Source organism: Bufo gargarizans, chromosome 1 (genome assembly GCF_014858855.1).
Source record: "Bufo gargarizans isolate SCDJY-AF-19 chromosome 1, ASM1485885v1, whole genome shotgun sequence".
NCBI classification, from domain to species: Eukaryota; Metazoa; Chordata; class Amphibia; order Anura; family Bufonidae; genus Bufo; species Bufo gargarizans.
In genome coordinates, this window is record NC_058080.1 from 380233166 (window position 1) to 380355061 (window position 121896).

Consider the following 121896-nt stretch of genomic DNA (forward strand, 5'->3'; position numbering starts at 1 on the left):
CACCAACATGTCCTTGGGGGACACCTGGGCCATCATAAAACGCAGGGCCGGATTCTACACTGGTTTTACTGGCCCAGTGTGTTCAGAGAGGTCGAAGAGTATTGCAAGTCTCGCATAACCAGCCAGCCCCCAGTCACATTTCCATGGTCCCCTGGTCCCTCTCCCGATTATTGAGGTTCCATTCCAGCAGATCACTATGGATCTCATAGGCCCAGTATCGAAGTCTGCTAGAGGGCACCAACACATCTTGGTCATCCTCGACTACGCCACTCGGTACCTGGAGGTGGTGCCACTGCATCATACATCCGCTAAGGAGCTAATGGAGATGTTTTCTCGAGTGGGTCTGCCTAAGGAGGTTCTGACTGACCAAGGGACCCTGTTTATGTCCAAGGTCATGGGGGAACTCTGTAAGTTGCTCCACATAAAACAGCTACGGACGTCCATGTATCATCCGCATACGGATGGCCTGGTAGAGAGGTTTAATCAAACATGAAAAAATATGTTAAAAAGAGTGGTGTCTAAGGATGGGAGGGACTGGGACCTTCTTCTGCCCTATCTCATGTTCGCAGTGCGAGAGGTGCCCCAGGCCTCAACTAGGTTCTCTCCCTTCGAACTGCTATACGGCAAACACCCTTGCGGTCTGTTGGACGTGGCCAAAGAGGAGTGGGAACAACAACCCACACCGTACAAAAGTTTTGTTGAGTATGTCACCCAGATGCAAGAATGGATGGAAACAGTGTAACCTCTGGTTAGGGAGCATATAGAAGCAGCGCAGCGAGCCCAGAGTAGGGTCTATAACTGGCAGGCTCGGGTCCGGACCTTTAACCCGGGTGATCAGGTATTGGTTTTGGTACCAACCGTAGACAGTAAGTTCCTAGCTAGGTGGCAGGGGCCTTATGAGGTAAAATTGGTAAATTACAAGGTACACCAGCCAGGGAGGCGAAAGCCAGAGCAGGTGTACCATGTAAATCTGCTCAAACCATAAAAGGATAGGAAAACCTGTACTGAAGACAGCCTGCAACCAGGGTTTCTAGGGAAAGCGGTTTCGGCCACTCTGTCTGAAGCAAGAGAAGATGTTGCCACAGTGAAAATTGCTGACAGCCTCTCCTCTAAACAGACTCAGGAAGCCAGGGAGTTCATTAATCGGAACACGGATGTGTTCTCGGACCTCCCTGGATGCACCTCTATAATCGGGAATGACATTATCACTGAGCCTCAGGCAAAAGTCCAGTTAAAACCATACCGGGTACCCGAAGCTCAGCGACAAGCCATCGCAGAGGAAGTACAGCTAGTGCTGCAGCTAGACATCATTGAGGATTAAAAAAGTGAATGCACCAGTCCGATAGTCCTAATACCCAAGACGGACGGGACATTATGGTTCTGTACCGATTTTTGCAAACTATACAAAATCTCTAAGTTTGATGCATATCCCATGCCTCGGGTGGATGAGCTTATTGAGAGGTTAGGCGATACTCTGCATTTTTCTGCTTTGGACCTCACCAAAGGGTACTAGCAGGTACCCTTGACGGAGCCTGCCAAAGAGAAAACTGCCTTCATCACACCAGAAGGGCTATACCAATGTAAGGTGTTACCCTTAGGTCTGTATGGCGCCCCTGCCACTTTTCAACGGCTTATGGATGTTGTACTTCGTCCACATCGTTGGTACGCTTTGGCTTACCTGGACGATATTGTCATTCATAGTACCGACTGGTAAAATCATCTACCGAAAGTGCAGGCTGTAGTGGACTCGCTTAGGAAGGCTGGACTGACCGTTAACCCAAAAAAGTGCGCAATAGGGTTAGAAGAGACCAAGTACCTGGGGTATGTAATTGGGCGCGGAATTATTAAACCTCAAGTGAACAAAATTGAGGCAATTCGGAATTGGCCCCGACTTGTCACCACCAGGCAAATAAAGTTGTTCCTGGGAATGATGGTCTATTATATGAGGATCGTTCCCCATTTTGTCACTTTAGTGGCTCCATTGACAGAGCTTCTGAAGGGACGTAAGTCCGTGACGGTCCACTGGAATGAGCAGGCGGAAAAGGTTTTCTCCGCTTTGAAGTCGGCCCTGTGTGAGTCCCCGGTTTTGGTGACGCCCGACTTCAAAAGTGTGTTTGTGGTACAGACTGATGCCTCTGAAGTAGGGGTCGGAGCTGTACTCTCTCAGGAAATCAATGGGGAGGAACATCCCGTTGTTTTCCTGAGACGCAAACTTACCCCAGCCGAGACTAGGTACAGTATAGTGGAGAGAGAGTGCCTGACCATTAAGTGGGCACTCGAGTCTCTCTGCTATTATCTGTTGGGGAGAAAGTGCCATCTGGTGACCGACCACTCCCCTCTCAAGTAGATGAGCCAAGCCAAAGAGAGGAATGCTCGGGTCACCAGATGGTTCTTATCTTCACAAAACTTTAAGTTTTCTGTGGAACATAGGGCAGGCAGGTTACAGGGAAACGCAGATGCCATGTCCTGGGTATACTGTCTGGTGGGTGTTCACCCCCTCAGGGTTGAACAAAGGGGGGAGGTATGTAGGAAGGCGCAAGGGTCCGTCATTGACGGAAGGTATGTGTCACCTAGGTTCCTTGCCTTGGTGAGGTAAGAGCCGGTAGTTTTAAGTGTCAGCGGCAGCTACTGCTGATTGACACTGTTTGCTGTTTAGTATGGCTGCAAAGCCGATCCGGGATGGCTCTTACTGGGAGTAGCCAAAGTGCATGAGGCCAAAAAGTGAGAAATTTCGAGAGAGCTCAACAAAGAGAGCTGCTTTTATATGCAAAGAGACTTTCTGTTATCTGATGTTTTTCTTGCTAAAAATCTCCTTTAGGCCTCATGTACACGACCGTTTTTTGGGTCCGCATCCGAGCAGCAGTTTTTGCTGCTCGGGTGCGGACCCATTCACTTCAATGGGGCCGCAAAAAATGCGGTCAGCAATCAGTGTGCTTCCCGCATCCGGGCCCATTGTAGACAAGAATAGGCATGTCTACAATGGGCCCGTTCCGTTCTGCAAATTACAGAAGGCATACGGGCGTGTGCATGTAACCTTAAGGTAAGGAATATTAAGGGAGCATCTAAGAGAGCTGCTCTTTTGGCTTATCTGTGGATACATCATCTTTTTACAAGAATGTGGAATAGAATACTCCCCAAACTACACAGACCTAAGGGAAAGTTGGACACAGGGCCCTTCATTGTGGTCTGGAGACAACAATAACAAAGGAATACTATTCAAAGGAAACAGTTGCCAAATTATTTCTTACATGCAATTGATTCCAGGGAGAGCTTTATTAGTAAATATCCACTTTAATGGCAGAGCAATCAAATTACTAAATGTATATGCTTTACCTGAACTTCATGAAAGAGCTGAGACGCTAGAGGACATACAACCTTTCTTAGCTGGTGAGTCATGAGTGATTATGGCTGGAGACTTTAATTGTGCCCTAAAAGAGGAAGACAGAACTAGTGAGCAAGTAAGAAGAAGGGACAAATAAGTGCAGCAACTTAAAAATATGATTTTGGACTTTAATTTAATTGACATTTAAAGGAGTCATGTAAAGGACAATGACTCAGGATACACATGGAGTAACTCTTTAGTTCAATCAAGAATGGATTATTTATTTCAAAAGTCCTGAAGCCTGTGACGATATCCTTGGAGGATAATATCTTCTCTGATCATAGGTTGCTTTTATCGCAAATTCAAGTAACTGTAGGTGGAAAAGGCAAAGGCGTATGGAGGCTAAATGAAGGTGTAAAGAAGGTATTCGTCCAAAACTACAAGAAATTTACTCGTAAAGAAAATTTTCACGTCAATATTGTTATGGTGGGAATATGTAAAAACCTAAACTAAAGAATTTTTCCTCAAAATTGGAATTAAAAAAGCAAAAGAGAAAAAACTGTGGTTCAAAAATCTTAATACCAAACTACAGACTTATCTGAAGATGAGAAATGGAGGCATTGGATGTCTCAGACCTGATAGAGAAAACAAAAGGAGAAATTAAAAAGGCAATTTACCAGAAAGGCAAAGAAATAATATTTAATACTAAAGTAAAGCAGCTTGAAGCTGATGAATAATCTACAAGATTCTTCTTCAAAAAAACAAAAAAAATAATAATATCAAATATCGGTGATGAAACTAAGAAAGAAGAAATGCTTAAAAAAGTCAAACAATTCTATCAAGAGCAGTTTAATAAAAAACAAATAGATAAAGCATTGGTTGAAGATGCCTTAAACTCTTTAGAAAACAAGCTGGAGAAAGAGGAGCAAGAAATGCTCTGCAAGGACATCTCGCTGGAATTGCATGCTGTCTTTAAAGGTTTAGAAAAAAAATAAAAATAAACGCCAGTGTCTGATGGACTTACAGTAGAATTTAACTTAACTTTCTGGAATGTATTGAAAGGAGACCTGGAGGCTATCTTCAAGGAAGCTTTAAATACAGAAGTGTTGCCAGAATCTTGGAGGAAAGGTATCGTGACATTACTATACAAAAAAGGCGACAAATCGCAATTAGAAAATTGGAGACCAATCACACTCCTAAATACGGATTACAAAAGTAATTGGCAAAGTAATACATAAAGACCATGTGCAGGTCCAGGTAGAGGAGTATGGGAAAATCTCAACATAATAAGAGACTGTATCTGGTATCAGAATGAGAGAAAACAAGATCTAGCCATACTATCCTTGGACTTTCTCAAAGCATATGAGTGTCACATGAGTTTCTGTGGTTGGTGCTGAAGCAAATGAACTTTCCAGATGTTGTAATAAATCATATATCATTGCTCTACAAAGAATCCTTCAGCCAAATTCTTATTAATGGTTTTCTGTTTGGAAAAGTCACTTTGTTTTCCAGAATCAAGCAAGGTTGCCGCTTGTCACCCATTCTGTTTATTTGTGTTTTGGAGCCACTACTCTCCCTACTATGAAAATAAAAGGTAATCAAGGGTGTGTTTATACCTGGTGGTAATGGACTTACTGTTAAAACAGGGCCTACATGGATGATGTCACAATCTTGTGTACAACAATACCTGCATTAAGAAGAGCCGTACAAATTATGGAATTCTTTTGCCAAGCTTCTGCCTTTTGTCTTAATAGAACGAAGTGTGATTGCTTTGCCATAGAAGACTGGAGAGAAGCAAATATCCTGGATCTAAAAATACAAAAAGAGCAGATAAAAATACTTGGAGCAATTTTTGATGACAATAACAACGGTCAAAAGAGTTGGGAGGAAGTCAAAGCCAAAGTCCAAAAGGAAGTGGAGTTTTGGAGGGGAAAATAGAACAATAGAAGGGAAAATTTTGATTATTAAAGCCCTAATAATACCCATTCTACTGTACTTGAATGTAGTCTTCCCTCCAAGTGATCAGTGTCTGAAATATATTCAGAGAGTAATCTTTCAGTTTATTTGGAGCTCGAAAATGGAGAAAGTCAACAGGGAGACAATGTATAAAACAAAAAAAGTTCAGAGGCAAAGGGATACCTAATATTGAGAAAATTCTGTACCTGCAGTTTTTCCCTGTGCTCCAGGATGATTAAACAACTGAGAATACCTGGTCTTTTTTCCTAAAGTATGCACCAGGGCATTTGTTCTGGAAACGCCAATGGATGTAAATTCCTTTAACAGTACCAGTGTTGCTTGTCCCACCAAGGCAATATGTATTAATTGAGAAGATCATTCAACAGTACTCCATAGAGAATTGTGAAAGAGACTGTTTGGATAATGCTAAAAAAATAATATAACATCTAAATAATAAGGAACAAGTGTGTCCAGTCTCAAATTATACAGAAGCCAAGTCTTTGGAATGTTGGAAGCTGTTTAATTGCGCTTACCTCTCGAACTGTTTAAAATACTGAGCCTAGATGGCAATGCTGGATTGTCTACCGATGAGAGCCTTTCAGCACAGGAGAGGACTGGTGTTAATGGAAAAGTGTCCAAGAAGTGACTGTGTTATGGATGAAACCTCTCTCCACGTAATGTGGAATTGTAAGTATGCACAGAACTTATGGAGGAGGGTGGGTGTGTTTCTGAAGCATACTTATGATCTCGGCTTCTTGAATCACAAACTAGTAATGTATGGACTTTGTACTGTGCCGCAGACAGGTAAGAAGCAGGTATTATGGACTATGGTGAACTAACTGAAAAATGCATTATGGAAAGTTAGTAATATTTTATTGTTCAGGAGAGACTTGATTGATGAAAAAGAATGCATCAAAATTGCTTTAAGTGAGATTTATGTTTTCTGTTTACGTGACAGAAAACGTTTAGGTGTTAGAGCTGCTACATTGTGAAATATTAACATTTTAACAACTCATGGATAGGTTGTTTGCTTACACATACCCGGCTTTTGGCATACAGCCTTTGTGTGATTGTCTGTTATATGTTGTTTGATGTGAGTTATAGGTAATTATTTATTTTAAAAATAAAATAATATAGCATCTATAAAAATTAATAATTAATGATAGGTAGAAAAATACTTATAATAAAAGTTAAATAATGATAGGTAACATAATAACTCTAAAAAAAAAATGGGTATGGATGATAGATAGCATAATAAGGATTAAGAGTAACTATATATAATAAGTGAGAAAAGATTATAGGTTTACAGTATCTAGTGATTAAAAAAAATCTAGAATGATCGCTATTACAAAAATATATTCTAGATCTTCACAAATTCTCGAAGTGCCGATATTCGCAATAAAAATTTGTGATTAGAATATTCGTGCTCAACACTACTTGGGAGTACGCACGCGTTGCCGTACCAGACGCCAAACATTGCTGACAGGTGTTTGCAAGCCCATACCCACTGGCGGGTGTGCATTGGATGCGGGGCGCACTTTCTTCTTTGACTTTAGGTCCACCGACCCCAGGGGAGGCCCCTCTACTTACCTATATATATATATACTTTTTGTATTTTTCACTGGGACATTGCCTGACAGGCCTGACTAAGGATTATATACTCTATATACCCTGCATTGAATTTTAAAGGACACCCTATTTTTTATGTTTCCCCTGACTAGTTATCAGAAGAAATGTGGCACGTCGGGATATGTTTATAGGGTTTGTTAGGGATACCACCCAGGTTTAGGGTCAGGTATACGGATGGGGTCGCCCCTTTTGTGCTCTGTATATATAGGCAGGGTATTCCTAGCCCCTTTGCCTCATTTAGGGTTTATTATGGTCAGTGGTTCCCGTTGCCTATCTCATAGAGGAGTTCACTAGCCACCTGAATATGCAGTGGAACCGCATTTTTCCCTGCTGAGGCACTTTAAGATTAGTAAGAACTCTCCAATTTTTACATTTCAACGTGATTTGCGCCCTAATATTGATCATCCACTGGTTCACTGGGCTTATTACATCATATTCCAGAGGCTTGTATGGTATTGCATCCTGGTCTTGTTTGCATTTATTCATTATCTGGTGCAGTGCAACAATTTTATTAATAATATCCCTCTTATTCCCTTCGGGGGGTATATGCGGTGCAAGATACAGACATCTTTATGTTTTGTTACAGTGACTATTTAAAAAAATATATTTATAGAGACAGCATCACAAACAGGGAGCAAGTCCCCTGCACTGCACAGTCAGTGGTATAAAAATGCTACAGAACAAAGTATGAAGCAGGATATATCAAGAAGAGCATACAAACAGAATACCATTGAGAAACCAGCAATACAGGGTCTGAAAACTCAGTCTTTGGATCTGTTCCTTGGTTTGCAATACTTTGAAAAGCTTGAAAATAAAGGGGCACAAAATGGAGTAACAAGGAAGGGAAAAATGTCAAAAACAGAAATAGAGAACAGTAGCAGCGAGGGAGTGAAGGAGGGAAAAAGTAGGAGAACTACAAAGAGAGAGAGAATTTGGAGCATAATAAGGAAGAGGAAGAAGAGAGATTACAGGCAGAGAGCAGCAGCAGAAAGGACACACCCTGAGCTGTGACAGGGGTGAGAGGTAATTGCAGGAAAGGACATGCCCCCTCAGCTATGATAGTGAGAGAGTTGCTGCAAAAAGCACCTGCCCGTTGAGAAAGAACACATTCCCTGACAAAGGAAACATCTCAAAACAGAGCAATTGGAGCAATGAATGGGGAGATCTCTAAATCTATGTGCGGCACAGGCCTGCTTCCTACTTTGTTAGATAACCTTTTATTTTCCACCACTTCTAAGTAGAAGTCCCACCCACTTTTTCCAACTCATTCAAAAAGCTTCAACTACATTTTACATGTGAAATGGCTTTTTAATGGCAATGACCCTTTAAAAGCATAATAATTTATGCAGTTTTCTACTTTTCCCATATTTATGGGGTATCCTCAGGATAGCTCAATAGCAGATTGGCGGGGGTGCAGGGACCAGCTGTTTAAAGAGAACTCAGCACTTCTGCGAGTGCTGCGTTTTCTACAATGTTTACCTGCTTACCGTCGACTTTGCAGCAGCGAGCAGTGGAATTACAGAGTACAGGCAACTACAACTGCTCCTTCTCATTCACGTGACGGAGGAGCTGTAATTCCATAGCTCGCCGCTGCAAATTTGGCGGCGAGCAGGTAAACAGTGTAGAAAACGCAGTGCTTGCAGCAGAGAATGCATCTTAGTTTTCTTGAAATAACTGATCAGCAGGGGTACTGAGCATGCTCGGACTGGCGACTGGCCACCAGGGGTACAGGTGAATCCCACGGTGGGATCCAAGCAAGATGGGCCCCTAGTCTCCCACCCCCTGCACACCTGGCAGGTGGCACAGTGGAGTGACTGCGGTACATATAGATAGGCAGCCAACAGTCTCTCAACCAGCCTAAACATCCATATAAAAAAACTGGGTAGATTATTTAACGGTTTATTATTATAGATACATCTGGTGGCTGAGATGACTTGTAGACACAGCGGCAGGACAGCCAGTATCCTCGTTTTCTAGGCACCCAGCTTCTTGAGTTTGCTGCAGGGTCCCCTATAATCAATCACCTCGTAGTGTCCTGCAGCGGTCTGCTGCTGTGTGAATGGGTAATATTTGCAGGTATCTGTGTAGTGAACCCCCAGAATGAATGTTACTGGTGGGCCCTAGGCACCCCAGTCCGACACTGATCGTAGTACTGTCATACCCCCTCCCTGAAATATCCTCTGATATCCCATAATACCTGCCTGGACATGCTGGGAGTTGTAATTCTCTCCTCTTATACCGCTCGCTGAAATGCCCTTTGATATCCTATAATAAAGACCTGTACATGATGGGATTTGTAGTTCTCTTCTCCTCAACCTCCTGTAATATCCTCTCATATAACAGCCTGGGCATGCTGGGTGTTGTAGTCCTCTCATAATAGACCTCCTCCATGAAACGTCCTCTGATATCCCATAATAATGACCTGGGCATGCTTAGAGTTGTAGTGCTCTCCTTTTATACCTCCCTGTAATCTCTCTTGACTGGTATATAGATTATGCTTTCCATTCTGTGTGTTATATCATCACCCACTGTCTCGGGTATGATGTCCTCCTTTTGGGGGTATGAAAGCGGTAACCCAAACCTATTATATAATGTACACACTACATGTAGGGTTTCTACTTTTCCCAGCAGATTACCAGTAATACCAGTGGTTTACCAAGCAGGTAGCAAACCTAGTGGGGACCCATCACCCCGTCGATTAGCTCTTTTTGGCAGCCTGTAATCAAAACAGTGGATTAAGCCAAAAGCAAAAGGCTCCATCCACTGTGCAGTGGCCTTGAAGTTACCATCATACTGTAGCTTATATAGGGGTGATGCTGCTCCTTTAAATTATTTTATCCATGTTTTCAGTGTAAGAGCCGGTGTCCCTGAGTGCGCAGAAGGAGCCCAGCAGTCATGTATGATGTATGTCCTCTTTACCTGTCTTCTTGTGCCTGATATGTAAAGAAGCCCAGCACCAATCAGGGATGTGGCTGACGATCATTCGCATGTCTAGGCTCAGTCAAGGAGAGAAAACAGCAAGAGGCAGTTGAGGGGAAGATGACAGTTGGGAGGAGAAAAGAGAGTGTCTAATGGCCTCCATAGTGCAGCCCTGACAAGACAACTCAGCCCAATGGTGACTGTAACCGCTAAGCACTGCGCCTCCTGCTTGGGTAAACTCAAGATGCAAGTGTCTGTTTCATGGCTGCGCTGTCCCTAAGTGGGGTCCCAGGATAGGGTCACATATAAAACTGAATGGACCCTGCTGTTAGTCTGTTCATTTACATGGTGCGGTCTGGAAGGGGTTAAGTAAGAGCCAATAGTCCGAGTACTCGGTGTTTGCACCTGGACCAGTGGCTGTCAGTAACAGAACAAACCTGCTCCCCCAAAGGAGGAAACCCTGCGATCGTTGGGGGACCATAGATATATGGTGGTTATCTAAACTGAAGTATATTGACAAAGTGCAGTCAGGAAGGGGTTAATTGCCTCTACTGTGAGGCACATTGACAGACACTAAATGGTTAACTCTTCAGAACACTGCCACCAACATTAGTCATAGACACCTGTGACATCACAAGCACGTGTATCATAAGGGAAAAACCCTTGTAAAAAGATAACGAGCGGCCATATTTGGTGCCGTACTTGATGGCCTGAGGACCTTGAGCTTGACTACCCCACCCACCGCACCTTGACGAAATTTGGAGGTTCTAGCAGGAAGCCCATCGCCCAATGGGAGGAAAGGGACATCCACCAACCAGATCAGCCCGGCTGCTGCACACCCTTACTATTTATGTGGCAGCCACATAGTAGCATTACCCTCTAAGCCCAAGGGAAGGGCAGCCCTTCAGCCATGGTTCCTTAGAGGTTTCCTCCACAGGGGGTTTTCCTTTCCTGAGTGCTGGAGGGTGGCTCTCTGTGAGTCGGGGGTTTGCCTTTTTTAATATTTTGAATAAACAATTTGGCCATTTATTCCCCAATTAACGTGTTCTGTGTCTTTATTCTGTGTATTTATTTTGCCTTCTTTGGTTTCAGGGTTATATGCATGATTTTCTAAGAGAGGAGGTTAAAGGGGTGTTCCCATCTGGGACCTATATGGTATATATTAATAGGATGTGCCATATATGTCCAATAGGTGCAAGTCCCACCTTTAGGGACCTACTCATATATCCAGAACAATGATCTTAAGTAAAAGGAAAGCACATTGCGCATGCGTGGCATCCTCTCTTTCATTGCTATGGGAGTTCCAAAAATAAAGAGCGCACTTGCCTCTTTTCAGACGTCCTATAGCGGTGAATAGAGAACAAGCGCACAAGCGGGCCACCTCTCCATTCACCACTATAGGACTCCTGAAAATAGCCAAACTAGAGCTGAGCTATTTTCTGAAATTCCATAGCAGTGAATGAAGGGTGGCCGCACCTGCGTGACCTGCTATCTGTACACTTCGCGGGCATCATCCTATTGATATGTCATAAATCTCCCAACTGGAAATACCTCTTAAAATGACATTTATTATGAAATAACCAAGTTAGCAGAGCATTGCTAGTAGTGGTAAATGTGGTGCAGTTCTGTGCCGTCACCAAAATGTAATTATCCGGTAAAATTGAAAATTTTGCCAAAGTTTATGCCATATTCCATCACTGAGACTTCTGGCTAGGCCTCCGTAGTGGCGCAGTTCCATGCCTTCCCCCAAATTTAGTTAGTCGTCTGTAAAATTTTCTGGTCGCTATATTCCTCTACCGAACTAATAAAACATAACATGGCGTATAATACTCCACACATAAATCAGGGTTAATAGTTCCTTGTAACCCCAAGAGACTGAGGGGGATCTCCATAGTTCTGGGTCCATAGTCCGTAGGAAGGAGGCTAGCCCTCAGGCCTTTCCAGCAGCCCCAGTGACGGTTCAGTCCATCACATTTCTCCCCTCCCAACAGTAAACTAACCAGGTACCAGATCCCCAACTGGTCTGGACCTGTATTAGTCGACAAGATAAATCCAGTACCTCTTCCAACTGGTCCGCTTGACTCTGCTGCAGAAGAGTAATGCCACCCATATCATCTACTGGGTAACCACACTGCCGCTGGAGAGAGAGGTCGGCTACCTCTCCTCCCTGGAACACCCTCTGCCGCTGAGGATATCGACTGATTGTCTCCTCTCCCTGGAACGCTGCTGGGTGCTGGATAGGGGTAGCGACCATCTGCTTGCTGCTGAGATGAGGGACCGACAGTCTCCTCTCTCTGTGACACGGTCTGCCGCTGGGGAGAGAGACCGGTTGTCTCTTCTTCCTTTATAATACACTGCCATCGGGGATCTGGGACGGCTGCCCAGCAACCCTGCAGGGCTGGTAGAGAGACCTCGGTCCCATCTGAACCTGCCGAATGTAGGTCCTCCCATAGTGCCTGGTATGCATCATCCAGCCAGGTCTCCTGCCATACCAGGGTCTCGCGCTCCGATACCCACCCCTTCAGGGGCTGCTTTCCCAGTAGAGGCATTCGCAGCTCCCATTGCATCTGCAATCTTTGCTCCTCACTAGGGAGACTCTCGCCCCCGCTTGGTGATTTGCTTCCAAACTTCTAAGCCTTGTAACATCCCCAAAATATAAAATATAATTCCCAAAATGATGCAAACATGAAGTAGACATATGGGGAATGTAAAGTAATAACTATGTTTGGAGGTATTACTATGTATTATAGAAGTAGAGAAATTGAAACCTGGAAATGTGCAATTTTTTTAAAATGTTTGGTAAATTTGGTTTTTTTTTAATAAAAATTTTTTATTTTTTTACTTCATTTTACCAGTGTCATAAAGTACAATATGTGCCGAAAAAACAATCTCAGAATGGCCTGGATAAGTCAAAGCATTTTAAAGTTATCACCACATAAAGTGACACTAGTCAGATTTGCAAAAAATGGCCTGGACCTTAAGGTGAAAATGAGCTCGGTCCTTAAGGTGTTAAATGGGACATGGTGTCAAAAAACCAGTCCAGCAAAATCTGCCTTCCAAAAACCATATGGCATTCCTTTCCTTCTGCACCCTGCCGTGTGCCTGTACAGCGGTTTACGACCACATGTGGGGTGTTTCTGTAAACTACAGAATCAGAGCCATAAATATTGAGTTTTGTTTGGCTGTTAACCCTTGCTTTGTAATTGGAAAAAAAATATTAAAATGGAAAATCTGCTGTTAAAAAGTGAAATTTTGAAATTGTATCTCTATTTTCCATTAATTCTTGTGGAACACCTAAAGGGTTAACAATACCTTGAGGGGTGTAGTCTCTAGAATGGGGTCATTTTTGGGTGGTTTCTATTATGTAAGCCTCACAAAGTGACTTCAGACCTGAACTGGTCCTTGAAAAGTGGGTTTTTGAAAATTTCCGAAAAATTTTAAGATTTGCTTCTAAACTTCTAAGCCTTGTAACATACCCAAAAAAGAAAATGTCATTCCCAAAATGATCCAAGCATGAAGTAGACATATGGGAAATGCAAATTAATAACTATTTTTGTAGGTATTACTATGTATTATAGAAGTAGAGAAATTGAAACTTGGAAATTTTCTAATTTCAATTTTAATTTTTTTTTAGTCCATTTTACCAGTGTCATGAAGTACAATATGTGACGAAAAAACATTCTCAGAATGGCCTGGATAAGTCAATGCATTTTAAAGTTATTGCCACATAAAGTGACAAATGTCAGATTTGCAAAAAAATGGCCTGGGCAGGAAGGTGAAAACAGGCCCGGGGTTGAAGGGGTTTTGTGCGACAAATTGTAGTGTTCATTGGTGCCCTTGTGGGTACATACAACTTTCTGATCACTTTCTATCACATTTTTAGGGTGGTGGAATGAACAAAAAAACTGTGGCTTTAAAAAGAAAAATATTTACGATGTTCACTGCACTTGATTGATTATTACAACTCTATTGGGTCTTTTTGGATACAGCGATACCAATTATTTAGTTTTAGTTCAAATTTTTATGTAAATCAAGGCGTTTGTATGTAAAAAAGGCAGATTGGGGGTACTTATTTAACTTTTTTTCATAATTTAGCAAATGTGACATGTGTGATTTTATGCGGTAATAACTTTGGAATGCTTTTACTTATCCAAGCAGTTCTGAGATTGTTTCTTCATAACACATCATACTTTATGGTAGTAGTAAATTTCAGTCAATATGTTTTACCTTTATTTCGAAAAAAGAATTCCAAATTTATATAAAAATGTTGACAAATTTGCTAAAAACCGGATTCCAAAAAAGTTTGGACACTATACAAATCGTGAATAAAAACGTAATGCAATGATGTGGAGGTGCCAACTTCTAATATTTTATTCAGAATAGAACATAAATCACGGAACAAAAGTTTAAACTGAGAAAATGTACCATTTTAAGGGAAAAATATGTTGAATCAGAATTTCATGGTGTCAACAAATCCCCAAAAAGTTGGGACAAGGCCATTTTCACCACTGTGCGGCATCTCCCCTTCTTCTTACAACACTCAACAGACGTCTGGGGACCGAGGAGACCAGTTTCTCAAGTTTAGAAATAGGAATGCTCTCCCGTTCTTGTCTAATACAGGCCTCTAATTGTTAAATCGTCTTGGGCCTTCTTTGTTGCACCTTCCACTTTATGATGCGCCAAATGTTCTCTATAGTGAAAGATCTGGACTGCAGACTGGCCATTTCAGTACCCGGATCCTTCTCCTACGCAGCCATGATGTTGTGATTGATGCAAAATGTGGTCTGGCATTATCTTGTTGAAAAATGCAGGGTGTTCCCTGAAAGAGATGACGACTGGATACGTCTGGATGGGAGCATATGTTGTTCTAGAACCTGAATATATTTTTCTGCATTGATGGTGCCTTTCCAGACATGCAAGCTGCCCATGCCACACACACTCATGAAACCCCATACCATCAGAGATGCAGGTTTCTAAACTTAGCGTTGATAACAACTTGGGTTGTCCTTGTCCTCTTTGGTCCGGATGACATGGCGTCCCAGATTTCCAAAAAGAACTTTGAATCGTGACTCGTCTGACCACAGAACAGAATTTCATGGTGTCAACAAATCCCAAAAAAGTTGGGACAAGGCCATTTTCACCACTGTGTGGCATCTCCCCTTCTTCTTACAACACTCAACAGATGTCTGGGGACGAGGAGACCAATTTCTCAAGTTTAGAAATAGGAATGCTCTCCCATTCTTGTCTAATACAGGCCTCTAACTGTTCAATCGTCTTGGGCCTTCTTTGTTGCACCTTCCTCTTTATGATGCGCCAAATGTTCTCTATAGGAGAAAGATCTGGACTGCAGACTGGCCATTTCAGTACCCGGATCCTTCTCCTACGCAGCCATGATGTTGTGATTGATGCAGAATGTGGTCTGGCATTATCTTGTTGAAAAATGCAGGGTCTTCCCTGAAAGAGATGACGTCTGGATGGGAGCATATGTTGTTCTGGAACCTGAATATATTTTTCTGCATTGATGGTGCCTTTCCAGACATGCAAGCTGCCCATGCCACACGCACTCATGCAACCCCATACCATCAGAGATGCAGGCTTCTGAACTGAGCGTTGATAACAACTTGGGTTGTCCTTGTCCTCTTTGGTCCGGATGACATGGCGTCCCAGATTTCCCAAAAGAACTTTGAATCATGACTCGTCTGACCAGAGAACAGTCTTCTATTTTGCCACACTCCATTTTAAATTATCCCAGGCCCAGTGAAAACGCCTGAGCTTGTGGATCTTGCTTAGAAATGGCTTCTTCTTTGCACTGTAGCGTTTCAGCTGGCAACGGCGGATGGCGCGGTGGATTGTGTTCACTGACAATGGTTTCTGGAAGTATTCCTGAGCCCATTCTGTGATTTCCTTTACAGTAGCATTCCTGTTTGTGGTGCAGTGTCGTTTAAGGGCCCGGAGATCACGGGCATGCAGTATGGTTTTGCGGCCTTGACCCTTACGCACAGAGATTGTTCCAGATTCTCTGAATCTTCGGATGATGTTATGCACAGTTGATGATGATAGATGCAAAGTCTTTGCAATTTTTCGCTGGGTAACACCTTTCTGATATTACTCCACTATCTTTCTGTGCAACATTGTGGGAATTGGTGATCCTCTACCCATCTTGGCTTCTGAGAGACACTGCCACTCTGAGAAGCTCTTTTTATACCCAATCATTTTGCCAATTGACCTAATTAGTGTTAACTGGTCTTCCAGCTCTTCGTTATGCTCAAATTTACTTTTTCCAGCCTCTTATTGCTACTTGTCCCAACTTTTTGGGGATTTGTTGACACCGTGAAAATTTGAATCTACGTATTTTTCCTTTAAAATGATACATTTACTCGGATTAAACGTTTGATCATCTACGTTCTATTACAAATAAAATATTGACATTTGCCATCTCCATATCATTGCATTCAGTTTTTATTCACAATTTGTTTAGTGTCCCAACTTTTTTGGAATCCGGTTTGTATTTTCTAAATTTGAATTTAGACAGTGATACCTCATAAAATAGCTATTAATTAACATTCACCATATGTCTACTTTATGTAATTTTATTTTTTAACCAGCTCAGGACCGCCGAACGCAGGATTGTGTCCTGGCGGCGACCCTGTCATATACCTGCTACCTGGTCCTCTGGTGGTCCCTTTTGCTTGGATCGACCACCAGAGGACACAGGCAGCTCTGTAAAGTAGCACCAAACACCACTACACTACACCCCCCGTCACTTATTAACCCCTTATTAACCCCTGATCACCCCATATAGACTCCCAGATCACCCCCCTATCATTGATCACCCCCCTGTAAGGGTCCATTCAGACGTCCGTATGTGTTTTTCAAATCCGCAGATCTGCAAAACACATACAGACGTCTGAATGGAGCCTTACAGGGGGGTGATCAATGACGGGGGGGTGATCAATGACAGGGGGTGATCAGGGAGTTTATATGGGGTGATCACCCCCCTGTCATTGATCATTGACCCCCCCTGTAAGGCTCCATTCAGACGTCCGTATGTGTTTTACGGATCAGCGGATCCACGGATTCTGCATATCCGCAAAACACATACGGACGTCTGAATGGAGCCTTACAGGGGGGTGATCACCCCATATAGACTCCCTGATCACCCCCCTGTCATTGATCACCCCCCTGTAAGGCTCCATTCAGACGTCCGTATGTGTTTTGCGGATACGCAGAATCCGTGGATCCGCTGATCCGTAAAACACATACGGACGTCTGAATGGAGCCTTACAGGGGGGGTCAATGATCAACGTATGTGTTTTGCGGATCCGCGGATCCACGAATCCGCAAAACACGGACACCGCGGATCTGCAAAACACGGACACCGGCAATGTGCTTTCCACATTTTGCGGATCCGCACATTGCCAGAACTATATAGAAAATGCTTTTTCTTGTCTGCAATTGCGGACAAGAATTGGACATGTTCTATAGGCTCTACAAAAAACGCAGTGTTTGTCCGATCAGGCCTGATCTTGTGCGGACACTTGCGTTCAGTCCGCCCCACTGCAGTGACAGAATTTTTTTTCCTGATCACTGCAAAAACACCGTCAAATCGCTGCGGTGCTATAAAAAGATCACTTTTGAGGGGCATGGCGAATTCATAGAAGATTTTTTTTTGGCACTAGTTAGCGGAAATTGATTTTTTTGTTTTTTCTTACAAAGTCTCATATTCCACTAACTTGTGACAAAAAATAAAATCTTACTTAACATGGCGTAAAATCTTACTTCTTCTCACGCTTTAGGGCCCCTAAAATGCCAGGGCAGTATAAATACCCCACATGTGACCCCATTTCGGAAAGTAGACCCCCCAAGGTATTCGCTGAGGGGCATAGTGAGTCCATGAAAGATTGAACTTTTATTCACAAGTTAGCGGAAAGGGAGACTTTGTGAGAAAAAAATAAAAATAAAATTTCCGCTAACTTGTGCCAAAAATAAAACTTCTATGAACTCGCCATGCCCCTCACGGAATACCTTGGGGTGTTTTCTTTCCAAAATGGGGTCACATGTGGGGTAGTTATACTGCCCTGGCATTTTAGGGGCCCTAAAGCGTGAGAAGAAGTCTGGAATTCAAATGTTTAAAAATGCCCTCCTAAAAGGAATTTTGGCCACTTTGCGCACCTAGGCTGCAAAAAAGTGTCACACATGTGGTATCGCCGTACTCAGAAGACATAGGGTAATGTGTTTTGGGGTATCTTTTTACATATAACCATGCTGGGTGAGAGAAATATCTCTCTATAATGACAACTTTGTATAAAAAAATTGGAAAAGTTGACTTTTACAGAGATATTTCTCTCACCCAGCATGGGTATATGTAAAAATACACCCCAAAAAACATTGCCCTACTTCTTCTGAGTACGGCGATACCACATGTGTGACCCTTTTTTGAAGCCTAGGTGCCCAAAGGGGCCCAAATTCTAAAGAGCACCTTTAGGATTTCACCGGGCATTTTTACGCATTTGGATTCCAAACTACTTCTCACGCTTTAGGTCCCCTAAAATGCCTGGGCAGTATAAATGCTCAGAAAGTCAGAGCTGCTTCAAAATGCGGAAATTCACATTTTTGTACCATAGTTTGTAAACGCTATAACTTTTACACAAACCAATAAATATACACTTATTGCATTTCTTTTTTTATCAAAGACATATAGAACAATACATTTAGAGAAAAGGTTATATAGAAATGTAGTTTAAAAAAAAAATTACAACTGAAAGTGAAAAATGTCATTTTTTTTGCAAAAATTTGGGTCAATTTCGATTAATAACAAAAAAAGTAAAAATGTCAGCAGCAATTAAATACCACCAAATGAAAGCTCTATTAGTGAGAAGAAAAGGAGGTAAAATTCATTTGGGTGGTAAGTTGTATGACCGAGCAATAAACCGCGAAAGTAGTGTGGTGCAGAATTGTAAAAAGTGGTCTGGTCATTAAGGGGGTTTAAGCTAGGGGAGCTGAGCTGGTTAAGGATGTTGGAAGGAATTTTAGAAGCAATTTTTTTTATTTTCAAGAGCATTTGCAAAACTGACTTTTTTAAGGAACAATTCATTCATGTCACTTTCAGATGCTTAAATAATAGAAATAACCAATAAGTGAAAACAACACCCCTCAATGAATTTAATGAGTGGTATAATGAGTGTGTTGAACCTAAAGGCGTTTTATAGAATTTTGAAACATTTTAGTTTTGAAAATGAAAAATTACATTTCTTCCAATAAAATTTTGCATTAGCCCCAGATTTTACATTTTGATAGGGTATATCATTTTGTTTGCATTTTCTCCTGAATACAGCATCACTGCATATTTGGTTGTAAACTGCTGTACAGACACACAGCAGGGTTCAGAAAGGAAGGAGCACCATATGGCTTTTGGAGGTCAGATTTTTTGTTTTATGAATTTCAGGCACCATGTCACATTTGAAGAGACCCTGAGGTACCTATGTAGTAAAAACTCCCAAAAAGAGACTGCATTTTGGAAACTACGCCTCTCGAGAAACATGTTGTGCTTATATAAAATGTTGCTTTTAGCCCCAGATTTTTCATATTGTGCTTATGTAAAATGTGGCTTTTAGCCCCAGGTTATTAATTTTCACAAGAGGTAAGAGCAGAATAAAGGACACCACATATTGTTAACCGATTTCTCCTGAATACGGTAATGCCTCATATGTGGTTGTAAACTGCTGTTTGGGCACACTGCAGGGCTTAGAAGAGAATGTGCATTTCAGGCCTAGTTTGGTGATCTATACAGCACCTGACTATAACTGCAGGGTCTGAGGTTAAATTAAAAAAAGAAACCCCCCAAGAAGTGACCACATTTTGGAAACCTCACCCCTCACTGAATTTACCAAGGGTTATAGTGAGCATTCTGACCTCACAGGTGTTTGCAAAAATTAATGAGCAGCAGATTGACGAATTAGGTTATGCTTTAAAACGGTCTCTTAGGTACCAGTGCAGCCATTTTCTGAGAACCATAGGTTTTTTATTTTTCTTGATGGAGCTCTGTGAAGGCTTATTTTTATTCATTATTTTTTTTGCACAATGAGTTGCCATTATCATTGGTTCTATATTGGGGTACTTTTTTATTTTTATTTAGTTTTTTTTGGGAAGCAGGATAAAGAAAAGGCTGTAATTCTGCCATTATTTTTTGCGTTTTATTGTGGCGTACACTGGAAAAATGACAGGTTATTTTTATTTTATAGGTCACTACAAGATGCCAATTTTACATAATTTTCCTTCTACATTTTACCACTTTTACACAAAGTATTTTTTAATAAAAAAAACTAGTTTTTGCATTGACATTTTCTAAGAGCCATATTTTTTTAAATTTTTCTGGTGATGATGTTGTGTAAGGGCTCATTTTTTGCAGGATGAGGTGACGTTTTCCTTGGTACCATTTTGGGGTTGGAACAACTTTTTGATTGCTTGGCTGACCAAAAGAAAGGTATAGCTTTTTTTTTTTTAAAGCATTCACCTGACAGGGTAGATCACGTGACAATGTTAAAAAAGCAGGTTATGTGGCTATGCCAAATATGTCTATTTTTATTTATGTTCAGTTTTACACAATAAAAAATATTTTTTTAAAATCATGTGTTTGTGTCGTCATTATCTAGAGAGGCATATTTTTTATTATTTTTCTGGTGATGGTCTTATGTAAGGGCTCCATTTTTATGAGATAAGGTGGTGTTTTCATTGGTACCATTCTGTGGTACATGCAATTTTTTTGATTGTTCAATATTACGTTTTTTTGTGAGGTTAGGTGACCAAAATATGTCTGTTCTTTTTTTATTTTGTTTACAGCCTTCCCCTGATTATATAGATCATGTGATATTTTTATACAGCAGGACATCATTGAGAGAGCGATATCTAACCTATTTTTTTTTTTTCAGTTTTACACAATAAATGCAATAAAAAAAAAAAAAATCTAAAAGCCATATTTTTGTTTGGCTTTACATAATAAAGATTTTTTTTTTTTAATCATGTTTTTGTATCACCATTATCTGAGAGCCATTTATTTATTTTTCTGGTGATGGTCTTGTGTGGGGGCTTGTTTTTTTGTGGAATGAATTGACATTTTGATTGGTACCATTTTGGTGTACATTCGATATTACGCTTTTTGGGAGCCGAGGTGACCCAAAAATGGCTGTTCTGGCAATGATTTTATTTTTTGGGCTTTCATCTGATGAGGCATATCATGTTTATCGATCATTTCTATAGAGTCGGTCATTATGGATGCAGAGATCCCTAATGTGTTTGTTTTTTATATTTTTTACTTTTGTCCCACTAGGGGACTTCAACTTTTAGGGGTCCGATTCCTTCTACAATGCATTACAATATGGTATAGTAGTATAATATTACACTAATAGTTACCTATGAGAACCAGCCATAGCAGCCATTGGCACCCTGTAATCGATGATGGGTTGAGAGATGGAATCCCCCTCCCTCTGAAAACCCCTTAGATGCTGCGGTAAGCATTGACAGTGGCATCTAACGGGTGTATTCGCCAGCATCTCTGAAAACTGGTAGTAAAAACCAGGCCTCTGCCGTTGATTTGGCAAGCACAGCTCCTGTGCCTGATCGATGGCCATGCTGTACATTTAAAGTGCTGGTCAGGAAGTCATTAGGGAACTTGAAACTGTGACCCTCTCTGATCACCCATATAATACACTGTAGTACCGTATTTTTTCACCCCATAAGACACCCCCCCCCCCCCAAAAGTGGGGGGAAAATGGCAGTGCATCTTATGGGGCGAATGCTGCCATTTTTACTCTGCTAACACTGACACATCGCGGCCTGCAATACATTAGCAGGGAAGGAGGAGGGGCTGGAGGCCAGCAACTGCTGGAATAGCGGCGGGCCCTATTACAGCAGCCGCACACAGCAGTATTCATATGTAAAGTGTAGAAATCCTCTGCCGTAGGGCAATCCACCTAGTACTCACTATGAAACTCCCGTACTAGCAGGCAGGCTGGCCGGCCACTCACTCCATCAGGCGCATGCTCCGCCTGCTTCATTAATAAATGGGAGGAGCATGTGCGTGACGAAGTGAGTGACTGGCCAGTCTGCCTGCTAGTACCGGAGTTTCATAGTGAGTAGTAGTTGGATTGCCCTACCGCAGAGGATTTCTACACTTTACATATGGATTGCCTATACTTTACATATAAATACTGCTGTGTGCGGGGCCTGGTGTAATAGAGTACATTGACTGCACCGGGCCCACCACAATTTCAACACCAGTTGCCGGCCTCCACTGCCTGTATTGAAGGTCACTACACAGGGACACTATTATGGAAGGGGGATCTGTGGATGACACATATATAACATAGGATGCTATATATGTGTCATCCACAGATCCCCCCCATAGCAGTGTCAGCCACAGATCCCCCATAACAGTGTCAACCACAGATTTCCCCCATAACAGTGTCATCCACAGATGCCCCCATAACCGTGCCATCCACAGATCCCCCCATAACAGTGTCATCCACAGATGCCCCCATAACAGTGCCATCCACAGATCCCCCCCATAACAGTGCCATCCACAGATCCCCCATAACAGTGCCATCCACAAATCCCCCATAACAGTGTGTCATCCACAGATCCCCCATAATAGTGTCATTCACAGACCACCATTAGTTCAAAACTCACCAAAAGCACACCTTTTGGTTCAATTTTTTTTTTTCTTAATGGCAGTGCGTCTTATGGGCAGGTGCATCTTATAGGGCGAAAAATATGGTACTTTGGCAATGCAATGTATAATATCAAATGTCCATGGCAGACCTGGGGGCTATTGCAAGGCCACTGGCTTCTTTGGCAATCCCTCGGCACCCCACAATTACTTCGCGGGGGGACTCTTGCAGTCAAAGAGGGAGCCCCCTACTTCTCTCTAACCACTTAGATGCTGCAGTCAGACCAGTGAGAGCAGGGTACCAGCTGTCTAATACAGCTGGCATCCACAAGTGATCCACAAGCAGAATCTTCCTTCCTGCCGTGATATCATATGTACATTACAATGGTGAGAAGGGTAGGACTTAATGTAGCACACGTGAACTTAACCAGCATTCATCTCTAATAAACTAAATTCTGAATCAAATTTAGCATGTTAGAAATCTGAATATAGCACAGTATAACAAATTTTTCACCTCCTTATTGTCCTAAAAGGGCTAATAATGTTATTCAGGACAAACATCTTCCAGTGGTGGTACCTCAAACCCTCACCAGAAACCAGCTTCTGCTGCTATCTCAGTTGCTAGGAAGCACACTTTCCTTGCTCCTTTTTTTCTGCAGAATTGGACTAAATGGAGCACCCATATTTTTTTAGACCATTCTTTTTAATTCCACATTCTGCAAAATTTTCTACTGCTGCAATTCTTATACTCTGCACCCACTTGTACAAATAGTGATGGCAGACCAATTCATAAACTACTTTCCTTTTAAAGTCAGTCCTGGAAAGTATAGCTTTAATAATTGAGATGACAGACTCAAGTGTCTTGCCTCGCTTGTGTTGAGTAACCTACAGACACCAAACTGCCCCAGCTGTACAAACAATTGTTATGTAAGCCCCCCGATTAACAACTTTGACACCAAACTACTACATGACATTTTACACTGTTAGGCTACTTTTACACTCGCGTTTCACGGATCCGTTTAAAACTGATCCATCTCAGAAATGGCAAAACTGATTCAAACGGACCACTTTTTGACGGATCCGTCCTAACGGATTCGTCTGTATAGTGGATCCGTTCGTTCCATTTGCTTCCCATTTTAAGGAGGATGTGTGTCTCAAAGTGTCCACCCATTTTTACAGTGTATTTATGCTAGGAAACTTCCATTCAGGCTCATTGTGCTTTGGAACCATGTTGCCTGCACACTTACGTCTGCGATTGAGGTTTCTAATCCTGAAAGCGAGAAGGAGAAGACGTGACCAGGAAAGAAGAAGACGCTGGTATTGGATCCACCAGATAACTTCCAAACGGATGACCAGAGACGTTTATTCTGTCCTGTATTTGGAGCTTCATGCGAATCCTGGATTTTTTTTCAATTATATGCGCATGACTGTTGACAGTTATGACCAGCTGCTGCAGCGCATTTCATCACGCATTGAAAGACTGGATACCCAGTACAGAAGAGCAATTTCTCCTGCAGAGCGGCTAATGGTGACAATAAGGTAAGCATTGTCTTTTTTGTGTAGCTGTATATATATTATTTATGTTTTTTTAATTATATTTTTATTCTTTTTTTCTTAGGTTTCTTGCTATGGGAGAAAGTCTGACATCGCTGCATTACCAATATCGCATGGGAATTTCGAAGATCTCTGGTATAGTCCTCGATACTTGTCGTGTCTTGTGGGAGGTATTGCAAGAGGATTACATCTCACATCCAACTACAGAACGGTGGCTTCAAATAGCAGACAAGTTCCTGGCAACCTGCCAATTCCCTAATTGTGTCAGAGCTGTGGATTGCAATTATATACGGATTGTTTGAATTGTAGGACCGCGCTGCTGTAAAACCTCCAGATGTATTACCTTTCAAGTTGAGCCGAAAGCACTTTTAGGCATAGGAGAACATTGATACCACCACGCCAATCACCTTCGCTCTTACTGAGCCCCTCTGCAATTTAAGGGTCGCACAGATAGTGAAGCACCACAAACACCGATCAACTGCAAAGGGTTTAATATACTCACAAACAACATCCAATAAAAGCTTTTCAAAAAAAGGTTGAAGAGTTCAAATGTTCCCGCCCATATACGGATTGTTAAACCTTCCGGAAGTGGATCTGAATTTTTTAACAACAAAAAATATTTCTCAATTATCTTGATGGCCATTGCGGATGCTGATTATTGGTTTGTCGCTGTTGACATTAAAGTAAAGCTTTTGGGCGGACAAATGACTCGATGGCTTTCAGAAACTAAAATATGGGACGCCTCCTGTATTCAAAGGAATTTGGATTACCACCTCGAAGACCTTTGCCAGGTACTGATGGACCTCCAATACCATCTCTGGTAGTAGGGGACGAGGCGTTTCAAATGAGCGAGAACCTAATCAAGCCGTACTCTAGCCGTGACTTGAACACAACAAAGCGCCTGTTTAACTACAGACTGACACGAGCTAGACGACTGGTGGAGTGCGCCTTTGGCATTTAAGTTGCCAAATGGCTTATTCTCACCAAAGCCATTAATCTCAAAGTGGAAACCATAGACGATATAGTCAAGGCTTGTGTCATTCTACATAACTTTTATCAGAGGAACCACTATGCCTGGACCCGCAATAGGTTGATTGCACCCTCACAAGGCTGCAAAAGTTATCATATCGGTCAACCGTTGCCGTTGCCAGAATGAGGGACAGTTTTGCAGATTACTTTGTTTCAGAAGTGGGCAGAGTGAGTTGGCAGGATAATGTTGTTTAATTTCTTTAACTGTTTTCTCTTCTATTAAAAAAATGTTTTTTTTTCTTTAAACACCTTATGTCTTCTTTTTTTTAATCAGCCTCAATAATGGTTCTCCTACCCTAGTGATATATTTGATTTTACTACATCTAGGGGCATCACCAGCACTATTGGGCCGGCTGTAGCCCTGCCATAGCCTGTAAAACTGCTAGGACATCGCTAAAGCCTGCCCATTAGAGACTGTGATGTAAACAAACACACTGTTTGGCAGAATCCTCTGCTTAGCAGTGTGGTATTGTCAGCCCTTTTTCTGCCCGATCCTGCGCAGGACAAGGGAAAGGATTGGAGTTTGAATTGCTAAGTTCTGTACATCCGTGTTGTTGGCTAGGTGCAGGTCCGGCTTCAGCTCTGAACCCAGACAACACCTTTAAAAGAATCATGTGCCCTTCCTGTCCCCTGTGGTAATGACCCTAGTTTATGTGACAGCTTCATCTGTACTAAAGAGCGAAAATTTAAATTTGGCGCTCTCTAGAAAAAGAACTGTTGATGAGGCTGGGTCACATGTACAGTGACTCCCACAAGGGTTCATGTGAATTTGCATAAGATTGACTGACGAACAAGCATTTGCTTGTTCATGTGCCAATCAGCCAGAATCTGATCAATAAGGAGCTATAATAAAGCACATTATTGATCGTGCAACATCAAAGATTCTGCCACCTTTGGCACTACAGCCATTGGGAAAATAAAACTCCTAGAAACCAATTTTTTTCTACAAGCGTTATAAAAAACACAACGTTTTGTGTTGCTGGAAATTCTAGTTTCCCAACAGCTGGAGTGGCCAAAGCTAAGTATAGCCTGTACCAGGAAGTAAAAAACACACACACACACACTTAAGTAAATTAAAGGTATTTATTAAATAAAAATTATTTTTTTTTTTTATGAAAAATAAATATTAACTAAATAAAGCAATAAATTATAAATTTGCAAAACATTTTGGGGAGATGGACCGTTGCGGGGTGGACACTCTGGTCCGGCAGCGCTAGCCCCCCTCTCTTTGGTAGCGGGATAAAAATGACGGGCCGCAGGAAAAGATGCAGGTGGGATTTGAGGGGTGTGGAGAGAGGAGGGGTCAGAACTGGAATGTTCCCGAGCATATGTAGAAGAAGGAGTTTGAAAAGAAGTGGGAGCGGTATAGTGAGGAGGAGAAGGCATAGAAGAAAAAGAAAGAAGATTGAACACATGCTTGGGGGTGGAAAAGGGACGGATGGCGGGAATGGGATGGTTTTCACAAAGGGGATGGGTGAAAAGAGTAGGTGTGGGAGGGTGGGCGATGCAAAATTTCCCACGACCTGTTCTCCACCAAATTTTTCAAATCATGCACCTGCTTGGGCGTCATTTGGTCCATCATGGGGATTAAGGTTTGCGCGTAATGTTGGTGAGGGCTGAGTTGATGCACCACCTCCACCCCCTCCAGGCAACGTGCCAAGTCATCTAACCTTTACCTGCTTTCATTGGTAAAACCTAGAACATCAGAAACGATCTCTACAAGGTTCCCATAATCCTCCTGACACCTCCGACCGGATCTCCTACTATTCAACATAGCTCTCACATTTTCACTCCAATTTGAGAGCATATGTTGAAAAGAGGGACCCGGCAGGGGACCAGGATTATCCTGAACAGGAGCATGATGGACAGGAGGGCTGTGGGTGGCGGCCCGTTCCGGGTCTGCTTCAAGAGCCGGGGCAGGCGCCCAAGTACTGCTGGCAGTTCTATAGAGAAAAGAAAAAAAAAAACGTTAATTAATGCATCCGGGTTCTATGCTATGCCTACCTCTTACTGTTGGAGGCTGCCAAAATCAGAGGGGCAAAATACTCCTCTGTCTCAGACAGCCCCTTGCAGTCAGAGGGAGAAAACAGTTGTCCCTCCGACCATAGGTGGCTGCCAGAAACAGAGGGGCAAAATGCTCCTCTGTATCAGACAGCCCCTTGCAGTCAGAGGGAGACAACAGTTGTCCCTCCAATCGTAGGAGGCTGCCAGAAACAGAGGGGCCAAACGCTCCTCTGTCTCAGGCAGCCCCTTGGAGTCAGAGGGAGACAACAGTTGTCCCTCCGATGGTAGGGGGCTGCCAGAAACAGAGAGGCCAAACACTCCTCTGTCTGTCTCAGACAGCCGCTTGCAGTTAGAGGGAGACAACAGTTGTCCCTCCGATCGTAGGGGGCTGCCAGAAGCAGAGGGGCCAAACGCTCCTCTGTCTCAGGCAGCCCTTTACAGTCAGAGGGAGACAACAGTTGGCTGCCAGAAACAGAGGGGCCAAACGCTCCTCTGTCTCAAACAGCCCCTTGCAGTCAGAGGGAGACAACAGTTGTCCCTCTGATCGTAGGGGGCTGCCAGAAACAGAGGGGCCAAACGCTCCTCTGTCTCAGACAGCCCCTTGCAGTCAGAGGTAGAGAACAGTTTTCCCTCCGACCGTGGGGGTTGCCAGAAACAGAGGGGCCAAACACTCCTCTGTCTTAGACAGCCCCTTGAAGTCAGATGGAGAGTAAAGTAAGAGCATTTATTATTTATTTTCTGAAAAAATAAGAAAACTAAAAATACCTTCTAAGCGCCAGCGTCCATCGTAGGAACCCTAAGGCCGCACTATACTTATATGGTAGCCTTGAGGTTGCTCTAGATCCACTCGGGGCCTAAACCTCCTTGTTGTAATCTCTCTTGAAGCAGTCCTGGATTGACCGCCACCAAGTGATAACCTTGTCAACTGTGATAAAAAATAAAAAAAAGTATATTAAAATATTAGCATGGTGTTAGGTGTGGTAAGAATACATATTGCTGTACTTACCCACATTCTTTCTGAGCCTCCGCAGTGAGATTACCCCATCCAGTGAACAAGGACTCACTGATCTCCCTCCAGAGCCGCCGGGTGCGATGATGGTCGGCATGGTGGCGGTCAGTGTGGTTCCATAAATCGAGACATGCCTGCAAAAGTTGGATAAGGAGTTCATGTCTATGTGAGGGACAACCAACTCCATATCTTCCCCGGTGGAGACTCTGTAACCCTGGAAAAAAAAGGAAAAGAAAAATTAGATAAAGTACAAAAAACAAATGCAAATTAAAACTATGAAATCAATACTTACACGTCCCCAACCACCACGGGATCTCCCATGGACGCTGAAGGACACTGGGGGATCCTGCCTGGCGGCTAAAGTTGAAGGTTCCTAAAACCATTTAAAAATAATGTTAAAACATAATAATATTTTTTTTAAACAGAATATATAGAAATATACTTACTTGCTGCCGGTCCGTGCTTTGTCCACCTCCCTTAGTGACGCCGAGGTCTGTGGTGAGCCGTCCACAGGTGAGGAGGCTGCAGCGAGTGAGCTGGTTGATGATGAAGACTAGAACAAAGACAAATACTGATTAATGCAATAAATCTAAGGCCCCTTTCACACGGGCGAGTTTTCCGTGCGGGTGCGATGCGTGCGGTGAACGCATTGCACCCGCACTGAATCCTGACCCATTCATTTCTATGGGGCTGTGCACACGAGCGGTGATTTTCACGCATCACTTATGCGTTGCGTGAAAATCGCAGCATGCTCCTCTTTGTGCGTTTTTCACGTAATGCAGGCCCTATAGAAATGAATGGGGTTGCGTGAAAATCGCATGCATCCGCAAGCAAGTGCGGATGCGGTGCGATTTTCACGCATGGGTTCTAGGTGACAGTCTATTCACTGTATTATTTTCCCTTATAACATGGTTATAAGGGAAAATAATAGCATTCTGAATACAGAATGCTTAGTATAATAGTGCTGGAAGGGTTAAAAATAATAAAAAAGTTAACTCACCTTCTCCTCCTGTTCGCGTAGAGGCCGGTCTGTTCTTTAGCTGTGGCTGAAGGACCTTTGATGACGTCAGATCACATGCTCCATCACCATGGTGATGGACCATGTGATTGGAGCATGTGATCTGACGTCACCTCAGGTCATTCAGTCCACAGCTAAAGAACAGACCGGGATCTACACGATCATGGGGATAAGGTGAGTTAACTTTTTCTATTATTTTTAACCCTTCCAGCACTATTATACTAAGCATTCTGTATTCAGAATGCTATTATTTTCCCTTATAACCATGTTATAAGGGAAAATAATACAATCTTCAGAACATCAATCCCAAGCCCGAACTTCTGTGAAGAAGTTCGGGTCTGGGTACCAAACATGCGTGATTTTTCTCACGCGAGTGCAAAACGCATGACAATGTTTTGCACTCGCGCGGAAAAATCGCGCATTTTCCCGCAACGCACCCGCCTCTTATCCGGGCAAAAAACATGACGCCCGTGTGAAAGAGGCCTAATTGTATTAGAAAATGTAATTGTTGCTTGCACTTACCGCTTGTTGTATTCAACAGCCTTCTTGGATTGCATTCTGAGGCTCCAGACATCTGTAAAAGACATAATCCAAAAGAAAATATTGATTAAACACGCTATATGACCATGTTTACACCAACATCGAAAGAGATATCACATTTAGAAAATATTTATTTCAAGAACTTACTTTTAATTAGAATTTTTGGGGCTTCAACACCACTATCTTGTTTTTGGTTCCCTCAGTGCAATCTGTCCTTCCTCCAGTACCATCAACTCAACCCCCATGCCATAATCTGCCCACATGACTTGAGCCCCCAACAGTGCCTCTTCTACTCCCCTGCCATCAGCCACACCTCTCTTTAATCTGCCCCCATTCAGTGCTCTTTGCTCCCCCAGTGCAATAATCTGCCTCCTATTCCATGACCCACCAACAGTGCCTCTGTCCCCCCCACCTTGCCATCAACCCGCCAAGCCCACCCACGTGCAATAATCTGCCATCTATTACATGACTCCTCAAAAGTGCTTCTTTCCCCGCCTGCCATCAGCCACACCTATCAGTGCCATCTTTCCCCCCACCGTGCAATAATCTGCCCCCATGCCAGCCAATAAAGATAGATAGATGTCACGAGGGTGTCAAGAGCCACGCCTGACTCCGTTGTACCCGGGGTCAGGAGGTCGCAGCGGTTGGCTGCACGCTCTATGTCAGATAGGGAAGTTTCCTTATTGTAGCTTTCTGGGTTTGCTTTACAAACCCTTTTGGCTCACTCAGGGATCCGTAGCTCCTTCTCTCAGCTGTTCCTTGTCCAGCACTCCCAATCCTCCTTATATTCCCCTCTCACACTTCTCTGGTTGCCAGATATAGAGCTTCCTGCCTGGACATCTATTCTGACCCACTGGAGCTGTGTTGCTGCGTTCTCTGAGTGTTGCCTTAGAACGCTACCCTCCGGATCCCTGTTGGACCTTTGTGGACAATTGTTGCCGTCCACCTGGGTGTTTGTGTTTGTCTGTGTTTGTCTGTCCTCTCCCTGGTGTTTCCCTCTTAGTGCAGTGGTGAGGACTAGCGATCCCACCGGCCCGTTCATTATCTAGGGCTCATTTCAGGGAAAGCCAGGGTTTAGGCACGTGATCGCCGCACGGGTGAGGAACCCGTCTACGGGACGTCAGGGCAGGCAGGTGCCAGCTGCAAGGTGAGTTAGGGGTCACCACCTTTCCCTCTCCCTTGGGCAGGGCTTTCCCTGTTTTCCTCCCTGTGCGTGTTGCCGTTCATTACAATAGATAGATAGATAGAACTTTCTATAAATACCTTTTCTCTACATATAAAGGTTGGTCTCCTGGTCCTTTGTAAAGTCCTTGGAATGAATACATCATGTGCCAGTTCTTTGTATTGACCACATGTGTAATTATACATGTAAATTAGATAATCTCTAAGAAGTCTTCTTTTCCAATCTGAACAAGCCTAATTTTTAAGGCTCTCATTATGAGACCTTTTATCTCATTTAATAATCTGGTCTCTGAACCCTTTTTAGCTCTTTTATATCCTTTATAGCAAGGTTTCTCACCTCCCATCCTCAGGATCCACCTGCTGGTCATGTTTTCAGTATTTCCCTAGTATTGAGAAGGTGATATAATTAGTGTCTATGTATCAGGACTTACCACAGGTCTTCATTGTGTGGGATACTCCCAAATCATGACCGGCAGGTGGGCCCTGAGAACTAGGGTTGAGGAACACAGCGTTATAGTATATTGTGCCTAAAACTGAATCCCATATTCAAGATGTGGCCTTACAAGGGATACATAAAATGATTAATAGAGAACTGGACCTAATACAGATCCTTGTGGTTCCTCACTGCTGACTTTAGCCCATTTTGAGAACATACCATTTAGAACTCTGCTTTCTGTTCTGTACCCAATTCTTTACCCATGTGCATACATTGTCCCCTAGTCCCTGCACTTGTAGCTTATGTGGTACAGTATTAAAAGCTTTGTGCAAAATCCAGATATATCACCTCTGCCCCATGGCCCACATCCAGATTTGCACTACTCACAGAAAGCATATTGGTTAGGCTCCACCTGTTTCTCAGTTATTCATTATTCAACGCTAAATACTTTTGCAGCTCATCACTTAGATTACATTCAAATATTTTACATATCACAGATGGTGGTAACATGGTTTTACTTTTTTAAACATTTGCACATCTGTTGTCGTCTAGTTCTGTGGCACTCACCCTGTTACAAGAGAGCTTAAAGGGGACCTGTCACCGGGATTTTGTGTATAGAGCTGAGGACATGGGTTGCTAGATGGCCGCTAGCACATCCGCAATACCCAGTCCCCATAGCTCTGTGTGCTTTTATTGTTTATAAAAGCCGATTTGATACATATGCAAATTAACCTGAGATGAGTCACAGCTTAAAAATGTGACTGTTCTCTGGTCACACAAGTAAGATATGACTCTTTTATGTTAATTTGCATATGTATCAAATCTTTTTTTTTTTTTACAATAAAAGCACACAGAGCTATGGGGACTGGATATTGCGGATGTTCTAGCGGCTATCTAGCAACCCATGCTCTCAGCTCTATACCCAAAATCCTGGTGACAGGTTCCCTTTAAGAAAATGAAGTACAATGATCTATCAATTACTGAGCTCAATTCTGTCAGTACCCATGGATAATTGTCATCTGGGCCAAGGGATTTATCAATATTTAAATTGCTCAGATGAAGTTGTACTTCTTCTTGTGTTAAGATTTGACAGAGAACCTTAATTACTATCCCCTGAAAGATATCTGATACTGACAGCTGAGTTTAATATCTCTGCCTTCCCTTTATCCTCTACAGTTATATTGGAAGCTCCTGAATTCTATGGCCTTGATTATCATGCCTTCACTCCGAAATACTGGCTTCAAAAAGTTGCAAAGTAGGGCTTTTGCGAGTCTTTGCACTCATTTGCAAAAAAAATTTGCAACTTTTTGCATTCTTTCATCATTCACTCCAGTTTTGAAATGTGGGTAGAAAGCGGGCGTGGTTAGCTTTGCTAATTAGTTTTTCTTCAGATATATCTTTGAGAAAAGTCGCAAAATAAGTCATAATCTCACTTCAGTAAGAGAGTGGAGTAGGAAAACTGGGGTAGCTTTTCTAGACAAACAGGGGAATTTATCATGAGGGGAGTATTTGAAGTTAGTATTGCTTGAGTCTGTGTTGGAATACTTTATGCCTCATTCCTCAAATGTTGCACGTTGTTTGATAAATTTTTCTTATCATTAAACCTAACACTTTTGTCTCCAATGTTCCTCCTCCACCCTCCTTGACTGAGACTGCAACTTTTTAAAAAGGTCTCAATGATAAATCTGAAGTGAAACTCATTAACATAACTAACCACACCCACTTTTCCACCCTCAAACTGGAGCGAATGGTGTAAAAATGCAAAAAGTTTTAAAATGTTTGCATACATGAAGCCAGAATTCTCGAATTAAGGCATTACAAATTAGGGCCACAGAATTAGGTTTAAAGATAAGATAAATTTATCAAACAGGTGAGATTTGAAAAATGTGGCATAAAGCATGCCAATACAGACTCAGGCAAAACTGACTTGAAATATTCCCCTCATAAAAATTCCCTCTATGTTCCCACGCTACCTGCCTTGTTTTTTTGCACATTGAGCCTTTCTAACACAAAACCATGTATTCCAAACATGCTGGTCTGATCTGAGGTCTGAATGGGGGTCTTAACATTAGGGGTCTGATTGGGGCTTTGAGCTGAGGTCTGATGAAAAATATAGTTTTCTTCCTCCTCTAAAACCTAGGTGCGTCTTATTGGCAGATGTGTCTTATAGTGTGACAAATATGGTACATTCATACCTTAAAAGGGTTGTTCCCTTTTTTAATATTGATGACCTACCCTCAGGATAGACATTCAAATTGGAGTTGACGGCAGCATATTCATCCATAGATTCTTTATTGATAGTTAGTCCATGAAAATATGTACAAAAAGGCTCATAAAAAGGAGCAACGTTTTGACTACTATGTAGTCTTTGTCAAGCACAATATGAAGTGCTCACCCCAAGATATTTATAAGGTATCCAGTGCCACCCACAATATAGCTGAACCAATCAACCCAAGTGATTGTCAATCATCCCTCCCGCACCTGAGGGATTAACTGCCGCTGATCGCAGCGCCCTGTCAGAGGCAGGGTGCCAGCAATGTTTTTCTGCCGCCGGCTGTATTTGTATATTAAACATTAATTATCATTGGTGGCACAATGCGCCCTGCCCCCCCAGTCCCCAGTATTAAAAACATTGGTGGCGCAGTGCGCCCTCCCCCCTCCACAGAATTAAAAACATTGGTGGCGCAGTGTGCTCTCCCCCCCTCCACAGTATTAAAATCATTGGTGGCAGCGGCCACAGAATTCCCTCACGTCCTCTCATTGGTGGAGCAGTGGCAGCTTCTAATTGTAGCCCTAACAGTGTAATCCTGGGGCTCTGATGAGTTACCATGGCAGCCAGGACGCTACTGAAGCCCTGGCTGCCATGGTAATCTCCCTGCTGCCAAGAGCACAAAGCCCAGGGCAGCAGGAACAGTGTGAGATCCTATTCACCCTAATAGAGCTCTATCAGGGTGAATAGACAAGGGATTAAAAGATCCCAGGTTCTAGCCCCTAAGAGGGGAAAAAGTTATTAAATAAACAGTGAAAAAAAAGGAAAAAAACACACTAAAATATTAAGTATAAATCACCCCTTTCACAATTTTACATATAAAATATATAAACAATAAATAAATAAAATATTACATATCGCCAAGTCTGAAAAGTCTAAACTATTAAAATATTAAAAAATATCTCTTATGCGGGGAACGCTGTAAAAGAAAATAAAAATACAAGAAAAACGGCGTGATTTGCCATTTTCTTTAGTCACCTTGTCCCCCCCAAAAATAGGATAGGACTGTTCGATTATGGGCCGGACATTCCCTAAAATGCAGAAAGCATGCATTTTTTTTTGGCGTTTAATTTTTTTTGCGTGGTATTGAATGGTAGTGATGGATAAATATCTGTCAGGACGGTTTGCAAACGCAATCGCGCGAACGCGATCAAATATTCGTGAACCACAAGTTCGCGGCGGGTCCCATTTTATTTTAATGGCAGGCGAACCTGAAAAACCTTCAGTTCATATTTGCAGCCAAGAAATAATTACTAGAAGTGCACAAAAAGTCCCACAACATGGACAGTGACATACCAGATGTATTATTCGAATTTGCGATCTCCATTTATTATTTTTTTCAATGTGAAATATCGGCAATATAATTTTCACGTACGCGCAAGCGCAAATGCACTATACAGTCCCCAAATGAACTATAAAGAAAGTATATTGGTATATAACACCCCGCTTCAATCAGTTTTTTTTAGGGGCGACTGGTATATCACACCAGTAGAAATTATTTGTTCCAATAACACTTGTCCCTTTATATACCTGCAGTATTGCAGCAGAACCGCACACAACTGCCGCACAATACAAATGCACTATAATATACTTTCTAACATAGAAAGTATATTATAACATTGTACAAGGAAGGAAATCCATTAGAATATACAAAAAAATAATACGTAACCTTTAATAATTTTACTATGAGGGTCCATTCACGCGTCCGTAAGTGTTTTGCGGATCCACAAAACACGGACACCGACAATGTGCATTCCGCAATTTGTGGACCGCACATCGCTGGCTCTATAATAGAAAATGCCTACTCTTGTCTGCAATTGCGGACAAGAATAGGACATGTTCTATTTTTTTGCAGAAACGGAAGCAGAGATAAGGAAGTGCGGATCCGCAAATGCGGATGGGGACAGCACATTCTGGTCCCATTGAACATGAATGGGTCTGCACCCGTTCCGCAAAATTGCGGAACGGATGCGGACCCATTTTGCGGACGTGTGAATGGAAAAGATATCCCTCAAAATGAAAATTAATTAAATTATTAAAGTTAAAGGGGTTCTGCACTTTGTTTTAACTGGTGATCTATACTCTGGATAGATCATCAGTAGGGATGAGCGAACTCGAACTGTATAGTTCGGGTTTGTACCGAATTTTGGGGTGTCCGTGACACGGACCCGAACCCGGACATTTTCGTAAAAGTCCGGGTTCGGGTTCGGTGTTCGTCGCTTTCTTCGCGCTTTTGTGACGCTTTCTTGGCGCTTTTTGAAAGGCTGCAAAGCAGCCAATCAACAAGCGTCATACTACTTGCCCCAAGAGGCCATCACAGCCATGCCTACTATTGGCATGGCTGTGATTGGCCAGAGCACCATGTGACCCAGCCTCTATTTAAGCTGGAGTCACATAGCGCCGCCCGTCACTCTGCTCTGATTAGCGTAGGGAGAGGTTGCGGCTGCGACAGTAGGGCGAGATTAGGCAGATTAACTCCTCCAAAGGACTTGATTAACTGATCGATCTGCAGCTGTGGATCATTGAGCTGCTGATCCTCAATTGCTCACTGTTTTTAGGCTGCCCAGACCGTTTGTCAGTCACATTTTTCTGGGGTGATCGGCGGCCATTTTGTGTCTTGTGGTGCGCCAGCACAAGCTGCGACCAAGTGCATTTAACCCTCAATGGTGTGGTTGTTTTTTGGCTAAAGCCTACATCAGGGTGAAGCTGTCACACCAAGTGCATTTAACCAGCAATAGTCTGTTCATTTTTTGGCCATATACAAAATCAGGGGCAAGCTGCGCCTGTCACCAAGTGCATTTAACCCTCAATGGTGTGGTTGTTTTTTGGCTAAAGCCTACATCAGGGTGAAGCTGTCACACCAAGTGCATTTAACCAGCAATAGTCTGTTCATTTTTTGGCCATATACTAAATCAGGGGCAAGCTGCGCCTGTCACCAAGTGCATTTAACCCTCAATGGTGTGGTTGTTTTTTGGCTAAAGCCTACATCAGGGTGAAGCTGTCACACCAAGTGCATTTAACCAGCAATAGTCTGTTTATTTTTTGGCCATATCCCAGTCTAATTCTGTCACTAAATCCATACCGGTCACCCAGCGCCTAAATACTAGGCCTCAAATTTATATCCCGCTAAATCTGTCCTTAGTGCTGTAGCTGGGCGAGTTATTTAGTGTCCGTTCAAGCACATTTCTTGTTCTGGGTTGAAATACAATTCCCAATTTAGCAATTTCATAATTTAGTGGTTTCTGCTATATCAGAGCTATTTGAAATCTATCCCTAAAAGGGTATATAATATTCAAGGTGCACATTGGGTCATTCAGAATAACTTCACACACACCCGCTACTGTGTATTTCCAAGTCTAATTCTGGCACTAAACCCATACCTGTCACCCAGCGCCTAAATACTAGGCCTCAAATTTATATCCAGCTAAATCTGTCCCTAGTGCTGTAGCTGGGCGAGTTATTTAGTGTCCGTTCAAGCACATTTCTTGTTCTGGGTTGAAATACAATTCCCAATTTAGCAATTTCATAATTTAGTGGTTTCTGCTATATCAGAGCTATTTGAAATCTATCCCTAAAAGGGTATATAATATTCAAGGTGCACATTGGGTCATTCAGAATAACTTCACACACACCCGCTACTGTGTATTTCCAAGTCTAATTCTGGCACTAAACCCATACCTGTCACCCAGCGCCTAAATACTAGGCCTCAAATTTATATCCCGCTAAATCTGTCCTTAGTGCTGTAGCTGGGCGAGTTATTTAGTGTCCGTTCAAGCACATTTCTTGTTCTGGGTTGAAATACAATTCCCAATTTAGCAATTTCATAATTTAGTGGTTTCTGCTATATCAGAGCTATTTGAAATCTATCCCTAAAAGGGTATATAATATTCAAGGTGCACATTGGGTCATTCAGAATAACTTCACACACACCCGCTACTGTGTATTTCCAAGTCTAATTCTGGCACTAAACCCATACCTGTCACCCAGCGCCTAAATACTAGGCCTCAAATTTATATCCCGCTAAATCTGTCCTTAGTGCTGTAGCTGGGCGAGTTATTTAGTGTCCGTTCAAGCACATTTCTTGTTCTGGGTTGAAATACAATTCCCAATTTAGCAATTTCATAATTTAGTGGTTTCTGCTATATCAGAGCTATTTGAAATCTATCCCTAAAAGGGTATATAATATTCAAGGTGCACATTGGGTCATTCAGAATAACTTCACACACACCCGCTACTGTGTATTTCCAAGTCTAATTCTGGCACTAAACCCATACCTGTCACCCAGCGCCTAAATACTAGGCCTCAAATTTATATCCCGCTAAATCTGTCCTTAGTGCTGTAGCTGGGCGAGTTATTTAGTGTCCGTTCAAGCACATTTCTTGTTCTGGGTTGAAATACAATTCCCAATTTAGCAATTTCATAATTTAGTGGTTTCTGCTATATCAGAGCTATTTGAAATCTATCCCTAAAAGGGTATATAATATTCAAGGTGCACATTGGGTCATTCAGAATAACTTCACACACACCCGCTACTGTGTATTTCCAAGTCTAATTCTGGCACTAAACCCATACCTGTCACCCAGCGCCTAAATACTAGGCCTCAAATTTATATCCCGCTAAATCTGTCCTTAGTGCTGTAGCTGGGCGAGTTATTTAGTGTCCGTTCAAGCACATTTCTTGTTCTGGGTTGAAATACAATTCCCAATTTAGCAATTTCATAATTTAGTGGTTTCTGCTATATCAGAGCTATTTGAAATCTATCCCTAAAAGGGTATATAATATTCAAGGTGCACATTGGGTCATTCAGAATAACTTCACACACACCCGCTACTGTGTATTTCCAAGTCTAATTCTGGCACTAAACCCATACCTGTCACCCAGCGCCTAAATACTAGGCCTCAAATTTATATCCCGCTAAATCTGTCCTTAGTGCTGTAGCTGGGCGAGTTATTTAGTGTCCGTTCAAGCACATTTCTTGTTCTGGGTTGAAATACAATTCCCAATTTAGCAATTTCATAATTTAGTGGTTTCTGCTATATCAGAGCTATTTGAAATCTATCCCTAAAAGGGTATATAATATTCAAGGTGCACATTGGGTCATTCAGAATAACTTCACACACACCCGCTACTGTGTATTTCCAAGTCTAATTCTGGCACTAAACCCATACCTGTCACCCAGCGCCTAAATACTAGGCCTCAAATTTATATCCCGCTAAATCTGTCCTTAGTGCTGTAGCTGGGCGAGTTATTTAGTGTCCGTTCAAGCACATTTCTTGTTCTGGGTTGAAATACAATTCCCAATTTAGCAATTTCATAATTTAGTGGTTTCTGCTATATCAGAGCTATTTGAAATCTATCCCTAAAAGGGTATATAATATTCAAGGTGCACATTGGGTCATTCAGAATAACTTCACACACACCCGCTACTGTGTATTTCCAAGTCTAATTCTGGCACTAAACCCATACCTGTCACCCAGCGCCTAAATACTAGGCCTCAAATTTATATCCCGCTAAATCTGTCCTTAGTGCTGTAGCTGGGCGAGTTATTTAGTGTCCGTTCAAGCACATTTCTTGTTCTGGGTTGAAATACAATTCCCAATTTAGCAATTTCATAATTTAGTGGTTTCTGCTATATCAGAGCTATTTGAAATCTATCCCTAAAAGGGTATATAATATTCAAGGTGCACATTGGGTCATTCAGAATAACTTCACACACACCCGCTACTGTGTATTTCCAAGTCTAATTCTGGCACTAAACCCATACCTGTCACCCAGCGCCTAAATACTAGGCCTCAAATTTATATCCCGCTAAATCTGTCCCTAGTGCTGTAGCTGGGCGAGTTATTTAGTGTCCGTTCAAGCACATTTCTTGTTCTGGGTTGAAATACAATTCCCAATTTAGCAATTTCATAATTTAGTGGTTTCTGCTATATCAGAGCTATTTGAAATCTATCCCTAAAAGGGTATATAATATTCAAGGTGCACATAGGGTCATTCAGAATAACTTCACACACCCGCTACTGTGCATTTCCAAATCTAATTCTGTCACTAAACCCATACCTGTCACCCAGCGCCTAAATACTAGGCCTCAAATTTATATCCCGCTAAATCTCTCGTTACCGCTGTCCTGTTGTGGCTGGGAAAGTTATTTAGTGTCCGTCAAAGCACATTTTTTGTTCTGGGTTGAAATACAATTCCCAATTTAGCAATTTCATAATTTAGTCGTTTCTGCTATATCAGAGCTATTTGAAATCTATCCCTAAAAGGGTAGATCATATTGAAGGTGCACATAGGGTCATTCAGAATAACTTCACACACACGCTTCTGTGCATTTCCAAGTCTAATTCTGTCACTAAATCCATACCGGTCACCCAGCGCCTAAATACTAGGCCTCAAATTTATATCCCGCTGAATTTGAATACAATACATTGGGCCAAATAATATATTTGTTGTTGTGGTGAACCATAACAATGAGAAAAACATCTAGTAAGGGACGCGGACGTGGACATGGTCGTGGTGGTGTTAGTGGACCCTCTGGTGCTGGGAGAGGACGTGGCCGTTCTGCCACATCCACACGTCCTAGTGTACCAACTACCTCAGGTCCCAGTAGCCGCCAGAATTTACAGCGATATATGGTGGGGCCCAATGCCGTTCTAAGGATGGTAAGGCCTGAGCAGGTACAGGCATTAGTCAATTGGGTGGCCGACAGTGGATCCAGCACGTTCACATTATCTCCCACCCAGTCTTCTGCAGAAAGCGCACAGATGGCGCCTGAAAACCAACCCCATCAGTCTGTCACATCACCCCCATGCATACCAGGGAAACTGTCTCAGCCTCAAGTTATGCAGCAGTCTCTTATGCTGTTTGAAGACTCCGCTGGCAGGGTTTCCCAAGGGCATCCACCTAGCCCTTCCCCAGCGGTGAAAGACATAGAATGCACTGACGCACAACCACTTATGTTTCCTGATGATGAGGACATGGGAATACCACCTCAGCATGTCTCTGATGATGACGAAACACAGGTGCCAACTGCTGCGTCTTTCTGCAGTGTGCAGACTGAACAGGAGGTCAGGGATCAAGACTGGGTGGAAGACGATGCAGGGGACGATGAGGTCCTAGACCCCACATGGAATGAAGGTCGTGCCACTGACTTTCACAGTTCGGAGGAAGAGGCAGTGGTGAGACCGAGCCAACAGCGTAGCAAAAGAGGGAGCAGTGGGCAAAAGCAGAACACCCGCCGCCAAGAGACTCCGCCTGCTACTGACCGCCGCCATCTGGGACCGAGCACCCCAAAGGCAGCTTCAAGGAGTTCCCTGGCATGGCACTTCTTCAAACAATGTGCTGACGACAAGACCCGAGTGGTTTGCACGCTGTGCCATCAGAGCCTGAAGCGAGGCATTAACGTTCTGAACCTGAGCACAACCTGCATGACCAGGCACCTGCATGCAAAGCATGAACTGCAGTGGAGTAAACACCTTAAAACCAAGGAAGTCACTCAGGCTCCCCCTGCTACCTCTTCTGCTGCTGCCGCCTCGGCCTATTCTGCTGCTGCCGCCTCGGCCTCTTCCTCCGCCTCTGGAGGAACGTTGGCACCTGCCGCCCAGCAAACAGGGGATGTACCACCAACACCACCACCACCACCTCCGTCACCAAGCGTCTCAACCATGTCACACGCCAGCGTTCAGCTCTCCATCTCACAAACATTTGATAGAAAGCGTAAATTCCCACCTAGCCACCCTCGATCCCTGGCCCTGAATGCCAGCATTTCTAAACTACTGGCCTATGAAATGCTGTCATTTAGGCTGGTGGACACAGACAGCTTCAAACAGCTCATGTCGCTTGCTGTCCCACAGTATGTTGTTCCCAGCCGGCACTACTTCTCCAAGAGAGCCGTGCCTTCCCTGCACAACCAAGTATCCGATAAAATCAAGTGTGCACTGCGCAACGCCATCTGTGGCAAGGTCCACCTAACCACAGATACGTGGACCAGTAAGCACGGCCAGGGACGCTATATCTCCCTAACTGCACACTGGGTAAATGTAGTGGCAGCTGGGCCCCAGGCGGAGAGCTGTTTGGCGCACGTCCTTCCGCCGCCAAGGATCGCAGGGCAACATTCTTTGCCTCCTGTTGCCACCTCCTCCTTCTCGGCTTCCTCCTCCTCTTCTTCCACCTGCTCATCCAGTCAGCCACACACCTTCACCACCAACTTCAGCACAGCCCGGGGTAAACGTCAGCAGGCCATTCTGAAACTCATATGTTTGGGGGACAGGCCCCACACCGCACAGGAGTTGTGGCGGGGTATAGAACAACAGACCGACGAGTGGTTGCTGCCGGTGAGCCTCAAGCCCGGCCTGGTGGTGTGTGATAATGGGCGAAATCTCGTTGCAGCTCTGGGACTAGCCAATTTGACGCACATCCCTTGCTTGGCGCATGTGCTGAATTTGGTGGTGCAGAAGTTCATTCACAACTACCCCGACATGTCAGAGCTGCTGCATAAAGTGCGGGCCGTCTGTTCGCGCTTCCGGCGTTCACATCCTGCTGCTGCTCGCCTGTCTGCGCTACAGCGTAACTTCGGCCTTCCCGCTCACCGCCTCATATGCGACGTGCCCACCAGGTGGAACTCCACCTTGCACATGCTGGACAGACTGTGCGAGCAGCAGCAGGCCATAGTGGAGTTTCAGCTGCAGCACGCACGGGTCAGTCGCACTACAGAACAGCACCACTTCACCACCAATGACTGGGCCTCCATGCGAGACCTGTGTGCCCTGTTGCGCTGTTTCGAGTACTCCACCAACATGGCCAGTGGCGATGACACCGTTATCAGCGTTACAATACCACTTCTATGTCTCCTTGAGAAAACACTTAGGGCGATGATGGAAGAGGAGGTGGCCCAGGAGGAGGAGGAGGAGGAGGAAGAGGGGTCATTTTTAGCACTTTCAGGCCAGTCTCTTCGAAGTGACTCAGAGGGAGGTTTTTGGCAACAGCAGAGGCCAGGTACAAATGTGGCCAGCCAGGGCCCACTACTGGAGGACGAGGAGGACGAGGATGAGGAGGAGGTGGAGGAGGATGAGGATGAAGCATGGTCACAGCGGGGTGGCACCCAACGCAGCTCGGGTCCATCACTGGTGCGTGGCTGGGGGGAAAGGCAGGACGATGACGATACGCCTCCCACAGAGGACAGCTTGTCCTTACCCCTGGGCAGCCTGGCACACATGAGCGACTACATGCTGCAGTGCCTGCGCAACGACAGCAGAGTTGCCCACATTTTAACCTGTGCGGACTACTGGGTTGCCACCCTGCTGGATCCACGCTACAAAGACAATGTGCCCACCTTACTTCCTGCACTGGAGCGTGATAGGAAGATGCGCGAGTACAAGCGCACGTTGGTAGACGCGCTACTGAGAGCATTCCCAAATGTCACAGGGGAACAAGTGGAAGCCCAAGGCCAAGGCAGAGGAGGAGCAAGAGGTCGCCAAGGCAGCTGTGTCACGGCCAGCTCCTCTGAGGGCAGGGTTAGCATGGCAGAGATGTGGAAAACTTTTGTCAACACGCCACAGCTAACTGCACCACCACCTGATACGCAACGTGTTAGCAGGAGGCAACATTTCACTAACATGGTGGAACAGTACGTGTGCACACCCCTCCACGTACTGACTGATGGTTCGGCCCCATTCAACTTCTGGGTCTCTAAATTGTCCACGTGGCCAGAGCTAGCCTTTTATGCCTTGGAGGTGCTGGCCTGCCCGGCAGCCAGCGTTTTGTCTGAACGTGTATTCAGCACGGCAGGGGGCGTCATTACAGACAAACGCAGCCGCCTGTCTACAGCCAATGTGGACAAGCTGACGTTCATAAAAATGAACCAGGCATGGATCCCACAGGACCTGTCCGTCCCTTGTCCAGATTAGACATTAACTACCTCCCCATAACCATATATTATTGGACTCCAGGGCACTTCCTCATTCAATCCTATTTTTATTTTCATTTTACCATTATATTGCGAGGCTACCCAAAGTTGAATGAACCTCTCCTCTGCCTGTGTGCTAGGCCTAAATATATGCCAATGGACTGTTGCAGTGGTGGGTGACGTGAAGCCTCATTCTCTGCTATGACATGCAGACTAATTCTCTGCTGACATGAAGACAGATTCTCTGTTACGGGACCTCCCTCCTCTGCCTGGGTGCTGGGCCTAAATATATGCCAATGGACTGTTGCAGTGGTGGGTGACGTGAAGCCTGATTCTCTGCTATGACATGCAGACTAATTCTCTGCTGACATGAAGACAGATTCTCTGTTACGGGACCTCTCTCCTCTGCCTGTGTGTGTGCTGGGCCTAAATATATGCCAATGGACTGTTGCAGTGGTGGCTGACGTGAAGTCTCATTCTCTGCTATGACATGCAGACTAATTCTCTGCTGACATGAAGCCAGATTGTCTGTTACGGGACCTCTCTCCTCTGCCTGTGTGTGTGCTGGGCCTAAATATATGCCAATGGACTGTTGCACTGGTGGCTGACGTGAAGCCTCATTCTCTGCTATGACATGCAGACTAATTCTCTGCTGACATGAAGACAGATTCTCTGTTACGGGACCTCTCTCCTCTGCCTGTGTGTGTGCTGGGCCTAAATATATGCCAATGGACTGTTGCAGTGGTGGCTGACGTGAAGCCTCATTCTCTGCTATGACATGCAGACTAATTCTCTGCTGACATGAAGCCAGATTGTCTGTTACGGGACCTCTCTCCTCTGCCTGTGTGTGTGCTGGGCCTAAATATATGCCAATGGACTGTTGCAGTGGTGGCTGACGTGAAGCCTCATTCTCTGCTATGACATGCAGACTAATTCTCTGCTGACATGAAGACAGATTCTCTGTTACGGGACCTCCCTCCTCTGCCTGGGTGCTGGGCCTAAATATATGCCAATGGACTGTTGCAGTGGTGGCTGACGTGAAGCCTCATTCTCTGCTATGACATGCAGACTAATTCTCTGCTGACATGAAGACAGATTCTCTGTTACGGGACCTCCCTCCTCTGCCTGGGTGCTGGGCCTAAATATATGCCAATGGACTGTTGCAGTGGTGGGTGACGTGAAGCCTCATTCTCTGCTATGACATGCAGACTGATTCTCTGCTGACATGAAGCCAGATTGTCTGTTACGGGACCTCCCTCCTCTGCCTGGGTGCTGGGCCTAAATATATGCCAATGGACTGTTGCAGTGGTGGCTGACGTGAAGCCTCATTCTCTGCTATGACATGCAGACTGATTCTCTGCTGACATGAAGCCAGATTGTCTGTTACGGGACCTCTCTCCTCTGCCTGTGTGCTAGGCCTAAATATATGCCAATGGACTGTTGCAGTGGTGGCTGACGTGAAGCCTCATTCTCTGCTATGACATGCAGACTGATTCTCTGCTGACATGAAGCCAGATCGTCTGTTACGGGACCTCTCTGCTCTGCCTGTGTGCTAGGCCTAAATATATGAAAATGGACTGTTGCAGTGGTGGGTGACGTGAAGCCTGATTCTCTGCTATGACATGCAGACTGATTCTCTGCTGACATGAAGCCAGATTGTCTGTTACGGGACCTCTCTGCTCTGCCTGTGTGCTAGGCCTAAATATATGCCAATGGACTGTTGCAGTGGTGGGTGACGTGAAGCCTCATTCTCTGCTATGACATGCAGACTGATTCTCTGCTGACATGAAGCCAGATTGTCTGTTACGGGACCTCTCTCCTCTGCCTGTGTGCTAGGCCTAAATATATGCCAATGGACTGTTGCAGTGGTGGCTGACGTGAAGCCTCATTCTCTGCTATGACATGCAGACTAATTCTCTGCTGACATGAAGACAGATTCTCTGTTACGGGACCTCCCTCCTCTGCCTGGGTGCTGGGCCTAAATATATGCCAATGGACTGTTGCAGTGGTGGGTGACGTGAAGCCTCATTCTCTGCTATGACATGCAGACTGATTCTCTGCTGACATGAAGCCAGATTGTCTGTTACGGGACCTCTCTCCTCTGCCTGTGTGCTAGGCCTAAATATATGCCAATGGACTGTTGCAGTGGTGGCTGACGTGAAGCCTCATTCTCTGCTATGACATGCAGACTAATTCTCTGCTGACATGAAGACAGATTCTCTGTTACGGGACCTCCCTCCTCTGCCTGGGTGCTGGGCCTAAATATATGCCAATGGACTGTTGCAGTGGTGGGTGACGTGAAGCCTCATTCTCTGCTACGACATGCAGACTGATTCTCTGCTGACATGAAGCCAGATCCTCTGTTACGGGACCTCTCTCCTCTGCCTGTGTGTGTGCTGGGCCTAAATATATGCCAATGGACTGTTGCAGTGGTGGCTGACGTGAAGCCTCATTCTCTGCTATGACATGCAGACTGATTCTCTGCTGACATGAAGCCAGATTCTCTGTTACGGGACCTCTCTCCTCTGCCTGTGTGTGTGCTGGGCCTAAATATATGCCAATGGACTGTTGCAGTGGTGGCTGACGTGAAGCCTCATTCTCTGCTATGACATGCAGACTAATTCTCTGCTGACATGAAGACAGATTCTCTGTTACGGGACCTCCCTCCTCTGCCTGGGTGCTGGGCCTAAATATATGCCAATGGACTGTTGCAGTGGTGGCTGACGTGAAGCCTCATTCTCTGCTATGACATGCAGACTAATTCTCTGCTGACATGAAGACAGATTCTCTGTTACGGGACCTCTCTCCTCTGCCTGGGTGCCGGGGCCTAAATATCTGAGAATGGACTGTTCCAGTGGTGGGTGACGGGAAGCCAGATTCTCTGCTATGGAACCTCTCTCCAATTGATTTTGGTTAATTTTTATTTATTTAATTTTTATTTTAATTCATTTCCCTATCCACATTTGTTTGCAGGGGATTTACCTACATGTTGCTGCCTTTTGCAGCCCTCTAGCTCTTTCCTGGGCTGTTTTACAGCCTTTTTAGTGCCGAAAAGTTCGGGTCCCCATTGACTTCAATGGGGTTCGGGTTCGGGACGAAGTTCGGATCGGGTTCGGATCCCGAACCCGAACATTTCCGGGATGTTCGGCCGAACTTCTCGAACCCGAACATCCAGGTGTTCGCTCAACTCTAATCATCAGCATCTGATCGGCGGGGGTCCGACACCCAGGACCCCCGCCGATCAGCTGTTTGAGAAGGCAGCGGCGCTCCAGCAGCGGCACGGCCTTCTCACTGTTTACCGCTGGCCCAGTGACATCACGAATAGTATCAACTTGGGCGCGGCTAAGCTCCATTCAAGTGAACAGAGATTAGCCCGACACCCCGGACCCCCGCCGATCAGCTGTTTGAGAAGGCAGCGGTGCTCCAGCAGCGGCACGGCCTTCTCACTGTTTACCGCTGGCCCAGTGACGTCACGAATAGTATCAACTTGGGCGCGGCTAAGCTCCATTCAAGTGAACAGAGATTAGCCCCACCCACGCTAGTTGATACTAGTCGTGACGTCACTGGGCCAGCGGTAAACAGCGAGAAGGCACTAAATCAGATGCTCAGCAGCACCAAATCAGAAACCATATGTCCTACCACAATCCGGGGGGTTCCAGTGCACATGCTTGAATCCTGGAGGGAAAGCAAAAACCATCTATCCCTGGGCTAGATGATGATGTGGTATTAAAGGACAGGTTGGGCAAAGAACTGTCCCTGATATTGCCCTACAGGGGGGTGCTATTCTGGCCCTGATAGCCTAACCACAGACCACCCGCCCTGATAAGAGTGACCCCATCCAGAACCTTACCCTATATAAAAATGGCCTAGCAAGCCCCTAACTCCCTGACTTCCCTTACTTCCAGGTGATCACTATATAGATCTATGTGTTTTTTTACTCATTATAAAAGTATAAGTATATTGCACCCCTCTGTGTATCACACATATAGATAGCACACCTATACTAGTCCTTAAAATGACTTTTGTGGCCCTATTAGCTAGCGTTTGGTGTCCCTAACAGCCTGTCCCTGCTCCACACAGCATCCCTCCCTACACTGGCAAAACACTGAATGTAAAATGGCGGCCAGATCAGGTTTATTTATAAGGTAGGGGGTATGTCCATGTGCTGAAATGTCTCAATTGGCTCACCTGTACCACCTGATGGATGTGTCATGGGTCAAAGTTCTTCATAATGTAAAAGAATATGGCGGGCGCAAATTTCTCCATATGTTCGCATGTTCGTCGAATTGCGAACACGCAAAGTTCGCCGCCAAACGACCGTCGGATGAACCCCAAGGCCATCTCTTTTGAATGGCATCGATTATCGCAATACTTTTTTATGGTATAAAAATGTTGGTATCGAAACAACCCTAGTAGTAACCATTCACCTTATATCTACAGTTGCAAGAAAAAGTATGTGAACCCTTTGGAATTTTATGGATTTCTGCACAAATTGGTCATAAAATGTGATCTGATCTTCATCTAAGTCACAACATTAGACAATTACAGTCTGCTTAAACTAATAACACACAAATAATTAAATGTTACCATGTTTTTATTGAACACACCATGTAAATATTCACAGTGCAGGTGGAAAAAGTATGTGAACCCTTGGATTTAATAACTGTTTAAACCTCATTTGGCAGCAATAACTTCAACCAAACATTTCCTGTAGTTGCAGATCAGACGTGCACATCGGTCAGGAGTAATTCTTGACCATTCCTCTTTACAGAACTGTTTCAGTTCAGCAATATTCTTGGAATGTCTGGTGTGAATCGCTTTCTTGAGGTCATGCCACAGCATCTCAATCAGGTTGAGGTCAGGACTCTGACTGGACCACTCCAGAAGGCGTATTTTCTTCTGTTTAAACCATTTTGTTGTTGATTTACTTCTATGCTTTGGGTCGTTGTCCTGTTGCATCACCCATCTTCTGTTGAGCTTCAGCTGGTGGACAGATGGCCTTAAGTTCTCCTGCAAAATGTCTTGATAAACTTGGGAATTTATTTTTCCTTTGATGATAGCAATCCGTCCAGGCCCTGACGCAGCAAAGCAGCCCCAAACCATGATGCCCCCACCACCATACTTCACAGTTGGGATGAGGTTTTGATGTTGGTGTGCTGTGCCTCTTTTTCTCCACACATAGTGTTGCATGTTTCTTCCAAACAACTCAACTTTGGTTTCATCTGTCTACAGAATATTTTGCCAGTACTGCTGTGGAACATCCAGGTGCTCTTGTGCAAATTGTAAACATGCAGCAATGTTTTTTTTGGACAGCAGTAGCTTCCTCTGTGGTATCCTCCCATGAAATCCATTCTTGTTTACTGTTTTACATATCGTAGATTCGCTAACAAGGATGTTAGCATATGCCAGAGACTTTTGTAAGTCTTTATCTGACACTCTTCTTTACCTCATTGAGCAGTCTGTGCTGTGCTCTTGCAGTCATCTTTACAGGGCGGCCACTCCTAGGGAGAGTAGCAGCAGTGCTGAACTTTCTCCATTTATAGACAGTTTGTCTTACCGTGGACTGATGAACAGGAAGGCTTTTGGAGATACTTTTATAACCCTTTCCAGCTTTATGCAAGTCAACAGTTCTTAATCGTAGGTCTTCCAAGAGCTCTTTTGTGTGAGGCATCATTCACATCAGGCAATGCTTCTTGTGAAAAGCAAACCCAGAACTGGTCTGTGTTTTTTTATAAGGCAGGGCAGCTGTAACCAACACCTCCAATCTCATCTCATTGATTGGACTCCAGTTGGCTGACACCTCACTCCAATTAGCTCTTGGAGATGTCATTAGTCTAGGGGTTCACATACTTTTTCCACCTGCACTGTGAATGTTTACACGGTGTGTTCAATAAAAACATGGTAACATTTAATTATTTGTGTGTTATTAGTTTAAGCAGACTGTGATTGTCTAATGTTGTGACTTAGATGAAGATCAGATCACATTTTATGACCAATTTGTGCAGAAATCCATAAAATTCCAAAGGGTTCACATACTTTTTCTTGCAACTGTATATCCCGTATAGGGATGTACAAAAGTATTCCCTTTAACCATATTGCCACAATTGCAGCAACCTAAACACGGTAAATTGCCTTTCTTACGCAGAGCAAGGTATCTTTGTCTATCCACTTGCAGTACGCCTATATCTGTTTTAACTAAACGATCTCTCAAAGTGGCATTCCTCTTATAGGCCATAAGTGGGGGTACTTCAAATTCTTTAATTCTGAGCAATCCTCTGTGTAAAATATGCCACTCCTTCCTCAATATATTTGCAATCCTACCACTATGGCTGCCAAATGTGGAAACAAATGGGATCCTCTGTATCCCATTGGTTTTAGATGTGAAATGTAATGTGGATTCTCTATCTGACCTCAGGTTCCTATTATGTGTTCTCTGCAGTAATCTGCGTGGATAACCTCTATTGACAAATTTCTGACACATCACATCAATTCTTTTGCAAAACTTCTGTTCATCGGATACCATTCGTCTAACCCTGAGTAGTTTAATAGACCCCCTAGGTAGACCTTCAGTCTTGGGTAGGGGATCCATCTTTAGTAGCCATCTTCCTGGATAAGGTACTCCGAGTCTATGCTTTGAATGCCCCCTCATACATCAGGGACCCTAGTCATTTTCTTTTGAAGTTATGGGACATTATAATACCAAAAATTTTCTTTTGGTTTCTTTTGATGTGGTCTCATTATATACGTCAATTGAACATGATGATGGTTTGAGGTCGATCGGTGGGGCGCTTGCCAGCACAGGTTTCTCTCCATTGGGTGCAAAGTTTGTCCTCCAACTTTTGGAGGTCGTCCTGAAGAGGAATTATTTCCTCTTTGGGGACACCTTTTACCAACAGAAGCGGGGTACGGCAATGGGGTCGAATGTGGCCCCGACTTATGCGAACATCTATATGGCCGAAGTGGAGGACAGGCTAGTGTACTGATCTACATTCACGGAGAGGATCCTGTGCTGGTGGCGCAATTTTTTTTTTATTTTGACAGGCACAAGGGAAGAATCTGATTGTTTTCATTTACACCTGAACAGTGGTATGCCTGGACTACAGTTTGCTAAAACGATGTCAGAAAATGAATTACAGTTTTTGGATGTTAAGGTATATGTAGAGGATGGTAAGATCCAAACGGATCTATATAAAAAACCCACAGATAAGAACAACCTGTTGATGTTTGATAGCAATCACCCTCACAGGATGGTTGAATCGCTCCCATGGAGTCAACTACTCAAGGTTAGAAGAGTGGCATCCAATGAACAGAAGTTTTGCAAAAGAATTGATGAGATGTGTCAGAAATTTGTCAATAGAGGTTATCCACGCAGATTACTGCAGAGAACACATAATAGCAACCTGAGGTCAGATAGAGAATCCACATTACATTTCACATCTAAAACCAATGGGATACAGAGGATCCCATTTGTTTCCACATTTGGCAGCCATAGTGGTAGGATTGCAAATATAAGGTGGAAGGAGTGGCATATTTTACACAGAGGATTGGCCACAATTAAAGAATTTGAAGTACCCCTATTTATGGATTATAAGAGCAACGCCAATTTGAGAGATCGTTTGGTTAAAACAGATATAGGTGGTACACAAGTGGATAGATAAAGATACCTTGCTATGAGCTGGTCTCCTCCAGCCTGACTGCATACAGCGCGCACTATGACCTGACGCTGTACGCAGTCAGGTCATGTGACTGTGCAGCGCGGGCTGTTGGAGACCAGCAGGGCAGGCACTCACATCAGGACACGGAGAGCAGCGGAGAAGGAGAGGTAAGTTTTAATTATTTATTTTTAGTCTGATCTGAGGTCTGGGGGTTTGTCACATCGATATGGGGGGCCTGAATGAGCATATGGGGGGTGTGAGCAACTGACATATGGGGGGGGGGACTGAATAAATAAACAACTGATATTGGGTGGGTACTCCTGAGCAACTGATATGGGGGGAGCACTTTGAGGGCCCTATCTTATATACTAGCACACAGGGGGGCACTATAGAGAAGGAGGGAGCACTATGGGGGCATCTACTGGGGACCCTATCTTATATACTGGCACACATGGGGGGCACTTTGGAGAAAGGGGGAGAAGAGCACTATTGGGGTCATTATATAGGGGAATTATACTGGCACACATTATGGGGGAATTTTATACTGGCACATTATCAGGCACCATGGGGATAAGGGGGGGGGCACAATATAGTAGTATTTTATACTGGCGCAAATTTTAGGGCACTATGGGGACCTTGTCTCAACTGGGGGCACTAAGAGGGTTTTTTGGGCACACAGTAGGGGGCATTGGCACACATTGTGAGGGTACTATGGGGACATTGGCTCTACAGGGGGCACTAAGAGGAGGTATTTTTTATACTGCCACACAACAGGGCATTTTTATTTTTACTGTAACACATTATAAAGATAATTATTACTACCGGGGGCATTATGGTGGGCTTTATTACAGTTGAGAGACTATGAGGAACATGAATACTAGTATGAGCACTATGGGAGCATTATTACTTCTGGGACACAGTGGGAAATTATTACTGTAGGGGCACTATTACGTGTTGTCTGGTAGATAATTATTTCTATTGGTGGGGAGCAGTATTACTGTGGGGGGCACAGTATCAGCTTAGCACAATTATTTTGGGGGAACATTATGTTTACACTATTAGTGTCAGGGACACTGTTTCCTGGGCACAGTTATTTTTTAGGACACTGTGTGCCAATATTGAAGGGGAACTATCTGTGTGTAACTTGTATAGGGAGCACAGCGGGCATAGTATTGGGGGGGCAGGATGGGGTGTTCAGAAGGTGGGAGGATGATGGAAAAGTAGGAAACTAAGATGCCTGTCAAACTCTGCAGAAAGAAGAGATGGCTGAAAGAAATCATCATGGCTGTCTGGTCTGAAAGGAGAAGATGAGGACAGAGAACATCTACATCAAAGGAGACGTCACTGGATGGAAAAGGTATGTGGACCTGTATTAGGCTACTTTCACATCTGTGTTAGTGATTTTGGCAGGCTGAGAACAGCCTGCTGGAATAAACTGGATCCGGCACTGATGGATACAGACAGAATGGCCGCCAGCTCCATTGACTAAAATGGGGTTTGGCAGAGATCTGGCCACAATCTGGCAAAAATGCAGAGAATTAGCAGGACACAAACCGCTGCATGCTGAGGTAGTGCCGCAGGTGTGAAAGTAGCCTTACCCTGTATGTTTTGTATTGCTATAAGTAATGTTAGGACGGAATAGGTTAGGTAGCAAATTTGGCTTGGGAGGGGGCCAGGCACATTCTTTGCACAGCAGCCCTCTGCTGTCTGTGTCCGCCCCTGGCCCCCAATGCACGGAACGACCGGCCAACGGCCATGTGCAAGAGGCCTCACTGTTGTTATAGAGCTCAATGTTAAACTTCAGCAGATATATTATGGATAAAAACCTCAGTAGTAGTTTCCCATGTATCATGTATTCATATATAGCAGAAGTATCATTTAGTATTTTTTTTATTGCAAATCTTTTTTTAAGGCACAAAATAAATTTGGAATTGCTACATAAATTATGCAATTACTAGAAAAAATAGAGCAGGGACTCCTCACCAGCTGAGCTCTGTTCCTTCCACTTCCTCAGTCAGCCTAGCAGCTGAACGAGGAACCATTGAAGCTGACGAAATTACCAGCAATAACCAGCAATCTTAGCAAAATACCGGCCTGGCTGGTGGAATACCGGCCTGGTGGCAACCCTAAAAGGGTACGACATGCTGAGAACAGTCACTAACTAATTATTGGATTTAGCTCCACTACAATAAACCTTGATAACAGATCGATACTAATTTACCTGGTATAGTTAATCATTTGTTGTTTTGTCGAGTCTTTTACAAGACTGGATCTCAATATACTTTTTAAGTTGGTATGGACACATAGGGGGAGATTCATCAAAATTGGTGTAAAGGAGAAATTCACCTTTCATTTTTTTTTTAGAGCTCCTTTAGAAAATAAAAGGTGGAATCTGATTGGTTGATATGGGCAACTAAGACAGTTTTCCTTTACACCTGTTTTAATAAATCTCCCCCACTCCAGTTTTCTGTCGTTAAAAAGGCTACTTTTTAAATGCCATAGCGACTTTGTGGCATTTTTACTTGCCATTTTCAAAAGAGGCATGGCGAGGATGGGGTCAGGTGTCACACTGGCATCATCCGCAGCACATTTATCATTATTTAGGCTAGAAATAGGCGTAAATAACGACTCAAATCTACAACAGCGCCTCATCATAAATGAAACACCTTCTCTAACAGTGCAGTCCTCATCAAAACCGGCATAGCACACACCGAACTTGATTAATCAGGGCCATAGTGGAGTAACAGCATATGCACACAAATATTGGATAAATTGCAATCTATATGGCGCCAGCATAAATATTTAGTGAAATTAGTACTCGTCACGTGTGAATATTCAAGTCTGCATTTACAGATTTAATTAAACAGATATCTTTTGGTGATTTTATACCTTATACTTGTTTTAGATATATCTAATATTTTTTTGATATTTTTTCTGTTCACTTAATTCTATTTACAAGTAATGAAAACAATCATATATACAAATAAACAATAACTTCATTTTACCTGGTGAACAACAAATATTAACTTGAATCCACAGATACAGTGTTCATTTTAGGACATAGTCAGGTATCATAGTCAAGTATCAGAATGATGCTAGTGTGACACCTGACCCTGACTTTGATATTCTGACTAGTCAGCGTCACAATGACCTTTAGGTTCCTTGTACTTTTAATATGCTCAATCACATAGATGAAGAAAATCCTTAAGTTTCCTGTCTGAAGCTATAGCTTAGTGGTTTAGACACTTGCCCCACATGCAGTGTTCTTGGGTTCAAAACCCCTAACAGTCTTGAAAAATGTTTTACATTTTATTGAGCCCTAGAAAAGAGATAAATTCAAGTGATGTGTGACCCTGATGTCTGACTCTTCTCACTAGTCAGCATCCCAATGACTTTTAGGTTCATTGTACTTTTAATATGCTCAATCACATAGATGAAAGTCATTGAGACGCTGACTAGTGAGAAGAGAAGAGTCAGACATCAGTGTCACACATCACTTGAATTTCTCTCTTTTCTAGGGCTCAATAAAATGTTTTTTTTTTTTTTTTTTTTTTATATGATAGGGTTTTGAACCCAAGAACACTGCATGTGAGGCAAGCATCTAAACCACTGAGCTACAGCTTCAGACAGCAACGTGAAGGATTTTCTACATTTATGTGATTGAGCATATTAAAAGTACAACGAACCTAAAAGTCATTGCGACGCTGACTAGTGAGAAAAGAAGAGTCAGACATCAGGGTCACACATAACTTGAATTTGTCTCTTTTCTAGGGCTCAATAGGTGTCACACTGGCATTATTCTGATACTTGACTGATATCTGACCATGTCATACAATGAACACTGCACACAGATGCCTGGAGAGCCTAGGCCTCATGTACAAGTCAGTGTCCATATTTTGTTCTCCCACTAATGAATCCGCGAACTTTCCGTGTGCGTTCGGTTTTTACTCATTCGATTCATCATAGAAAGAGCTATTTTTTTGGTCCGCAAAACGGATCAGAAAAAGACATTCTATAATGTGTGGATTGGAAAAGTGGATCAGTAAAAACACACTAACGTGTGCATGGCCCCATGGAAATGAATGGGTCAGTGTGCTGTTCACAAAAATTGTGGATAGCACATGGATAAACTATGGTCGTGTGCATGAGGCCATAATATATTTGTTCCCTAGGGTCACTGAACAAATCAGTGCACTCAACATTAATCATTGCGGTGTGCTTAAAGGGGTTCTCTGGTTTCATAATACATTTTTTTAATCTACCCAGTTTACACCCAAACACTGCATATTTTGCCCCATGTTCCTGTTTTCATGTTGGCAGTATCCTACCGTTTTTTCTGTATCATTTCATCTGGGCAGGATGTCCCCATGCAGAATTTCCTGTTTTAATCTGCTTCCTGCAGGGTTTTCTAAACAAGCATGCTTCGCTCTTTACAGGGGTTGTGTAAGAATAGAAGGGGTTCTGGCAAACCCCTCTACTTGGCCAGACCTGTAAAGGGAAGCATACTTGCCTTCTTCTCCTTCTGGCCACAATTGTTTAAAACATCCGGTTTGACACCACCTGCCACCAATCATTGGCTGCGGTGGTGACTGGCTCCCCTTACATCATGACGTCACAGGATGCAAGGAGATCCGGTCACCGCCGCAGCCAGTGGTTTACTGGTGGCATTAAAGCAGATGTTTTCAGGGAGGGAGCCCAGTGGAGCATTGCAGTCTGGGAGAAGAAGGATCGGGGAGAGCCTTTCATGTTTCACAGGGTTTGATCCAACTAACTAACATGGTGGAGAGGTGTTGGCATGTGGAACAAGCCCTAAGAAACATTACAGAGCAAAGCATGCTGGAATTGGCTAAAAAAAAAACTAGCAGGAAGCTGATGAAAACAGTCATTTCTGCTTGTAAACCTCCTTCCCTAAAGAACCGATGCAGTAAAAAGAGGAAGGAAAGTGCTGATGTGAAAAACAGGTATATGGGGCACTCTGAGATAAAAATTAATTTCATTATGAAACTGGAGAACTCCTTAATGTTTCATTCACACGTCAGTGTTCCACGGATGTGTGCTGTACATGTACTCCATGGACAGCACACGTCCCCATTAATTTTAATGTGTGTATTCAGACATCAGTGTTTTAGCACGGTCCGTGTTTTTAGCAAGGATGCATGTACTATGTCCATGTTCACGGATCAATCATGCCGTATGAGTCCGTGAAAACCACAGATGCCGATGTATTTCACGGATCATGAGGAAGAGATGCTTTAAAAATTATTTTTCAGATGTGCACGGTCAGTGAAACATGGATGGCACACAGACAGCCAAAAAAAAAACGGGCACACGGACGCATCACTGACCACCTTCTCATGGATTCCAGCACAGACATGTACGTGTGAATAAAGGTTTTAAGGAGAGCCCTTCAGTTATTTAAAAAGGTATTCCACCTTTGTCTAATAGATGAAGCTCCAAACTTTGTATAATAAGATGAAATAAAGGTTTCCACCGGAACTAAACAAGCAATAGGGTAAGGGTGCTGCCACATGTTGCGGCTGTGCTGCATTTTTGGTGTGGCAAAAAAAAATTATAACACATGCGTTTTTTTGCAACAACATACCTGCATCTAAGGTGCATTTTCTTCCAGCAAAGAGAAAACATAGCATGCATTTTACGCTTTATAAGATGCACTCCCCCCCAGTCATCAGTATGCAGTAAACACGTGGAGCAGTGAGTGAAGCACTATGCTGGCTGTACAATGTCAAGTCACAGTGCAGCCCGGGCCCAGAGAAGATCAGGGAGGATCACGCGGTTGGGAGAGTTGTCTATTTAAAGTAGTTATTTTTGGACTGATATTGGGGTTTGATATGGAAGTGTGATCTGAGGTCTCATTGAAAAAAAAAATAATAATTAAAGAAAAAGAAAAAAAAAAAAAAAAAAAAGATTTTCCTCCTCTAAAACCTGTGTGTGTGTCTTTATAATCAAAAAAAATACAGTAAATTACCTTAATGTAATTATTTTGAAATTAATGTAATTCAATTTTGCTGTGTTATCCCTTTGCTGGGAAAAAAATGCAGCTTGCATAAAACTATACGTCTATTTATTTTTTTATTGCATCAAAAACAGCACAGGCGCGAAGTTTGGCAGCACTCTCACAAATCAAACACATTTATTTGACATTACTGGTGTTTATTTTAACTGCTTACTAACTTTGTTTTTCCCTTTAGTTTAGTATGGACATGACCAGTCTATGTTACAAGTTAAACCTGGCTATCAGTCAGGGAAAAACTGCGTTGGATGCAAGGCTATACTCAGAATTCAAGGTGTACACGATGCTGTAAGTAAATACTTCATACATTATTAATGATACATCGCACATGGTCATGCCACCCTGACCAACACCTGCTCCTTCATTACTTTTAATGAGAAACATTGGTGTTTGGTGAAGTCCAAGAACCTATCAAATCAATCAATTTACGCTAAACTGATCAGTAAATGAAAGATATCTATGATGCACCAAGACAAAAGACACATGGTTTTCTGTAGTATATTTAACTATTTACGTAAAAGTGGTCTGTTTATGTAGGATCCCCACTCATTTCTAGAAGGGTCTCCCTGCCTGTGAGGGGACTCCGTGGGCTTTGACCTGGAAATAAAAAAATGCTGATGGTGCCGTGACATAGAAATACATGGGAGAGTATGTTCATAAGGCCATTCTAAGGAATTTATTGCTAGGTTTATGCTGCACTGAGGCAGCATAAAGTAGTAGCAGACACTGCGATTTCAATGGTCAGCCACCAAGTTGTCATAATGGTGTAGTCTTCAAAAAGTTTATCAGGTGCAGCACGAGTGGAGTTGTGTGTGAGCCAGAAGTCCTCTTAATGACATGCATGAGTCCTCTGTATTCTTCAGCTGCTGGATCCCCCTATCACTGACAGCCTTTTCCTATTACTGTGCATACTGAGAAAGCCATCAATCAGCGTAGGTGGGTGAGGGGACCAGCTCATAAATACAGAGGACTACTGAACTTGTGCTCATCATTGAGAGGACTCCTGGCTCACATAGTGGTCAGCTTGCAGCTGATAAACTGATTTTCTAGCAATAACCCACACCCCTTTGAAATCATGGTGCCTTTCACTTTACGATGCCCTCGGATAGGTCAGCATAAACCTAGTGACGGATTCCCTTTAACATTAGCTTTGATGTTTCTGACCCAGGCTCCTAAGCGGCAGAGCACTCAAAACGGCACCAGGCCCCTTTATTCTAGAGACTGGTGTAGTTCCCAGCCTGAAGACTGTCTTTTGATGTAGATGTATGTATAATATGTGCAAATTTTTCTAAAACCTTTAACTGCAGTCACACCTTCATTTTAACCTTTTCATTAAAGGAGTACAATTTTTGGTTAGCTGCGTAAAGAAAATAAGACACTACCAGGCACCCATTTTAACGGTGACTTTTCATGCCTGACTTTCCAGATTTTTGCGTTGAGCTTTAAAAAAATGGAATAAATGCACTGTAATAATTGGGGATAGTACTCTACGGCAAGGTATCACCAATAATTAAAGGGGTTCAACTCTGAACCCAGACATATCCACATCTTCACCCCTCTGGCCCCCCTAATATGAGTATTGGAGCATTTCTTTTTTCATTTACAATGGCACACTGCTAGACAGAGGCAAGGGCAGTGCTAAAGGCCACCCATTAGTGCCGGTGACATCTCCAGGCTCACTGCTGGGCAGAAGCCTCTGCCTAGCAGTCACTGGATCTCACCGGATCTCTAAAAAAAATGACTTTGTCCTGCGAGATTCAGCACAGGGCAAAGGAGAGCATCGGAGCATGAAATGCTCCGATGCTCATATCAGGGGGGCTGGAGAGGTGAAGATGAGGATATGTCAGAGTCCAGCACTGAACCCAGACATATCCCTTTAATAAAGATTTGCCTGTTTGAAACATTTTCCAATTTAGAGCTCCAGCTGCAGTTCTCAGCTCGTGGATGGGTCAGCTTGCTTGCCTACCTGTTTCTTAGATACCCTTATGCAAGCTGTAAATATAATTAATGATTTACACAGTGGTCTTACATTTAGCTTAAAGTCCACCTGTCAGCACATTTGTACCTGAAAAAATAAAAATTAAGTTTTAATATATGCAAATGAGCCTCTAGGAGCAATGGAGGCATTGCCATTACACCTACAGTCTCCCCTCTCTGCAACTGCTGCGCCCTCTGCACTTTGATTGACAGGGCCAGACAGTGAAAACATCATAAGTCAGTTTTATGGGTACCAATTTGCTGACAGATGGCCTTTAATGCCACATGAGTGGCAAAGGTAGCAAGATGACTGGAGAGGTGGGTAATGAAAAGTAAAACCAATGATACCAGGAGAAGACCTGTTAGAATAATCTAGTCATGGACGCGACACAGAGATGTCTAGTTCACTATTCATAATGTGGCCTACCAATGTAAAACTAAAATAGTAGGACCGAAAGACATAAGGAAACAAGGTTAGGCAGGTTTTGTGGGCACTGTTTAATTCAGCTTTTCTTATCTTTGCCTGAAAAAATCTTTAAGTTCACTTGCTGGGAAAAGAACAAACAGTTCCAAACTTGGAATCCTAAAACAGGAGAGTCAGGCGAGTGCGGCTACTATTGTATTCCTTATTTTGAATTCATAAAGTTAAAGGAATATTGTTAGATTATTATTCTGACCATCATAGTTATTGAAAAACAACACATACCATATGGCAGTTAAATAATGCAAGTCACCACACATTTATTTTTCATGGAGAATCTCTAATTGAGTTTTTAACTTATACAAATGCCACATCACAAAATAAAAAAATGTTATTCCAAAGTTCTTCGTTTTTAGCCATCAGCCAGGCTTTGGCACATGCAGTGTTTTGGACTGTTAAATCCTTACCCTCAGATGGTATGGATAAAACAAATAACTGCCGCTTTTCAGTACCCCCTCCCTCCCCCGCAAGGTCAGACAACCAATATACATTCTAGATGTCCTACACGTACTCTTGGCTTTCTGTAAAGTATGCCCTGCTACTGTCTCATCTCCGAGATATAAATCTGTATTACAATTGGTTAGTTAGCATTGTAGACAGCATGCCTCTGGTTCATGGGATTTTCAGGAGATTTCATCCATTCCTTTTTCAATAGTTGCTTTAATTGGGAAAGCCTCATGTTTGGATTCTCCTGTTTTAGGCGTGGAAGATTTAGTTCTTCATATGCTGTGAAGGCAGCTTTCATTCGTCTTTCAGGATGACGGTCAAGTTCCTTGCTGACACTGAAGAAAGAGAAAAATTCATTGAATATATAAGGAGGTTTTCTGTGGAAAATAAAAAATAAAAATAAATAAAAACTCCAATACAGATTTAATGAGCCTATTGCACCACATTTCCTACAGTGGCTCAGGCTGGATGATAAATCTGGTGCAGGGTTAGACATTTATGTCTAACTCTCTACCACCTATTGGTTGGCTTAGTTTAAGAGAGAATTTAATATGTCAGAATTGAGGTGCAAAGGTGGCATCTTAAGCCACCTCCCTTTTTGGCTCAGCACAGAAACTCTCAACCTATATGCGCAAAATTGTACCACTTCTTGGTGCAATTTAAACCAAAATCTAGGTACAGTCACAGTTTTAATGCAACTAAATGCAGTTGCTACTGAACAGTCTCAAAACAGAATAAAACACACATATACAATATATAGTTATTACAAAATATGTTTTTTTGTTTTTTTTTTAAAGGAGTTGTTCCCATCAGTGCAAGGCCTGTTTATGGATGACGAAACTGTCCTGTATTTGAAGATTTTAACCGCATGAATAAAGTTTTCCTGCTATGACGTGGAGCTGGAAGTAGCCCTTAGAATCTTTAGCCAAGTGGCAATCAAGAGTACCGATCCACAGACAGCATACACCTAAAGGAGGACTGGAATACCTGAAAAATTGCAATATTAATATGGACACCGAAGCATCTACTAGACCATTACAATTTACAAATCCGCATTGGAATTTATCTGGGTCCATGACAATGGATTCCATCTGAATGTGCATGACACTATAATATACGACCTCTAATGAAAAATATAGAATCGCCACACTTTCAGGCAAGTATATATATTTTTCTTAGGCTGAGTTCGCAGCCACATTATTTTTCCATTATTTTTAGCCCTATGATTGGACACTGAGCCGGAGTCCTGATTGGTTCAGCATTCTGTCTCTGATAGATCATCCAGCAAGGGCTTGTGACTGGTGCATGCACTGCTCCTGGTCCCCCCCCCCATCACCGTTACATGGAAGAGAGCAGCAGCGGCTGGGCAGAGAAACTGACACTGCCAGATTGTGGTTAGGCAAGTTAATGACAGTACCCTGTCCTTCTATGAGCTGTCACCCTTCCATCCTGGAAGGTCCACCCTTCCCTTCCTGGACCAGGTTCCCCCACGGAAAAAACAAGCTCCATGTAGACGGAAATATGAAAAAGTTATGGCAGTCAGAAATGGCGAAGCAAAGAAAATTTTTATATGTTTTAAAAGATTTTAATTTTAGAAAAACAAAATAAGGAAAAAGACCCAAAGTGAGGATGACACATAATTACAAAAAAGTACTATATCTAGAGACACATGATGATGGCAGTTGGCGAATTTAGATAGAGGAAGATAAGCTACCCATTCTAAATGATGATCAGCAATGTAAAAACGAAGGCACTGCTCAAGTATTAGATTTAACCGCTCTGCCCGTTAGGCTCACGATGAAATGCTGAAGAAAATGACAACTGAACCTTAAAGATTGGAAACAAACTGCACACCTGTCAAACAATATTTACAGGGTACTATGCAAATGGACAATGTGCTCAATGAACAATCTGGATAAGGTTTTGGATTAAGGCTACTTTCACACTAGCGGCAGCCTTCTCCGGCAGGCTGTTCCAGCGGGTGAACAGCCTGGCGGATCCGTGCCGTCGCTAGTGCACGCGTGCCACCGGAGGTCCGGCAGCACGGAAAACATGCAGAGAGGCGGCCGGAGTAAAACTATGACATGTAGTCGTAGCACGACAGGCTGTTCTCCGGCCGGCTGTTCCGGCGGGTGAAGGCTGCCGCTAGTGTGAAAGTAGCCTTAGAACTTTTTACTACTTTTGCACAATGATAACATGTCAAGCATAAAAAAAAAAAAAAAGATATCCTTTTTTATATTGCTGCATTCCAAGAGCCACTTACTTTTTCCATCATAGCCATATTAGAGCTTGCTTTTAAGGGACAAGATGTCGTTTTAATTGGTATCATTTGTGGTATATGAAGCTTACCAATTAATGCTTTTTTTGTGAAGTGAATGGGGGGAAAAAGTAATTGTCATTGTTTTATTGTTGACCACATATTTTAAATGACGTTGTGCTGATTGCCACAATGTCATATACAGGATGTGTGTTTTATTTATACTTTTACAAAATAAAACTTTTCATAAAAATTCTAAATATTATTTATTTCATTTATTATCCTACAGTGTAAATTCGTTTTTCTTAAAAATATAAAATTAAAAATATTAAGTAAATGAAAAATATTAAATAAATGAACTTCACAATGCAATCATTTGGTCTAAGCATTATCCTTTTGTCGGTGTAGGGGCTCGTTCACACGACCGTGCCGTGTTTTGCAGACCGAAAATTATGGATCGCCAAAACACGGATGCAGTCTGTGAGCCTTGGGCAATTTGCGGAACGGAACAGGACGGCCCATTATAGAAATGCCTATTCTTGTCCGCAAAACAAACAAGAAGAGGACATGACCTATAATTTTTGCGGGGCAGCTCAACAGAGCAACGGGTGCAGACAGCACACGGAGTGCTGTCCACATCTTTTGCGCCCCACTGAAGTGAATAGGTCCGCACCCGAGCCGCAAAAAAAGCGGCTCGGTTGCGGAACTAAACCACGGTCGTGTGAATGAGTCCTAAAACTAACAGGCTGTGGAAATCATCAGCACATCAATTTTTGCAGGGGGCTGATAGGGACGCCACCCATGTAATCTCTTAGATGCCACGGCTGCTATTAACTGCAGCATCTAGACAATCAAACAACTAAGATCTCCAATCTTCTATTACAGCAGGAACCCTGTTCTCCATCACAACTGTGCTCCTGGGGTGATTTCCTCAAGTGTACATTACACTTGACCTTAAAAGGGTTGTCCACCCTTTACTTTAAGTGATTGGAGGCACTCCTGCTGATCAGCTGTTAGGGTGTAGCACGGTTGCTGGAAATCTAAGTCCATCAAGTTCAACCAAGGGATAGGTGGGGCCGCAAATTTTAGAAAAAGTGAAGCGAGATTCAGATTTCTGCATATTTTCATAAGCATTAATGTCATTTACTTTTAAGAATTCTTCTAAGCCCTTTTTAAAACTGTTCACTGTTCCTGCTTTGACCACGTTCCTGAGGTAGACTAGTCCACAGATTGCCAGTTCTTACAGTAAAGAATCCTTGACTCCCCCAGAGACTGAACTCGTCTTTTGAGGGGATTTTACATGGAACAGTTTTTCTCCAAATTTTTTGTAAGTCCCTTTTAAATACTTGTATGGGTTATTCATGCCCCCCCAGACGTCTCTTTTAAAGACTAAATCAATTTAATCATTTTTTCCTTTCCTCATAACTAATACAGTCCATACCCCTCATCTGTAATTTTCCAGCTCCAGGGTATCCTTTCTATGGACTGGTGCCCAGAACTGAACTGCATATTCCAGATGAGGCCGCGACAACGGCTTGGTAAAGTGGTAATATTACATCCCTCGTTACATCCCTCGTTTAATGCATGACAATATCCTGGTAGCCTTAGGGTCCATTCAGACGTCCGTTGAATGGGTCCGGATACGTTCCGCAATTATGTGGAAAGGGTGTGGACCCATTCATTTTCAATGGGGCCAGAAAAGATACGGACAGCACACAGTGTGCTGTCCGTGTCCGCATTTCTGGTCCACAGCCCTGGAAAAAGATAGAGCAAGTCCTATTCTTGTCCGCAGCTGCGGACAAGAATAGGAATGATCTATTAAGTGCCGGCGATGTGCGGCATCAGTGTTTTGCGGTCCGCAATTCGCGGACCGCAAAACACTACGGACGTCTGAATGGACCCTTAGAAGCAGCTGATTGACGTTGTATGCTGTTATTTAATCTACGATCAACAAGGACACCAAAATCTTTCTCTATAAGTGACTCTCCCAGTGGTACATCACCTAGGACATATGATGCATAGAGATTATTACTACCAAGAGGCATAACTTTACATTTATCCACATTGAACCTCATTTGCCAAGTTGATGTCCAATCACTCAGAGTGTCCAAGTAGCACGTAGTTTTTGGACATCTTCATTGGACTGCACAGTAATACATAGCTATTTAAGAGACCTAACTGCCCTAACCTTTGTTTTAGCATTTATATATTTAACCCTTTCACTACTGGAGGATTTTTCCATTTTCATTTTTCTTTCCTATTTTCCTTGAGCCATAACTTTTTTATATATCCGTTCACATAGCTGTATGTGGGCTTATTTTTAAGTTGTACTAATGCCACCATTGAGGCATAAAATGTAGTGGGAAGTGGTAAAATTCCAAATGTGGTGGAATTTGAAAATAAAAAAAGCAATTCCTCCACCGTTTCATGGGTTTTGTTCCCACGGCGTTTCATTTGCAGCTACACTGACCCATGCCCTTCATTCTCTGGGTCAGTACGATTACAACAATAGCCTATATGTATATATTTTTTTATGTCTAAATAGTGTAAAAATAAATTTAAACTTTGATAAAAAATAAAATGAAAAAAAAAATCACGATATTCTGACCCCCATTACTTTTTTATACTTGTCTCTACTGAGCTGTTTAGGCTCATTTTTTCCGGGACAATGCATAGTTTTTATTTATACAATTTTGGAGTGTGCATGACTTTTTGATCACATTTTATTAAAAATGTTTTGGGCGTTTTAGGTCCCGGTGATACCCATGATGTTTATATTTATTGTTATTTTTTTATTTTTTTTATTTGATTTAAACTTTTAGATTTTTTATATTTTTTATATATTTTAAACTTTTTTTTATTTTTGTGATTCTTTTGAAGCTCAAATATGAGCCTATAAATTTTTTAATTTGGAAATTTTGTTCCATCAGGAATTTTTTTAATGGGATTTACACTGAAAGTTGCTCATTTCTTATCTTGGCCAAAATAAAAATTGCAGCATGAACACTATCAGCCTCATCAGCAAGACTCTTCGTGTTCAGCGCAACTACGGATGCCTCCCCATTGGCCGCACGGGGCATCGATAGGTATTTGCGCATTTAGATCTGCATTTTTGCCGGTCACAGTAATTAGCCGCAGGTCTCAGAGATCTGTCGGCCATGGTGCCCACTGCACGTGCGGCGCTGGTAGTGAAAGGGTTAAAGAATTTTGGGGGATTTGTTTTGCTCTTTTCCATCAATTGCTGTTCCTTTTGTATTTTTGCAGATTTTCTCTTATTTCTTATAGATTTTATTAGCCTTTTGTAAATTTCAAAGACTACAGACTTCTTTAAATGCCTTTTTGTCATTTATTGCTCCTTTTACAGTAGCTGTAAGCCATGCAGAGTTTCATTTTAGCCATTTATACTTGTTACCTACTGGAATAAAGTTTACAGTGTAATTACCCAATGTGGATTTAAAGCTCTCCCATTATCCTCAGTATTATTATGTGACAGTAGCTGCTCCCAAGCCTATGCCCTGAAATGCTGCCCTCAACCCAGGCACATTAGCCTTTATTAGATTCAGTGTCTTTGCTCTGCCTGACAGAGTTGGCTTCTTATAGTTTAGGGGGAATATAATTATATTGTGGTCACTATAACCTAGTGTTTCTCGAACAGTAATATTTCCAACAAGCTCTGCATCATTAGAAATTACCAGATCCAATAGAGCATCGACCCTAGTTTTTTTCTCTTTGTAATTCCACCCATAAGGTTTCAACAGTCTCACTCACAATTGCCTCTTTCACACTCCCCTTCATATCACTCCTCACATACAAAGAACACGCCACCGCCTTTTCTATTGGCCCTGTCTTTCCGAAAGAGTGTAAAACCCTGACCCTGGGTTCAGACCTGAGCGTTCCGAAAGGAGCGCTCTGTATGCGCGCTTGTACGGGCGTTTACAAGCGCGCATACAGAGACAGCCGTGCACACATTGTCGCGCGTTCCCGAAAGTCTATTGTACGGGAACGTGCGACAAACGCTCAAAAAAAGGGTCAGGTACTTGTTTGAGCGTCGGGCGTTTTACAGCGCGATCGTACGCGCTGTAAAACGCCCAGGTGAGAACCATGCTGATAGGGAAGCATTGGTTTCTCCTTGTTGTGCGTTTTACAGCGCGTAGGAACGCGCTGTAAAACGCTCAAGTGTGAACCCAGGGTGAATGTTAACAGCCTAGTCGAGAGAAGAGTCCAACCATGTCTCAGTCACACCAACTACAGCCATGTGTTCCTCTAGTACCATAGATTCCAGCTCCCCCATTTTGCTTGCAGGCTTCTGGCATTTGTGAACATACATTTTAAAGATACTACTTAAGTTCCCACATTCACTTCCCAGAAAGTGAATATCTGGAATTTTTGGGGTACCTTGTTTTATATTGCTGGCTTGTAAAAGGTTCATGTTAGCAGCATCTCTATTTTTCATGGGTGTACAGTTGCACCCAGTCACCTACCTACTTTTCTCACTATCCCCAACCCCAACTAAATCCCCACTGTCCCCTCCTATATCCCACTCTCTATCTACACTATGTACTCCCTTATTAGTATGACACCCCCCCCCCTCCACTGTAGAGCTTGTAACCAACAGAGAAGTTCTCCATGAACCCAAACCCTTCCTGCACCAGATTCGGAGCCACTTATTTAACTCCTTAAACTCTTGCTGCCTCTCTAGTGATGCTCGTGGCACTGGTAGTATTTCTGAAAGCCCTACGATCCTTGACTTAAGCATCTCTCCTAGTCCCTAAAATAATTTTAAGGACCTTCCATTTCCCCCTAACTTTGTCACTGGTACCAAAGTGTTCCCCAGCCCCACCCAGCTGTCTATCCGATCCGCAATATGCCAAACTTGTTCCTATTCACTTCAATGGGAGAAGCTGTAGTAAGGAGCTCCCTCCACTACAGAGTTGTAACAGTGTAGTTCTAGTGTCAACTTCCAGCGATGGAGGTACAGCGAAACTGCTAATTGGCAAGGGGTGCAGTTACATCATGTTACTTTAACATGTTAAAATAAGTAATGGAACATACTGTATTATTATCACCAACCTTAGAGCAGCTATGGCTTCTTCTACAGAACGCGCTTCAACCTCTCCTTCCTCTAGCAAACGACGGTTTATATTTTCTTCCAATGGCATCTCTAGGTGTGTCTTCGGCTTTTCAACAGTGGCTGAAAAGAATGCATCAGATAGGTAAACAAATTTTTTGCACAATTGAGGGTACTTTCACACTTGCGTTTTTCACAGGGGCTCTATACCGGAAAATAACTGATCAGTTTTATCCCCATGCATTCTGAATGGAGAATAATCCGTTCAGGATGCATCAGGATGTCTTCAGTTCAGTCTTTATGACTGATCAGGCAAAAGATAAAACCGCAGCATGCTACAGTTTTATCTCCGGCCCAAAAAACTGAAGACTTGCCTAGATGCCAGCCCCCCCCCCCCAAAAAATAAAAAATGTAAAAAAAATAAAAAATAAAATGCCGGATCCGTTTTTCCGGATGACACCGGAAAGACTGATCCGGCATTTTTATGAATTTTTCTGACTGATCAGGCATTTTTAAGACTGATCAGGATCCTGATCAGTCTTACAAATGCCAATCAGTTGGCATACGTTTTGCCGGATCAGTTCCGGCGATGGAACTCTGCTGCAAGTGTTAAAGTAGCCTAAGTAGTACATAAGCTGCTCTAGCTGTCCCACTTACCATTTGGAACATTTTCTCTCTGCAGCGTTTCGTCTATCTGTGCCCGAGTTACTTTTGTGGGTGGAGGTTTTGCTGGTCTATTCTTCAATTTAGAATCCTCTTCCTCTAGCAAGCGTTGGCTCTCCTTCTTTCTCTCTAACTGCTCTAGGCGACGTTTTTCCTTTTCTTCCTGACCACAAGGATGTATAAATGACAGGTTTATAAACGGCTGGCAATTAAAGTTGCATTATGTGGTATCCGGTCGACATTAGAATGGTTTCAAACACAGCGGTTTTTCAGGCCAAAGTCGTATATGACCCAAAAGGAATAAGAAATATAAAGGAAGGAAATACACTGCATCCATTTCTGGCTTTGGTTAAAAAAAAACTCAAATAAAACATTTCAGAGGTGGTTTTACCTAAAACACTGTTGCAGATTTACCAAGAAAGGTGTTTCATATTCTAATCTTAGTTAAAAGGTCTGTTGGAGTAAGATGTACGGCCCTTAGGCCTCTCTCACACTACCGTTTTTTTTTTTCCGTTTTGCGGTCCGTTTTTTGCGTTCCGTATACGGAACCATTGATTTCAATGGTTCCGCAAAAAAACGGAATGTGTTCCGTATGCATTCCGTTTCCGTATTTCCGTTCCGTTGAAAAGATAGAACATGTCCTATATTTGGCCGCAAATCACGGTCCGTGGCTCCATTCAAGTCAATGGGTACGCAAAAAAACGGAACACATACGGAAATGCATCCGTATGTCTTCCGTATCCGTTCCGTTTTTTGCGGAACCATCTATTGAAAATGTTATGCCCAGCCCAATTTTTTCTATGTAATTACTGTATATGCCATACGGAAAAACGGAACGGAACAACGGAACGGAAACAGAACCACAACGAAAGCAAAAAACGGAACAACGGATCCGTGAAAAATGGAACGCAAAACACTGAATTCAACATACTGTAGTGTGAAAGAGGCCTTAAAGGGAACCTGTCACCGGGATTTTGTGTATAGAGCTGAGGACATGGGTCGCTAGATGGCCGCTAGCACATCCGCAATACCCAGTACCTATAGCTCTGAGTGCTTTTATTGTGTAAAAAAAAAAAGATTTGATACCTATGCAAATTACCCTGAGATGAGTCAGAGCTTGAAAGTATGTCTCTTCTCTGGTCACACAAGATATGACTCTTATGTTAATTTGCATAAAAGGTGGGGAGTACAAAAATGCATAATACTTATTGAATTTGTCTGCAAATGAAGTTAAAAGTGTAATTTATATGTTTAGGGTAACAGAATGAACATTTAGAAACGCTCAGTGAGGGTAGCATAGTAGAGGTGACAGGTTCCCTTTAATAAATTTGTCATAACTTCAGTGGAAGAAGTTATATTACCTCCTTCAAGGACGGAGGACTTAACAGTGGTGATATTGAAGCCAGAAAGGAATCCAGAGCCATTCAGGCCTATTTCTTCTTCCCACCAATATGAAAATTCATGAGATTAGCTATGGTAATCACAACAATTGTTCACCGGATCAGGTGAAATTTATGCCGTCCAAGCACACAGCCATAATCATCAGACGGCTGGTTAGGAACCTCCAGGTGACTCCAGATAATCCTGCAAATAGAGTGGTATTCGCACTGGATGCTGCTAAAGCATATGATGGTATAGAATGGAACTATCTGTGGATCCCCGTGGAGATGATGGGATTTGGATTGGCTTTAAAGACTAAATAAAACTGATACATAATTCCTCAAGTGCACAAATAGGGGAAAATGGTTTAGTATCATATCTCTGAATTAAGAAGACACACAAAACAGAGGTAGAGTTTTTGACAAATAAGAACATTTTCCATTAAGGAAGCGCTTATTAGTACCAGAGGACCGGGAAGGGATAAGGCTCTGTCCTCACCACTTGGAGGTAGGTCTGGGTCATTTATTGATTGGGACAAGCCAGTCTTGCTGCCTATTGACTCGCTTCCTGAACCATTACCACTTGATTCCCAATGCAATTTCCATATCTTGGGGTATAGATTTCTTGTAGTGTCTCTAATTATATTCCACTCAATACCCAGGTACTGATCAGCAAATTTCAAATGAAAGCAGATACTGTATATGGGGTAAGCTTCCTCTGGGTATAGAAGGTAAAGTGAATCTTATATAGACGGTTCTTATGCCACAAATCGTGTACAACTTATCAGTATGGCTGCAGCTATTCATTTTTCTGAGGAAAAAAACAAAGACTTATAGGTGTGATTTAGCAGAATTCTGTCATCTGAAATTGGTGGGCATGACTTTATGTGGTAAATTAAGCTCAGTAGTGTAATTCACCCCTGTGACGTGCATCTTCATTGACACCATCTGTATAAGGCCTCATGCACACAATCGTATTCTTTGGTCCGTGTCCGATTCACTTTTTCTGGGGGTTCAGATGAGGACTTGTTCATTTCTATTGGCTGCAAAAATGCAGACAGCAATCTGATATTATTATGTGCTGTCCACGGCCGTGTTTCCATCCTGCAAATTAAAGAGCACGTCCTATTCCTGTCTGTTTCGTGGACAAGAATGGGCATTTCTACTATTGAGCCCATCAAAAATGCAGCATGTGCATGGGCTGTATCCTTATTCTGCAGATTGCAAAATATGTACGTTATATGCATGAGGCCAGTGTATAATGTAAAGAATGATACATTATAAAATCAATAGAAAAAAAAAAAAAAAAAAACGGAAATTGTCCGACAAGCTATTCTTTGGGAAGTTTTATCCTTCTCCCTTCATTTAAATCAGTTTCTCATGAGTTTTTGTTTTTTAAAAACCAAGGTAATGGTAATTTCTGCTGAGCCCTCGCCATTCTCTGACATATTCGTGAGAAGCATGAACAGCATTTTTACTAGCAGGGCATGATCACAACGCATGAAATTCTGGGAAATATTCCAGTTTACGAGACAAGCGCCTGACCATTCTAGTCCGATGATCACAAAAATTCTGCACTCTTCAGCAAGATGGTTTTCAATCCCTAAGGCTCCACTCTTATGGGTTTTCTCCAAGCTAAGAAGTCCTAAGTTAAAGCTGCATATGTACAATTACGGTGTGTGTTAAATAATACTCATTTTACGGAGGCAGTGATTTAAAAATATCCCTTGCTAAGAGCGGTGCGCTCTGATTGGATGCGCTCACAGCCAGGGAGAAGAGAACCGCATGCAGCGAAACTGCGAGTCTCTGCCTAGTATAACCGAGTCGGCTCATTATAATATAATGCGCCAAAATCAATGCGGTCAACAGTGGGGGAACGGGTGGGCCTTTTTTCCCCCCCCCCCAAAGTGCCATGGCATCAGTGGGGGTCGCCCTATAAGGTAAGACCATAATTAGACTAGGTCCTCTTTAAATACTGATGACCTATCCAGGGGATCCGACACCCGTCAACCTACTGTTTGACTCCTATGAGCGCCACGGCCTTCTCTGTACATTATATAGAGGTTGTGCTTGGTATTGTGCTCAGCCCCATTAACTTTAAAGGGGCTGAGATGCGCCTAGGCCATGTGACTAATAAATGTGTCATCACTCTGCCTAGGAAAAGCAGCTGATCGGAGGGGATTGCACCCAGTGTGGCCATACCGTAATAGTTTGGGAGGGTGGTCTGTATCTGTAAATCAGTCCAACAGTATACACATTACTGCAAAATCATGCAGACATTCAAAGCAATAGAAAAAGACAAAAAAGAAATAAAAAAACTAGTCCTATTCTTGTCCGTGTCCTATTCTTGTCCGTTTTACAGACAGGAATAGGACTGTTCTATAGCAGGCAGGATGTTCCGCAAAATGTAGAAAGCACACAGCTGGTATATGTGTTTGGTGGCTCCGCAACTTGCAGACCGCAAAAAAGGCTACGGCCGTGGTCATGAGCACTAAAACTGTGAAAGTAAGAATTAGTCTTACCGGTAATGATGTTTCCAGGAGTCCGACATGACAGCACTGGTAGTTCCCTCCCTAATAGTTAACGTAATTTGTTTATTTTGTACTATGATACCCATTATTGTGTGATAATCTATAAAACACTGGTGAAGGTGGGTGGGGGGGGAGCTTTTAACCTCTGTTTCCTGTCCCAATAGTGGGCGGGGGAGACTACCTCCATGTAGTGCTGTCATGTCGGACTCCTGGAAACATCATTACCGGTAAGACTAATTCTTACTTTCCAGGACGTCCTCCATGACAGCACTACATGGAGTAGGAATACCAAATTAATCCAATAACTAGGGAGGGACCGCAGCCTGAAGAACTTTCCGCCCAAAAGACTGGTCAACATTCCCTGACACATTTAATCTGTAATGCTTACAGAAGGTTTGGGAGCTTGCCCAGGTGGCCGCCTTACATATCTGTTCGATAGAAGCATTCGCATGCTCGGCCCATGAAGCCGACACTGCTCTCGTAGAATGAGCCCTAACCTCTTGGGGACAGGGGAGCTCCTGGCTCTAATAGGCTTCTTTAATGACTATTTTAATCCATCTTGCCAATGTCGCTTTAGAAGCTTTCTTGCCTTTATTGCGGCCTGAGAATTGAACAAAGAGATTTGAGTCCAGTCTAAAGGTACTGGTAACGTCTAAGTAGGAAAGGAGGGAACGTCTGACGTCTAGAAGGCTGGAACTCCTTCTCCCTTTCGGTCTTTGGATCTGTGTAGAAGGTTGGTAGTACAATTTCCTGGTTCCGGTGAAAGGAAGAAACTACCTTAGGTATAAAGGACGGGTCTAGCCTTAATATGACCCTATCTTCACAGATTGTAAGGTACAGCTCATGGATGGTGAGGGCCTGGATCTCCCCTAGCCTACAGGCTGATGTGATAGCTACTAAAAACATCATTTTTAAGGTTAGGTTTCTTAAGCTACTCTCGTGTAGGGGTTCAAAGGGTGGTTTTGTTAAAGCATTAAGTACTAGCGGCAAGTCCCAAGGTGGAACCGGAGATCTTAGTGTTGGTCTAATCCGCGTGGTTGCCTTTAAGAACCTGCTTACCCATCGATTTTCTGACAGAGTAATTTAGAAACCAACTCAAGGCTGCAGTTTGCACCTTAAGGGTACTGGGCCTAAGACCCATGTTGAATCCTTCTTGGAGGAAATCCAGAATATCTCCCAGACTCAGGAGTAGGGGATTCTTCCCTCTCAGCGTCATCCAGGAGCAGAATTTCTTCCAGATCTTATTATAAATGGCCGATGTCACCTGCTTATGGCCTCTCTGAATAGTGGCTATTACTTCGTCCGAGAACCCCTGTAATTTTAACAAGTCCCTTTCAGAAGCCACGCTGTTAACTTCAGCTTGTTTATTTCCGGATTCCAGATTGGACCCTGATGCAGCAGGTCTGGTCTGAGAGGGAGAGGAATCGGTTCTTCTTGACTCAAAGAGGACAGGACCGGGAACCAGGCTTGTTTCGGCCAAAAGGGAGCTATGAAGATCACTTTGGATGATTCCCTGCTGATTTTCCTTAGGGCTACTGAAATCAGGGGGAAAGGAGGAAACGCATACGCTAGCTTCATGTCCCAGGGCTGGGATAAAGCGTCTACTGCTGTGGGGTGATCGGCAGGGTTCCGGGAGAAGAAGGAGGTTGTTTGAGCATTCTCCCTTGAAGCAAAGAGGTCGATTTCTGGGTACCCCCATGAAGCTGTCAATTCTAGAAACACCTGTCTGTTCAGAGTCCACTCGTTTGGATCTATAAGGTGTCTGCTGAGGAAATCTGCCGACTGGTTTCTTGAACCCTGTAGGTGTACTGCAGAGATTGATAGCACATTCTCCTCGGCCCAGGAAAAATTTTTGTTTGTTAGACTCTGGAGAAGAGGGTATCTTGTACCCCCCTGATGTTTGAGGAAAGAGACCGCTGTCATGTTGTCTGATAGAATTCGTATGTTTTGTCCGCTTAGAAGATCTTGACTCTGTCTGAGAGTCTCCCACACGGCCTGAAGCTCTCTGAAGTTTGAAGACCTGTTCTTTATGGTCTGACTCCAGGTTCCTTGGTAGTAGTAGATTCCAACCTTTGCACCCCAACCCTGTTGGCTGGCATCTGTATTTACTACGACGTATGGACTTAGATTCCAGGAGACGCCTTTTGACAGGTTGCTTGATGTCTGCCACCAATCCAGGGATCTCCGAGCATTCTCCTTTATCAGGATCTTCTGGTCTATGGATCGGTGGTCCCCGTCCCAGACCGACAGGATCATCTTCTGTAGGATCCTCGTGTGATGCTGACTCCACGGTACCGTAAATATGCAAGAAGTCATCAGGCCCAGGACGCTCATGGCGTTTCGGATGGTGCACACGGATTTTCCCTGAAACGCTTTCAATTTTCTGACAAGGTTCTGCTGCTTTTGAGGTGGAAGGAAAGACCTCTGTAGGTTCGAATCTAGCAGCGTTCCCAGGAAGATCTTTCTGGTCTCTGGTACTAGGTCCGACTTTTCCCAATTTATGATCCAGCCGAGATCCTGTAAGAGGAATATTGTTGTCTGTGTATGTGCCGCTAGAACTGGAGCAGAGTCTGCGGTTAGGAGAAGATCGTCTAGATAGGGTACAATCTTTATTCCCTTCAGTCTGAGAAAGGCCACTATCTCTATGACTAACTTTGTAAACACCCGGGGGGCTGTTGAAATCCCAAAGGGCAGGCACTGAAACTGATAATGGTTTACTTTCCCTGCTTCCCTTACCGCGAACCTTAGGAATTTTTGGTGGTCCGGATGTATTGGTACATGGTAATATGCATCTTTTAAGTCCAAGGTGCACATTACCGCTCCCTGAGAAATGAGGGGTGTTGTCGATCTTATCGATTCCATCTTGAAACGACGGTACTTTATGAAGACGTTTAGAGGCTTTAAGTTGATTATGGTTCTGAATGAACCATCTGGCTTTTTGACCAGGAATAACCTTGAATAGAAGCCCCTGCCTTCCTGACCCGCAGGGACGCGAGTCACTGCGCCCAGCTTCTTTAATTTTGTGACGTCTTTTAAAAGATTTTCCTGAGGTGTACCTCCTCCGTACCCTGTCAGCACAAATTTGTGTTGCGGAACAGACATAAACTCTATCCTGTATCCCTCCTGAATAATTTGGAGCACTCAAGGGTTCTGGGTTATTTGGCTCCATGCTGGGAGAAAGGATCTTAATCTTCCCCCGACTGGCCTGGCGTCATTGTTTGTCTTGGAAGTGTTGGGGTTAAGCAGAAATCCTCTGCCCTTACCCCCTTTAGGATAGGACCATCTTCCCGATTTTCCCTTATCTTTATACGTTTGGTTCTTTGGCTGAAATTTTTTCCGAAAAAAATGTGTCTTCCTAGTTTTTGTTTCAGGAAAACCTATCTTTTTATCTGAGGCCTTTTCAAGAATTTTGTCCAGGCTAGGGCCAAACACATATGATCCTGAAAATGGAATTGCACATAATTTATTTTTTGAGGTGAGATCACCAGACCAGTTCTTTAACCACAAAGCTCTTCTTGCGGTGTTTAGAAGGGCCCCACTTTTGGCTGCGAACCTGACTGACTCAGCCGAGGCGTCCGCTGTAAAGGCAGTTGCCATCTTCAGGAGTGGGATAGTCTCCAAGATGTCCTCCCTGGGAGTTCCCATTGACAAGTGATTCTCCAGCTGAGATAACCACAATAGTAAGGACCTAGCCACAGATGTGGCTGCAACGTTAGTGGAAATCAAGGCCGTAGAAGCCTCCCAAGATTTTCTCAGGAGACCGTCGGCCTTGCGGTCCATGTGGTCTTTCAGCTGGGAGGAGTCCTCGAATGGGATTGCTGTTTTCTTAGCTACCCTGGCGACCGGGGCATCTATCTTTGGGATTTCCTCCCATAGTTTAGTGTCCTCTTTGTCAAAGGATAGACGACTTTTGAATTCCCTGGGAATAAAAAGCCTCTTTTCCACATCTTCCCACTCATCCAGGATCATCTGTTTTAGGCTGGAATTCAAAGGAAAAACTTTTTTCCGTTTAGTAATCAGGCCTGCAAACATTTCCTCCTGAATGGACCTCTTAGTTGGTTCGTCTGGGATATCCATGGTCTGTCTAACCGCAGTCAGAAGGGAATCCATATCCTCAGATGAGAAACAGTATTTGCGTTTCTCCTCGTGGGATGAGGAAGGTAAAGACTCTTCTTCCTCCTCCTCTCCTGAATATTCCATCTCTATAACCTCTGGGTCTGATTCCAAGGCTTCCCTAGGTCTTTTTATCCCAGTGGTCTGCTCAGCAACCTTAGGCGTTATTAAGGAGGAAACTGACGCTTTAACCTCTTCTTTAATGATGGCTCTAAGGTCTGTTAAAAGGGACGACTGTTCCTCTTTCATCATTTTGTTAATCAATCCACACAAAGTTTCTTTGTATACGACTCCTGAAGCCTTTTGCGGCAGATAGCGCATCTCTTAGGCTTCTTTTTAGCATCCACCTTTAAGGTAGGATCTTTTTCCCCCTAGGAGACATGATGATATAAAACAGGCTATAATGCTTGCTAAACATATCACTATACTCCACCCTGCAGTGCTGGGTTTACTCACATGTCCCTGGGCAGGAGGGTCTGGGGACTGCTCTCTCATACTGGATGACTCCATGACTTGAGGGACTCACACTCAGCCCAACCAGACTTTAAATGCCACTGGCACTTACCCCTCCTGGCGTGGATGCTCCTCCCATTCCTTCCGGTCACTGCAGGGGTTCCGGATGGGACGCGAGGCCCAAACACTAGGCCTCTAGCGTCCCTCGCCGCGGGGATCAAACACAGGGCGCCGCCATACTGGATCCGGTGTCGGAGGTTACGCACATGCGCACTCCTTCACCGGCGCCTAGACGTCACTTCCGGATCAGCGCCGAAGCCGGAAGTAAGAGAAAGGCGCTCCGGCTCCCGCGTCTCCCCTGGAGGAAGCATCCTGCAGCCCAGAGCCCCAGCGGGGTTGCGGCTACCATTTCCCAGCCCCTGCGATCTTCTTTCCCAGCAGTGAGCCGCATGACCCACAGGTACTGGAGGGACTGGGAGGCTAAGGGACCCCAGCTTAAGGGTTTTAGCCCAGCGAGAGAAAAAAAGTAGGGGGGGGAAAAAAAAAAAAAAAAAAAAAAAAAAGGGTTTTAAAAGGTCTGAAGAGAGACCCTCTCTCCCTGTCCATTATTGGGACAGGAAAAAACACTGGTGAAGGTGGGTGGGGGGGGGAGCTTTTAACCTCTCTGTTTCCTGTCCCAATAGTGGGCGGGGGAGACAACCTCCATGTAGTGCTGTCATGGAGGACGTCCTGGAAAATGTATTTGTACCGACAGACTTGGTGTTCCTTAGTAAGGCTACTTTCACACTCCGTTTGAAGGAGCTCACGAGCGGAGCAGAACACTTCCGTCCAGCCCTGATGCAGTCTGAATGGATGCGGATCCGCTCAGACTGCATCAGTCTGGCGGCGTTCAGCCTCCGCTCCGCTCGGCCAGGCGGACAGCTGAACGCTGCTTGCAACGTTCGGGTGTCCGCCTGGCCGTGCGGATCCGTCCAGACTTACAATGTAAGTCAATGGGAACGGATCCGCTTGAAGATGACACCATATGGCTCAATCTTCAAGCGGATCCGTACCCCATTGACTTTACATTGAAAGTCTGAACGGATCCGCTCAGGCTACTCTCGCACTTAGAAATTTTTCTAAGTAATTAATGCAGACGGATCCGTACTGAACGGAGCCTCCGTCTGCATTAATATGATCGGATCCGTTCAGAACGGATCCGATCAAGCGCTAGTGTGAAAGTAGCCTTACAAAGTAGCCATTTACAAGTTATAGAGAAGAAATTTCTGCAGCGCTGAACTGGTGGCTGTGGATTTGCCCTCTGTGAAACGGCTGGAGGATGCCACACCTAGGAACTCATAACACTTACAAAGGGACATTATATGGCAGCCATTCTGAAGCAGGCCAAGATAGAAATGTGGGCTCCACCAGAGATGCTCTTACAGCTCTCTGGCACATAATGAGGGGTCCTGCCATGAATGGCATTTGGACAGGGGTTGCAGTCAAAAAGCAAACTCCTTAGCACCATAAGAAAGCAACAAAATAAGTTAGGTACTGGCAGCAAATGAATAGGGTACTTACTCAAAGGATTTCTCCAGTCCTAAATTACGTTATGAGATGCCTGAATTGCATCTGTTCCTACAGCAGTATGGTTCATCCAGAGTACCCAATACATAATTTACCAACTCTCTCTACATGTTCTTTACTGAGTGACCTTATACACACTGCTAAATAAAACACGATGGGCCAAAGCCTTTACTGTACATTTCTATCAGCTCTACCCCAAAGACTTATTCCAAGGCAGGGAAACCTCAGACTCATTCGGAACCTACTAAGGGAGAGTTCACATCACCGTTTCTCCAGTCAAAAATAACTGATCTCCGATTTCATATATTTTACCAAGAAACCCAGAGGGGTGTTGACTGACAACAATACTCCTCAATCATACTCTGTACCTTACATAAGTAGAAATAGTACCCCAACTGGAGGTCATAATCCATTTTTTCTAGAAGAGTAAAAATACTCCTCTATTTTTGAGGCGTATTCTTAGCTGAGGAGAAATACAAAAGTCGCAGTAATTTGACTACATAATACGTAGGCCTACATAATGTTAAAGGGAACCTGTCACCAGGATTTTGCGCATAGAGCTGGGGACATGGGCTGCTAGATGGCAGCTAGAACATCTGCAATATCCAGTCCCCATAGCTCTCTGCGCTTTTATTGTGTTAAAAAAAACTTTTGATTGATATGCAAATGACCTGATATGAGTCCTGTAGCCGGAGAGGAGTCAAGCGGAAAGGAGCCCGGCACCGCCCCGCGTCCTCCTAATCTCCTCCTTGCTGGCTGACGTCACAGAGCTGGAGCGCCGAAATCTCGCGATGCGCGAGCTAGCGCATGCGTAGTTCATTCCCTGTGCTAATGCCAGTACAGGGAATGAACAAGATGCCGACACTGCGCATGCGCTAGCTCGCGCATCGCGAGATTTCGGCGCTCCAGCTCTGTGACGTCAGCCAGCAAGGAGGAGATTTGGAGGACGCGGGGCGGTGACAGGTTCCCTTTAAGGGCTTGTTCACATCTCCCTTAGGGGCCTCTGTCACAGATGTGGTAAAAAAAACACTGGGGGGGGGGGGAGCCTTCCATGCAGGCGTTTTTTGGTACAAAGACAGTAAACTGAACAGACTATTATAGTTAATGGAGTTTGTTCAGCTCTGTTCGGGTCATTTATGCGCACTCTGGCACTTGTTATTTCTTTTTTTGTTCTGCTCCTTTAACAGAACAGAAATAAATAGCTGTGATGTGAAGTTGCCCTAACAGGGTTGGTATTTATGCAAAGGAACCATTACTAGTCTAAAGCCTGTATTTACACCAAGCAATCGACAGTCCAATCATCACTAACCAGCGCTCATATGAACACTCGTTAGCGATGATCTAGCAGTCTAATACTGCCATCGATTTCCCGATTAACATTGTGCAATCGGGATCTTTCAGACTGCCGGCAAACTAGACAGCATGGGGAAGCTTGATGGCATAACGATTGCTCCTCCCCATGCTGTGGAGGAGATTGCTGCATGTAATAGCAGCCGTCTCCTCTGCTAGCGAGCAGGCAATTGTCGGGAAGGAACGCTTCCTTTCCGTTCGGTCTTAAAGGGTCCTTTACACAGGCCGAAGATGAGCCAGATAATTGTTAAGGCCTCTTTCACACTTGCGTTGTCCGGATCCGGCATGTACTCCACTTGCCGGAATTACACGCCGGATCCGGAAAAACACAAGTGTACTGAAAGCATTTGAAGACGGATCAGTCTTCATAATGCTTTCAGTGTAACTATGGCAGCCAGGACGCTATTAAAGTCCTGGTTGCCATAGTAGGAGCAGGGGAGCGGTATACTTACAGTCCGCGCGGCTCCCGGGGCGCTCCAGAGTGACGTCAGAGCGCCCCATGCGCATGGATGACGTGCCATGCGATCACGTGATCCATGCGCTTGGGGCGCCCTGACGTCACTCTGGAGCGCACGGGGAGCCGCACGGACTGTAAGTATGCTGCTCCCCCGCTCCCCACTACACTTTACCATGGCTGCCACAACTTTAGCATCCCGGCAGCCATGGTAACCATTGAGAAAAAGCTAAACGTCGGATCCGGCAATGCGCCGAAACGACGTTTAGCTTAAGGCCGGATCCGGATTAATGCCTTTCAATGGGCATTCATTCCGGATCCGGCCTTGCGGCAAGTCTTCAGGATTTTTGGCCGGAGCAAAAAGCGCAGCATGCTGCGGTATTTTCTCCGGCCAAAAAACGTTCCGTTCCGGAACTGAAGACATCCTGATGCAGCCTGAACGGATTTCTCTCCATTCAGAATGCATTAGGATAAAACTGATCAGGACTTTCCTCCTGGCTATAGCGAAAAATCCTTCCAAGAGTGGGTGAGCAAGGGAATTATAAAGATGGAGGACCTGATGCACGAGAAAGAGACCAGATGGGCATCATTGGAGGAGTTAATAGAGAAGAGGGGTCTGCAGAAAACGGCACAATTCCCATATAGGCAAGTTCATAGTTATGTGAAAAGTATTATAAGGGATATCTCCAAAGAAGGGCAAAGGAATAAGTTTGACGCCTTTCTGGGACATAAGTGTAGGATGTCCATTTCAGAAATCTATAATGTTCTTAGGGCAACCTGGGAGGATCAGCTGGTAGCTGGCATGTTCAGGAAATGGGAAAAGCAGTTGGAGATAATGGACTTAGAGCCCATCGCTCGGGCAGGTATTCAGGCGCTATATCGTGCAGTACCAAACGAAATGATGAGGGAAACGCAATTCAAGATTCTACACAGGGCGATTTATGGATTTACTTTTTCGCCCTCCCAAGCTAGGCCGGATAGAATAACGGCATGCCCAAAATGTAATCTATCAGGAGCAGACTTGTTGCATGGTTTATGGGTATGTCCCAGTGTAGCTGGATTTTGGGCTCAGGTGTCTGCAATTATGAAACAACTGGGCAATACCCGGAACAAATTATCGCCTCAGTTGATCATATTCCAGGCTGAGGGAAAAGAAATGTCTGATGATGGAAGGGATAGGGAGAGGAGGGATTTGTCCGTTCTGGATCACAAGATTCTGTTGGAGGCAAAACGCTGCATATTGACGCATTGGTTGTTGGCGACTGTCCCCAGTGCCGAAATGCTACTGAACCGATTGAAACAGATATTGAATCTAGAATGGAGGGATGCGACTACCAGGAAAGAAATATTGGGTAAAAAATGGTATAAAGTGTGGAGGAGCTTTCTGGTTCAGTACATTGCCAATTCAGAATACCCCACATTGATGGGACCTTTCAGACTTACAGCTTGGTATTTACAGGAGGATTTGAAGGGTCGATTGAGTGTATTGAAAGTGTGATGATGTGAATGAATAATCTTATGGATTTGACCAATGAATGTTCTAGCAGCCGAGACGTTCAGAATGGACAAAAGTGGGAGGGGGGGGGGGGGGGGGCAGGGGGGCTTCTAGGGGGAAGATATAGAAGACAACAATAATAAAGGTTCTCACTGATGTTAGCATTATGGGGGTAGTTATCCTCAAAATTTTTGCACGACCAAAATGATTTTATTCATAAGTTGGATATGACAGTTTTTTTGGAGGGCATAGAGGGGGGAGAGGAAGGGAGGGGGGAGAGGAAGGGAGGGGGAGGGGAAGGGAGGGGGGAGAGGAAGGGAGGGGGGAGGGGAAGGGAGGGGAAGGGAGGGGGGAGGGGAAGGGAGGGGGGAGGGGAAGGGAGGGGGGGGAAAGGGAAAAAAAAAAAAGGGGGAAAAATTGGGGAAAGTACTGGTATTTTCTTATCATTCTGACATGTTTTTTCACATGCTGTAATCGAAATGATTGATGCAATGGCTGTTTTGACTAGTAATGGTTTTTGACTACAGCTTACTTGTACTTTTCCTGAATAAAAGTCTATTTAAAAAAAAAAAAATGATCAGGATTCTTCCGGCATAGAGCCCCGACGACGGAACTCTATGCCGGAAGAAAAGAACGCAAGTGTGAAAGAGCCCTAACACGTGTTCATAGGAACGCTTGTTTGGGATTATCTGGCAGTGTAAAGGTGCTGCAGATACCCAATGAACGATTGAAATGCTCGTTCATCAGGCAATCGCATCTTTTATACGGTCAACTAAATCCTTGTTTGCTGGCAGCAGATCGTGCCATCTAAACAGCCTCTGCTGTCAGCAAACAATGATTGTGTATAGGGCCCGAGCGATGGAATTAGTGGTCGCTCCTTCCCATACTGTAGAGGAGATCGCTGCATGTAAATACAGCATTCTCCTTCACAGATGAGCAGATGCTTGCCGGGAAGGAAGACTTCTTGTCCTGTATAAAGCAACCTTAAAGGGAGTCTGTCACCTCCATATGGCCATATACAGGATTGTAACGGTACCTTTGTTCTTTTCTTTAGACTTGCACCAGCAGGAAAAGCTAAGTTTAATTTATATGCAAATGAGCACACGCAAGTGCCCAGGGGCGGCATTCAGTGTGTAGGTGCCCAGGCTGCTCTGCCTTCTTTTTACTTTACTCCTCCCCTGCCACTTCCTTTGCCCGCCCTCCGAGTCCGGACCTATCGACGAGGCAAGAGACTTGGAGGGCGGGCAAAGGCAGAGGCTGGGAAGGGGTAAAGTGAAAAGAAGGCAGAGCAGCCTGGGCACTTACACACTGAACGCCGCCCCTGGGCACTGAACTCCTCCCCTGGGCACTGAACTCCTCCCCTGGGCACTTGCAAGTGCTCATTTGCACATGAATTAAACTTTGTTTTTCCTGCTGGTGCAAGTCTAAAGACAAAGACAAAGGTACCGTTACAATCCTGTATAGGTGTGCTACAGAGCCATGTAAGCACTGTACATGGCCATATGGAGGTGACAGACTCCCTTTAAAGGCTATTTTTTGCTTATCCCTTTTATTTATCCCTTTTTTGCTTATGATTGCATTTTACTCCTTTTTGGCTAAAAAGCATATTTTCAGTTAGCTTTTTTTTTTATATTGAGTCATTCTGTCACAAAGGGTTAACAGTTTTTCTAACTGTCTGACTGGTACTTTTACTTTGTGCCTGTCATCTAATAACCCTTATCTCTAAACTACCAAGTAGGGTTGTTTCGGGTATCGAATTATCGATACCCAATCGGTACTTTTTGTCTGGTATTGACCTCGATACTGGGATTTGCCTTTTTTTTCGATACTAGACGCTATTGCGCAGTCTAGTATCAGAACATGGAGCACAGGGGAGAAGGAAGCACTTTCTCCCTTCCCCCTGTGCCATCAATAAGGAGAAAGGGGCGGGCGTACAGCGCCACAAACGTCAAAACGTATGCAAACGTTTACAGTCCGTGCGGCTCCCGGGGCGCTCCAGAGTGACGTCAGAGCGCCCCATGCGCATGGATGACGTGCCCCATACGATCACGTGATCCATGCGCTTGGGGCGCCCTGACGTCACTCTGGAGCGCACGGGGAGCCGCGCGGACGGTAAGTATGCTGCTCCCCCGCTCCCCACTACACTTTACCATGGCTGCCACGACTTTAGCATCCCGGCAGCCATGGTAACCATTGAGAAAAAGCTAAACGTCGGATCCGGCAATGCGTTTTTCCGGTGTCATCCAGAAAAACGGATCTGGCATTTATTTTTTTCAAATTTTTTTAACGGTCTGAGCATGCGCTGACCGCAGTGCCGGATCCGATTTGCCAGAGCACTCTGGGCCGGATCCGGCATTAATGCCTTACAATGGAAAAAAATTGTTGCAAGTGTTCCGGAATTTTGGACGGAGATAAAACCGCAGCTCCCTCCAGAGATGTTCTATTGGATTTAGGTCTGGAGACTGGCTAGGCCACTCCAGAACCTTGATATGCTACTTACGGAGCCACCCCTTGGTTATCCTAGCTGTGTGCTTCGGGTTGTTGTCATGTTGGAAGACCCAGCCACAACCTATTTTCAATGCTCTGACTGAGGGAAGGAGGTTGTTGCTCAAAATCTCACAATAAATGGCCCCATTCATCCTCTCCTTAACACAGTGCAGTAGTCCTGTCCCTGACTTGAGCATGAGAACCGTGAAACCATGACCGGCGTAGTGTTCTACCGACAGTGACCTTTGAAACTGTGGTCCCAGCTCTCTTCATGTCATTGACCAGCTCCTCCCTTGTAGTTCTGGGCCAATTCCTCACCTTTCTTATCATCAGCGATACCCCACCAGGTGAGATCTTGCATGGAGCCCCAGTCCGAGGGAGACCGACAGTTGTCTTTAGCCTTTTCCGTTTTCTAACAATTGCTCCAACGTGATCTATTTTCACCAATCTGCTTGGCAATTGCCCTGTAGCCCTTTCCAGCCTTGTGGAGGTCCACAATTTTGTCTCTGGTGTCTTTTGACAGCTCTTTGGTCTTGCCCTTGGTAGTAGTTGGCGTCTGACTGACTGGAGTGGACAGGTGTCTTAAAGAGCTCAGACAGGTCCTACTAAGTTAGATTAATGAGTGGAGAAGAGGTGGACTTTTTAAAAGGCACTTTGGACTAACTGCACCATTTGCACTTTATTTGCACCCATACTGGATGTCCTTCCTCCCTCTTCTTGAACTTCAACCAGATGAAAGACCGGGCCCACTACTGGAACATCATCTGAATAATCCAGATGCAGTAGGATAACTCGGTCTAGTAATATTTTATTCTGGCTGGGTGCCGCCATGCACCCAGGTGCCATTGTGTACCTCAATTATTTATCATCTCTTGATCATTAATTAGGGAATCTAATCTAGATTTTTCACTTTATTTTAGAATACTTATATTAAAGTTTACTGAGCTACTGTGCTGCCAAATATTGAACCAAACCTAACCAAAAACAAGAAAATTCTGAGAAATTCAACAGGTTACTGTTGGTAAAACATGTTGTGCTTGGAAGACCGAAAGACATTCAACGTCCCTCTGTATCCTGGTGTCACATTGCTATGCACACTTAATGATGTGTCCTTTGAATTATTAATGCCAGCTCTATAGCTGTCTGATCAAGTGTTTAATAAACGCTCCACTACTAAAGGAGACAAAGGAAGCGATGACATGAGTAATCTGGTAAGGAATGTTCAACGCTGGAAGAAATCTAAACAAGCAGAACATAAACTGCAAGGTCCCCAATGCACAAAATAAATAAATATTATTATAATAATAATGGCAAGAACAAGTTTACAAAACACAACACAACGGGTTTAGGGATTGCCATGAACACTGCAGTCCCTATCAAAAAAACATCTCTCTCTAGATGTGTTTTAAGTTGTTCGGAGCTCGATTTCATTCAAAGTCATGCGGTAGTTCCGATTTGTTGGCTACAGTTCATCCTACAGCCATTTTATTAATTGCTCGGTATAATGAGATAGTGGAAAGAAGAGACCCCAGTAAGTGCACAATTTCCATGTATCAAGTATCACCTGGAGTGAAACATTACAAGAGAGCAGGTTAACCTTCTTCCTCTTCACCATCCAGCAGAGGGCATCCATAATATCAGTGACTCGCATCAGTACAATACATGTATTGCACCAACGAGCCAAAGTAAGGCTACTTTCACACTTGCGTTCGGTGCGGATCCGTCTGGTGTCTGCACAGACGGATCCGCACCTATAATGCAAACCATGGTATCCGTTCAGAACGCATCCGTCTGCATATTTCTGAACAAATTCTAAGTCTAATTGTTAGTCAGACGGATCCGTCCTGACTTTGCATTGAAAGTCAATGGGGGACGGATCCGTTTGAAATTGCACCATATTGTGTCAACGCCAAACGGATCCGTCCCCATTGACTTACACTGAGCGGAATGGAGGCGGAACGGAGCCAGACTGATGCATTCTGAGCGGATCCTTATCCACTCAGAATGCATTGGGGATGCACGGATCCGTTCGGGGCCGCTTGTGAGAGCCTTCAAACGGAACTCACAAGCGTAGCCCCGAACGCAAGTGTGAAAGTAGCCTAAAAAGGCACAGAACAATGGAAAGTAGTGTTCATGACTTTTTAAACGCCACTTGTGACAAGATGAATTACAAGTGGTGTTTCTCTGCAGCGCTCACCACTTTTCCGAAAAGCGGGCTTAGGGAGAGAGGGGCCAGCAGCCCTGGCATATTTATCTTCTTTTACGCCAGGTTTCTGCCGTAAAAGACTGAAATCTAAGCCAGCAAGGGGCTAGCTTGGATTTCAGTCTAGGTGCATGGAGTGCAGGAGCTGTGTCTAATTTATGACAAGGCGTTCCCCTCGTCATATATTAGGTGCAGCCTCTAGCAGTGCCCGGGGATATCAAAGACCGGCATAAAAAGCTGGTGCATGATAAAATTGTCCCCAAAATTTTTTGTGCAATGATTACTTTTTGCCATTTTGTGCTTCTGTGGTAACTTTTTTTTTGAAAGTAACAAGAAAAGTCAGTGGTACAAGCCAGTTTATGGCGTGGAAAATGGACTGAAACTATACCATGAAGGGAGCTGGCATAATTTAAACCATGTTGCGCAGCCGGTGGAACCAAGCACCAAAGTTATGTAGAGGCCTGTGCCTCTACACAACTTTGGCACATTTGGAGCCCACGCATGAGGATTAAAACTGGCCAGTCTTAATAAATGACCCCCATAGTCTTTCATAAACACTGAGGAAGAGTCTGCAGCTCTCATACCCCCCCCCCCCCCTCCCTTTGTATAATAACATCATTTTTACTATAATCACTTTTGTAATGATAGTCAATGGTGTTGCACTGGAACTCCGATGCGAAAGTCACAAACAGTTGCAGCGCACGCAGTATGTCGCTTCGAGACACCAACTCCAAAAATTGCTTCACGACATTACTGCAACATCATGTCGCAGTGTAGCTGCACCCTTACTATCGAGTGACATGCCACCATGTTTTGGTCAGTGATTGTGAGCTAAAACCAGGATTGGAGATTCCACAGACATAAGGTATAAGGAAAAGATCTGCACCAGTTCTGTGTTTATAGCCGCACCTGGTTTTGGCTCACAATCACTGATGGAAATCACTGACCAAACACTTACTGTGGGAATGAAGCATAAGCTTAGACTGCAATCTGAGCCAGAATTCTGGCACATTTGCAGTAGTAAATCCCCAGCAATGCATATAAGATTTTTTTCATTTCATTTTTTTTTCATTTCATGATCCACCAAATGATTTCTACTGGTGAAAGGTCTGGACTGCAGGTAGGCGAGTTCAGCTCCCGGACTCTTCTTCTGTGAAGCCATGCACTGCTGAGATGGATGTAGTATGTGGTTTAGCATTGTCTTGCTGAAATATACAGCAGTTGTCTGAATGGGAGCAGATGTTGTTATAAACCTCTATATTGTTCAGCATTGATAGTGCCTTTCCAGATGTGTACACTGCCCACACCACAGGCAGTAATACAACTCCATACCATCAGAGATGCAGGCTTTTGAACAGTGTTCTGGAAGCAAGCTGGATGGTCCCCCTCCTCTTAAGTCCGCAGAACCCAGAGTCCGTGGTTTCCAAAAAGAATTTCAAATTCTGATTCATAGGGCCACAGAACAGATTCCATTTTAAATTAAATTTTGGTCGAGAGAAGACAGCTACAAAATCTAGAAAAGGTGTATCGGGTATGCGTCCTTATGCACTATCAACCAAATATAAGTGAGAATAGGACGCTAAAACTAAATAATAAATATTTAATTAAGTTATTTTGTTAGAATAAAGGGGTATCTACAGAACCACTGCAAAAAGCAGCAACATAAATCTAAATTCACTTGTGGGGCCTCACCTAAACCAGCCACACAGGCGGCGGAAAAAGCCACCATATGGCAAAAGATGGATCCCACAACTAGAACCCATCAACACTAAGGGGGCTAAGATACCACAGGTACAGGATGTTAGGCCTGGGTAACTAGTACTATCAAGGTAAATACCTTGTACAGGACCACCAGGTAGCTCTCCTAACAGTGAATGTCAGCGCGCAGACATTCACTGCACTAACATAGTACAGGTGCAGGATACAGATCGGGCAAAGACAGTTAGCTCCACTAGGTGTATCTGGAGCTATGATCGCCCTCCCCTATCCTTGATGGTCTAAGCTCTACGCGTTTCTATGCATTAAAAATGCATTTCATCAGGAGCAAACATGCACCATAGGTAGTACATGCCACCACCTCACAGTTTTATATTTAACCGAGGCTGTAGGCGTGTACTATCAATGATATAGCCCAAAACCTCTGACGTGGATGTATGACAGAGGCCGTGAACATAAACACCACAGGTAGTGCAGTCCAAAGCCTCTAGGTTGTACATTTAACCGAAGCTGTGGGCGTCCACCACCAGTGATATAGCCAAAGTCTCTGACATAGGTATGTTACCAGAGGCTAAGAACAATAGGCAGCAGTAGGGTGATCTCACTAGCACCAACTTCCTCTTGTGTGAGGTATAATGTAATCACTTATGATCCACTGTCCTGCCTAGGCTGACAACCTCTAGGTTGAGGCACAGCGTGCTGGTGTGCAGACTAGCCGGCGTTGTAATGGCCACAAAGCGGCTCCTAGAACGCCGAGATTAACAAGGTAAAACCCCGCCCTGCTAGACACACACTCGCCTGCCAGCCAATCTGGCCAAGAGGCTCGGTACCGGACACACCACTAGCAAAGCAGCGGGAGAGATTATATCAGTCTCGGGGGAAGCGCAATGCGCCGCATAATAACCAGGGAAAATCGTAGCGGTTCAGAGTATACTGTCACCGCAGCTACAAACCTATTAGTGAATATACAGTGGAGTGAACCCACAGACGAGGATCCTCATAAGGAGCGCCGACACTCAGCTACATATGTAGACAAAGGCTCATGTATATCTACAAAGTGTCCCTCTGAATAAAAAACATGAAGGAACGCAGATCTCAAAACAGATCGATGTTCATTCATATAAAGGACATATGAGATGGCATCATATGAGCTTAGACCATCAAGGATAGGGGAGGACGATCATAGCTCCAGATACACCTAGTGGAGCCAACTGTCTTTGCCCGATCTGTATCCTGCACCTGTACTATGTTAGTGCAGTGAATGTCTGCGCGCTGACATTCACTGTTAGGAGAGCTACCTGGTGGTCCTGTACCAGGTATCTACCTTGATAGTACTAGTTACCCAGGCCTAACATCCTGTACCTGTGGTATCTTAGCCCCCTTAGTGTTGATGGGTTCTAGTTGTGGGATCTATCTTTTGCCATATGGTGGCTTTTTCCGCCGCCTGTGTGGCTGGTTTAGGTGAGGCCCCACAAGTGAATTTAGATTTATGTTGCTGCTTTTTGCAGTGGTTCTGTAGATACCCCTTTATTCTAACAAAATAACTTAATTAAATATTTATTATTTTGTTTTAGCGTCCTATTCTCACTTATATTTGGTCGAGAGAAGACAGCGGTGTTTCTGGATCGCGTTGAGAAATGGCTTCTACTTTGCATGATACAGCTTAATTTTCATTAGTGGATTGCACAGAGGACTGTGTTCACAGACCATGATTTCTAGAAGTGATCCTGAGCCCATGCAGTGATTTCTAGTACAGAAGCAAGCCTGTATTTAATGCAGTGCTGTCAGAAAGCTTGCAGATCACAAGCATCTAATACTGACAGTCAGGCTTTTTTTTTTTTTTATACGCAGTCATGTGACTTTTTGCCTTTTGTTGCCCATCAACGTTTTTGAGATGCGTAATTTTTTTTTTTTTCATGAAATGGTAAAATATAGCACTTTCAACATCTGATATGTGTTAAAGTTTCTGCCTCAGACAACTATTTTTTTTAAGTTATGAATGCTGAGGCAAAAATGTTAAATGTATCTAGTCATTAAGGCCTTTCCAAGCCCGGTCTTTAAGGGGTTAACCTGCTGGAAAATGAAAAAAACTAAACAAAAAATACAAAAACGCAGTAAATGGGGATATTCTGAAAGCTTTCTTAATGCAGAAAATAAAGTCATGGGAAGCAAATTGGAAAACCCAGAGGGGTTAGAGATGTAGCATCTCCTAAGTGGTGTCCCCTTGAATGACCAGAGAATAGGCCTGTCCATTAACTTGGCCTCTACTCCAGAAAGCCTTAGCACACAAGTCTGACAAAACAGTATACCAATTTGTCTGCTATAATGTTGCCCCGAAGCAGATGACTGCCTTCATTTTTTGTGTGCTGTGAAATGTCCTAAATTCTTGTAACTCTTACTTGCTAAGAAAAAAATAATGATGAGTACTATAGTCCCACTAAGGCTGCTTTCACACTAGCGTTCGGGTGTCCGCTCGTGAGCTCCGTTTGAAGGGGCTCACGAGCGGACCCGAACGCAGCCGTCCAGCCCTGATGCAGTCTGAATGGAGCGGATCCGCTCAGACTGCATCAGTCTGGCGGCGTTCAGCCTCCGCTCGCCTCCGCACGGACAGGCGGACAACTGAACGCTGCTTGCAGCGTTCGGGTGTCCGCCTGGCCGTGCGGAGGCGTACGGATCCGTCCAGACTTACAATGTAAGTCAATGGGGACGGATCCGTTTGAAGATGCCACAATATGGCTCAATCTTCAAGCGGATCCGTCCCCCATTGACTTTACATTGAAAGTCTGGACGGATCCGTCCCAGGCTATTTTCACACTTAGCTTTTTTTTGCCATTTTAATGCAGACGGATCCGTTCTGAACGGAGCCTCCGTCTGCATTAATATGATCGGATCCGTTCAGAACGGATCCGATCGAACGCTAGTGTGAAAGTAGCCTAAAAGGGAACCTGTCATCAACTGTATGCCGACCTCACTGAGGGCAGTATAAAGTAGTGACAGAAATGCTGACTTCAGTGGTGTATAACTCTTCAGCTAAAAGTAAGTGATCGCTGAGAACCAGCATCATAATCATTGCAGACTGGGCCTGGAAAAGAGTCAAATCTACCTGAGAAGAGTCCTGGTTATTCATCATCTCCTGCTCTCCTGCCAATCTAGAAAACTAGGTAGAAGACTGTCAGTCATCAGCAGGTGGGCAGGAGAGCAGGAGCTCATGGATAACCATGACTCTTCTCAGGTGGCCAGGGACTCTTTTCCAGGCCCAGTCTGCAATGATTGTGATGCTGGTTCTCGGCAACCACTTACTTTTAACTTTTAAATGACAGACCGCTGAAATCCACTCTCTCGTCTCTACTTTATGCTGCTGTTAGTATGGATGGCATAAAGTTGATGCCAGGTTCCCTTTAAAAGAAATTAGGAGCCAGCAACAGCACAGCTGAAAGTCAACTTTGTATCATGAGCCTCTGAGATTCAGGGCTCACGCACACAGCCGTTTCCAGGCCTTGCCCATATTGCGTCCCACAAACACCGGGCCGTATGTACCCGCATCACGGATGCAAACCCATTCACTTGAAAGGGTCCGCAATCCGGAAGGTCGGTGTGGAACGGAGGCACAGAACCCCACAGAAATACCATGGAGTGCTTTTAGTCCATTTTTTGTGGTGCGGACAGATCACGGCCCTATTTAAGTTGAATGGGTCTGGATCCGTCTGTGGAATCCGCACGGATGGTGCCCGTGCATTGGGGACCGCAAATTGCACGGAACGGCCAATAAACAGCTGTGTGTTGAAAGAAAGCAGGGACTAAACAGAAGCAACCCATAGTAGTATTTAAAGTGATTGTAAGGGTACATTCCCACGACCGTATAATTTAATCTGCATCCGTTCCGCATTTTGCTTAATAGAAGCGGATCCATTCATTCCTATGGGTGAATAAAACTTGCGGACAATATTCAGTATGTTCTCCGCATCCGTGTTTCCGCATTTATAGTCCGCAAATATATGAAGCTTGTACTACTATTATCCGCACAGATCAGGTCCGCACCCCATTCAAGTCAATGGATCCACAATTTGCGGATGACATACGGAATGGTTTGTGTATGTCATACATTTTGCGGATCCGTTACCGTATTATTGAAGACCTTAATAATGATTTTTTTCTCTCTTTTTTTCATTCCGTTTTTTAAGGACTGTAAACACAAGGTCCCGTTATTTGCGGACCGCAAAACGGAAAGGATTATACACGGTCGTATGAATGTACCCTAAAGCTGGTGTTACAATAGTTTAAAAAAATTAAAATAAAAAAAGAAGTCATCATCTACCCCCACTCCCATTCTGATGCCTCCTTGGTCACCGTCTGTCTTCAGCCAACATGGAAATGTGACCACTCACTGAGCCACCATAAAGTAGAGACCGTGGTGGACTCAGAAAGCATCAGAATTTGAGTGGCAGGGGATCAGTCACATCTGGCCCCTTTTGAAAAAAAAAAAATTACCGGCTAAATAACCCCTAAACAGGAGACAATATTGCCATCACAGTTTGTCAGTCTGTTCCATTTTCTGCATGTTACTTAGGCTACTTTCACACCTGCGTTAGGTGCGGATCCGTCTGGTATCTGCACAGACGGATCCGCACCTATAATGCAAACGTTTGTATCCGTTCAGAACCAATCCGTTTGCATTACCATGAACACAAAAAAAAAAAGGATCCGTTTTGACTTGCACCATATTGTGTCAGTAAAAACGGATACGTCCCCATTGACTTAGGCTACTTTAACACTGGCGTTTCTGGGTCCGCCTATAAGATCCGTTTCAAGGCTTTCACAAGCGGTCCAAAACGGATCAGTTTAGCCCCAAGGCATTCTGAATGGATAAGGATCCGTTCGGATATGCTTCCGTTCAGCCTCCATTCCGCTCTGGAGGCGGACACCAAAAACTGCTTACAGCGTTTTGATGTCCGTCTGACGAAACTGAGCCAAACGGATCCGTCCTGACTTACAATGTAAGTCAATGGGGACGGATCCGTTTTTACTGACACAATATGGTGCAATTGAAAACGGATCCGCCTCCCATTGACTTTCAATGTAAGTCAAATCGGATCCGTTTGCATTATCATGAAAAAAAATATATAATTTTTTTTTTTTGTTCACAGTAATGCAAACGGATCCGTTCTGAACGGATACAAGCGTTTGCATTATAGGTGCGGATCCATCTGTGCAGATACCAGACGGATCCTCACCTAAACGCAGGTGTGAAAGTAGCCCTAACATTGTAAGTCAGGACGGATCTGTTTGGCTCCGCATCGTCAGGCTGCAAGCAGCGTTTTGGTGTCCGCCTCAGAGCAGAATGGAGGCTGAACGGAGGCAAACTGATGCATTCTGAACGGATCCTTATCCATTCAGAATGCATTGGGGCTGAACTGATCAGTTTTGGGCCCCTTGTGAGAACCCTGAAACTGATCTCACAAGCGGACCCAGAAACGCCAGTGTGAAAGTAGCCTAAAGCAGTCAAGTAGAAATCCTACATAGTGGTAAATTTCACTTTGACCTCTTCCATTTTGGACTGGCAGATGACTAAGGGATCAGGGTTAGGGTGCATTGCACGAATGTGAAGGCCATTCTAATTTTGTGGACTGCAAACCGCAGCTCTGCAAAACATGGGCACCAACCATGTGCACCCAGCATTGTGGTGCAGACTCATTGACTACAACGTGCCCGTGATCCGCAAGATATGTCAAAGATAGGACATGACCTATATTTTGAAGCTTACAGGCATAGACCCAGAAGCTCTTCCGTGTCCGTGCCGTGAGCAGTGCGGCTTCCCCACCCCCCCATCCCTCCCCAGTATTAAAAGCATTGGTGGCCAGTGCGGCCCCGCCCCTCCTCAGTATTAAAAGCATTGGTGGCAGTGGCCACAGGCTAACACCCCCCCCCCCCATCATTGGTGGCAGCGGAGCGGCATTTCCGATCGGAGTCCCAGTTTAATCGCTGGGGCTCCGATTTGTTACCATGGCAGCCAGGACGCTACTGGAGCCCCAGCGATTAAACTAGGACTCCAATCAGAAATGCCGCTCCGCTGCCACCAATGATGGAAGGGGAGGGCGGGGGCTAACGGGGTTGTTAGCCTGTGGCCACTGCCACTAATGCTTTTAATACTGGGGAGAGAGGGAGGGGGCCGCACTGGCCACCAATGCTTTTAATACTGGGAAGGGAGGGGCCGCACTGGCCACCAATGCTTTTAATACAGGGAGGGAGGGAAGGGGGGGGCGCACACGCCTCTGTGTTAGAATATACTGTCAGATCTGAGTTTTCACGATCTAACTCAAATCCGATGGTAAATTCTAACATAGAGGCGTTCCCATGGTGATGGGGACGCCTCAAGTTAAAATATACCATCAGATTGGAGAAAACTCCGATCCGATGGTATATTAATAGGGACTTCTGACTTTACATTTTGTAAACGGATCCGTCCCCGTCCGCATCCATTCAGAATGCATTGGGGCTAAACTGATCCGTTTGGGGCCGCTTGTGAGAGCCTTGAAATGGATCTCACAGGCGGACCCTGAAACGCCAGTGTGAAAGTAGCCTTATTTGCAAGATACCAAAAAAATTCCATACAAAGGGCAAGTGTAGCCCGAAACGCGCCAAAAGTTTTACCTGCTTGTATCCTGCAAATAAAGAACCTGAAGTCGGCAGTTCTGGATTCTCTTTTTCAGCTTTTACAGTAATATTTTCAGTAAGGGGATTCTGTCAGTCACATGGCAGTACTCATTCAATAGCCCTGGGTGCATGGTAGGGTCCATGCTTGACAACCTCTTTTCATCCAGCAGGACCTCAACCATTAGATGACTGTATGGGGGAACACAAGATGCAGAATTGCCTAATCACGCTGGGGATAGCTATTCTTAGCGTTCATTTTCCATGCAGTAACAATGCAGTAAAGCTGAACGATTACTTGGCACCCACTCAAACAGCGAGTGTCTGTGCACATAGTAGATTTTGCACCAGAAGACCTTTGTCTTTCATACAATACAATTTAGCATAGGCAGAAAATAACTACTGTTGGATCATGAGTAAGGTTTACCAAGCAGCATACTCTAGTGGGCAAATGTGGCATTACAAGTCTGCCCTTATAAAATGGGATTGTTCCACCCCGTCACACGTAAAAGAGATCCTGGCTGAAATTCTATGGTGTGTCAGATAATACCATACCGGGTGTGTATGAACTTGGACCCACACTGCTGCACCAATAATAGGGCTGCTAAACTCTTGAATAGGAGAACCGTTTTGGCGCAGCCTGGAGTTTGCTGCTAGTGGGGATCATTCATCAAACAAACAATGTTGATTTGTTGCATATGTAAATTATTTAGACTGTGTCGCCTACAATAAGAGACAAGGAAAAATAAAGAGGATTTTTGAACACCTCTGTGCCATCACTTGTCAAGGTCTATACCGTCTGGACACAACAGGAGCTTGCACCTGGCATACAGTCAGTCATGGTCTAGTAATTGCCTCCATAAGATGATATGTTCTTTGCGCAGGCTGGCTATTTACAGATGAACTTGTTCTTTTCTCCCATTCACAAACATATTTCGCCTTATGATTATGAGGTCTGTTACTAGATGTCACTTCAATATAGCCTTTGTAGTTAAAAGGTCCATATTATGTTGCATCAGTTGTACCTTAGATTATTTGTTACACCTGCATCTTTATGCCACAATTACGGTTCTATGCCATTTTTTTTCCTTTCTAGGCTTGTCGGATGGCTGGTCTACAACCTGTTCAAGTGCACAACACTACGCTGGAAGTAAAAGTGGACTCTGTATGGTCAAGAAATAGGGTTCTATCAAGTATGGTCTTTATACTTGCCTTCCTTGCATCACATGGACATTGACTGAGTTGTAGCATGTTTTTATATATTTGTGGAAATCCATTGGGCTCATTTATCACACTGGTGTAAAGTAGAACTGGCTTAATGGCCCATAGCAACCAATAAGATGCCACCTTTTGTGACGAACTGCGACCGCCGCGGCCACAATAGGTCACAAAACCGTCACAGCGCCCCTAGTGGTCAATCCGCAAACAGGCCTCCCAGCCACTTTCAGCACACCGACAGTCTAACTTGAGTCCGTACAGTCGATAGACTGAAAGCGCAGGGAGTGGACCGCCGACCGACCGCAAGTAAGCGTGTGAGCGATCAGACCGGAACTACACACAGGGTAGTTTAACTGCCACCACCTTGCAATTTATGGGAGCAAGGAACCCACTATCTAGATAACACAACCGAGTAGCTTTCCCTTCGGAGAGGCTAGGGTAAGTTTTTGCAGTGTTTGAAAACAGGCATATGGCTAGAGAAATGACTTGGAGGTCATTTATTATATATCTATATACAATACAAATTATCAAGATGCACAGTAATTATTAACACAATAATAAAGGAAAGTATAGTCCAATAAACAAAAGGGAGAAAAGGAAGAAAATACTTAGGTTCCGCAGAAAAGATGTCCGTTGGTGAAATAGTCTGTTGCAGGGATAAAGTCCAAGAAACCTTTGTCCAGTGTAATATGCCTACAGCCCACGGGTTCTCTGGCTGAGGCCCTCTTTAGGTGTTGTTAAAAGTGGAGAACTCCTTTAGCAGATTCTAGGTCTTTGTTATAAAGGGTCCCCGAATCAAGGCGGGGAATTGAGAGTCCGCCTGCTGGGCAGGCTGTATTCCTGAGGTGAATGTCAGTTCTGAAATATGGCATGTGCCATATCGTGGGATGTCTCCGCTGTACACAAGTAACAAGCACATATTCACATTCCCCACAAAATATGGAGTTCAGGGATACCAAATATTACTATTATAACTGGTTCTATGATGGGGTAACACCATAACTTTACCTGGGCACATCTTAGAGTTATGTTTGTCCTATGTAAACGTCCAGTGAATTCTGAGTGACACGATGATGTAATTTTTACGTCCGTAAGATGCATGGTCTCTCTTAAAAAGGTAAAAATCATATCTCAGATTCATGTGTCAATCTGGGAACCTTGGTGCCGGCCTGTCTGAATCAAGTTATCTTACAGACCCTTATGGCAGCGACACCAATCGGCTCCCCCCAGGTGCAGTCTTCACACCTAGCTGTGATATCTCTTCAGGAAGAGAAGTTCTTTTGTCAACCTGAGGAAGCCAGCTGTAATTGCGTTATCTGCTAGGCATCTATTGACTGACTTGAACAAAAGGACTATGTTGTTCTCTGGGTACAACAGAAGGACAGAAGGAGACGCTCTGAATAATCAAATTGTAGGTTCTGGGGCCTAGGGAAATAATTACTGTGTAATAGACCTACCGATCAATAAGGCAGAGTAATATTGATAATATTGGGAGGACAGTTCAATATTCTCGCGGATCATCTGTGACACCTTTCATTTTCCCAAAATGTGAGCTGTGGAAAATGAAAGGAGGAATCTGGTTGTTATGGGCAACTAAGTCAGTTGTACTTTACACCAGTCTGATAAATGACCCCATATATGCTTTGTAACCTTTTTTCCCCTAACAAATTGTTAGTCACAGGGAAATGCATCGGAGCCCTCTGGGGATCTCGTGACTGCAGATATGGCGGCTCCAGTCCTGGGTTTCCCACTGGGGACAATAGTGAATATTAATGACCGAGAGTGAAAGAGTCAAGGTTGTTCGCTCACATTTTGGCTTTTTAATATGTGTTTTTGATATCATGATTAATAAATGGTATTCTGCACTTAAAGGGGTTGTCTCACTTCAGCAAATGGAATTTATCATGTAGAGAAAGTTAATACAAGCCAATTACTAATGTCCCTGTAGCCGGTAGCAGCAGTAGTAGTATCCCCCCACAACAGTTGTGGCAGCATAGTAGCAGAAATAGTAGCCCCGCCGTACCAGTAGCTGCCTCACATTTGGCCAGTACTACTTCCATTAGTCCCAGAAGTAGCAGCAGGGTCCCTATTTCCCTCAACAGCAGTGATAGCAAGGTTCTGGAGGAGCAGCGGATGTCAGTATATGACACTCTCTCTGTCGAGGAGCTGGATGCTGATGTCAACATGCATTTACCAGTGCTTGCCAAAAGGACGAAGAGCAGGTAGAAAGACCCGGCTGATTTTTCTTTCTTCTCTATGACTTGGTTTGGTCCAGCCCTGCTGTAACAGCAGTTATTCCTTTTCATAATGTATTTAATGGAAATTTGTGGGTGGGTGTAACATATCTGTCCTTGTTACCAACGCTAGTAAATAGTAACACAGTCTTTTACCTGTACGAATGTGTGCAGAATTCCACCCAACACACAATTCAAGCTCACCTGCAAGAGATCCTTCAGAAGAGAGGATGTAAGTTCAGGAGGTGAGTAATATTTGGGTGTAGTCATTTGACTACACCCAAAGCATTTTCACTGACATACGGAATTAGCTTTTATTTCACGTGTAAATGTTGTTCTGTTTATAACTGGCAGGAACATTACAGGAATTAAACGGGCAATAAACTAGAAACGTAATGGGTATGTAGAAGACAACATATTGGCAAGGGAAGCGAACCTTTCACGAGTGACACACCCTAAAGCCTTGTGAGGAATATTTCATGTCAGCCATGTTCCCACATCAGCCATTAAATAGCAGAAGTAGTAAACTCCACAGGGGGGCCCTGCTTCAAAGCCCCAGCTATATGGCAGAGAACTTCTTGCAGGCCACCTTTGTTTCCAATTTCACACCCCATTCAGACAGCATGGATCCTGCAGGAAAACCTCCCTGCAGGGGGTCTAAGCCATTCCCCAGTTCAATCAAATCTAGCAGACAGCATGGAACTAGCCATTTATAAGGAATTATGAATCGCCCGGCCATCACAGACGCAAACCGGATACATTTTATATTCAAGGAGTGTAAACTCGTATTGGGCGGCTCAACCGAGAGTTTGAATGGTCAAGGTGCTACTGCTATGACACACCCAGTCAGATCAATAAATATGTATAATAAATATATTAGCAGGCACTCTCACAAATGGAGTAACATATTTATTAGTCTAAAATATTGTAATAAAAAAATCAACACGCATGTAAAAATCCATAAAGATAACCAGCAGGGTTGTAAGTACAGCTATTAATTACTATTCAGGATATACACAATATCAACGTAGGTGTACTTTAATGTGCATAATAGTAATATATTATTGCAGTTGTAGCTGCCAAACCCAGATAGTCACAGTCTTGATATAAAGTATATCACTATAACAATTGCAAGTCATTAAATTGACAGCAGTGTTTTACTCTCCTAATTCTTCTTCAACTCTTCTGATTATTGCTCACTCCTCAGACAGAAATACCAGCGGGACCTCTGAATGACTTATGCGTATTTATACTATTTAGTCCACTGCACTCCGAGAACACTCAGTCCAATGTGACTAAAGGTGATCATAATGTCAACACTTTGAGCTTAAAAGCAGTTACAGGGAGGACTTGTGTGCAGAGTAAGTATGCTTTAAACCGCTGTACCTAGATGCGGCGTCATTCAGAGGTCCAGCTGGTATTTCTGTCTGAGGAGTGAGCAATAACCAGAAGAGTTGAAGAAGAATTAGGAGAGTAAAACACCGCTGTCAATTTAAAGACTTGCAAACCGGATACATATTTGTGTCCCGGTGGCCACGATGAACATGCCCATGGTCTTAGTTAGGTGGTGGGATGCCAGGGAAGGGAGATATACATATCTCCCCACAGGCACTTAATAACGGTACCATGCGTGGACTCTACTTGTAGCTGAAACCCAGACGGATCTGTTGGTCCCAGAACCATCTCCCTGTGACGTTCTGGTCTGGAGCTATTAACCCTAAAGTGTTTTGGGGGTCATTTAATGCCAGCCCAGAAGAGGGGGAGTGGACCCTTCCCAGAGGAGGGGCCGGCTACAGTTTAAAAGGCTTGTGCCAGCAAGCGGGCGTGTCTTTTCTCTGAAGGAGGGTCACATCGTGCCATGTGTTTAGAGGGACCTGTAACCAGCTGACATCTCTGCCCTCCATGTGAATACAGCAAAGGACTAATCATTACCCAAAGGAACATTTATCTACCCGGTAATTGACTTGTACTCTGTGTAATCCTGTTTGTAACCTCAGACCACTGTATATATTCTTTGTGTACATTGTGTTACCTAGTGTGCCCTTAAGGCGATTAAATATATAATTTAATCTTGTGCTGTCTTGTATCTCGATCATGAATACCCACGTCCGTGTTTCTGCCTAGTTAAGCTACCGCGGGTTGGTTTCTCACCCTATATAATCCCGCTAGCGGACCAGGCTTATATCAAACGAGAAGCTGGTGGCAGTATAACCGGGCTGAGAAAGCGCTGTTTCACTGTGTCAGGGAAAAGGATCTCTCAGCTTGTTGCCTCTCTGTGCCCGCGTGGACAGAAGGTGTCTGTGTAAACTGTACCAATTTGACCTTACATGCTCCTCCGGGAGGGCGTAACGCCACGTCTTGGCAACCAGGGACCATACCGCGTCTCGTGAGCTCGACATAGTTGACGTCAAGCGGGCACGAGGGGTGGTATCCCTCACAAGCCTCATTCACACATCAGTGTTTGGTCAGAGATTTTAAGTCAAAACCGGGAGTGGAGGGTACACAGATGTAAGCTATAAGTGAAAGATCTGCACCTGTTCCGTGTTTAGAGCTCAAAATCACTAATGGAAATCACTGATGAACACTGACATGTGAATGAGGCATAAGGCTGACAACTATACTTCATCTGGAAGAGAATCATCCCTTTAAGTATAGCTTTATAAGTTAATAAGGAGAGTCTGTCTTCAGTTCTACTAAGCGCTGAAGACAGCTGCGTGTAACATACAGAGGCTTCCAGCCTCTCTTGTCGCTACCCAAGTCCCTGACTATGTAAATGTGCCCTATCACTGCCCATCCCTTGCCTGACTGGTTACACACAGGGGTCTTCAGCGTTCAGTAGAACAGACTCTCCTTAAAGGGGTTGTCTCACTTCAGTAAGTGGCATTTGTCATGTAGAGAAAGCTACTACAAGACACTTACTAATGTATTGCAATTCTCCATATTGCTTCCTTTACTGGCTGGATTCATTTTTCTATCACATTATACACTGCTTGTTTCCATGGTTATAACCACTCTGCAATCCAGCAGCGGTGGCCGTGCTTGGACACTATAGGAAAAAGAGCCAGCCTCTCTTGTGGCCGGGACCGTGGGAGTGCGCATAGGCTGCTACTTTTTTCTAGTGTACAAGCACAGCCACCACTGTTGGATTGCAGGGTGATCGTAACCATGGAAACAAGCAGTGTACAATGTGATGGAAAAATGAATCCAGTCATAGCAATATGGATAACAACAATACATTAGTAAGTGCCTTGTGTTAACTTTCTTTACATAATAAATGTCACTTGCTGAAGTGAGGCAGCCCCTTTAATGAGAGTTAGGACAACTCTTTACACATTTTTCTAGTACAAAGAAATATATCTTTTCTTAATTAAGTATACTACAAAAGTGTTTAACACCACTGTCCCTATATTATACAGTGGGATGCGAAAGTTTGGGAAACCTTGTTAATCGTCATGATTTTCCTGTATAAATCGTTGGTTGTTACGATAAAAAAATGTCAGTTAAATATATCATATAGGAGACACACACAGTGATATTTGAGAAGTGAAATGAAGTTTATTGGATTTACAGAAAGTGTGCTATAATTGTTTAAACAAAATTAGGCAGGTGCATAAATTTGGGCACCACAAAAAAGAATTGAAATCAATATTTAGTAGATCGTCCTTTTGCAGAAATTACAGCCTCTAAACGCTTTCTAGTTGCAAAATAAGATAGGGGGCGGCACCACTCGCGACGGCTCAGCGCACCAGGATCTAATGCTGGACGTGGCTAAGGAGGACGCACACGGGCGGCGGTGCTCAGCTAAACAGATGCGATGCAAGTAGAAGGTAATGTAGAACAGAAAAAAGTAGCGGCACTCACCGGTGTGGTCAAAAAGGATTTGCAGCTTTATTTAATCCACAATGACATCAGGTGAACAGGGAACAGGTGATAGCAAGTGCAGCTGCTATACGTCAAAAGACGTTTGACGTTCAGCCAGATGAAGCGCACTTAGCGCGAAACGGCCGCCGCTGATCAATGCGTGCTGTGAATTGTCTACCCCCTGCCTGATGTCATTGTGGATTAAATAAAGCTGCAAATCCTTTTTGACCACACCGGTGAGTGCCGCTACTTTTTTCTGTTCTACATTACCTTCTACTCTAAACGCTTTCTGTAGGTTCCAATGAGAGTCTGGATTCTGGTTGAAGGTATTTTGGACCATTCCTCTTTACAAAACATCTTTAGTTCATTCTGGTTTGATGGCTTCCGAGCATGGACAGCTCTCTTTAAGTCACACCACAGATTTTCAATTATATTCAGGTCTGGGGACTGAGATGGCCATTCCAGAACGTTGTACTTGTTCCTCTGCATAAATGCCTTAGTGGATTTTGAGCAGTGTTTAGGGTCGTTGTCTTGTTGAAAGATCCAGCCCTGGCGCAGATTCAGCTTTGTCACTGATTCCTGGACATTGGTCTCCAGAATCTGCTGATACTGAGTGGAATCCATGCGTCCCTGAACTTTGACAAGATTCCCAGTCCCTGCACTGGCCACACAGCCCCACAGCATGATGGAACCACCACCATATTTTACTGTAGGTAGCAGGTGTTTTTCTTGGAATGCTGTGTTCTTTTTCCTCCATGCATAACGCCCCTTGTTATGGCCAAATAACTCAATTTTAGTTTCATCAGTCCACCGCACCTTATTCCAAAATGAAGCTGGCTTGTCCAAATGTGCTTTAGCCCACCTCAAGCGGCACTTTTTGTGCTGTGGGCGGAGAAAAGGCTTCCTCTGCATCACTCTCGCATACAGCATCTCCTTGTGTAAAGTGCGCCGAATGGTTGAACGATGCACAGTGACTCCATCTGCAGCAAGATGATGTTGTAGGTCTGGTGCTGGTCTGTGGGTTGACTCTGACTGTTCTCACCATTCGTCGCTTCTGTCTATCCGAGATTTTTCTTGGTCTGCCACTTCGAGCCTTAACTTGAACTGAGCCTGTGGTCTTCCATTTCCTCAATATGTTCCTAACTGTGGAAACAGACAGCTGAAATCTCTGAGACAGCTTTCTGTATGCTTCCCCTAAACCATGATGGTGAACAATCTTTGTCTTCAGGTCATTTGAGAGTTGTTTTGAGACCCCCATGTTGCTACTCTTCAGAGAAAATTTAAAGAGGAGGGAAACTTACAATTGACCCCCTTAAATACTCTTTCTCCTAATTGGATTCACCTGTGTATGTAGGTCAGGGGTCACTGAGCTTACCAAGCCAATTTGAGTTCCAATAATTAGTTCTAAAGGTTTTGGAATCAATAAAATGACAACAGTGCCCAAATTTATGCACCTGCCTAATTGTGTTTAAACAATTATAGCACACTTTCTGTAAATCCAATAAACTTCATTTCACTTCTCAAATATCACTGTGTGTGTCTCCTATATGATAGATTTAACTGACATTTTTTATCGTAACAACCAACAATTTATACAGGAAAATCATGACGATTAACAAGGTTGCCCAAATTTTCGCATCCCACTGTATTAAGGGGGTTTTCTGACACTTTTATACTGATGACATCAGTATCTGATTGGTGGGGGTTTCAACACTGGGGACCCCTGCCTATGAGCCCTTTGAGAAGGCACCGACACTCATAGTAGCAATGCGGCCTTATCGCAGCTTAGCTTAGGCCAGTGACATCATGTTCATCAGTCTCATGGCCTAGGCTCAGCTCAGCCCCATTGAAGTGAACAGGTGATAGCAAGTGCAGCTGCTATACAAAGTACAGTACTGTGCTTGGTGAGCTGCGAGAAGGCTGCTGCGCTGCCAGTGCCTCCTCAAACAGCTGATCGGAGGGGCTCCAGGGTGTCAGACTCCCACCAATCAGATACTGATGACCTGTGCAGAGGATTGGTCATCAGTTTAAAAGATTCGGAAGACCACTTTAAAAATAAACTGAAATGACAGTTAGGCTACATGCACATGAACGTTGTTCGTTTCAGTGTCTATTCTGTTTTTTTTTTGCGGATAGGATGCGGACATCAGTATGTCCATTCCGTAGCCGTGCAAAAAAAAATAAAAATAGAACTCCTCCTATTCTTGTCCGTTTTAGGCATTGTTACAATGGATCCGCAACGAAAAAAAAAAAAAGGGATGTCATCCGTATTTTTTGGGCGGATCCGCAATTTGCGGACTGCAAAACACATACGGTCGTGTACATGTAGCCTTACACTGTAAGCACCCTTATGGCTGTTTCACACGAGTGGATGCCGTGCGGATAATTCGCTGAGTGAAAGACAGCCAAGCCCTGTCCCGGACAGCAGAGACACGGAGCAGTAACATGATTGATAATGCTCCGTGCCTCTCTGTGACCTTTTTGCCACAAAATCACAGTGACAACTTCATCTCACTGTGATTTTGTAGTAAAAAGGTCACAGAGCATTATCAATCATGTTACTTTCATGTCATGGATCTGCACAGACGGATCCGTTCAGATAATACAAACATCTGCAGCCGTTGAGAACGGATCCGTTTGTATTATCTGGAACATAGCCAAGACGGATCCGTCTTAAACACCGCTGAAAGTCAATGGAGGACGGATCCGTTTTCTATTGTGCCAGATTGTGTCATAGAAAACGGATCCGTCCCCATTGACTTACATTGTGTGCCAGGACGGATCCGTTTGGCTCAGTTTCGTCAGACGGACACCAAAACGCTGCAAGCAGTGTTTTGTGTCCGCCTCCAAAGCGGAATGGAGACTGAAATGATGCATTCTGAGCGGATCCTTATCCATTCAGAATGCATTAGAATGCAAACTGATCCGTTTTGGACCGCTTGTGAGAGCCCTGAACGGATCTCACAAACGGAAAACCAAAACGCCAGTGTGAAAGTAGCGTAATGCTCCGTGTCTCTGCTGTCCGGAACAGGGCTTGGCTGTCTTTCACGCAGCGGATTACCCGCACGGCATGCGCTCGTGAGAAAGAGCCCTTACCGATAAGCCTGCAGAGTGGTTGTGTGTCTTGCACAACCTAAAAAGGTCAGCATATAAGCTAGTGCTCACTGGTGTTACCATTCAAATCATGCAGGTATCTGGCTCTATGAAGCACTCCTGCTTGTACTTTTCTCTCTAGAATTCCCCAGACAATGATATAAGGCACTGTTCACACTACTTACTGTCATAAGTAGCCCCAATGCTCTGTAGACCCATCAAGCAATGGACCCCTCTGACTTATAAAGGGTTCCTCTACAGTTTTGGCATGCTGCGCTTTTCTTACTGCCAAATAAGACGGAGCCTCTGATAGTAGTGTGAATGCTGCCTTAGATAGGATTGGTTGATGCATGCCACTACTCCACATTTATTCTAGCTCATCTGGAGGCTCATCGCTGCCAAGCATTACTACCTGCCTCTGGAAAGCAGAGCTGAACTGCATATCCAAGAATATTCTTTTACTTTTCCTCGATTTGGGATCCACTCGAAACTCTGTGGTTTGTTCATTATAATAGGATTCTGATATCATGCTAACCAATCCGGCAAAGACGATTCCCAAATGACACTTCTTGCCTCATGTCATCGCTCTACAATCACTCAGCGCCTGAGCCAAGTTCACTAATCTGATTATGTGCAGTAGCCTATCCTCCCTGACGACTGAATAAAACACAGCAGAGGAAGATTCCTCCGACACACCAAAAAGAAAGTGATTAATATAGGGTGCTGAGGGTTATACGAGGCTGGTCACACTTATTAAAAACAAGTAAGATTATTAAAAAGGTATATAAAACTATGTAAAAAAAAAAAACACTGAGTGTGTGGACTGGAGTATGGATCCATACGCCACACGTTTGGACAGCTGAGCAGAGGCCAGGAAAGCTGAAGGTGAATTTGCATTGATCCTACATTTATGACATATCCTTCTGCTATTGCATAAATGTATTGGTGAGAAAGCCCCTTTAAAAAAATAAATAAATTTGACTGCTGAAGCCAATCACCGGCCTCAGTAGTCACATGCGCAAGAGAAGCATGTCCTTACACACATGACCATGGGTGGCTGCAGCACTCTCATGACCATGAATGGGTTCCCATCACTTCCATTCTGGTGGAGGCCGCTGTGCTGACATGGAGGGCATTTTTAACACACTGATGCTGAACATAATATATGAATACTTAATATTAAGAGTAAACTTTTTTCCTTATTGACTCACCTTCCTTTGCTCTTTCCGCTGGACATGTTTGTTGTCATCCTGCCAAAACGCATCCTCCAGTTGCTGCTGGCGCTTTGCATCAGCTGCAGCCTTTGCCTCAGCCTTTCTGGCACGGGCAACAGCAGACTTGGTGTTTTCACCTTGAAACTTTTTGGGCATCCCTTAGCTGAAAATAAAGGTTTTCCGGTGATTAAACAGAATGAGCAGGTCAAAGAGACTCCATAAGGTTACTGTATACTGTACAACACTCAGTCTCTGGGCAATGATCTCAAGGGCCACATATCTATATAGGTAACTAGGTATTTTCAAGATAGGCCCTCAGATTTACACATTTGCACGTATCCCTACTATCCAGAACCACCTATTTGTACATGAGGGGGCCTCTGTCCCACCAGTAGAAAAGGCTATTCTTACCTGCAGAAACCGACAAGAATAGGACCAGCAGTAAGATTCATGGACCAGGCACACGCATCAGTGAAAAATAATGGATGTGTGCGTGGCCCCACTGAACTGTATGGGTCACTTGCTATTTATTTTCAAATGAATAGCACAGTGAAGAAACATAGGGTCATATGAATCAGCCCTAAGGCTCACAACACAGTGCCAGGGTCTGTCACAAGACTAACACTGGCCGCGCCCTACTGACTTACACTGGGACCGTTCCGTTCTGCCGAGATGTCCATTTTTTACAGGAAAAAAACCCCCACTGCAAGGCAGATGTGAACAGCATCTAAGTAAGCTATCCCTTAAATACAAAGAGAAGGGCTGGCATCACCAACATCTCCCCTGGTTCAAGACATGCTATAAACCATGTACACCAAAGAAAGAAACTTGGATTCCATGTAAAATGCAGCCTGAACGCAAACAGTATATGACACAATAGTACCAAATACAAACAAAAACAAAACTAAAATTATAGACATAGTCAGAGTGGGTTCACACTAGTGTTAGGGACTCCGTTATGGCTTTCCGTTATAACGGAAAATAGCGGAATCCATAAGACGGAAGGACGGATCCGTTCTTCTGCCCATAGACTTGTATTATGACGGAATGCAAAACGGAAACCTTTATAAGGCATTCCGTTTTGCTTTCCGTCCTTATAAAAGTCTATGGGAATAAAAACGGATCTGTCTGGTTCCCGATATGCAAGACGGAAAACAAAGTGCTGTCGACAGGACTTTGCTTTCCGTCTTGCATAACGGGACCCAGACGGATCAGTTATGCTTTCCCATAGACTTATATTAGGACGGAAAGCAAATGGAATGCCTTATAAAGGTTTCCGTTTTGCATTCTGTCTGGGCATTCTGTTATAACCCTGTTATAATGGAATCCCTAACGCTAGTGTGAACCCACCCTTAAAAACATTTAAAAAAAATAAAAAAAATAACACTTGGTGCACAAATACTTCCATGTGAATGCAGACCATGATGAGGTGAAAATTCCAAGGCCTTATGCACACGATCGTATTTTTCATCCTGACCCTTTCATTTCTAAGGGGCTATGCTAACATCTGTATCTTTCACAGAGTCACGCGGCGATGGAGCAAATTATAGAAAATTTTCTATTCTTATTCGTATTGCAGAGGGTGCGGCAGCTGCAGAAAGAGCAGTCTCTAGGTGTAACGGCAACACCCCTGTTGCTCCTAGAGACTCATCTGAATACATTAAAACATCACTTTTCTCAGCAATGCGGACACATATGAACATGAGACCAACACAGATTCCTTCAGCTAACAAGCGCACGTGTAAGGGTACTTTCACACCAGCGTTTTTCTTTTCCGACACCGAGTTCCGTCAAAAGGGCTCAATGCCGAAAAAGAACTGATCAGTTTTATCCTAATGCATTCTGAATCGAGAGCAATCCACTCCATCAGGATGTCTTAAGTTCAGTCATTTTGACTGATCAGGCAAAAGATAAAACCGCAGCATGCGGACCCGTTTTGCCGAAGCCGGATCCGGCATTCCAATGCATTTTTCTGACTGATCAGGCATCTTTCAGACTGATCAGGATACTGATCATTCTTACAAATGCCATCAGTTGGCATACGTTTTGCCGGATCCTGCAGGTAGTTCCGGCAAAGGAACTGCTTGCCGGATCACTCTGCCGCAAGTAGCCTAACAGATCAGCCAATGTCATAGCTACAAATCTGCTGACAGATGCACTTTAACATGTTTCTAACCACTTCTTTAGTTTGTACTTTTTTGCATTTGCTACAATACAGGACACAGCTTTGGCTACTTTCACTTTCCCTTTCCGGTATTGAGTTCCGTCATAGGATCTCAATACCAGAGGAAAACGCTTCAGTTTTGTCCCCATTCATTGTCAATGGGGACAAAACTGAACGGAATGGAGTGCACCAGAATGCATTCCGTTCCATGCCGGACAGAAAAACGTTGCAAGCAGTGTTTCTTAGTGTGTCCTGGGATGAGGAGAAAGACGGATTCGTCATGACTCACAGTGTAAAGGCTCATGCACATGGTCCGCAAAATATATGGATGATGTCCGTGTGCATTCCGTATTTTGCAGAACGGAACAGCTAGCCCCTAATAGAACAGTCCTATCCTTGTCCATAATGCGGACATTAATAGGACATGTTCTATTTCTTTGCGGAACAGACATACAGAAATGTAATGCACACTGTGTAACTTTAGGTTTTTTTTGCGGACCCATTGAAATTAATGATTCCACATATGCTCTGCAAAAAAAACAGGATGGGCACGGAAAGAAAATACGTTCACGCACATGAGCCCTAAGTCAATGGTGACAGATCCGTTTTCTTTTGTGTCCGACTTACAATGGTTTTAGAGACGGATCCATCGTTGCTATGTTAGACATAATACAACCGGATCCGCTCATAATGGATGCAGACGGTTGTATTATCTGAATGGAAGCGTTTTTGCTGATCCATGATGGATCCAGCAAAAACACAGCTGTGAAAGTAGCCTTTGTCATACACGGTTGACATGCAGACCCCATTTTATTCCACCCAGTGACAGCAGCTCCTTAGAAACTAACAAGCAGTCAATCTGCCTCTTGGCCCCCACACATGTATATAAAACTATACAACTTGCGCACAATAGAAACAAATGACAAATTCAGCTTTGCTACATCTTCCACAAGACTGCTCCGCCTATGACTTGGGGGTTTCTTCCAGATATACATTGTATCCTGTCACTACATTACTCGTGGCATGAGCAGATGTACACCCCCAACTCGCCTGCCAAAGCCCCTGCTCACACTATGCGTCCTCCTCCATAGACCCGCACGTTCACTTCGCTGCCCACCCGCTTTCAAACACCCATTCCCTTCCAGGCACAATTACACACCCGGGACTCCAGCTTCCGCCCCCACCACAGGTAGCGCTGTGACGTCACTAGCCAGCGACAGGACCGCGTTCTACTTCCGGCCTGCGCGTTCCCGTCTAGACGTAGCGCCGTGATTAGGGTTTGTCACTGCCCATAGTGCCGTACATTGCGTTATCTATGCGGCAGTACTCTAGAGGATAGCTATGACAGAGGTCCCTAGCAGGTAGTAAGGGTTAAAGCAGTTCTAGATTTACATCATCACATTTAGAATATTGACCCAGAAAGCATTTGTCTGGTTCATATCTGTATATAACAGACCGCCTTGTGTACTCATTGGATTTTTAGAAATTTCTATATGCCGATAATTTTTGCTCTATTGTATAAAAGAAAACTATTGATATAGATGCAAAGTCTATCTTTACACCCCTTAGTGCCCCCACAGTGTAGTTATGCCCCCTTAGTACTCTTACATAGTAGATATGCCCCCACAAAGTGGATATACCCCCTTAGTGCTCCAACATGGTAGAATGCCCACTTTAGTGCTCCACACAGTGGATATACCTCATTAGTGCTCCAACATGGTAGAATCCCCTCACACAGTAGAATGCCCCTTTTAGTGCCTCTCTTACAGCAGAATGGCCCCATTAGTGTCTTTTTACAATACAATTCCCCCCTTAGTGTCCCCTTACTGCCCCCAAACAGTAGAATGCCTCCTTAGTGCCCCACATGGTAGTTATGCCCCCTTAGGGCTCCTCACGTTAGTTATGCCCCCTTAGTTACCCCACAAAGTAGTTATGTCCCCACGCAGTAGTTATGCCCTCTTAGTGCCCGACAGAGTACTTATGCCCGTTAGTTCCCCCACAAAGTAGTTATGCCCCCATACAGTAGTTATACCCTCTTAGTGCCTAACATAGTAGTTATGCCCTGTTACTTCCCCCATAAAGTACCGTATTTTTCGCCCTATAAGACGCACCGGCCCATAAGACGCACCTAGGTTTTTGGGGAGGAAAATAAGAAAAAAAGAATTTTTAACCAAAAGGTGTGCTGTGGGTTTGGAACGAATGGTGGTCTCTGGATGGCACTATTACTGGGGATCTGTGGATGACTGACACTTATGTGGGGGATCTGTGGATGACGGACACTGTTATGTGGGGGATCTGTGGATGACGGACACTGTTATGGGGGATCTGTGGATGACGGACACTGTTATGGGGGGATCTGTGGATGACTGACACTGTTATGTGGGGGATCTGTGGATGACGGACACTGTTATGGGGGATCTGTGGATGACGGACACTGTTATGGGGGGGATCTGTGGATGACGGACACTGTTATGGGGGGTTCTGTGGATGACGGACACTGTTATGGGGGGATCTGTGGATGATGGACACTGTTATGGGGGGATCTGTGGATGACGGACACTGTTATGGGGGGCATCTGTGGCTTGCACTATTACAGGGGGATCTGTGGATGGCATTGTTACAGGGGGGGGAATCTGTGGATGGCACTGTTATGGGCTGAGGGGGATCTGTGGGTGGCACTGTTATATATGTGCCATCCACAGACCCCCCCCCCCAGCCCATAACAGTGCCATCCACAGACCCCCCCCAGCCCATAACTGTGCCATCCACAGACCCCCCCAGCCCATAACTGTGCCATCCACAGACCCCCCCAGCCCATAACAGTGCCATCCACAGACCCCCCCCCAGCCCATAACTGTGCCATCCACAGATCGCCCCCGCCGCCAGTATACTAAAATAAGATGTCATATTCAATTAATACTTATTAAACATACCCCCTCAGTCCTATTTCTATCTTACATCCAAATCGCTAGTGTAGAATTCAGGCAGGCAGGACGGGCGGGCGGGCGGCCGGCGCGTCTCTTACTGACGTCACTTGCCTGCACCGCCTGTTTCATTCATAAAGTAGGCGGCGCAGGCACGTGACAAGAGTTACGCTGCCGCCCGCCCGGCCTGAATTCTACTGCCGCGATTAGGATGTAAGGTAGTAATAGGACTAAGGGGGCAAGTTTAATAAGTATTACCGTACTTGAAAATGACATCTTATATTAGTATACTGGAGCGGCGGGGCGGTGCTATACTACACTGACTGCACCGCCCCGCCGCTATTGCCAGCCCCCAGACCCTCCTCCCAGTCCCTCCCCGAGTCCCCGCTCACTGATACATCGCTGCCAGCGATGTAAAACTGCAAGCATTCGCCCCATAAGACGCAGGGGCATTTCTCCCCCATTTTCGGGGAAGAAAAAGTGCGTCTTATGGGGCGAAAAATACGGGGTAGTTATGCCCCCATGCAGTAGTTATGCCCTCTTAGTGCACAACAGAGTAGTTCTGCCCTGTTAGTTCCCCCATAAAGTAGTTCTGCCCCCTTAGTGCCCCAACATAGTAGTTATGCTTCCCTAGGATCTAATAAATATGTGATATTAGATCACACACTAATCTTGGTGTCCTGAAAGAATAAGTATAATTATTCCCACAGGCTTCAGCAAAATGGCTCCTGCAGCTTCACTGAACGCCTCCACCTAGTGTTCCCCCTAGTGCTTGGAGCATCACTTACATGCGAATGGAGGTTTTTCTAGTGTCACTGACAAGTGTTTTCCCGAGACAACGTCTGTGGTTGGTGTCCTGCAGAAGATGCTTATAGTAATGAACAGGATTGTGTAAAATTGCAGAAGAAGGTGGGCCAAGACAACCAAGCGAGATGATAATCATGCTGAGAGCTCCCAGCTCACCTCCTTCTGAATCAGATCCCCTCTCACGGGCGTAGCTAGAAAGGCTGGGCCCATAGAAAAATGGGCCACCCTTCCCAAGCAACCATTGAAATGAATAGGTCCGCACCCTATCCGTAAAAAAAACTGAACGGACACAGAAACAAACAACGTTCGTGTGCATGTAGCCTTACAGATACAGGTTAAATGCAGACCAAAACTATGGCTGTGTGCGTGAGCCCTAAGGGAGAGGCGGGATATGCAGGCAACTGTCTGGGATAGTGGTGAAAAAAATGGGACTGGCAAGGCTAGGATCTATGTAAATCCACCCTATAATGTAAAATCACCTCAAACATGGGAACATGCAGGCTTCCCTCATAAATAGTTTTCTTTTTTGCTGCGTTTTTCACCAGCTTACCTATATGCTGCAACTAACCAATAAGTGAAAAACAATGGGAAAACAAAGGAAAACTGGCTTAGGCTACTTTCACACTAGCGGCACGGACCTCCGGCAGGCTGTTCACCCGCCCGTCCTGCCGCTAGTGAACGTGTGCCTCCAGCCTGCCGCTCCGTCCCCATTGAATATAATGGGGGCGGGGGTGGAGTTCCGGCGAGACACAGCAGCGCACGGCAAAAGGCTGCCGGAATAAAACTACGAAATGTCTACGATAGTCAATGGGGACAGAGCGGCAGTCCGGAGGCACACGTTCACTAGCGGCAGGATGGATCCGACAGGCTGTTCACCCACCGGAACAGCCTGCCGGAGGTCCGTGCCGCTAGTGTGAAAGTAGCCTTAATTGCCCATAGCAACCAGATTTCACCTTTCATTTTTCAGAGCTCCTTTGGAAAATGAAAGGTGGAATCTGGTTGCTATAGGCAAATAAGCCAGTTTTCCTTTATACCAATTTAATAAATCTCCCCCATTGTTTAAAAAAAAAAAAACGCATGGTTTGTAGTATAATTTATATTTCTCTTATCCTATTGTATATGACAAAGTTCTGGCTGCCTGTAGCTGCAATTAGGGGGAGCTCAGTACATATAAATTTATGCAGCTACAGTAGGACTCAATGGCAGCTAAATAAATCTCTATACAGTTCACCTTAGTTGGCAACTGCAGGAAATTCACTTAGGCCTCTTTCACACTTGCGTTGTCCGGATCCGGCGTGTACTCCACTTGCCGGAATTACACGCCGGATCCGGAAAAACGCAAGTGTACGGAAAGCATTTGAAGACGGATCCGTCTTCAAAATGCTTTCAGTGTTACTATGGCAGCCAGGACGCTATTAAAGTCCTGGTTGCCATAGTAGGAGCGGGGAGCGGCATACTAACAGTCCGTGCGGCTCCCGAGGCGCTCCAGAATGACGTCAGAGCGCCCCATGCGCATGGATGACGTGTCATGCGATCACGTGATCCATGCGCTTGGGGCGCCCTGACGTCACTCTGGAGCGCCCCGGGAGCCGCACGGATGGTAAGTATGCTGCTCCCCCGCTCCCCATTACACTTTACCATGGCTGCCAGGACTTTAGCGTCCCGGCAGCCATGGTAACCATTGAGAAAAGGCTAAACGTCGCATCCGGCAATGCGCCGAAACGACGTTTAGCTTAAGTCCGGATCAATGCCTTTCAATGGGCATTAATTCCGGATCCGGCCTTGTGGCAAGTCTTCAGGATTTTTGGCCAGAGCAAAAAGCGCAGCATGCTGCAGTATTTTCTCCGGCCAAAAAATGTTCCGTTCCGGAACTGAAGACATCCTGATGCATCCTGAACGGATTTCACTCCATTCAGAATGCATTAGGATAAAACTGATCAGGATTCTTCCGGCATAGAGCCCCGACGACGGAACTCTATGCCGGAAGAAAAGAACGCAAGTGTGAAAGCGCCCTTAACTATTGGGAAGCAGTGAAACATCTCAGTGCTGGGCCTTTCCTCCACCACAGGTCATGTAGCAATCAAGTGGACTGTCTCCATGCAAGACAGAGCACTGAGAACAAATAATACCCAAGAAATGTATTTCCCAGTCAGCACTAGTATATGGAATTTGTGTCCCACATAGAGAATTGGGACACAAATTTTAACCCCATAAGGACCCTGCCATTTTTCACCTTAAGGACCAGGCCATTTTTAGGAAATATCCAAAACCCACTTGTTAAGGACCAGTTCAGATCTGAAGTCACTTTGTGAGGCTTACATAATAGAAACCACCAATGTCACATTTGAAGTCCCCCTGATGCACCCCTAGAGTAGAAACTCCCAAAAAGTGACCCCATTTTAGAAACTACACCTCTCCAGGTATTCAAAACTGATTTTACAAACTTTGTTAACACAAGAATTAAAGGAAATGTACCTTATTTTTTGCCCCATAAGATGCACTTTTCCCCCCAAAAGTGAGGGGGAAATGGCAGTGCGTCTTATGGGGTGAATGCAGCCATTTTTACATTGCTAACACTGATACATCGCCGCCTGCGATGTTGCGCACCGCTGTATTACGGGGAGGGAGGAGGGTCTGGAGGCTGGCAACTGCTGGAATTGCAGCGGGGCCCGTTGCAGTCACTGTACTCTTACACCGGGCCCCGTCACTCACAGCAGTATTCATATGTAAACTGTAATCCTTAACCTCTTCTTAACTTTACTTACAGTAGCGCTATCCCGTGTGCTACTTCTTACTATCAAGCTCCCGTAGCAGGCAGAGCGGCCGGCAGCTGTAATGTCACTCACTCACGTCACGCGCCTACTTCGCCTCCTTCATTAATGAAGCGGGCGGAGCAGGCGCGTGATGTGAGTGAGTAACTTTACGCTGCCGGCCGCTCTGACTGCTACGGTACGGGAGCTTGATAGTAAGTAGTATTAGACGGAATAGTGCTACTTTAACTAAAGTTAAGGATTACAGTTTACATATGAATACTGCTGTGAGAGGAGGGGCCCGGTGTATTGGGGGACACTGTTATGGGGGGGATCTGTGGTTGGCACATATATTGTATAAGATGCTACATATGTGTCATCCACAGATCCCCCCCCCCTATAACAGTGTCATCCACAGAGCCCCCTCCCCATAACAGTGCCATCCACAGATCCCCCATAACAGTGCCATCCACAGATCCCCCTCCCCATAACAGTGCTATCCACAGATACCCCATAACAGTGTGTCATCCACAGATCCCCTCCATAACAGTGTTTCATCCACAGATCCCCATAACAGTGTGTCATCCACAGATCCCCATAACAGTGTCATCCACAGATCCCCCATATAACAGTGTCTTCCAGTTTCCCCATAACAGTGTCATCCGAAGATCCCCCATAATAGTGTCATCCACAGATCCCCCATAACAGTGTGTCATCCACAGATCCCCCATAACAGTGTGTCATCCACAGATCCCCCATAACAGTGTCCGTCATCCACAGATCCCCATAACAGTGTGTCACCCACAGATCCCCCATAACAGTGTGTCTTCCACAGATCCCCCATAACAGTGTGTCATCCACAGATCCCCCATAACAGTGTGTCATCCACAGATCCCCCATAACAGTGTGTCATCCACAGATCCCCCATAACAGTGTGTCATCCACAGATCCCCCATAACAGTGTGTCATCCACAGATCCCCATAACAGTGTGTCATCCACAGATCCCCATAACAGTGTCATCCACAGATCCCCCATATAACAGTGTCTTCCAGTTTCCCCATAACAGTGTCATCCGAAGATCCCCCATAATAGTGTCATCCACAGACCACCATTAGTTCAAAACCCACCAAAAGCACACCTTTTGGTTAAATTGTTTTTCTCTTATTTTCCTCCTCAAAAACCTAGGTGCATCTTACGGGCAGGTCTTATAGGGCAAAAAATACGGTAATAGAAATTTCAGAATTTCCCTTTTTTGTCAGATTTTCCATTTTAATCATTTTTTTCCAGTAACAAAGCAAGAGTTAACAGCCAAACAAAACTCAATATTTATTACCCTGATTCTGTAATTTAAAGAAACACCCCATATGTGGTCATAAACTGCTGTAGGGGCACACGGCAGGGCGCAGAAGGAAAGGAACACCATATGGTTTTTGGGCAGATTTCACTGGGATAATTTTAACTTGCCATGTCACATTTGAAGTCTGCCTGATGCACCCCTAGAGTAGAAACTCCCAAAAAGTTACCCCATTTTGGAAAAATACACCCCTCAACGTATTCAACACAGATTTTACAAACTTTGGTAACCCTTTATGTGTTCCACAAGAATTAAAGGAAAATGTAGATGAAATTTCGGAATTTCACTTTTTGGGCAGATTTTCCATTTTAATCAATTTTCTCCAGTAACAAAGCAAGGGTTAACAGCCAAACAAAACTCAATATTTATTACCCAGATTCTGTAGTTTACAGAAACACCCCATATGTGGTCATAAACTGCTGTACAGGCACACGGCAGGGCGCAGAAGGAAAGGAACACCATATGGTATTTGGAAGGCAGATTTCACTGGGATAATTTTAAGTTGCCTTGTCACATTTGAAGACCCCCTGATGCACCCCTGAAACTCCATAAAAAAATGACCCCATTTTGGAAACTATGGCATAAGGTGGCAGTTTTGTTGGTACTATTTTAGGGTACATATGATTTTTGGTTGCTCTATATTAGGGATCGACCGATATTGATTTTTTACGCTGGGTTCAGACCTGAGCGTTTGCGATGGAGCGCTCTGTATGCGCGATTGTACCGGCGTTTACAATCGCGCATACAGAGACAAGCGAAAGCCCATTGTCGCGCGTTCCCGCAGGTCTATGGCCGGGAACGCGCGACAAGACGCCCCAAAGAAGCTCATGTACTTCTTGGGGCGTCGGGCGTTTTACAGCGCGATCGTACGCGCTGTAAAACGCCCACGTGAGAACCTTTCTCATAGGGAAGCATTGGTTTCTCCTTGTTGAGCGTTTTAAAACGCTCAGGTGTGAACCCAGCCTTAGAGCCGATAGCCGATAATTTATACCAATATTTTATATCTCATAATATATATTATATTAGTTGGTAGTCACTGAGGTGGTGGAAATTTTCATTTGGCACTAGTATATTATAAATGTAAATTATTGGTAGTCAATTTATAATTTACATTTATAATATACTAGTGCCAAATGCCAATTTCCACACCCTCCCCCCCTCCTCACTGACTTTATTAACCCATATCAGACCTCAGATCAGCCCTTTATTAACCCTTATTAGACCTTTATTATCCCCCATCAGACCTCAGATCAGACCTTTATTATCCCCCATCAGATCTCAGATCAGACCTTTATTAACCCCTATCAGACCTCAGATCAGACCTTTATTAACCTCTATCAGACCTCAGATGAATAAAATAAAAAACTCCTCACCTCTCCTGCGCCGTGGCTCCTCTTCATCTCCGGGTCCGGCGTCTCGCTCCCCTGTGTTCTCCGGCCCGCGCTGCACTGTCACCTGACAGCATGCAGCGTCAGGTCATAGTGCGCACACTACGTCCTGACGCTGTACGGGGTCAGGACAATGCAGCGCAGGCCCCATCAAAGACGACCAGGGAGGGTGAGTATCAGAAGCGCTTGCTGCATTTCTTCCCCGCTCCAGGCACCATATTCATACTAGTGCACGCTTCCATAATGGAAGCGTTCACTAGTATTCACTTTATACGCATTATTGGTATATCGGCAAGGTTAGGCTACTTTCACTTTCCGGGTCCGCTTGTGAGATCCCCTGGATCTCACAGGCCCCGGAAGCTGTATGAGTAATACACAATATTACTCATACAGCCATTGGAATGCCTTGTAAAGGATTAGACCCCAAAAAGTTCAAGTCCCAAAGTGGGACAAAAAATTAAGCGAAAAAAAGTTGAAAAAATAGTTTTCCCCTAAAAAAATTAAAAGTTTCAAGTAAAAATAAACGAAACCATCATTTTCCCCAAATAAAGTAAAAAAAAAATTGGTAAAAAAATAGGGGGATAAAAAAAGTATACATATTAGGTATCGCCGCGTTCGTATCGACCGGCTCTATAAACATATCACATGACCTAACCCCTCAGATGAACACCGTAAAAAATAAAAACTGTGCTAAATAAACAATTTTTTTGTCACCTTACATCACAAAAAGTACAACAGCAAGCGATCAAAAAGTCGTTTGCCCACCAAAATAGTACCAATCTAACCGTCACCTCATCCCTCAAAAAACGAGCCCCTACATGAGACAATCGCCCAAAAAATAAAAAAACTATGGCTCAGAATATGGAGACACTAAAACATGATTTTTTTTTTTGTTTCAAAAATGATATTATTGTGTAAAACTTAAATAAAAAAAAAGTATACATATTAGGTATTGCCGCATCCGTATCGACCGGCTCTATAAAAATATCACATGACCTAACCCCTCAGATGAACACCGTAAAAAATAAAAATTTTGCTAAATAAACAATTTTTTGTCACCTGACATCCCAAAAAGTGTAAGAGCAAGCGATTAAAAAGTCATATGCACCCCAAAATAGTGCCAATGAAACCGTCATCTCATGCCTCAAAAAATGAGCCGCTACATGAGACAATCGCCCAAAAACTGAAAAAACTATGGCTCTCAGACTATGGAGACACTAAAACATGATTTTTTTTTTGTTTCAAAAATGATATTATTGTGTAAAGCTTACAAAAATAAATAAAAAGTATACATATTAGGTATTGCAGCGTCCGTATCGACCAGCTCTATAAAAATATCACATGACCTAACCCCTCAGATGAACACCATAAAAAATAAAAACTGTGCTAAATAAACCATTTTTTGTCACCTTACATCACAAAAAGTGTAATAGCAAGCGATCAAAAAGTTACACGCACCCCAAAATAGTGCCAATAAAACTGTCATCTCATCCCGCAAAAATCATACCCTACCCAAGGTAATCGCCCAAAAACTGAAAAAATTATGGCTCTCAGGCTATGGAAACACTAAAACATGATTTTCTTTGCTTCAAAAATGAAATCATTGTGTAAAACTTACATAAATAAAAAAAGGTATACATATTAGGTATCGCTGCGTCTGTATCGACCGGCTCCATAAAAATATCACATGACCTAACCCCTCAGATGAACAACGTAAAAAATTTAAAATAAAAACTGTTCTAAATAAACCATTTTTTGTCACCTTACATCACAAAAAGTGTAATAGCAAGCGATCAAAAAGTCACACGCACTCCAAAATAGTGCCAATAAAACCGTCATCTCATCCCGCAAAAATCATCCCACGGTAATCGCCCAAAAACTGAAAAAAGTATGGCTCTCAGACTATGGAAACACTAAAACATGATTTTTTTTGCTTCAAAAAATGAAATCATTGTGTAAAACTTACATAAATAAAAAATATATATACATATTAGGTATCGCCGTGTCCGTGACAACCTGGTCTATAAAGATAACACATGATCTAACCTGTCAGATGAATGTTGTAAATAACAAAAAATAAAAACAGTGCCAAAACAGCTATTTATTGTTATCTTGCCTCACAAAAAGTGTAATATGGAGCAACCAAAATTCATATGTACCCTAAACTAGTACCAAAAAAACTTCCACCCTATCCCGTAGTTTCTAAAATGGGGTCACTTTTTTGGGGTTTCTACTCTAGGGGTGCATCAGGGGGGCTTCAAATGGGACATGGTGTAAAAAAAAAAGTCCAGCAAAATCTGCCTTCCAAAAACTGTATGGCATTCCTTTCCTTCTGCGCCCTGCCGTGTGCCCGTACAGCTGTTTACGACCACATATGGGGTGTTTCTGTAAACTACAGAATCAGGGCCATAAATATTGAGTTTTGTTTGGCTGTTAATCCTTGCTTTGTTACTGGAGAAAATGGATTAAAATTTAAAATTTGCCAAAAAAGTGAAATTCGGAAATTTCATCTCCATTTGCCAATAACTCTTATGGAACACCTAAAGGGTTAATGAAGTTTGTAAAATCAGTTTTGAATACCTTGAGGGGTGTAGTTTCTTAGATGGGGTCACTTTCATGGAGTTTCTACTCTAGGGGTGCATCAGGGGGGCTTCAAATGGGACATGGTGTCAAAAAAAACAGTCCAGCAAAATCTGCCTTCCAAAAACCATATGTCGTCCCTTTCCTTCTGCCCCCTGCCGTGTGCCTGTACAGTAGTTTACGACCACATATGAGGTGTTTCTGTAAACTACAGAATCTGGGCAATAAATATTGAGTTTTGTTTGGCCGTTAACCCTTGCTTTGTTACTAGAAAAAATTGATTAAAATTGAAAATTTGCCCAAAAATGTTAATTCTGAAATTTCATCTCCATTTGCCAATAACTCTTATGGAACACCTAAAGGGTTAATGAAGTTTGTAAAATCAGTTTTGAATACCTTGAGGGGTGTAGTTTCTTAGATGGGGTCACTTTCATGGAGTTTCTACTCTAGGGTTGCATCAGGGGGGCTTCAAATGGGACATGGTGTAAAAAAAAACAGTCCAGCAAAATCTGCCTTCCAAAAACCGTATGGCATTCCTTTCCTTCTGCGCCCTGCCATGTGCCCGTACAGTAGTTTACGACCACATATGGGGTGTTTCTGTAAACTACAGAATCAGGGCCATAAATATTGAGTTTTGTTTGGCTGTTAACCCTTGCTTTGTAACTGAAAAAAAATTATTAAAATGGAAAATCTGCCAAAAAAGTGAAATTTTTTAATTGTATCTCTATTTTCCATTAATTCTTGTGGAACACCTAAAGGGTTAACAAAGTTTGTAAAATCAGTTTTGAATACCTTGAGGGGTGTAGTTTCTAGAATGGGGTCATTTTTGCGTGGTTTCTATTATGTAAGCCTCGCTGTCATGAAGTACAATATGTGTCATGAAGTACAATATGTGATGAAAAAACAATCTCAGAATGGCCTGGATAAGTCAAAGCGTTTTAAAGTTATCACCACTTACAGTGACACTGGTCAGATTTGCAAAAAATGGTCCAGAAGGTGAAATAAGGCTGTGTCCTTAACCCCTTAGGGACACAGCCTTTTTACACCTTAGGACCAGGCCATTTTTTGAAAATCTGACCAGTGTCACTTTAAGTGCTGATAACTTTAAAACGCTTTGACTTATCCAGGCCATTCTGAGATTGTTTTTTCGTCACATATTGTACTTCATGACACTGGTAAAATAAAGTTAAAAAAAATATTTTTTTTTGCATAAAAAAGTCAAATTTACCAAAAATTGGGAAAAATTAGCAAATTTCAAAGTTTCAGTTTCTCTACTTCTGTAATACATAGTAATACCCCCAAAAATTGTGATGACTTAACATTCCCCATATGTCTACTTCATGTTTGAATTATTTTGGGAATGATATTTTATTTTTTGGGGATGTTACAAGGCTTAGAAGTTTAGAAGCAAATCTTGAAATTTTTCAGAAATTTACAAAAACCCAATTTTTAGGGACCACTACAGCTCTGAAGTCACTTTGCGAGGCTTACATAATAGAAACCACCCAAAAATGACCCCATTCTATAAACTACACCCCTCAAGGTATTCAAAACTGATTTTACAAACTTTGTTAACCCTTTAGGTGTTGCACAAGAGTTATTGGCAAATGGGGATGAAATTTGAGAATTTCATTTTATTGCCTAATTTTCCATTTTAACCCATTTTTTCCACTAACAAAGCAAGGGTTAACAGCCAAACAAGACTGTATCTTTATTGCCCTGACTCTGCCGTTTACAGAAACACCCCATATGTGGCCGTAAACTACTGTACGGCCACACAGCAGGGCGTAGAGTGAAAGGTGCGCCGTATGGTTTTAGGAAGCCAGATTTTGCTGGACTGGTTTTTTGACACCATGTCCCATTTGAAGCCCCCTGATGCACCCCTAGAGTAGAAACTCC

At 43.9% G+C, this 121896-nt stretch overlaps 1 protein-coding gene across 3 annotated transcripts; it reads right to left on the reverse strand.

Annotated features, from left to right (window-relative positions):
* Positions 1-59808: 59808 nt before the first annotated feature.
* On the reverse strand, positions 59809-109477 carry CCDC124 (coiled-coil domain containing 124). 3 transcript variants are annotated; one of them, XM_044270134.1, is made up of 5 exons: positions 109353-109477; positions 106027-106192; positions 68009-68177; positions 67354-67474; positions 59809-60361 (listed from the first exon to the last, which is right to left on the reverse strand). In XM_044270134.1, exons 2-5 carry the CDS (start codon positions 106183-106185, stop codon positions 60160-60162), a joined length of 651 nt encoding a protein of 216 aa, XP_044126069.1. In that variant the 5' UTR covers positions 106186-106192; positions 109353-109477; the 3' UTR covers positions 59809-60159. The 3 variants fall into 3 exon arrangements, with proteins under 3 accessions (XP_044126069.1, XP_044126086.1, XP_044126078.1); XM_044270151.1 differs by having other exon boundaries at positions 109264-109389; XM_044270143.1 differs by having other exon boundaries at positions 109244-109371.
* Positions 109478-121896: the final 12419 nt, after the last annotated feature.

Bases quoted from the DNA above. Each gene is read 5' to 3' on its own strand.
- CCDC124 (XM_044270134.1), bottom strand. From the start codon at position 106,185: ATGCCCAAAAAGTTTCAAGGTGAAAACACCAAGTCTGCTGTTGCCCGT. The intron at 67,475-68,008 runs GTAAGTGGGACA...CATTCTTTTCAG, and splicing joins GAGAGAAAATGTTCCAAATG to CCACTGTTGAAAAGCCGAAG. The intron at 60,362-67,353 runs GTTGGTGATAAT...CTCTTTCTTCAG, and splicing joins GAAGCCATAGCTGCTCTAAG to TGTCAGCAAGGAACTTGACC.